This window comes from Oreochromis aureus, linkage group 11 (genome assembly GCF_013358895.1).
Source record: "Oreochromis aureus strain Israel breed Guangdong linkage group 11, ZZ_aureus, whole genome shotgun sequence".
NCBI classification, from domain to species: Eukaryota; Metazoa; Chordata; class Actinopteri; order Cichliformes; family Cichlidae; genus Oreochromis; species Oreochromis aureus.
The window spans coordinates 24,340,472-24,484,650 of NC_052952.1; the positions used below are offsets into that span (position 1 = coordinate 24,340,472).

Here is a 144,179-nt window from a genome sequence, read left to right on the forward strand (position 1 = left end):
ACAGTTACCAGCTGTCAGCTACGTAGAAAAGGATCTTGGTGTTATTTGTCTCTCAGAAACAGTTCATAACTTCCCTTCAACTCATTCATGTCAACCAAAAGGTAAACCTGTTTCTCCATCACCTGTTCAGCTCTGATGATTCAGTAAGGACATCTCCTGGTTTCATCTTCATGTTTCCCTCTCACCACATATCCAAACCGATATCATGACCAGCAGCTTTTACAGCTGTGGCTCCAGCAAACATCAGCTGATACTAGAAATTAATATTACATAAATTCTAACAACAGCTGATCAAGCTTAAACGTGCTGCTGTTGCTTAGCGCGACCTCCGCTGGTTTCTTCTTTCTGGCGCAAAGTGGGCGATAAACAAGAAAGAGAGAGGGGACTTGCGTCAGAAAAGATGATCAGCTGATCATTGATCAGTTTCATGATTGTGGTAGCAAAAGGAGAGGGAGGGTGAGAGGATGAGAGAAGAAGAGACAGCTGACAGCTTAAAGACGCAGAAAAACTCCAGCCTTGTGTCTTTTTCCATTCTAGCTGAAGTACGGGGCAAACTGTGTTCCTTAGGTCAATACGAAACGCGTAATATTTTCTCTGAATACCAGACGATTCTACTCTCTACTCTACTAACTAACCTTATGAATAAAATAAAGTTCACTATCAGTAAAATCATAGCACCCACCCAGCAGTATATAAACTCCGTCATGCTAGCTAGTACGCAGTACAAGTTATTGTAACTGACTGTAAAAAGTCAGCATAATGAAAATAAACTACACCTAAACTTGGTTTATATCTGACCCAGATAGACTGCAGGTCATAACTTCTCACCTGAAGTTCAGTTCACCTGATACTCGGACTGGCGGCCTCGGGTTTCTGCTCCTCGTGCCTCTCTCTCATCCACCTGCTGGCCTCCACCACTTGCTAATGTTACTGAATCTGCAAGCTCCGCAATAGCCACCACCAAACAACAATTGAGTTATTTTTACACATCTCCCAGCATCTGGCCAATCCACCACCTTTCAGTGTTTATACCGTTATGGAAAAAAAAGAAAAAAAAAACTGTCACGAGTTCAAAATATTGGGGATGGATACATGGAGGAAAACCAAAATAACAACACTGGTCCGGCCGGGTCAAGTCAAATGATGATTTTAATGCACACGTGTGGGAGATGGGACACTGTGCGCAGACAGCACCATATCTCTCACCGAAAACCACACAACAATAGTTTTTATGAAAATCAGGGTATTGGAACGCCCCCTCATGCGTAAAGTAGGTACAATACAATCAATGTTGACAACTTTTAACACATTAAAAGAACATCTTCTTCTTCCCGAGGCCAGATCCTTCCCAGTAATCTTCTAACTCTGCTTATCCCCTGGAACAAACAGTCTCTCCTGCAAGCATAATCAAACAGCTACAAGGCCTTGCAAACTATTATTTAAATATTTGAACTCTCCCCTACACATGAGTTTAACTACTGCTTGTGTGTGTGCGTGTGTGCCTCGACCTCAGCATTCACTCTGTCTATAAAGACAGAGGCCAACTCTTCATGTGTGCAATAACCTAACTGAAACCACACATGTAATATGTTAAATAAATGTTCTAATCAAATGCCACTACTCAAAGCTTAATAAAAGAATATAAATGAATAAAGGATAATGATGAATAACATGGTATATGTGTTTTGTAAGCATGTTCTTTCTATAGCTCAAGATCTTTAACACAATAGATTGTTCAGTCCTCGCGCCGAACAAAGTTTCCGACCCTCCACTAGTTGACCGAGCCCCCTCTTTAGCAAGCACAAAAATACAATGCATGTGTATACAAAAGAATTATCACTGCACCTGTAATAGAAAATGTTAATATGGAATCATGACAATACCTGTAATACAAGTTGTAACATAAGGCCGACAGCCTAAAGAAATTCTCTAATGAAGTAACAATTAATGATGATACATAAATGAACTAATGAGTAATTATTGCCAATACACACTACTTAAAGGTTAACAAAAGATATATCTAAATAAAGGATCATAAAATAACATGATGTGTCTTATAAGCATGTGCGGCCTTCTACGCTCTGCGTCACTTCCCTCAATAGATCAGCCAGACATCCCGCTGACTGTAGCTTTTAACACTTACTGACGTGAGCACAACTCCATAATAAGCACCAAGCGGCAATATGTATAAAGATGATCATGGTTGCACCTGTAATGAAAAGATTATATGATTATACCAACACCTGTAAATAGAAGATTAACATGAGGTTATAACAATCACTGTAATACAAACGTTAATGTAATGTCAATCCCTTCAATAAATGCTTTAATGCAATGCTTATTATATGATTCTGATGTAATGATAAAATTACAGTAAAATATCCCTTTTCAAAACCCATCCGGGTATGCCCGATGGCCAGTCCAGCTATGGCTTTCAGCCCCGACTGTGTCCGTGCCGTCGGGTGAGAAAGGCAACATCTCACTGATTCTGATCCATCGGCTGGTCCGTGCTTTGTGTTTACGTCTTTGTGCAGAATCCGTACCTGCTCTCATTTACTGTTTTAGCTGTTTGGTGGTTGTCAAAATATTGTGAGGTTTCACCTGAGATTCAGGCATTCCGGGCAAAATAAATTTATATTAAAAAATCGATTCAGGATTTTAATGAATCGATATCACGTTATCCAAGCCAGAATCGATTTTAATCGATAAATCAATTATCAAAACCCACCCCTACTCAATAATCACGTGGTTATTAAAACTGTTAACCAGCTGTTGCTTTTGGTGACTTCTCTACCGACTCAGTGTGGTGAATGAAACTCTACATAACAAATTGCAGTGTCAGTTTCATGCGCAAAGAGAGTCGTAGATTTAAAAAAAAAAATTGTATGTATTTTTTGTAATTTGATGCATCAGAAAACTTGCAGGATGCCTCTCTCATGTGGTGCAACTGTGTTAGTACAAGATGTAAAACTTGAATTGTTGCTATAAAGATGTTGATGTCCAGTCACATTAAAAAAAACCCCTCAAACTGTTTAATTAATCAGTAGAAAATAAAGCAAGTCTGAAAAATTCAAGTTATTTTCATTATAGGTTTAATTGAAAAATAGGAAAGAAAAAAGAAGTCAAGAAACAAAACTGACACTGACAGATTCACATACAACCTAATCCAGAAATGGGGAGCCAACTGAAGCAACTTGATCAAAGGCTTCCCATATTTCTCCTGTCTCCTCTGTCCTCCATCTGAAATCAGTCTTGAGAAAGGTGTCCCAAGTCCTGCATCCGGAGGAGAAAGGAGACAAGAACTATAGGATTTAATTGGAATAGCTTTAAACGGAGATTCAGAAGGAAGCACTCAACTTTCTTTTAATGTCTTTTGTTTCCACTCTTCTCTCTCTATACTCATGAAGAACAAATCAGAGAAGTAAACAGAGTTAAAGTCGCATGATGAACAATTAACGATCAATGAACAACGACACAAAGGACGAGGAAAACTAAGCATTACTAGTGAAGCCCTGAGAGAATTATAAGGATCATGGCACTTCTCTCCTACTCTCATTTAAAATACTTGTGTACAAACCTGTGTCTTCTCTGATCCATGTTATCTGAGCAGGAAAATGTATTTCTGTTTATAATATTCGGGTTACATATGATTAAACATGGACTAGAAATGTATTCAACAGATGTCTCATAAAGTGAAAAACAAACAAACAATAAAGTAAAACTTTAAAGTCAGTGTGAACAGACAGAGTTTTTCTGCCACATCAAGCAGTGAGAGCTCACCTGAGATGGACCCAAAAATGAAGAAGTATATCAGAAAATGTTTCCATTTTTTAAAGCAGTCCTTAACTCTTTGCCTTTTCCTTTGCTAAAACCGGTAAATGAATGTTCATTCAATATATGGTGTCATAAGGAAGTAATGTTGTTATTCTGAAAGGTTAAACTTCATGAACTTGTTAATCATTAACAAAGCTTTCTAGTAAAAGTTTGTGTCACATTCTGTTTAGTCACATTAAGCTTTCCTTCTGTACTGTAACAGCTAGTTACAGGAGGTGTCTCTTGGAAGAATTCAACATGATTTATTGTCAGAGAGAAATGAATGGATCTATTTTGGCAATTAGGCTCCAATGACCCATCACAGCAGTGATAGAATACAAGACAGGAACCCACCCCATCCCAGGGTCTAGATGTTGGTCGTCAAGATCAACCAATATCATACCTAAACGGGTAATAGACACGCTGGTCAACCATGTCCATTTCATGCTTTGCCTCTTCAAAGGCAATACTGGGTTGTGAAGTTGGAGATGGTTTGTTTGTGTGTGTGGAATTGGTGTCGTGGTGATTGTTACGAAATCAGTTTTGCCCCGGTTGTTTTATTCGTTGAGGGATCCAGAGACGGCACCGGAACTCAGTAGTTATTTTTACAAAATCTTTATTCATCTTTATTCATCTTCATTTAAGCATCCACTTCTAGAAGGGAAGACGAGGCCGGTGTCCCTCTGAAACAATCTTCACCCCTTCGTTAGTTCCAGGCAGCTTTATAGGAGCGACCCCATCATAAAACCCCCACAGTGTGCTGCAAACTCTGTGTCTGTGTCTGTGTACATGAGCACGTGAGTGCCTGTGTGTGCGTGTACCCATGTGTATGTGTGTGCACGTGAGCGAGTGTGCATGTGGGTGTGGGTGCGTAACAGTTAAAGCACTGTTTGTGTGTGTCTCTGTATATGTGACTTCCTGGGGGTCATAAAAGTAACCTCACCCAAGCTGCACCAAATTCCTCTACACAACATAGAAACAGAGTTAACATATTACATCTTGTTGTTTTACATTTACAGATAAACATGTGGAAAGTCTCCTGCAAACCTACTTCTAAGTTATAACAATTATGAGTTTCATTAAAGGTACAAGCATCAGCATCAACAACCCCCCAACTGTAGCTTCCTGTCTCCTTTTATGACAGCAGACCCCCAGTGACCATAAATTCCTTTCTCTCTAAACAGTTACACACTCTCGGGCCTACAGCTAAGCCAAACGGAAACACAGACAAATCCTTTCCTATTCATCTGATCTAAACAAATTTAACACATTACATTCTAATAATTATTTTCTTGTACTCACAAATCCCTCTTTTGATCTGCCCCATGACAGATCAACAATACTCTAAATCTGTTACTAAAATGTGTTCCTGCAAGCTCTCCCCATTTCCCAAAAGTGTCATCATGTCGTCTGCGTTTGATTTGCTCCACCGTGACCTGTGATGGAGTAATTTGATGTCGATCTTTCTATCTTCTGAATCGGGTGATTATCTGCTTCTCTTCTTTCTTCGACTTCCGGGGTGGACTACCCTTCAGTCGTTGCATGGATCAGGGATTTATTCTGTCCCTGTGCTGGGATCCATGTAGGGGGTCTCAACAGAGTCCCCCTTTTTTGCCAAGAGCCTTTCCGACCTCCTAGGCTCTTCTGCCACCGCACACTGGTTCCCGTGGTGCCAGGTCTCGCTGTTCCCTTTAGCTGGACTGGGTGTGAGATCCTCTCCACCACCTCAAATTCTCTGGTCCAGCTTGGGCCCAACCTCTTCTTCTTGAGCCCTTTCCAACAGACCCAATTCACCTCTGGCACTGCATGCTCCTGGTGTCTGTACCGCTTACAGAACCATAACTCCCTCGCTCCACCTGTAACTGAAAAATGAATCTCCCCAGAAAACCCTCTTTTGACACCTCTTTTGGACCTCGCCGTGCATCACCCCCACACAATTAGAGATGCACAAGAAAGTTGCACATGCTCTCAAAAATTCCCAGGGCTTCTCCCTTGGACTAACTCTACTTACAGCCTGTAACCATTTCATAAGTTAAATGTTAAGTTTGTTTAACTCCCAGCTCCACCTGGAGCCTGTATCCTGGAAGACAAATCTGTTAAATCAAACTTCACATTTGCAACCAACTATAGATCATAAGAGTAATAAAGTATTCAGCATAAAAGACAAGTATCATGTGCAGGTTTTCTCCAATCATTAAATCACTATTATTGCCATAATTTGTCCCAAATCATGAATCATCCCAATTTATTCCACAGTTTAATCGGTGACTTTCCTTAAAGCTTAAGCAATGTCACTCCACTCATTTTATCACTATGAGCTCAAAAGTGGCCAGCTAATGAGCCCATATTAAACTATTCCATGAACACTGCATCTCTTATTTGTTTTCTCATGTCACTTGTCTGTTTTGTGCTGAATCCTCTACAAACACTCGTAGAAAACACAAACATTAGCAACACATAGGGTCAATCCTGATGGTCAGGCGCAGGTCGACAGGTTCCAGAGGTGCTGTAAAAAGACCATAAAGTTAACCCTGCTGTAAAAAGACCATAAAGTTAACCCTGCTGTAAAAAGAATGACACTGGTTTCAACACAGGATGTGTTTCACACTATTTTCACATTTTCCCAAGAACACAGTGTAATAGCATAATCGATCCTGTAATAGAGAAACAAACATCAACCAATTGTTCTGTTATAAGTCACATCATCAAATCACCTGAAGAACTGTAATGCTGTAGAAAAGAGAATGCAAATGTTAGCGCTGCGCAGGTGTATACACACTTTCTCACAGTAATCTCTGTGAGCAACACAAGCCCATAAATAACACACCCCTGATAGGTTCACAAACACAGAAAGTGGCATTTAAAAGGTTAAATCGTCACACAACCTAGGATGCTGCTGTCATCTTCCTGCTCCTGTAAAAGAAACACACATAAATTCATCCACCCTTTTGTCCTGTCTAGGTGGAGGTTAACCTTGAGTAGTGGTCAAGTCTTGTCAGCTTTTGTCAGCTTTTACCAGTCAGTCAGTTTTTTCTCTTTCACTCATTCATTCATTCATCTATTCATTCTTTGCTGGTAGTGGAAACTATCGTCACATTTCCATTTCCACCCACAGCAAAATGACGTCATTTCAAAAAAGAAAAAGAAGAACTTTTAGATCGGATTAGCTCGCTGAATCCTTTTTGGGCAGGGACTCATTTTCTAATTGTCCCAAAAAGTGACTTCCTCCAGAGCCCATTGTAATTTTTGGAGAAACTCACTTGCAACAGTTCTCTCGACGTGTTGTATAGCGCTTTTAATTCCCGTCGTGCGAATCTGCTTAAAGAAAAGAAATTCACAAACAGAAATCAGTGCACTTGTTCAAAAACAAAAAATAAAATGAAAAATAAACGATAAAACTGAAAAACAAAAGTAAATAAAAATACAGAAGCCCAGTCCTAGGACTTGTCCCAGAATATTCTTTCTCTAATAGGTGAAAACACACCAAATCTAAAACTTGGTGCCATGTTAAAACCTTCCCCATACATCAGAAACAAAACAAAAACAAAACAAATCTGCTAGTTTTATTCATTTAAACTCTGGCTGCAGGATTCTGTTCACCCCTGTTATCATGTTCCCCAAAATACTAATTCAGTTGTCTATGTATCACTTCCCAACCCACTCAATAAACCAGACAGGATGATGGTAACAGTATTACCTACTTAAAATTGTGTTTGATTCTAATGAGCTTCATTGCGTGTGTGTGTGTGTTAGTCAGGTTAATACATTTTCTATTTCTGTGTGTCCTTTTATGTACCTTCCCCCTTTTTTCTGAAACAAAACTCTGTTCAATCCAAGTTTTGTTTCAGAAACATCTAAATGAAAATCTCTGTCATCGTCAGGCACAGCTAAACCCCAAATGCTTGCAGGTTACCATCGGCAACCACGCTGTGTGTTATTAACCCCTTCTACCAATACCCTCTTTTGATGTGTAACACTTTATGTATGATTGTGTGCTACCTCTAGTACACATTATGTGCATGTATGGTGTTGCCTTTCCTTTTCTCTAACAGTAAACTTGCATACCTCAGTGCTTGTCTTCCTCCCCCTTTTGTGGTGGTCTGGACACTTTGTCAATTCTCCACTTCAAGGCAGTCACTTGTCTCCCTGGATTCCTTAACCCAATTTGATTCCCCACACTAAAACAGCATTCATCTGTCCTCACCCGCTCCTTTCTCCTCTCCCACTTTGCCGTCCAATGGCAGTCAGTTCTCTTCAGCTTTGTCCCGTGTATGCTCCCACTGTCTCTTTCATTGCCATCTTGCTCCAAACATGGCAAGTGTCAAACTCCAACAATCTTCTCAAAAGTCCTTCACACACCGTGAAGTTGCAGCTTGCTGGAAACGCATTTCCATTCATCCAATCAAGATGACGGATCTTCTCTTTCTGATGCCGTTTGCCCAAAGTGCTGCTGGACCTCTCTGCTGAGGTCTCTGGTATTGTCTCTCGGACTGCTGTCCACTGTTGATGTTCATGCTTGTGCTTCTGGAACTGCATTCTGTGTCTTCAGGGAGAGATTAGCTTCCTTGGAGCTTGCTTTTTCAGGATGAGGACGGGAAGCTGCAAAACAATTCAGCCATAAATTCTGGCTGGGTGTTTCTATTTTTTGTTTCTAATGATCTTAACCTACAATTTTCTTCCGACTGCTGCCCGTGGAGAATTGATCCAGGTCCGTTCCCCACCTGTAATCGACAGACTGAGAGACTTTCATTATTCACTGTGACTGCATATGTTTTCATCACTCCTAAAGCAACACATCTCCGCTTATTTTGTTTTGAACTCTACTAACTTTAAACCCCAAAAATAAAATTCCTATTTGCAGGGGCGGATCTAGAAGGGTGGCATGGGGTGGCAAGTGCCACCCTAAAATGATCCCTTGCCACCCCAAGTGCCACCCTAGTTTTGCATATGACAGTTATGGGCAGAAATCTGTGCCATCAGAAACTGAATTTGAATAAGTTAAATTTGAATTTGAATTACTCGGATTGAATCTGAATTGTAACTTGAATGAAAGCTTTTGAAAACTGAATTTGAATTAGTCTAATTTGAAATTGAATTTATGGTTTGAAAATGAATTGATTTGCTTTGAAACTGCATTTTATCCTTTAAAAATTCAGCTCTCGAATAATTTCAGATTCACTTCTCACCATTCAGTTTCAGTTCTACAATTCAATTTCGGTTCCAAAATTCAGTTTTTGGGACTTACATCCGGTTCGGTTCAAGCGCAGATTAATAGAACTACAGACTGATAGCGTTACTGACGGAATCTACAGCGTCTTGAGCTGAATTAAGACTTCAGAAGTCATTCGTCATGTCGAATGACCAGCGGATAAACTCTCAGGTTGGTAATAAATGTATTACATGTATAAGAACAAGCGTCATGTTAACAATTGATAGCCGTACAGTAACCTTTATGCTTATTGTAGCTGTTAGCTAAAAACGCTAATTTAGCCTAGTTTGCCCTAAATTCAGCTTTGACAAACAAATATGATCGACTGTTTCTAGTAGAATTCCAAAGTTGTCATCTTGTACCCTGTCAGAGCCCTGTATGCTTGCAGAGACCCCTACAGTAAGGAAACATGCAAAACAGTGTCCAAACCTTTGTATTTGAGCTTTATTTATGTCTTACACAGCATCCCAACTCTTTAGCTAACTTAATAACTTTAGCTAAAGTGAATAGTTAGTCTAATTCATTAGTGCAGCATTACTGGATCACCTCTGTTTGAAGTGATATAATATGATTTACAACTATCACTGAAACAGCAAACTTTGTAAATAAACAAACAACACTTCTCATTCTCTAAACATTTGGCCACAGCTGTAAATTACACTATCAGTGCTTGTTCACTCTTGACAATAATTACATTTCTAAATTCTCTTTGTGCATTTACAGGTAAACAATATCTAATATTTTATCTAAATGACTGCTTTGTCTTTGAAAAGGTGAAGAGCCTGAGGCCGGTGACACTCCAGTTCTACTCTAAGTACATCCTTACGGTGGCTCACAGGACAAGGCTACATTCCTGTCCTGCCAGAAGAGAAGAGAAACTTCAGAGTCTTCATGAAGTTCAACCACACCTGTCATATGGAATATGACAGGGTCTCAAACTCCAGTCCTCGAGGGCGGTTTCATGCAACTTTTCCATGCCCTCGAGGACTGGAGTTTGAGACCCCTGCCGTATGGTGTTTATGCAGTTTTCTACCCCACAGTTACAGCATGTCTGACTGCCTGTTCAGCATATGCAAAAATATATGATGAGTTTAAGCATGTGATGACTAAGGCTTTCCATTATGGTGTTTGTCATCACATGTCACAGACATCTGGGTGATCATTTGGAATAAACGAAAAAACAAACTTGTTACTTCATCTTTTATCTTTATTATTATTATTGTTCTTATTTTACATTTTTCATTGTTAGGCATTAGGTTTATTTATAGTAGTCCTTTCCAACTTCTTTCCCTCTTCCATGTTACTGTGTCAGCATCTATTTGGGGTTGGGAGTGGAACAGAAAGTGCCATTTAAACCAGGAGAGGTTCTTATATTTCAGAAGAAGGGATTAATTAAAAAAAAAATGACCTCAATGCCATATTTTATTTAGGAACCCTAGAGAGCACTTTGCAAAATAACACATTCTTATAATTTCACCCTCAGATGAGCCAAGCTACGACTGTCAGGGAAGGTGATGTAGGTACAGAGCATGTGAGAGTGGTTAAGTTAATGTCTCTTGTCTAGATGAAGGCGTAGAGATTCAGTATCTTCAGTCTTCAGTGGACACTCCATTTCTGGCACAAAACACCTGTAAAAGATGGTCGATTTAGGAGGTCACCCGACAACTTCAGCCTGTCAAACATAGCAATGGAGCAGTATGTTTTTAAAAAAAAACAACTAATTAAGCATGCACTCAGTACCCTAAGAATTATTATGGTAGTTAAACACAGTGATAGTTGTATATCATATTATATCACTTCAAACAGAGGTGATCCAGTAATGCTGCACTAATGAATTAGACTAACTATTCACTTTAGCTAAAGTTATTAAGTTAGCTAAAGAGTTGGGATGCTGTGTAAGACATAAATAAAGCTCAAATACAAAGGTTTGGACACTGTTTTGCATGTTTCCCTACTGTAGGGGTCTCTGCAAGCATACAGGGCTCTGACAGGGTACAAGATGACAACTTTGGAATTCTACTAGAAACAGTCGATCATATTTGTTTGTCAAAGCTGAATTTAGGGCAAACTACGCTAAATTAGCGTTTTTAGCTAGCAGCTACAATAAGCATAAAGGTTACTGTACGGCTATCAATTGTTAACATGACGCTTGTTCTTATACATGTAATACATTTATTACCAACCTGAGAGTTTATCCGCTGGTCATTCGACATGACGAATGACTTCTGAAACTTAATTCAGCTCAAGACGCTATAGATTCCCATCAGTAACGCTATCAGTCTGTAGTTCTATTAATCTGCGCTTGAACCGGAACCGGATGTAAGTCCCAAAAAACTGAATTTTGGAACTGAAATTGAATTGTAGAACTGAAACTGAATGGTGAGAAGTGAATCTGAAATTATTCGAGAGCTGAATTTTTAAAGGATAAAATGCAGTTTCAAAGCAAATCAATTCATTTTCAAACCATAAATTCAATTTCAAATTAGACTAATTCAAATTCAGTTTTCAAAAGCTTTCATTCAAGTTACAATTCAGATTCAATCCGAGTAATTCAAATTCAAATTTAACTTATTCAAATTCAGTTTCTGATGGCACAGATTTCTGCCCATAGACAGTGTTGTTTATTAAAATAAGATAGCATTAACAGTTTGAGCGTAGTTACAGTCAACAGTGAATATAAATGCTAAAACTAAATATATTGCATAGTGTCCCCCCCTGCACCATTAACAAATGGTTCAGCCCATAGCAGACGGGCTTTTTTCTTGTTTTCAGTAGCAAGCGATGCTTATGATTGTGCCAGAGCACATTTTGAACAACACCATGGGAATTTCGGATTTTACACAGGTGGTTGGATGTTACACTCTGGAAATTGAAGGAAGGTGAGTGTTATTAACCCTCTGTGGTCCACGGACACGCTGCACCTCCAAATCACATGACTGGTTTAAGCTGACATAGCAACAAGCTGCAGCCACGCTGAGTCTCTATTTCAGCCCACATTGAAAGTTCGGACTTCAAAGTTTTTAAATTTTAATTACAGGCCAGTAAATCCAGAGTTATGATATATAAGCCACGCTTTTTTCTAAATACTGTCGTCACGTTTTTGTGTGTGTGTGTGTGTTTTAAGCGTTTTAAGGACAGCGCGAAAACAGTAAAAAAAGGAAAGAAAGCCACCTCTTTCCCGTTCGGTGGAAAAATGTACCATGTCGACCAATTAAAAAAAAAGTCAACACGCGGGATTTGGTTGTTTAGGAAGAGGGAAAAGTTTTGGGAGTGACGGTTACGGCAGCGAGACAGAGCGAGCGAGTGAGAGAGGGAGAGAGAGAGAGTTTTTAGATGTGGGAGATTTGTGACGTTTAGCGTGGAGTGTATACTTAGTGTGTTATGTTGTCTTGTGTAGTTGTTCTGTTGTGTAGTCGTTTTGTTTTGTGTGTCAGTGAGGGCACTAATGAATGTCACAAAGGCACATTTGCAATGTAAACACTGTCACTAAGTAGAAAACCAGCGGAGTGATACACCTGCTGTTGTCAGGCCTACAGGTTTGTCCCTGTGCTGTTCTCCTCTGTCTTTTGGTGGAAAAACTTTTTTTTTGCTGGCACACATCATTTGTGGGGCATCTTATTGCAACACCTGATTGTTCTCTCATTTTAGTTTTAGTAGTATTTTTAAATGGTTGTACAAAATGAAAAAACGGCAGGTGTATTGGCTGCATTTTTAGATAAATAGTTGTATATGTTTACAAAATGTACATTTTATATTTGCATTTCAAGTTATAAAAATTTACTCAACATGTCTGTGTTTTTTTTACAGTAAAAAAATACTACTAGGATTTTAAGTTCTTTGTGTGATTTCAGATCAGTAATACTAATGCAGTATGTCAGTGAAAAAAACTAAATTCAGTTGAGCTGAAAAGAATGATACCAAACAAGGCAAGGGGGAAAAAAATAAAATGAAACAATTTGAGGGTGAAATACAAACGTAAACTCAAAAGGAGTCAAAAATGGCCGGTTGTATTTTGGACCTCAGTGGGTTAATCCAACAAATCATGAAAAATTAGGTTTAAATTTTTGTTCATGACAGTGCAGATTTCTGACATTTTGTGTAATTTAAGCTGTAACAATGTGTTTGTTTTCTAACAATAAACAGTGTGAAACTTAAGTTAGACTTGTGTTTGTAAATGAACCGCCCCATGTTGTGTAGCTTTCTGGATTTTATACTTATTGGGCTACATATTTATTTATTATACAGGCTATACAGTACATAAAATCAAAACTCACATGTTTTATGTAACTAAAGTGTGTAGTTATGTGGGCTACAGACAATAATTAAGTTATAGACTATATTTATATGAAAAACGTGTATACTTACTGCATTTGAATCATTTTAACCATATGTAACCACCTGCATATGCGTTTGGGCAAAAAAAGGCTTTGATTTTGCCACCCCATTTGATTTCTTTGCCACCCTCATGCCACCCTAAGAAAATTTCTCTAGATCCGCCCCTGCCTATTTGTTCTTAACCGCAAACACAAAAAATCTTCTTGATGTTGTTGTTAATTATTTTCACCCACAATACTCCAAATTATGTTTTCTTTTGTGTCCAGCAGGGGAAGAAGATGACCTGTAGTGTCACTGCTTTCCCCAGTTGGAGACAATTTCCCACTCACACTTCCACACTTTTTATTTTCTTTTTCTTTTTCATCATTTTCTTTCTCTTTTTCTCTCTTTTTTTTACCCCATTGTTTTACACCCACACATTAACCTGTTAACTCACTCCTCCAACTTAATTTTCCTTTCACCCCAACAGCTCTCGTACAGTCAGCAAACAAATTCTCCATTCATCCTTGAGTACTTGGTCACCTTTAAATGTCACTGTTAATTTCATCAATTTTATCAATTCATTTATCATTAACTTAACACTAATCCACTGTTTAGTTTTCTTTATTTATTTTAGTTCACTTTCTCCTATTTGATCACTTTGATTTCTTGACTATTATTATTTCACAGGAAATCAGCTAATGTACTTTTTTCCCCTCTTTTGTCATCAAGGAATTCACACACACACTCACAGGCTGGTCACTCGCCCCCACCTTTCTTTCTCTCTCTCTCTCTCTCTCACACACACACACATTTTACTCCTCCTTTGTTCCACCTGTGAACCCGCCCCTCGAGGCTGGCTCACACACACCTCATGCTTCTCACAGTCCCATTCAAACTTTCTGCAAGACACTTCCTCTGCTGATTCAGGACAACGCCCTGATCAGCATAAAGAGCGGGTGCCGTCCGCTCTTATACACCTCAACCTAACTAGGACAATTAGGCTCACGATCTTCAGATCGCGCCACATTTGCCTCACAAATTATTCAAACTGCGCCACGGACTGGATACCGCAGTTTCTCTTCCCCATAAAAAATAAAACCAAATTAAACCCCCCAATTGACTTCACAGTTTGCAACAATTTGCGACACAGCCTCCTGCCGCGATTTCTACACACCACAAACACACACTTTTAGACTCAAATTCTTTTTGTTACTTTAATTGACTCCCGTACTTCAGACGAGACACAGATTATACCTGCGGTTTCACCCACTCTACGCAATCTACACACACTGCAGTCAGCGGGCTAAGCCAAGGAGTCGCACTGCCACTAACGAAGCAACTTGCCCCCACTCTCATGCAGGTTATCAACCGCGGCTAGGATCCAACACCTAGCTTTGGTTATTTAAGGTGCCCTCAGTGCCCAGGTCACCACCCCGGCTATCCTGTCCCACAGGTCCCAACGACGCGTCTGAAGGAGGGCGTAGTTGCCAAACTCTGAGCACACAGCCCTCAGCTGCGACTAGGCCTTTCAGCCCCGCTTTCTAACTAATAGTAACACGTTTCCTGCTTTAACGCATGGAGGACGGATCACACACCGCCACTTTTTTCCTAATAACTAAGACGGATCACACACCGCCACGGATGAAACACGATTCTATTAATTACTAACTAAGACGTATCAAACACCGTTTCTTTAACATACTGAGTGAATTTACACTGAGATACGCTCAACTTAGCGAACAGATAATTTTAGGCTTTAAACAATATGCACGGTTCGAAAATAAACAGGTTGTGCTTACCTTTTAATCATGTGAGCTAGCTCTCTGTTCGCCTCGTTTCACGATCTCAGCTCTGCCAATTCCTCTCTGGGCCTTGAGCGAATCCCGGGGTTTCGGCACCAAAACTGTTACGAAATCAGTTTTGCCCCGGTTGTTTTATTCGTTGAGGGATCCAGAGACGGCACCGGAACTCAGTAGTTATTTTTACAAAATCTTTATTCATCTTTATTCATCTTCATTTAAGCATCCACTTCTAGAAGGGAAGACGAGGCCGTGTCCCTCTGAAACAATCTTCACCCCTTCGTTAGTTCCAGGCAGCTTTATAGGAGCGACCCCATCATAAAACCCCCACAGTGTGCTGCAAACTCTGTGTCTGTGTCTGTGTCTGTGTACATGAGCACGTGAGTGCCTGTGTGTGCGTGTACCCATGTGTATGTGTGTGCACGTGAGCGAGTGTGCATGTGGGTGTGGGTGCGTAACAGTTAAAGCACTGTTTGTGTGTGTCTCTGTATACGTGACTTCCTGGGGGTCATAAAAGTAACCTCACCCAAGCTGCACCAAATTCCTCTACACAACATAGAAACAGAGTTAACATATTACATCTTGTTGTTTTACATTTACAGATAAACATGTGGAAAGTCTCCTGCAAACCTACTTCTAAGTTATAACAATTATGAGTTTCATTAAAGGTACAAGCATCAGCATCAACAACCCCCCAACTGTAGCTTCCTGTCTCCTTTTATGACAGCAGACCCCCAGTGACCATAAATTCCTTTCTCTCTAAACAGTTACACACTCTCGGGCCTACAGCTAAGCCAAACGGAAACACAGACAAATCCTTTCCTATTCATCCGATCTAAACAAATTTAACACATTACATTCTAATAATTATTTTCTTGTACTCACATGATCCAACAAAACCATCAGGCAACACACCAGCTCCTTTAATTAAGCATATACGAGACATTTTTGTTTGACTAAATGAAATTAAAACATTGCATTTGAAAATGGAAAAAAATTAGCTGTAATTTTTTTATTTAAGTGTTTAATTGGAAGTTCACCTGCAAAAAAATTATATAAATTGCTACAAGAAGCAATGATGTGACACTGACAGATGCAGGGACACAAATCCAGACAATAGAGCCAAAAGAAGATACAAGAGAAACTTAACAGGTAAAAAACCCGACCAGAGGTTTTTCTTGTTTTTCTAATTTGTATCACCGTGTCTCCTCTGTCCATCTGAAATTAATTTAGAAAAATATTTCTGAAGTACTCAGAAACTTTTGGAGGAGCAAGGAGACAGGAGGAGCTATGATGAAGGATCAAAGGAGTGTCCTTTGCAGAAATGCTTACATTCAGTGTCTAAAAGAGGAATGATACTGTTACGCCCCACTTAAAAAAAAAGTGCTGTCTGGGATGGGGTGTAACACAAAGTGAAAAAGAAATGATAAACTGCCACAAAGTAGATGCCATTAAAACATGATTTATTATACAAAACGACTAAAATAAAGCTGAACACAGGGAAGCTCTTTTCTTCAGGGTCTCAAGGCCAAAACAACAAACAAAACACCCCCTTTCTAACTAAAAACAAACCAAGAACTCTCTACCCATAAACAAAATACAATGGCTGAGCTCCCTGTCCAGCCAAAAAACAGGAGAAAACAATTGCAACAAAAATGGCAGAGAACCCCTACCTGCTTGCAATGTGATTGACAATTAACACTGTAAAGGCTCACAAAAAGAAAGAGAACCAAAGTTACACAGAGTTTTCAGAGTTTGTACGTACACACACACACACACACTCACACACACCTACAGCCTGCTGCCTAAACCACTGTAGCTCACAGCTCGGGCAAATGGGGGAAGAAAGAATGGGTGTGGCAGTTTGAGATGGCAATCTCAAACACTATGGCTATGTGTCCCAATTCAGGGTCTGCACGCTTGAAGTACGCGCACTACGCGTACTACGTACGGTGCGTACTATAAGTACGAGAAGTGCGGAAGTGAGAGGCTTGTGAAATGGGACGGTCTAGCCTTCGTCGTGCTGTTTAGGTTGCCTAGCAACCATGATACTAACCGCTAGAAACGTTTCATACAGCATTGTGTGACAGAAATGAAGGAGAAAAAATGTTTGTTTTTTTTGATTAGAAAAAATGTTTTCTAATCAAAGTGATGTCATGACATCACTTTGATTAGTTGAGTATCTGAGGCTGAAACCACGGGACTGTAAAACATGATAGTTGGGCTTCACTTCTCTACTGAACAGTCATTTCAAGATTAGTTAGTAAATAACAATTAGCTAATGTTGTTCATGAGACTAAAATCATCTCACTGTGGTAATGTAAATATAATATGGCCAATATTATATGTATTGTCAGATTATTATGATATATATATATATATATAACAGCATATATATATAAGAGACAAATATTGTTCGTTTAATATGTTGGCATTACTAAATTTGGCTCAATGCTTACATACATGTGTAAAAAGAAAATGTACGAGCTGTGATAACTGTTTCTGATAAAATGAAGAGTAGACTGATATATTAAATATTCCTTTATTGGGTGACAAAATCAGACCATGTCATAACTGCTTTAAGTCATACAGAATAGATATCAGAACCTTAAACAGGCTGACTTCTGCTAAATGGGTCAAACTGGGCAGAAAGTATACAAACACATAACATCCTTATAGAATATGATGTAACACTATAGATCAACTTACCTCAGAATATATAAAGCATATAAACAATTACAGCAATATGATGCAACAAACACAGCAGTACTACTAATCCAAAATACTCAAAGCTTCATAGAACTGAAACAAACATTTATTTTTAGCTCCATTCTGCTGCTGATACATACTTTAGGTTTCTGAACATTAAACTTGTCTCTGCCTTTCACAGTGTGTAACTTGAAGGCCCTGAGTACTTTCTCCCACACTGAAAACACTGGAATGATAACATTATTTGAACATTACCTAATAAGACTGATTCAGGACAGACAATTAGTGATTTTAAACTTTTCTAGCAGTCCTTCACAAACAGGGAACAGTCTGTCTATTCTCTCCATCTGTCAGCTGCTGCTGGCTCTTCCTCCTCCTCTTCCTCACACACTGCTGAGTTTGTCCTGGTGGAACATCAGGGGTGCAAAGCCTCACAGATGATGTGCAGCAGTGGGTCCCTCAGTCTGTCCTCACTCTGGACACTTGCAGTTGTCACACATGGAAATCAAATGTGTGATAAGCTGCAGGATTCAAACACAAGTGTAACTTATAAATACATGTTCATACTTTTATTCCACAATCAGAGAGAAAGAAACAGAGAGAGAGTGCAGGACAGACAGACAGGTGACAGTCTCAGGTGTATACACTGCTACAAAACAGCACAAGAGAAGGAGGATTTAGTGTTTGTGTTATTACGAGTGCTGAACAAGAAGAGTTCCAGATGGTCCAGTGGACACATGAGTGACTCCTGTGATTAAAGCATCTTTCTTTCAGCTTAACGAGTGAACCGTCAGCTCGTTCAAACACACGTTAAAGTCCGTTTGGCTCGACACCACCGAACAGAGGCAGCAATATAACATAGCTAACATTAACAGTGCAGTGAATCCTGCTTGTGCCGTGATATTCAGGACTGCAAACCGAGCAGCATCACTGACTTTCAGCTTGTTGTGTTTGTGGATATATGACTGACTTTAATTATCTATAAAATCATCACATTCTCTGTAAGATTAAGGTCAACTATATATATATTTATTAGTAGAGGCTTTAAAACCAAGTTACCGCTGAAAGTACAAACATCGCTAATGTCACATAACTTTGCCGACATGTGGCCAACAGTAATGTTTTAATGTTCTTCGTTATTAAACATTCGCACATAAATAATTGACATTATATTCAGTACATACTTTTGACAGTTCACTCTTCGGCCGCTCCCTTCTGCCGTCTGCCGTATTTTGGAGAAGGGTCTGGCTGCAGCCACTGGGGAGCGCCATTCTTGTGGGGCATTTTGCGGCAAAATTATCCACACCCACCGCCGCGCTATGAATTGTGGGATATATGGGACCACGAGGCGTGCACTGGACCACGCTTGATATTTGTGGAAATCGACGGCGCATTTGGAGTATGCATTTGAAGTACACTTCGAATTGGGACAGCCGTCGTCACGTGGTGGTGACGTAATCGCACTCAAAATGCGTACTTCAAGCGTGCGGTCTCTTAATTGGGACACAGCCATTGTTGTGGCTGACAAGCTGCAACACACCTCAGCTGCAGCTCATGAGGCAGACCTGGATCACTGGAGAGGGAGAAAAGGCTCTCTCACATAGGGAGAGCCACTAGAGGTCAGCGAACGTAACAGATACACATCTGTAATATATAAACCATGTTGTGAGGAAGACTTAAAACTTCTGTTTCCATCTGTTTTAGTGTTTTAGGACTATCAGTGGTATGATAAAAAATTTCTGTCCTCCATTATTTTTTTGTGTGTAAAGGTAGCTCTAAACATAAAGAAATGTGATAACACAAAACTAGTTGAATTAAAAGAAAACAATTTATGATGAAGCTGTTCCAACGATCACATTTATTTGAGCTTTAAATCGGGCTTCAGAAGCACAAATGTATCATTTAAATGATTTTTGCCCTGGCTTCTCTCTTGTGAGATTATTCTGTTATCATATGTTACCTTATATATGTAATAAAAGTAGTTGAATTATGATACTGCTGTAGATCATATTATACCCCTTAATATAGAGTGTGTGATCAGTATGTAGTTTTAGTTTGCATTATACTTCTGACTTAAAAGAGTGTGAAAATCATTAGATCTATTTGATTGACCTGTATTATTCGACACTGTTGAATGTGTTACACTGTTTCTTGACATTTCATACTGCTGAATCATGAAGAGAATGTTGTGTGCAGGAGACCTTGTGTCTAGAATAGAAGAAGAGAAGACCACATTCCATACCCCCACCTTTACAGAGAGCAGAAAGACAGGGAGCCGAGGTCATAACTTAGGCGCCGTGTGAGAGAAAGAATGTGAATGTTTAGGCTTTTACGACTAGGTGGGGGCTACTAGAGACTATAAAAGGCTGAGTAACCCGTCACCATTTTGAGACTTGCTGTGACCCTCTGCAGGCAGGTCTCCCCATCATGATGGTTCTTATGCTCTTAAGTGTTGAATTATATGGGAATAAATAATTGTTGATTGAGCATTTATACACCGAGTATTGTCCTTCCTTCAGCCCAAAGATTAAAAGAACTGGGAGAGTTTAACAACTTGGTGCCGTGACCCGGATCTTTGGTGTGCTGAGGAGGGGCAGATTTGGCCTGTGGTGAGATCGTGGGTCGAGGCGAACAGAAAGGACCGGTCCAAACAGAAAGGTAAGCACAGCCTGTTGTATTATAAATACCAAATGTGCATATTGGGCTTTCCAAATTAATCTGTTCGCTGAGTTACACGTATTTTCACATTAAATTTGTCGGTGTCTGGTTTTTGGCGCAAGATACTAACAACAAAAGTTGAGGCTGAATTCCAGTGTGTTAAATAAACTGCTTCTACCAAGAAACTAATAATATACTACGTTGAGCTAGTTGCAGTTTAATTGCTTCTACCAAGAAACTAATAATATACTACGTTGAGCTAGTTGCAGCCCACTTTACCTTCCACATTTAACTTTGTCTAAGACTGGCTTCTGTAGCAATAATACATTAGAATCTTTGGAGACGCGGCCATAAGTCCAGTACATTGAATAAGAGGTTTTGAAGTGGGTTATGATGTCGGTTGAGTCCTCGTTGATGCGGCCATGAAATTAGTGTGAAATTAAGGTTAAGCAGATGCTGGCTTACGGTGCGGTTGAGCGCCGGCAACGCGTAAATGCGAAACACGTCCGTAGGTTTTGGTTTATGATACGGCCGTGTTCCGGTGATGCGGCCATAAGTGCAGTAGTGAGGGGTTGCTGGTTTCAGCACATTGAAAAGAGGTTAGACGGTGGTTTATGGTGTCGGTTTTGAGCCTCGAGGGCTGCGGTCATAAAATTATAAGTAAAATATTTACTTCACCCCCGATTAAAGGTAAAGTAGACGCTGGTTTATGGTGTCGGTTTTGAGCCTCGGGACGAGCATCACTTCTGTTTATGATGCGATTTTGCCCGTGGTGGCGGTCATAAGCGCAGTAAAAGGGGTACATGGTGTATGGTGCGGTTGTGCTTGGAAGAGTTCTAACAGTTGAGCTTAAGAGGTTTCTGTGTAAATTTCCGCTGATGTAAAGCGCTCTCTGTGTGTCTTACTGCTGGTGAAACGTGCTGTGTGTGTCAGGCGCGCTCTGGGTGCTGCTGTGTGTGTGAGGCACGCTCTGGGTGCTGCTGTGTGTGTGAGGCGCGCTGGGTGCAGCTCTGTGTGTCAGGCGCGCTCTGGGTGTGTTTCTGTGTGTGCAGCGTGAACACAGTAACAGTGACGGTTGATGTGTGATTAGGAGGACATTAGTGCGAAGAAGATGCTTTAAGATCTAAGGTTGACGCCTAGTGTACCTGTGGAAATTAATTTTGCCCTGGGGTTGGCTCCCCACCGTCGTTGGCCGGGCGTGCGGACCAGCGTCGTCTGGAGGTCCAGGTTTATCACCTGAGAGCTGAGGGCCCTCAAACGATAACAGAGTAACACTGGAACGGCCGTGTAATCACGGGTTCACATTTATTCTGGAATAGAACAAGAAAATGCTTTGTCATCTAAGGTTGAGTTCTATAGTAGTCAAAAGAAAACCGAGGTTAGAGTCCTCATTTCTTAAAATAGAGGTTAGAGTCCTCGTTTCAGTGACGTTTCAGTGGTTAAAATTGTTGTGTGCCTGTCCCCTGATAACGTGAAATTAAGAACAAAGAGGGAATTTGGAGCCACATAGAGATAGACGGGCAGAATTGGGTGTATTACTCTGTGGTGTAATCTTAATAAAAATTAAAAAAAGGAGAGAGAGATAGTAAGAGGTGTCTAGTGGAGAATTATTGAGAAGGAGAGAGAGGAGTGTGTTGGGAGATTGACGTGCAGTTTGCGCTGTCAAGGTGGGCGTGTTGCCGGCATATCTGTTTAACAGTGATGAAAATGATATTAAATAAATCTCTTAGTGTGTTAATACAGGAAGCTACGGACCTGGACCAACTGCCCCCACAAGCACAGCGGCCGAAGCAAAATTATAGTAATGGGAACCACACCCAGCAAGAATCAGCAGCTGTGAAACAGACAGCAGCGAGGAGAGAATTAGAGGAGAAATGAAGGTTTTAAGAGCACATGAAATTGGGTTGAATTTTGGGGCCAACGGACTTGTGGAGGTTGGGAAGGCGTCCGGAGCATCACAACAAAAGGTGAAACAAAAACACACACAAGCAGAGAAATGTGAGAGAAAGGCTCCTTTTAAGGTAACGCCTAGTTTGAGAAAAAGTTCAAATTAACCTGCCTACAAATGCACACACATGCAATGAAAAAACAGCTTACACTCATGAACATGTGAAGATTTTCCAGCAAGGTTAAAGCAGCAAAAAGTTAACATACACCTGTTGTTTTTTAATGATGAAGTTTATCCATTACTAACAAATAAACCCTCTAGGTTGCAGGACAACAATTTAACTTCAAAGAAAAAGAAAATAAAGAGACTGGTATGACCAACCAGTGAGGAAACAACAAATTTAGTGGTTAAGAGTCAAATTGTGAGATGTTTTCTGATGACTGAACAACACAAGTGATTACTGACGGAAAGAAAATTCTCTTTTGTGAGTTTAAACATGATCTTAAGAATTTGAACATGTGCATGTTGTCCTGTCAACCTGGTGGGTTATGAGTTGATTATATCGTGAGAGGAAAAAAAAAAAAAAAAAAAAAAAAAGGGGGAGAGAAGGCTGACACAGGGCCTGGCCTGGTGTTTCTCCCCTCGTTGTAACACAGCCAACACAACATCATTTTCCTGTTCGTACACTTCTGTTTGTTTTTGTCTTGTTTTGTTTTTGTTTTTTTGTTTTTTGTTTTCTCTTTATGTTTAATTACAGGCTGCTTTGCCGGCCCTGAAAGCCGAGGCTGACCTGGACTCCTGCTCTCCCCTCTACGTGACCCTGACCAAACGCTGCAACAGCTGGACCCACAACAACAACCTGTAAAATGTCAACAGTGCTGCAGGAATGCGATCTCATGCAGCAGAGACGGAGAGCACTAAACCAAGGCCCGTTTCACTACACGGGGGAAAATTCTCCGACAGCTTCAGCGGACAGAGCTGTGACGAGACGCCCGCCAAGCCCGAATGAAAAGTAAGGCCGAACAAAAGAATGCTGATCTTGATAACTCTGCATTCACACTGTGCAGGACAGTGATGGACCAACACGGCAGCAAAAAGGGCGTGACCGAGACCAAGGACCAACTGAGGTCAAAAGGCACCTCAGAATGGACAAAAACACAGAAGAAGATGCAGGTTTCACCTACGGTGAGCATGGACACTGGAGAAAGGACTGCCCCAATTGGGGTCAGAACCAGGACGGACTGAACTTCGAGCAGCAGCAGCAGCAATGGTCGCAAACAGACTGAAAAGGAGGAGGGCAGGACCCCAGGGCATGCTTCAGGCCATGGTTTACCCAAGATATCAGAACAGGAAAGTGATGAACACACACACACACACACACACATTGAAATGCTGATTCACTGAGAAGTGATCCACACACATACACATACACATGCACACGCTTGTGCAACGAAGAGTGATGCGCACACACACACACACGCTGATGCAATGAAGAATGCTTTGCTAATAAATGCTTATGCTGATATGCAAAATGCTGCACACAAATATCCCAATACATAATTTTTATGAGGAGCCATTGATTACCATTGATTACTTAAAATGTGTTTTATGTCACCCAAAGGGCATTTATGTAGATTTTAGGGGTAAGGTCTAAAACAGTTTGGTTATGAAAACAATGTCTGTGCGTGATGTCTGTTTATGGCTCAAGGCCTTGACTGAATTCTTTGCTGTGCTTCACACAGCCTGATGAGGAACAGTGGCACAGAGTGAAAATGATGAATTAATAGTGTAAGTTTTAGGTCGGAGTACCGCATTTTCTGTGATTGAAATTTAATTCAAGGAGGAACAAAGGTGCTATGGTACCTGAGGTTCTTATTCCTACACAATATTGTCCCGGCAGGAAGCAAAACGTTCCTGTGAATTTCTGGTTGATTTTTTGGTTTTGCTTAGCGCTAGCTTGATTTTATCAGTGAGCTTTGGCTTGTGTTCTTTCTCATAAGCGAGAGAGGGATAGTTTTATGTTTGGACATGTCTGCAATGGGTCCTAGTATGTGTTATTTTATTAGTATTTTGTTGGTTACATTTGTTTTCGTTTTTGTTACAGTGCACTGAGATAAGAAAATCTGAGAGGTGTGATCCACCGGTGGTGATATTTTGTGAGTTCATGATTTAACAATCAGCTCTTTAAACCAGGCCTGAAAGATTGAGATTTAAAGCGCTATAAAATATTATTACTGTAAACAGTTGCAAAGTGTGCTTCTCCATGATTGTAATTGGCTTGAGAGAAATTCACTTATAGGGGACACTGATCACGTGAGAAGTCCTGAGTCTAAAAGGATTGCAGCGAGTCAATCCAGTCCAAAAAACAAGGAATTGTTTTCCTTTAAAATGATGACGTCATCTTGCTGGTGATGGATGCTCGAATAGCTCGTGCGTGAGACTCCATTATCAGCAACATCTGGTATGAATGGGTGTGAATGAATGCATGTGACTGGACTGTGATGGACTGACTAAATGTTTTGACTGACTTGATACTGAGACAATGACTGCACCAACTTTAGGATAAGTAAATGCTGACAAACAATTCACCCTGCCGGCAAGAGAAGGGTGGATGCTTCGCTTTGTTTTGTTTTGTTTTTGCAGGAGCAGGAGTATAAGAGAGACTGAAGAGGAGACGGTAGCTTCACATGAGAGTGTGGAACTGCAGATTTAACCCATTGGTTGCTAATTTTGAGTTCTGAGATATGATGTCACTAACCTTCTCTTTTAATTTTCTAGCTCCGATGAATTGACACATGGGAGTGTGTCAAAAAGGGGGGAGTGGACGTTGAGTTTGAACATCAAATAATGATTATATAAAAATTTTTATGACTTTATTTGTGTGGTTAATAATTTAGGTATGGTAAGCTTATAATGTGTTAGAATAAAAAAAATGGTTAATTTGTTTTTGTTTTTGATTTCTTGACTAAACTAAGTGGTTATAACCACTTTCATAAACACATTGCAAATGTGCTCATAATGGGTTGACACTCAGTCTTTTGAAGGTCGTAAGCTTCGTTCGGCGTGACTGTCCGGACTGATAAATTGTAGGTATTGACTTTGAGTGCAGAGGGGTAAATGCAAACACGCTTACACACACATAAACTATGGTTAGAATAAGTTCCTTGGCCAGAGAGTCCTGAACATGAGATTCTAAACCAACTTTGAATCATTAGAAGAACAATGGATAACAATATTAGATTATCAAGGCTAGGGAGAGAGGTGTTTTGGTTTTCTGTCTCTTGCAGAGAAAGGAACAGACACCAGACGGGGACACGGAGATATGAGGACCCTTCACAGCAGAGACAGATGTAGGGACTGCCGAGACAGCAACTGGGGTCAAGTGTCATGGCGTTTGGGCTCCTTGAGAAGATGGATCCCATAAACACAGCAATAACCATGAAGGGGTTGGCGAAAATCTAGGAACACCAGACCAACGAGGTTCGAGAGGCTCGTGGTAAAAAGGGGGACACGGCGGTGACCCCAAAATACACAGATCTTTGTTTGAAATCGGGGCAGAATAATCCCCTGATCTGTGCAACGACTGAAGGGTGGTCTAACCCCTGAGGTCGAAGAAAGAAGAGCTGAGAATCACCCAACTGGAAGATACTGGTAGCTGCAGCAATAAAAATAAAGGTTAAAAGCTCCTTAGACAGAGGTTCTAGTCTGAGTACATTTGAAAGGTATAAGGTGGCATCAAAATGGGAGTGGGAACCTGTAGCACCAAAATAAAGCTGTGGGAGAATTGGGGAGTGATGGGAGTGTCATCTGTAACTGCTGTTATTGTTGTAAATCTAATTTTTCTTGCATCTGAACTGCGTAAACACAGAGGTCATCCCACATATGGTCCACCCGTTAAAGGGGGACAGAGGGCCTCAGGACCAAGAAGAGCTGGACCTTGTAACGCTGGAGTGTATGTTATAAGTGATCTCTTTTTTAAGAGATCAAAAGGGGGAAATTGTGAGATTATTCTGTTATCATATGTTACCTTATATATGTAATAAAAGTAGTTGAATTATGATACTGCTGTAGATCATATTATACCCCTTAATATAGAGTGTGTGATCAGTATGTAGTTTTAGTTTGCATTATACTTCTGACTTAAAAGAGTGTGAAAATCATTAGATCTATTTGATTGACCTGTATTATTCGACACTGTTGAATGTGTTACACTGTTTCTTGACATTTCATACTGCTGAATCATGAAGAGAATGTTGTGTGCAGGAGACCTTGTGTCTAGAATAGAAGAAGAGAAGACCACATTCCATACCCCCACCTTTACAGAGAGCAGAAAGACAGGGAGCCGAGGTCATAACTTAGGCGCCGTGTGAGAGAAAGAATGTGAATGTTTAGGCTTTTACGACTAGGTGGGGGCTACTAGAGACTATAAAAGGCTGAGTAACCCGTCACCATTTTGAGACTTGCTGTGACCCTCTGCAGGCAGGTCTCCCCATCATGATGGTTCTTATGCTCTTAAGTGTTGAATTATATGGAAATAAATAATTGTTGATTGAGCATTTATACACCGAGTATTGTCCTTCCTTCAGCCCAAAGATTAAAAGAACTGGGAGAGTTTAACACTCTCCTCACTGATGAAGAATAAAGCAGAGAAGTAAAATCAATTGAAGTGACACAAGAAAATTTGTGTATTTAAAATTCATTGAGACAACAAGGAGATGTAGATAAAGGGTTACAAAAGAAGAAAAGAAACAAAAACAAAAAGGAAAACTCAAAAAACAAAACACATGCAAAACAACCAACTTGTGATTTGAACATTCAAGAATCATTGTTCAAAGACTGAAAGAAATAGGAGCATTAAGGATTAGTAGAGAAACGAATGAAAACACTGCTCTGTTTATCTCATTTAATGTATACCATCAGTACATAAACCTGCTCCTTAAGACACTGATCCATGTTATCTGATCTTATCTGAGTATTCCTGTGTAGAATATTCAGGTTTTAAGTTATTAGACATGAACTAGAAGTATCCTTTAGATATTTCATAAAAGCAGTGATATAAATATTAGCCAAACAAATGAGTTTAAGGACATATTGAAAGGAAAATGAGGAAGTAAAACTTTAAAATCAGTGTGAACAGGCACAGTTTTTTCTGCCATAGCAAGCAGTGAGAGCTCACCTGAGACGGCCTAGAGAATGAAGAAGTATATCAGAAATGTTTCCATTTCTAAAGTGGTGTCTTTCACTCTGACTTTTCCTTTACTGATGTAACAGGTGTATCAAAAAATAATTTATATTTCACCAAAGATCCATCCTGCAGTGTTATTTTGGATTGTCAGTATTGGTTATGTATATGTGTTTATTTATATATATGTTTATTTTCTGTATTTATATTTTGGGTGCTTTTATTTTGTTTGTGTGACCTTTGACTTCCCACGAAGTCACTTCCTGTAGCTGCGCGCTATTTTCCTCAGTCGCCTAGAGGCCCCGCTGAGGAGAGGTGTTCATGCAGAAGTCCAGTAAAGTGAAGTCGCTGTACTGTTTTATTTTTATTTTAAACAGTTCTGGGAGAATAAATCTGCCCCAGCTGGCAAAGAGAGAGCTGAATCCTCTGGTTATTTACACAACACAACGCAGAGAACTAACGGCAAACGGAGTTTAAGGCCAGACCGGCTACACTGATACCAGTAGTGAAAGCTAATTTCAATATATGGTGTCATAAGGAAGTAAATATGTTATTTTGCAAGGTTTAACTTCCTGGACTTGTTAATCTTCAACACAGTTTGCTACTGAATGTTTATCCCCCAATTTCCTTTTTGCCATGCACAAAGGAAATCAAAAATCAAATAAATAAATAACCTGTTTCAGTAAATGTCCTCTATATTTATATGAGTGTTCGGATTCCCTCCCAAAACAACATTTAATAGTAGTAGTCAGAACAGAATAGAATAATAGAGTGGGAAAATATCTCCTATTCCGGGGCGATCGTGGCTCAAGAGTTGGGAGTTCACCTTGTAATCGGAAGGTTGCCGTTTCGAGCCCCAGCTTGGACAGTCTCGGTCGTTGTGTCCTTGGGCAAGACACTTCACCCGTTGCCTACTGGTGGTGGTCAGAGGGCCCGGTGGCGCCAGTGTTCGGCAGCCTCGCCTCTGTCAGTGCGCCCCAGGGTGGCTGTGGCTACAATGCAGCTTGCCATCACCAGTGTGTGAATGGGTGGATGTCTGGATATGTAAAGTGCTTTGGTCCTTAGGGACTAGTAAAGCGCTATATAAATACAGGCCATTTACCATTTACCATATTCCATAAAAGTTGGCTATGGTTTAAAATATAAATAAAAACAGAATATAATGATGTACAAATCTTCATTTGCACCATTTAAAGTATGATTAAAAAGTAAGGTCATTTTGAATTCGATGGCAGAAACTCATCTTAAAAAAGTTTTGGCTGTGTAGCATCCCGTCTTTAACAACAGACTATAACCCGACTTGTCTTCCCCATGTGATGTTTTGTGTAATGTATGTATGGTCGGAAGGGTAAGATGGCGCCGCCATTGTGTGCAATTGGTCGGCAGCCTTAACATGAAATTTCCCACTCGTGGGACTAATAAAGGTATCTTATCTTATAAACATCTGGGAAGAGAAGAGACCAGATTTTGGACTTTTTGGAGGGGAATGTTGTCTCATCTTCTAGCTGCTCAAGAGACCTGGCTCTTCTTTGCTGTATTTTATACTTCATGACACTCAAAAATTTTTCAGTTGGTGATATATGAAGCTATGTTATTATGGAGTAACATGATGGAGAACATGTTTTTGTAAAACATGCGTACACCTTTCAGCATTTATGAAGCCAGTTTTAAAGTGTTTTGGCCCAGAGAAGAAGGCGGTTTTACTGGATGATGTTCAGCAATTTTCAGTCACAGTTTTTTCAAGTTAATTAACGTCTGCCCATCGTTACTTTAAATAAGTCTGCCTCTCTAAGATGATGTTTTTATACTCAATTATGTAACTGATGTTCCACAAGCATTTTCTTTTAGTACCGCTCAGATCTTCAACATTTTGATAGCCCTCTCCCAAATTTTGAGGCATCCAATGGAGCTCGGCAAACGTATGACATGAGAGTACTGAGAAGATTTAGTCAGAAGCCTCTCAGCAGTGTTGGAAATTCAACAACCTGTAGACGTCCCAGGGAGTTTTTGCTTATACCAATGAACAGTGAATTAAATACATGAATAACAATCTCCAGTTCAAAGTGTGACACAATGGGACTTAACTTGGCAATATTTCTCAAGTGATAAAAATAAGACTGAACCAGATATTCGAATAAAACATCTAAACTGAGAGTAGACTCAAAAGTTACCCCAGGGACGTTACTGAGAGACGATTTAGTGAAATGTTACAATGAGACCCAGAGCTTTCATTACCTTAGGCATAAATCTGTCAGGGGAACAAACAAGGACTTCAGTTTTTTGATCATTAAAACTGGAGGAAGTTGTCAGCCATCCAACTTTTAATGGAGTCTAAGTTCCTAAATGACTGTAACTGCTGAATCAGAGGAAAGTCAAAGGGGCAGAGTGATTCTGTAAAAGAAGTGGTGAAATGGTTTCATTGTTGATATCAGCTAACAAGGAGGCTGAAGATAATATATATAAAATATTTCATTGATGTCCATCTAAATTATGTCATGGTGAGGAGTTGAGGCTTTTGTCAAAGTTCTATATTATATTTAGCTTAAAAACACAAAGTAGAACTATAATTTAAAAAAAGAAGCTTAAAAGTTGCAGTAAAAGACTGCTAAAAATGTTTCAATCATTTCTCTGATATCATGTTGAATAACTACTCTGGTAAAATGACTCAATAATGTCATATATTAAATTTAGAACTTAGTTTAAGGTTTGTTTACAGAGTATCCAAACTCTGTGGTGCCTCCAGCCTGGTCTTTATATTGGTAATCAGTAAGACCTAAATGTATAAAAGTTCATTACATTTATTATAGTTTTTTTTTTTTTAAATGCTGTTTTCAAACTCTTTTGTACAGAATGTGTTATACATTAGTAGATATGTACAAAAACAAAAAAGAAAACTCTCCTGGAGGCCAAGGCAATGCCATCCAAAGTAAGTATCTGGCCTGGCACCATGTTTTTTATGAGTTTTTAGGGTTTTTAGAGTAAAACAACCTCAGTTTCCGGTGAATTTAAAAGCAGAAAATTAGAGGTCATCCAGACCTTTATATCTTTGGGGCTTCAGGTCACTTGCTTAGTTTGTGAGAGTTTGTGAGAAAACTTCTTTTGTTTGGTGTAGTAGTGCTGCTGCCAACACAACGTTAAAAGTGATAATACAATTAAGGGGTTTACTTTTTGTTTCATTGTAAATCTAACATGCCCAAACAAATATCATTTGACCCAAAGTTCATAAGAACTGTAGATTTCAGTTCAGCATTCAACACAATCATTCTGCAGCAACTAATAGAGAAACTCTGACACTTGGGAATGAAAACTTTAACTTGTAGGTTCCAAGAGTAACACCTTTTCCTGAATGTGGAAAAGACCAGAGATTATGGCAGATTTCAGGGGAAGTCATTCCCAGCATACCCAACTGAACATCTACTGTGCTGCTGTGGCCAAGAAGGCCTAACTCCAATAAACTGCTCCAATAAATAGCTCCATTCACGAGGCTGTCAGAAGACTGAACTCTTTACTACCTCCCCCCTACCCCCCAACACACTCTCAAACACAAAATACATTCTATTCTTTTAATGATGCTGAAAGCCTTTGGCACATTAATGTAACCATTTCCACCAACAGCACTTTGATTCTCTTGTATGTCCTGTACATGTACCGAAATATTGACAAAAGGGATAAAATGAGACTAGAGATAGGGTGAGATGGAGGCAGATACTTGACTGGAAAGACAGCAGCTAGAAGAACAGAGAAGAAGAAGAAGATCACTTGGATCCAATTTTTAACAATATCCTTGGAACATTAAGTAATCTGCTGCACCAGTCCAGAAACCTCAGGGGCAGTTAAATATTCAAGATAAAACTTGACAGTACTGCTTTTCTCTGTGTCTTCAGACAGCACAAGGCCTGCAAAACCTTTGAAGGCTTTCTGTAATCATCCAGAGTTCAGCATTAAAACATACAGGACAACATATGAGTGATAAACTGATGTAAGAGCAAGGGTTACAACTTCTGTGTATTGGTTGTATTTATTTTACATTTAATGATCAATAAGATAACCTATATCAAAATAGTATCAACTTAAAAAAATTCAAACTTAGAGAAAACCTTCATATTTATTGTATTAGGCTAATAGTTTATAAACAATCTTCATATTTCTTGTTAAATATTTTCATAATGACCCCCCCAAAATATTATAACCAACAAACTAACAAAAACAATAACTTTTGTCTTCCTGGAGCAGATAGAGACTTCACAAATGTTTCATCTGCAATACAAGAAAACATAGACATTTTTTTCTAGTAAACAAAACACTTTATAAACTGCATGCAAGTGGGCATTAGCTTTTAACACTAATGGAAAAATGACAGATTTTTATACAGAGATAAAATCTTTCACTCTTTTCTTTATTGTGTAAATGTAATGTATAAATTATTCTTTCTTAATCAAGCACGACAGTGAATTTAATACTTACCTTAACATGGAAATGTAATCAAAGTATTCAGATTTTCTTGTCATATGGGGAACTGTTCTCATACACATGTTCTCCTTGTAAAAAAAACAGATTTTGATACAGTAATTTTATTTATACTTTCTTTATTTTGTTATTAAAATGTGCAAGTTAAATGTATATTAAAATATTACTCACCTGTAATATGTGTCTGTGGATTTTTGTTGGTTCTAAATATAATAAATGAAGCATTGTCAAAATCTGCCCACAAAGTTACACAAAACTGTAACACTAAACATTTACATTTATTTAAATCCAATCTTAATGACAAATGATAAAGACTTGTTTGTTCAAACTAACAGTGTACTGAAATACTTGCACCTCTGTGGTTATTTCATGAAATGATATGATGTTAAATGAATTACATATAACACTGATAAGCTATGCTTATGTACCAAAAGTGTTTAGAAGTGGACTGAGTACACAGATTTCAAGAGTAATAAAACCATTAAGAAATTATCCACCTACCTTCTTCTATAAAAGTAGTATCCTACACCACAAGCAACAGCAATGATGGAAAAACATGCGATTACAATTCCAGCGATACAACCTGCAGCACATTCTGATGATTGGTCTGGGGAAGTTCAAATAGAGATAAAATAAAGATGACACAAAGTTGTCTCACCATCTCAAAACTCTCCAATAATTTCTCTCTTTGTTTGATTTCATAATTGAACAGGTTTCAGAGGACTTTTGGTCAGTGCTACCTTTGTCTGAAGTGCACTTGTATTTGTCAAAATGATGAATGCACTGTGTAGTTTCAGCAAATATTTCGCTGAAGATTAATGTTTTGATAAAGGGTGGTTAAGTGTTGGGAAACATTTCCAAAATTTAGTTCATGGAAAATATTAAAACTACAGGAAATGTACATCATTTAAACTATTAGTGGTACCATACTATACGCACACTGCAAAATCCAAGAGTATCAGAGCACACAGGGACCTTTCACATCAAATCCACACACTGCTGATGATGATGCTCTCTCAGTTACATTATTCCATCTTTAAGAAGTGTGCTTCACTCTTTCAGAAAAGAGAGAGTGATGCTTAAAAACCTCTATTTTTATGTAGTCACCCAAATTGGTAATGATCTGCCCGATTTTTGATTCTGCCAACAACACTCTCTGCAGTTAATTAGGAATTGCCTTTTCAGCTCAGAAATATCTCCAAACTGTGAACTTTGTGGTCTAAATCTGAGTTATAAATGGTTATTCATGCTTTTATTTCATCTCGCTTAGATTATTGTAACAGTCTTTTTCTTTGTTTGAGCAAAAGGAATCTTGACTGTCTCCAGTTAGTCCAGAATGCTGCTGCAAGGCTTTTAGCTAAGACACGAAAAAGAGAGCATGTTACACAAGTTTTATGTTCATTACACTGGCTCCCAGTACATTTTAGAATTCATTTTAAAATCTTGGTACTGACTTTTAAAGCTTTGAATTGCGATGCCCCTGCCTACATTTCTGATCTTTTAGAACCCCACGGTAGTCCCATGAACACGTTTTAAGACCAGAGGAGATAGACCTTTTAGAGCGGTGGCCCCCAGGTTGTGGAATGCTCTCCCTCCATCACTGCATAGCCTTGATTGTATTTATTCTTTTAAAAAGTAGCTTAAGACTCATTGATTGATTCTGTTCTTATATTATTGTGAAGCACTCTGTGGTTTTTATCCTGTGAAGAGTACTATATAAATAAATTGAATTGAACTGAATTAAAGAATGAGGTGTGGATTTAGAAGAGCAGGTCAAATTTAACCCCTTCATATTTCCACCTTACTGCAGTTTGTATGTTCCAGTGGTTTCGAGAGCTGTTGTTGGGGGGGGGTTGGCCTTGGCAGGGTGCCCCAAGGCAAATTGGTCCTGGGTAAGAGATTCTGACAACAATAAAAAACAAGAAGCACTCAGAGGGTGCATTGCAGCTCACTCTCTGGGAGTATGTCCTTTAAAGGGAATAGCATTATATTTTTAACAAATTACATTTTGTCTTCTTTGTTCTTTTTAAATGTACTTTAAGAAGTTTCTAGTGCAGTACAAATCAGATATGGGTGGCATAATAGATGTTTACATTGATTGCAAAAACATTATGAAGGAGTGGGTAATGGAAAATAATTTTTAAATAAATAGACATGAATAACTTGAGCTTCTTATATATTATTATACTACAATATTTCTAACTAAAGAGGTACCGCTTTCTATTTCTCTTGACAATACTTTATTTATGCATTTTGGAGTCAACTTGAAAGAAAGGCACATGTGAAGCGCAAAAGTAAGATCAAAGGTCAACTGGCAAATGTGCATGTTGGGGTTGCTTCTCTGCACATTCATTTTGAGGTTTAGGTCATGACTGCCATTTGTGACTATAGACCCAAAAAGGGTTCTGAGCAACTGGTGGTGAGTTGGATCATCTTGTGAGGTAGGATGTCAGACAGTCCTGATGTACCCAAAGGTCTAGTAGAGTGAGGGTGTGCTGTGAACATCTGGCAGAGCTCCCAGTCCACAAGATCTTGACTTCTCCCCTCTAGCAGAGCTTTGATTGCAAAGGAGGCTGGGAACATTGAGTCAATGCTGACCATGCTCCACACCTCCATTGCTGAGCTGGTTGCATTGAGCTGTGACTACAAGGTCCTTGGTGGATCCTGCATCCATTAGGAGATCCTGTGGGAGGTCTTCCAATTTGGTGGCTTCAGGATTTCATGTTTGTTTTTTGTGGAGGATCTAGCTCTTTTGTATTCATCAGCTATTGACCTCCATCTTGCACTGGAGCTATGCGTAGCTTAGTATGAATTAGAAACAGCATCTCCAATCTTAGACCATGGTATTAAGACCAAATCAGACGATGTACGGTCTGCTGAGGTGAAGAGAGAGCTGAGTGTGAATGGGAAGGTGATGACTTACCAGTCATTTAGCGTTTCTATCCTTATCTATGGTCACAACCTCTTGCTATTGACTGAAAGAATGAGGTTGTGGATACAAGTAGCAGAAATAAGCATTGAAAGAAATAAGCATTTGAATAGGATGACTCCAGGACTCACTGGAGAGATTATATCACTTGGCTGGCTTGCCCCAAAGGACTGAACACTATTGAAAATAGATGAACATGAACAGTTGGATAGAAGTCAAATTTAAGGTGTCTTTGATATTGATATGGATCTTTTTTGGAACTTCAATTTGAAAATGTTCTGGTCCATCTGAAGGACACATACTAAAGTAATACACACAATAAATGTGTTCATTGCATTAAAATAAAAAAAAAGTTGCAATGATTGATTAAATATATTGTCAGTAGTGCCAATATTGTACCTCAAAATTTATATAGCCATATGTGTGAACAATTAGTGTAAACTGAACAGCATGTTACTTACAGTTAAAAATCAGCACATATTTAGCTCCATCACTGCTGACAGGGTTGCTGATATTACAAAAATATTCTCCTTCATCTTTCCTCTTCACAGTGTTAAAGGTCAACACTCTGTTATTGTCAGAAAGGGTCATGTTGTCAGTCAGGGTCAGTTTGGAGCCATCCTTCATCCAGTTTCTGGTAAAGACTGAGCCAGAAGCTTCACAGGTTAAGCTGACAGAGGTTCCCTCAGCTGGCAGGTTTGTTGAAGAGTTAAGCAAAATTGAAGGACCTGATATTTTTTCTGTTTGCCCAAAGATAAATTGTTAAGAAAGAAAATGCACATACAATTCTTTACATACAGGTTAGAAACTAAGAGATAAAAGAGAGGTTTATCTGCTTGCTGGTGATGTAGACAAGACAGAACATACCTGTATGATCCTCTCTCAAAATATGCAAAGCTAAGTACTGCTAAATACTATCATTTTTAATATTATGAACATCCTGATGATATGGTTCTTTAGCTTATGTTGTAGCAATGATGACTCCCAAAGCTCTGAAAATTAGCTAGTGTTCCTATTAACACTAGAATTACTGAGCCTTTTTTCCCTGGTGCAAGTCCCTACTACTAGATTTACTGGCCTGCGCAGATTTGCGTAAATTCCCCCCGACCTTAACACCTCTTGGCACCCCGCTGAGATTTTCACAGGTCGTCAGCTCCATTGTTCTCCTGCTTTTGTTGTGCAAACACACCCTCCCCAACCCCTAACCATGAGAGATTCAAGTTTTCCTTCCCTGCAAGGCTGCTTTCCTTCCTTACCTGCCTGCATGCCTGTCCATAAACATATATACACAGAGTTGTACATATATTTATATATTTATATAGCCACACCTTATATAATATGCATAAAGTCTAGTTATACACACAGACACATCTATATCATATATACACACACACACACACACACACACACACACATATATATATATATATATAAAAAATGTTTGTATAGTGCACTTTCTATACCTTGCTCTGTCCACTTTTTTGCAATGACAATGCAGATTTTCCACTTGTGGGACAAATAAATGCAGATTTGCTGTGTGTGTGTGTGTGTGTGTGTGTGTGTGTGTGTGTGTGCAACATTGGCATTTGTTTACTCAGATCCAAGGCAGGCCAAACCTCTGTGTTACAACCTACATACAAAAGACAGACATTCACAATATATGGGTACACAAGTCTGTTTTATTTCAAAGTGTTTCAAACTTTACAGGGTTTGCAGACCCAGTGTCCATCATCCCTGCATTTGGCACAGGTGAATTTCTTACATGTTGCACAGGTAAATCTGCTGCGATTCCTGTTGCAGCTCTCTTGCACCTGGCACTGTGTTGTCTTTACAGTCCCTGGCACAGCAGCTGCAGCAGCCTGCCTCTGTGCTAAGATTTCCTTGTGCTGCATGAATCGGCAACGAAGTTGCTGAGCTAGAAGACGAGAAACAATCTTCTTTTGCCTGTCCACCCTGTACATGCCTTGTACAAAATGTAGGCATTCACTGCCGCCAGGTCCAGCATATTGTAGAAAACCGCTACTGGCCACCTGCGTGTTGCTGATCTTACAGAATACATCCGTGCCATTTGGTCCAACACGTCTACACACCACACTGTAAAAGCACTGAAGTGGAGAATACCTCTCGCTTTGCAGTATCTTTTGCAAGTTGAGGAAGTTCACGCCGGACTTTATTCACCGTGCCCAGTAATGTTGTTTTGCGCTGCAGCAGTCTGTGCGACAGTGACAGTGAAGTAAAGAAATTGTCCGTTGTGACATTTCTCCCATCATCCAAAAACGGCTCCATCAGTTTCATGACCACGTTCTCTGCCAGCCTCTCTCCCTTCTGACGACTGGGGTCCTTTCCCAAGTAAGGAGATGCACTGCAGACATATTTGGTGTCCAAATCCGTGGCCATCCAGAACTTGATCCCAAATTTGTCTGGCTTGGTTGCAATATACTGGGTGAATGGACAACGAACCTTGGTAGGGAACAGCTGTTCATCTATGGTCATGTGTTCCCCTGGGTGAAACTCTTAGCACAGTTCTCGTTGAAGCGTGTCCAGATGTCGGAGATCGCTGCAAATTTGTCTGTTTTCACCCGTTCTGCCCGCGTGTCCCTGTCATCAAATCGAAGGTGTTGCATAATTGAAATGAATCTATCTCGGGCATTGTCTCTTTGATTAGTGGCACCAGAAAACTTTCTGACCAGCAATCCACAATGGCACCAACAGGACACATGATTGCTCTTACAAACAGGATTGAAATGAATGCCATAAGTTCATGAACTTAAACCATAAAGTCTAGTTATACACACAGACACATCTATATCATATATATATATATATATATATATATATATACACACACACACACGTAGATAGATAGATATGTGTGTGTGTGTGTGTGTATACATACACCAATATTTTTGAATACACGTGTCCATATTTATGTTTCCAGATTGTTTGTATAGTGCACTTTCTATACTGTGCTCTGTCCACTTTTTGCAATGACAATGCAGATTTTCCACTTGTGGGACAAATAAATGCAGATTTGCTCTGTGTGTGTGTGTGTGTGTGTGTGTGTGTGTGTGTGTGTGTGTGTGTGTGTGTGTGTGTTTGTGCAACATTGGCATTTGTTTACTTAGATCCAAGGCAGGCCAAACCTCTGTGTTACAACCTACATACAAAAGACAGACATTCACAATATATGGGTACACAAGTCTGTTTTATTTCAAAGTCTTTCAAACTTTGAAACGAACCTTGGTAGGGAACAGCTGTTCCCTACCAAGCATTTCTTGCAGCTGGCAACAACGGTCGTGCATTCAATATAGTTGTGACTTCTGCAAAAAATGTGGTCAAAATCTCATGAGTAAGTTGAAGCATTTCTATCAGGCATTTCTGAAAGTTGTAACACAGAGGTTTGGCCTGCCTTGGATCTGAGCAACTCTGAGTGAGCAAATGCAAATGTGCCAGGCCTCAAGGACAATGGGTGGTTTGCACAACAAAAGCTGTAGGAGAAACAAGCTGACGACCTGTGAAAATCTCAGCAGGGGTGCTTAACACCTCGGGACTTGCACCAGAAAATAAAAAAGCCAGTAATTCTAGGGGGTATTGGGTTTAGGGAAGTTACGCAAATTTGCGCAGGATAGTAAATCTAGTGTTAATTCATTATTAATCCCCAATGTGCAATTATCCCATGGTGATTGAATATATATTTAAAACAAGTGCATAACAATTTATTCATGCTTTACTTAATTATAAATACAAAATACCCTAAAAAAAAGTCTTTCTTTTAACCTCAAACCATAAATTATCCAAATAATGTTTACTACCTGTTAGCACATCAGAAATGAATTGAAGACTCTTTTGTTAGGCTACTCGCATATAGCTCACAATATGTAATGAAATCATAACCAAAGTTGTTCTCATAACAGCCACATGTTAAACAAAGAAGAATTTGTTTAACATGTGGCTGAGAATCCAGAGAGCAAAGAATGCATGAATCTTACATTTTTTGACAATAAATCAAACTTACCCAGTACAGTGATGGTTGAAGGCTGAGATGTTTGAGATCTCAGAGTTTTGCTGTTAAAGGCCTGACAGCTGTAGTTTCCACTGTGACTCATCTGAACATTCATCAGTCTGAGCTCTGATCCAGTATCAAGCAGCTGATCTCCATTCAGAAACCAGTTAAACTGGGCAGGAGGTCTGGATCCAACTGAGCAGGTGAGGCTGATGTCTGACCCCACAGCAAAGTATCCTTGTGGTGGAGATAAGATCAAATTGATATTTTCGGGGCCATCTAAATGTAGAGGGAACAGAGAAAAATTATGTTGGGTGGATGAAAAATGTAAAAGTATATTAAATTCAGTTTTTCTTGTGAAATCGTAAAAGTATTTCTCACAACTACATTGCTTCACATCATGTCAACAGAAAAAAAGATCTCATCCATCTTTTATTCAGTTTATCGGACATATCTAATATTCTGAAATATAAAATGATATCTAAACACTCTGATGCTTGTGTGCAGATGTTTTCAGATAAATTACTGAACATTTAGTTTAGTAACTCACAGCTGATGGAGAGGTTATATACACATTATATCACAATAAAAGAAATCTACTTACTCTGTAACGTATGAAAACAAAACCATCTAAATGAAACTAACTGCACTGTGAATTAGGTGATTTAAACTATAATTTATATCACCTAATAATTTAAAAAATAAACAAATCCCAGTAACTCACAGCTGATGGAGAGGTTTACTGGATCACTGGTACCAGTACTGACAGGGTTGGACACACTACACCTGAATGGTCCCTGGTCAAAGCGGGTCACATTGATTATAGTCAGACTGGAGCCTCCATCAGTGAGCTGAACTCTGTCACTTGCTGTAACCTCAGAGCTGCCGTTCAACCAGAGGAAAGAGAGAGAGGATCCAGAGGCAGAGCAGGACAGAGAGACAGAACCACTGAACTCAACCAAGTCTGTGCTGCTGGAAGTTACCAACACACTGGAGACTTTCTCTGTGAAAGAAAAATAGTTTCATTGTTGGCATCAAAAATAGAAAATAAGCATTGAAACAATTACAAATCAATTCCAGCTAAACCATGTCATGTTATATTATATTACATACACAACCTCAAAAGACAGAATAGTAATAAAAGAAAGAAATACTGTACCAATCAAAATCTTGAAATATTTTAATTTGTATAAATTCCATTTAATCGACTATTCTGAACAGAATAAATGAGACAATTGAGTTCTCAGCTTGTTCTTTGTTTTATGGGGATCAATATTACCTTCAAATAAACCATTCAGTTTCTTACAGCCACTTTTTAAAGTCTTTAATATCACAGTCTTAAGAATAAGACAAATTATTGCAAGAATGCCTTACTGCAGTGAGGAGAGATGTAACAAACTTGTACTAATCATTACAGGTATTTTTACATGTTCAATATATTGTAAACTTGCTTAAATATTGCAAAAACAATTAAGCTGTTGAATATCTACATCTGCTCACCGTATATCACCAGAGTGGTTCGGCCACTTGGGAGTATTCCATCTTGTACAATGTTAACACTGTAAGGTCCAGTGTCATCCAGAGTGAGACTCCTGAGCTCCAAAGACGCATTAGATGGGAAGAAGGTGATCCTGCCTTCATACTCAGGTCCAATAGTTTCTTCTGAGTTAATTACGACTATTATAAGCTTAGAGAAATTAAAAGCCCAGTTCACAGATTTAAACGGTTTCTCTGTTGGAGTCAGTGTTGTAGTGAACATCACAGTTTCTCCTACAGCTGCATTCAGAGGACCATCAGGCAACACACCTTCTCCTTCAGTGAAACCTGCGGGAGACAAATAGAAAAGTGCTGTTGTTACTCAAACATATAAAACAGTTGTGAAATATATAAAGATTAGCATGAAATATGGCAGGTCTGAAGAGTTTGAGTTATTTTCATTAAAGTCTAATGTCAGCTTGTCCGAATAATACTGCACATAATTCTGATCGGATAAAGCACCTTGAGGCGACTTTTGTTGTGATTAGGCGCTATATAAATAAAATTGAATTGAATTGAATTGATCGAGTTTCAGGAACTCGCTCTCGCGTGGTTATTAAAACTGGTAACCAGCTGTTGCTTTTGGTGACTTGTTGCTACTCTAAGCCTTTGGCGAACAACCGAAGGAAAAAATGACTTTTTGTAACGAGACCATAAGTTCTGCTGAACATCTTAATTTTGAGACTTACTTGCAAATGCCACAAAGACAAGAAGCTGTAGTAACAAAGCCATTAATTAAATATCCGTGAGGTGTGCAGTTAGGAATGTTCAACTGTCAAACTGACCAAAAATCTACTGACTCAGTATGGTGAATGAAATTTTTTTTTTTTGTAATTTAATGCACCAGAAAACTTGCAGGATGCCTCCCTCATGTGGTGCAACTGTGTTAGTGCAAGATGTAAAACTTGAAATGTTAATATAAAGACGTTGATGTCCAGTCACATAAAAAAATAAATAAATAAATCTCAAACAGTTTAATTGATCAGTAGAAAATAAAGCAAGTCTGAAAAGTTCAAGTTATTTTCATTATAGGTTTAACTGAAAAATTGAAAAGAAAAAGAAGTACACACGGCAGGTTAAGTCAAGAAACAAAACTGACACTGACAGATTCACGTACAACATAATCCAGAAACAGGTAGCCAACAGGGGAGCCAACAGAAGCATTACTAGGGCGCTCAGGTATGCACCAGCTCACTCCCGGTGGCTACTTGGCGGGGCCCGATGCCTGTCGCTTGGTCAGGCCTCTTCCGGGGCAAAGGGGGCCCTCGGGCCTCCGGCCTCGGGGCCTGCAACTCGGTTCACTCTGGCACAACTGGCTGCCGGCAGAGCCGGCGGGCACGCCGGTGCAGCCCCCTCTGGCTTCTGCTCCGTGGCTACTGGGTGACCCCTCTGCCTGGGGATCTCCTCAGCCCTTCCCAGGAAGGTGGCACGGATGCCCCTCCGGTGGTACTCCTTGGGCTCTCGCACTCTGGGTCCTCTGGATGTCTGGAGCCTGGATCTCCTCCATGCCTGCTTCATGCCCTGGGGACGGGGCTATGGGCCTCCACACCCTCTAGCAGACCGTTACATGGGAAAACCTTTTGTATACAAGCGCGTTGATCCACACAGGTGTGCACACGGGTGTTCACTGTTCGTGAGACATAAACTACACCTTTCTTAGCTGCTACTTCAAACCACATTGTGCGCTGTCTGTTCTGCGTGCTGCACAACAACTTTCAATATTTAGTATTTACTGCTGTTCACACTCAGCTAGATTAACGTGATGGTGTTGTGTTTAGTATGTTGCTTTGTTTTGTTTGGTTTTTTTTGCTTGTCTTCTCTTCTTTTTTCTCTCAACAGGTGATCCAGGAGATTTTTTTTTTTTTTTTTTTTTTCCTTTCTTTGTCTTTGTAAGTGCCCTTTCTCACTGTCCCTTTTCCCTTCTGTTTTTCTTTTCCTTCCTCTCTTTCTTTCTCCCTTTCCTATCCCCCAGTCATGTCTGTCCCATCTGTAACAACTGAAAATAAAATAAATAATAACAACAAAGTTTGATCAAATGGACCAATACGGCAATGCCATGATGATCCATTTGGCAAAATAAATCCATTTGGTATCCTTGTTGGTCTTCAGACAACAATTCTGACGGCTTAAGAACCAAATGGGACAGACAAAAAAAAAAAAAGAAAAAAAGAAAAAAAAAAAGAAGCATTACTAGAGAAGCCCTGAGAGAATTATAAGGATCATGGCACTTCTCTCCTACTCTCATTTAAAATACTTGTGTACAAACCTGCGTCTTCTCTGATCCATGTTATCTGAGCAGGAAAATGTATTTCTGTTTATAATATTCGGGTTACATATGATTAAACATGGACTAGAAATGTATTCAACAGATGTCTCATAAAGTGAAAAACAAACAAACAATAAACAAAGTAAAACTTTAAAGTCAGTGTGAACAGACAGAGTTTTTTCTGCCACATCAAGAAGTGAGAGCTCACCTGAGATGGACCCAAAAATGAAGAAGTATATCAGAAGTATATCAGAAAATGTTTCCATTTCTAAAGCAGTCCTTCACTCTTTGCTAATACTGGTACATGAATGTTCATTCAATAAGGAAGTAATGTTGTTATTCTGAAAGGTTAAACTTCATGAACTTGTTAATCATTAACAAAGCTTTCTAGTAAATGTTTGTGTCAGATTCTGTTTAGTCACATTAAGCTTTCCTTCTGTACTGTAACAGCTAGTTATAGGAGGTGTCACTTGGAAGAATTCAACATGATTTATTGTCAGACAGAAATTAATTTATCTATTTTGGCAATTAGGCTCCAATGGCCCATCACAGCAGTGATAGAATCAAAGATAGGAACCCACCCCGTCCCAGAGTCTAGATGTTGGTCGTGAAGATGAACCAATATCACACCAAAACGGGTAATAGACACGCTGGTCCACCATGTCCATTTCATGCTTTGCCTCTTCAAAGGCAATACTGGGTTGGAGATGTGTGTGTGTGTGTGTGTGTGTGTGTGTGTGTGTGTGTGTGTGTGTGTGTGTGTGTGTGTGTGTGTGTGTGTTGTGTTTGTTTGTTTTGTCTCTCTGTGTATGGGCAGACTGCAAATCAATTTCCCACTGGGGAGAATAAAGTTACCATTGACCATTGACGATGGAGGCTTGGATGGGTTTTGTGACCAGTTTGAGGTGGGCAGCATGTGGGTTACATGAATGAAAATTTGAAAAGCATAAAGACAGAAAAGCACTGAGATTTAAAGCACACAGATTTAAGACTTATTGACTCACTCAAAGCAGGCAAAAAGAATGACTGGACTAAAGTAGGGATGTCAGTATCGACTTTGACAATGTAGGTAAGTGGAAGTAATGTATTAATAGTAATAATAACTTAATAAGTAACATGGCAGTAATGTTGCTGAAAATAATATCAGTGCCTTCACACAGAAAAATACAACTTTTGTGCATTTAATCCTACTAAAAAAACAAAACAAAAGTGTTTCATGCATCACTTAATCTTCCTTCTCGTGTGACAGATTAACTAGAAAAAAAAACGTAAACATGACAGAGAGAGGCAAGGTCCTAGCAATAGTTCTTTGATGAGGAGCGACAAAGAAATTTGTAAATGTGGTGGGCTCACATGAATTTTTAATGCATGTCGTTCACTGCTGATTGGTATTTGGTTGTGCCAAAAAGGGATTTCCGGTATATGCCAAAAAATTATTTTCTGCATTTAAATGGTTATAAATGACTTGTTACCCTATAATCTGTGAAACAAATGTCAAGCATATCTCTTGTGAATGATAGTAAGCCATTTTAAGCCAGAAAGAACATTTCTGTTGATGCTGCAATCAGTTTTTGTAAAAAAGAAAGAAAAAAAAAAAGCAGGTTTTGGCAAAGCAACTTTTATATATCCTTCATTTATGAATGCATGACTATGATTGTAAAAGTGACTTTTTCAAGAGAGATCAGGCCAAGAGGGCAGGAGAAATTGCACCAAAACACAACAACAATCCAAAGATACTTTAAGTGGCTAAAAAGGACTGGACTGGACTGATTATAATGTAGAACACGGAGTATGTACTATACCAGTCATAAAGATACTTGCAAACAGGTTTATTCTTTATAGTATATATAATCACTTTCACAAGTCCTGCTGACTGCAAGTTATTTATCAATATAAGCGGAGATATTAGACATTTAAAAAAACCCATAGAAACTGTTGGGATTGAAAATGTTTGATTTCTTTTAATAAAATAAGCGGTTATAATCATTTTCATACATTTACTGCAAATGTGCTCATAATGAGTTGGCATTCAGTCTTCTGAAGGTCATAAGCTTCACTCGGTGTGACTGTCCAGACTGCTATATTGTGGGAAATGACTTAGAGTACAGAGGGGTAACTGCAGACACGCTTACACACATAGATTATAATTAAAATAACTCCCTGGGTCAGAGAGTTCCGCACACGATATTCTAAACCAACTTTGAATCACTAGAAGAACAATGGATAATAACATTAGATTATCAAGGCTAGGCAGAGAGGTGTTTTGCTTTTCTGTCTCCGAGGATGCTTCGGAGCAGACACCAAGACTGCCACGTCCGTGCGGGAGGTAGATAGCTGCTATAATCTATGTTTTTGTCTCACTATATAATGTTGTACAGTCCTTTTTGTGAAACATGCTGTTGGTTTACATAGAGGTCCGCAGCGCTGTGTAAACTTGTAATTTCAACTGCCAAAAGCAAAGTAAATCCTTTTTTAAAAGAGAAATCTTTCTCATGAGATTCCTTCCAAAAATTCTGAACACAACAAAACATAGACATTTAGTTTTCTATTTCATTTTTAGGGGATAGAGGATGGTCAACCAAGATTTAGGATGGGGTGGCATTATCCTGACTAATTTTGGGGTTTTTAAGGAATTGTTTTCACTGTGTGCAGTGTGAGCAATTTGCATGTGGTTGGTTTGTAGTGTATGCTGTCTTCTGGGAACTATACTGTAGGTCACGTCCTCTCTTTGAAATCTCCATTTTAAGTGTAAGTTGTGAAATAAAGTTTCTGATCTTGCCTTCTGTGATAGTGTCTTGTTTTCGGTTCTCTGACATATCACAACTTGGATTATTACAGTATTTGTGGTCGCAAATTTTGAAGCCATCCTGATAACCTTCTTCCACCAACAATGTGGTGATCCAAATCCAATTAAAATCAAGACACTCAAAAAGATGCTCTGTAAAAGAGTAGAATTCTTGGAACAGAGTTTAATACACTGAATCATATGAACAGCAGGAAAAATACATACAGACATTTAGCAAGAAAATTACAAAGCAGAAAGCAAGCAAAGCAAAACCCCGGGGTGTACAGCCTTAAGCACAGACAACAGAGCGACACAGAGACGGACAGGAAGCAGCAGCAGGAGGAAAAGGGGGTGCTGGGGGTGTCCTCTGGTCCCCTAATATAGGGACCAGTATCCCCGCCCCCTGCTGCTGGGTAACTTTCCCACACGCCCAACACAGCTGCAGGGGTCAGGTAGCGGCCAAGGTCTTGGCCGAAGGCCAGTCAGGACTCCGGCTACCCCTTGCTCTGGCTTATCGCAGTAGGTCATGACACGGTCAAACATCACACATTAATCCTAATTATTAAATCTTATACAGCAAGTGGCACAATCTTATAACATATAATACATAGGTTACATGGTTTCTCATATATAAAAACACTTCAGTGTGGGTTCAAAGTGTGTGTGTGTGTGTGATTATTTTGTATGATATTTTATCGTGATGTGTTCAGGATCTCTATTACAATGTTACTGTTTTGGTTGTGCTGCGTTAAAGACGTTGAGTGTGTATTAGGGAAGGTTAGTTACCGGAGAGTAAATTATTCAGGAGAACTCTCCCCTTACATTAACTGCCCTGTTAATGTACCAACTTAATAAACCTCGGTGAAGCAAAAATGTCTTGTGCTTAAGACTCTACATGAAAGTTAAAATATATATGTTCAGTGCACATAGATATATAGAGTATATAGTTACATAGTTATACATATCACACAAAAATCCACCACATATTGAGCCTCTTACCCTGTGACAGGTGGGATAGGAACAAGCTCTGTGACTCTGTTGAATAGTCGTTATGATCCAGGTCATAATTTTGTGTATTGTGGGGGTGGTTTTATTAATTTTCTTCACTGTTTTTTTTTGCTTATGTAAGTTCCAGGTGGAAGCTGACCATTGGTTTGGGAGACTGAATGAGGCTGGCTAATTGGGACCCGTCCAGACCAGCTGTGTCCTGCCTATATGTACTTCCAGCTTCCAACAAGGCTTTGTGTGTTTAACTGTGTGTTGTTGTGTGACCGATTTTCTGCACTTAAAAAATAAACAAAAACAAGATTAATTATTTTGTACGTATTGTAAATATTGCAAATGATCATTTTGAAGAGAACAGACCTGTTAGCTGTATTCTTTTAAAATGTTTTCTCCTGTTTAGTCTAGGGAGGCAGTTAAAAGACCTGTATTTTGTTTGTTGTTTTGGTTATGCCTGCCCTGAAACTCTCTACCTCAAAAGGAAAATAAATGATTCTGTTTTTTTGAGATAGACATTTATTCTTCTTGGACTCAGGGCATGCTAGACACTATTTTCCCTTGCTTCACTGTTTTACTCAGAATTTTAAATACTGAAAAAAATGTATTAAGATTTTGGCTCAAAGTTTGCAATAAATGCAAACTTTGCATTTATTGCAAATGATAGTGTGAAACCTGGGCCAGGTTTCACAATGAGTTCACCCGAAACCCTGGCTGATTGTGACCCACACCCGTTTTCACACCTTGGCTCATGTGATTAGGTAGAGGATCATCAGGGGGTCCTTTTGTCCCTCTTTGGGGGGACACTCCCACGGGGTTTAAATCTGGGACTCTCCACCATTTGACCCTAGAACTGAAGAAGCTTCTCGGATGAGAGGTGAAACGTCTTCAAGCAATTTAAAGTCCAGACGTTTTTCTTTCCAAGCTCCTTAGACTACGATGACCTGGATGACTGAGAACCTTCACAGACATTTTGCAATAAATGAATTGTTTCAACATTGGTTGCATTCTGTTAATAGTGTTAGGTCATTTTTGAAGGTTATAAAACATTCTCAGTATCTTTCTGAGTATTTTTAACTAAACAAATGACTAGGGCTGTGGCATGCAGTGCAGGAATATATTGCTGCATAGTGGTTTGTTTTCTACTGATCAATTAAACTGTTTGAGATTTATTTATTTATTTTTTTATGTGACTGGACATCAACGTCTTTATATTAACATTTCAAGTTTTACATCTTGCACTAACACAGTTGCACCACATGAGGAAGGCATCCTGCAAGTTTTCTGGTGCATCAGAGTACAAAAAAAAAAAAAAAAAAAAATCTATGACTCTCTTTGCGCATGAAACTGACACTGCATCTTGTTAAGTAGAGTTTCATTCACCATACTGAGTCAGTAGATTTTTGGTCAGTTTGACAGTTGAACATTCCTAACTGCACACCTCACAGATATTTAATTAATGGCTTTGTTACTACAGCTTCTTGTCTTTGTGGCATTTGCAAGTAAGTCTCAAAATTAAGATGTTCAGCAGAACTTATGGTCTCGTTACAAAAAGTTTTATTTTCCTTGGGTTGTTCGCCAAAGGCTTAGAGTAGCAACAAGTCACCAAAAGCAACAGCTGGTTACCAGTTTTAATAACCACGCGAGAGCGAGTTCCTGAAACTCGACCAGAATTATGTGCAGTATTATCTGGAAAAGCTGACATTAGACTTTAATGAAAATAACTCAAACTCTTCAGACCTGCCATATTTCATGCTAATCTTTATATATTTCACAACTGTTTTATATATTTGACTAACAACAGCACTTTTCTATTTGTCTCCCGCAGGTTTCACTGAAGGAGAAGGTGTGTTGCCTGATGGTCCTCTGAATGCAGCTGTAGGAGAAACTGTGATGTTCACTACAGCACTGACTCCAACAGAGAAACCGTTTAAATCTGTGAACTGGAGTTTTAATTTCTCTAAGCTTATAATAGTCGTAATTAACTCAGAAGAAACTATTGGACCTGAGTATGAAGGCAGGATCACCTTCTTCCCATCTAATGCGTCTTTGGAGCTCAGGAGTCTCACTCTGAATGACACTGGACCTTACAGTGTTAACATTGTACAAGATGGAATACTCCCAAGTGGCCGAACCACTCTGGTGATATACGGTGAGCAGATGTAGATATTCAACAGCTTAATTGTTTTTGCAATATTTAAGCAAGTTTACAATATATTGAACATGTAAAAATACCTGTAATGATTAGTACAAGTTTGTTACATCTCTCCTCACTGCAGTAATGCATTCTTGCAATAATTTGTCTTATTCTTAAGACTGTGATATTAAAGACTTTAAAAAGTGGCTGTAAGAAACTGAATGGCTTATTTATTTTATAAGGTAGTATTGACCCCCATACTATAAAGAACGAGTTGAGAACTCAATTAATCTCATTTATTCTGTTCAGAATAGTCACTTAAAGGGAGTTGATATTGTCAGTTATGTGAATTCAAGTATTTGAAGGTTTTGGTTGGTACAGTACTTCTTTTAAGGTTTAATTATAAATATATTGTTTCTATTTTAGGTTTAGCTGGAATTGGATTTTTTGTAATTTGAATGCTTATTTTTTATTGTTGATGCCAAAAAATACTACTATGTTGTTGTTGTTTTTTTCACAGAGAAAGTCTCCATTGTGTTGGTAACTTCCAGCAGCACAGACTTGGTTGAGTTCAATGATTCTGTCTCTCTGTCCTGCTCTGCCTCTGGATCCTCTCTCTCTTTCCTCTGGTTGAACGGCAGCTCTGAGGTTACAGCAAGTGACAGAGTTCAGCTCACTGATGGAGGCTCCAATCTGACTATAATCAATGTGACCCGCTTTGACCAGGGACCATTCAGGTGTAGTGTGTCCAACCCTGTCAGTACTGGTACCAGTGATCCAGTAAACCTCTCCATCAGCTGTGAGTTACTGGGATTTGTTTTTTTTTTAATTATTAGGTGATTTAAATTATAGTTTAAATCACCTAATTCACAGTGCAGTTAGTTTCATTTAGATGGTTTTGTTTTCATACATTACAGAGTAAGTAGATTTCTTTTATTGTGATATAATGTGGAATGATCTGGCTAATCATGTCACAGTTTCACAATAAGCCAAACTGAATGGTATATACCAGGGTTGTCATACAAAGGCCTGTGGGCCAGAATCAGCCTGACAAAGATTCCAATCCGGCCCATTGGATGGTTTTGGAAAAGGTGAAAGGACAGAAATTTTGGACTACAGTATTAACTGTTATTCTTTTTAGGTTTTACACCTTTTTGTTCTGATAAAGAACTCCTTCAAGGGCATTCACAATACACCAAAGTAAATAAATGACAGATTTCTGTAATTTTACACATTACTTCTTACATTTTAAGCCCAGAGTGAAGCCGACAGACGTCTTTAATGTACTACACTTCATTTCTTTATCATGTGAAAAATCTTAGACATGCTGCTGAAAAAGCTCTTCTTTGTCTTATACTACAACAGCTCATTGATAAATTGTGTAAGTAAACTTCTCTACACTGGCTAAAATTTCACTGTAAAGTTTCACTGGTTTGACCCACCTAAGAGCAAAGTAGACTGCATGTGGCCCACAATATAAAATAACTTTGAAACCCCTGCTGTATACCTGTAAATGTTTCATACAGTTAACATTAACTTTTCTCTGTCCCCTCTACATTTAGATGGTCCAGAAAATATCAATTTGATCTTATCTCCACCACAAGGATACTTTGCTGTAGGGTCAGACATCAGCCTCACCTGCTCAGTTGGATCCAGACCTCCTGCCCAGTTTAACTGGTTTCTGAATGGAGATCAGCAGTCTGATACTGGATCAGAGCTCAGACTGATGAATGTTAACATGAGTAACAGTGGAAACTACAGCTGCCAGGCCTTTAACAGCAAAACTCTGAGATCTCAAACATCTCAGCCTTCAACCATCACTGTACTGGGTAGGTTTGATTTATTGTTAAAGTGTGTGATTCGTGCATATATTTTTGACTAGAGCTATGCAGAGCTATGCAGAAAAAAACTGGAGCTGATAGAAAAAAGAAACTCAGTCAGAGTGAAGGATTTACAACAAACCACCCTTTAACACAAGGAAAATGTAATGAAAAAGTTATTATGCACTTTTTTCACTGTAGAGCAAGTGCACTTTGACTGTGATGATCTTTATTTTAATTTCAATTTCTTGTGAAGTTGAAAAAAAAACTCAAGGTAGATGCTAGCAGGCAGGGCATACATGGAAAGTTATAACCAAGTGCAAGTCCAAGGGCATAGTATACAGGAACATCTGTGCCGACTATAATCTCAAAATCCTGAGGCCAAATTGGGATACCTTCCTCAGGATATTTGAGATTAACCAAGCAAAGATCCTGTGGGACCTTCAGGTAGAGATAAACAGGTGATGGCTAACCAACTGGACACACAAGTGGTGGACAAGTAGAGGAAGACAGCTGTAGTGATAGATGTGGCAATACCAAGTGATAGCAAAATCAGGATGAAGGAACATGTGAAGCTTGAGAAATACTAAGGGCTAATAGAGGATCTAGAGAAGGTGTGGAGGGGGAAGGCAACAGTTGTCTCAGTGGTAATCGGAGGACTCAGGGCAGTGACCCTTAAACTGGGCAAGCGTGTCAAGGCAATCCCAGGGAAAACATCCAAGATCTCTATCCAGAAGATCACAAACCTAGGAACAGCATCGATACTACGCAGGAGCCTCAAGCTACCAGGCCTCTGATAGAGGACCCAAGCTTGAAGAATATAAAACCACCCACAGGGGCGAGAGTGGACTTTACTGTATTCATGTTATAATCTTATCACCCCTGCCTCCAACTCCACATCTTCGTAAACCTTCTTATAGAAGTAGCATCCTTGGCACCACAAAAAGACATACATAAAAAGTTGTCTCTCTTTGTCGTCGTCCTCGTCATCTGCTCAAAAAACATCAGTTATATTTAAATAGGGTAAAAAAAAGTGTCTGGTATCGCTTAGTATTAAATTGGTATTGGAGAAAATAGCCAAATTAAAAGTGTCCGGCAAATTTAAATTTAATATTAGATGCCTTGACCTTGAAGGTGAAGTTGTATGAAAATGTCAAACAATAATAAATATTTTTAGTATTAGATAATATAACTCTAATTTAGTGTTGATCACTATCCTGCACATTATTCTACAGAGAATTACAATACCATAACTCAAGAGTTCTCCTCATCTCTGTGGTTTTCTTTGGTGTTTTTAATCTCATTTTATAGATTTTTCAGTTGTTCTTCTATTTCACCATCACTGATTTTAGTGTAGAAATTTGGTATTTAACTGATCATCTATTTTTGTTCTTGTTATCTTATTATTTTTGTTCTTAATTATTATTTTTTTGTCAAACAGAGAAAATATCAGGTTCTTCTGTCAAACCATCACCAAACCTGCCAGTTGAGGGAACCTCTGTCAGTTTAACCTGTGAGGCTTCTGGCTCAGTCTTTACTAGAAAATGGATGAAGGATGGTTCAGAACTGACCCCGACTGACAATATGACCCTTTCTGACAGTAACAGAGTTTTGACCTTTAACACTGTGAATAGGAAAGACAATGGAGAATATTTCTGCCAGATCAGCAACCCTGTCAGCACTGATGAAGCTAAATACATCATGACTGTTAATTGTAAGTAACATCCTGGTCAGTCTACACTTCTTGTTCATGCATACAGTAAAATAATTTTAAACTTTGAATGGTACTACTAATATGATATGTAGTCTAGTGATGCAGAAATTTAAAAGTAATGAACACATTTATTATTTTTACCTGTTTTTCAGATGGACCAGAAAATGTTCAAATCAAAGGTCCAAATGAGATAAATATCAAAGGCACCTTAAAACTGACCTGCTCTGCTGAATCCACACCGTCTGCCAGATTCACCTGGTTCTTAAATGGGACAGAGAAACTCACAAATTCAGCTGAGTACAATAAAGAAGAGGTTGAATTTTCTGACAGTGGCAACTACACCTGTCAGGCATGGAATAATATAACTGAGAGAACATCATCATCAGTGGTGCATGGACTGACTGTAACAGGTATCTGCATGTATTGATTCTCTTGGATTTTTTAGATAGCTTTAACTCTCATGCCACTAATAGGCTTCCTAACATTTTCTTAGAGATCTTTGATACTAACAAGATTAAGATGAATTAATAATTAATCTTTCATCTAATAAGGTTAAGATTCATTTCAAGCTCATGAGACAACAGTGTTTTTAAGTACAGAACTCCATTTAAAGATAGTTGTTTGCCAAGGCCTCACGGTGCCTATCTATCTATCTATCTATCTATCTATGGTAGATAGATAGATAGATAGATAGATAGATAGATAGATAGATAGATAGATAGATAGATAGATAGATAGATAGATAGATAGATAGATAGATAGATAGATAGATAGATAGATAGATAGATAGATAGATAGATAGATAGATAGATAGATAGATAGATAGATAGATAGATAGATAGAACTCCCTTAGGTAGCTTCCTGTGGGAAATTTCCAGTTTCCAGTAGCAGAACACCAACAGAAATTTGTACATAATTACAGAATTAGATAAATAAAGGGGAATAAGAGAATATGAAAGCTAAGTTGTCCCCACCCTCCTTTGTCCTCCTGTTTCCCCTCCCCCTCCTTTCTAGTGAGGATTTAAACAGTTTGATGGCATGTTGGACAGAGGAGTTTTTAAGTCTGTTTGTCCTAGACTTTAGGAGAAGCAACCTGTTGCTGAGCAGACTCCTCTGGTTGTTTATGACCATATATAGAGGATGCCCTGTATTGTCCATAATGTCCTGCAGTGTCTTTAATGTCCTTTAATGTTATACCAGAACATTAAAAAATTACAAAATGTTCTCCATGCAAGGAGTTCAGCAGCTCTTCTGTGTAATAAATTGACACTGAAACTTGACCAGTTACAAATTCAAAGGAAACTATTAAGTGACTGTGAGATGATGGAGTAATTCCTATTTTTTTTAAAAAAGCAACAATATTTATTGCTTTTTGTACATTCCCAGAAAAATCATCAGGATTATCTGCTGGTGCCATCGCTGGAATAGTAATTGCATGTTTAGTCCTTGTTGCTGCAGCTGTTGGTGGCGGATACTACTTTTATAAGAAAAAGTAAGTTGGAAACAGGTGGACATTTTTCTAAAAGTGCACTATTTTCTGAATGTGCATTGTCTGTGTAGTTTTAATGATTACTACAGCTTTAATTTGACGAGTCTTTATTGCTACTTCTCATGGGGACACCGGAAAACTGTATTTGAAAACATTTTAAAATTGATTATATGTTTTATCAGTATTTGTCATAAAAATGTCAGTTAAGTAAAACACTTGAAAAACTTGAAATAAAAAATAGTTTGGACTTACTGATTATTATTTGTAATATTTGCACCATTTGAACAGAGACTAAAAGTATAAAAATAGTCAAACAGCTTCTCAATTTCTAGTAATGTTGATAATATATTGATTATTGATATATTGATTATTATTAATACTTAATATATATTGACTATATTATTGTTATTTGGCAAATTTTTATATGTGTAGTATAGTCATAAGTCTTTATCTTTCTCAACAGAGGACCTCTGAAGAAATCTACAACAGGTTAGTGTGTGTGTGTGTGTGTGTGTGTGTGCGTGTGCGTGTGTGCGTGTGTGTGTGTGTGTCTGGATCAAGGTTATTTTTTAGTATTGGCAGCTAGTGGCTCAGCAGATAAAGTGGGTCATCTGCTAATCAGAAGGTTGATCATTCAGTCCCCAGCTCTTTCTGTGTGTGTTTGAGTGTTAGCATTAAAGCATTAAACGACAAAAATAATGACAATAATAATAAAATGGTATATGAATCAGTAAATGCAGCCTGTACTAAAACTGTAGTGGTATAAATACATTGGGATCAGTTTATGGTGAAACTTAATTAATTTACATGTCTTAATTTACATGCTGTGTTATTCTCAGTTTTTATTAGTTAATATTACCCCTGCTGAGTACATGTAAAGGAATTATTGCTTCTCCCTACATTTAACTCCTGTTATTATTATTTGTTGTTGTTGTGTTAAAGGAGTCCAGGGAACTGCAGCTTCCTCAAATCAGGTAAAAGTTGCTAATTCCTTTAAATTCACATGAGTATGCGTATACCTGAGTATATGTTTAAGGAAACAATGTTTTGCAGGAAAATGTTTTCATCCCTAAACACATTACTTAAATCATTTACAGAAACATGAATTAAAACCAATATTCCTCAAATCAACTATTTTCTTATGTTTATAAATTTTACTAGAAAAATTATCACAGAGTCATAATCTTGGAGTTTTGAGACACACTTATGGACTATAGCTTAGTCCATATAAAGTTTATATGGACCAATTAACAGAGTATGCCTCCTAACATACAGCTAACACTTATGTACCTTATGCTCAGCATCAGACTTTGAACCTTGTCAGACTTTGAGTTAAACCCAACTTAACAGCTGGATACAACTGTCAGGCTCATGGTTGTGTTTTTCGTAAAATTAGCCAAATATGTGTTTAATATTTAATTTATTGCAATGTAACTGAATGAAAGTTGGATCTTAAAGAATCTAAAACAAATACGATAAGACTCCCTGTATTTCACAGTTATAATCTTATTCTACTCTCTATTTCCTCTGTAGGAGTTGAACTATGCAGATGTCAGGTTTTTCCCAAAGAGAAATGATGGGAAAGTTCAGATGGGGGTACAGAATGAATCCTCAAATTATGCTCAGGTTCAAGCGAACAGCAGAGCTCCTGCAGCATCCTCCCTCCCTACATATGACGCTCACATGCACCGCGTGAGGAGGCCAGCCCCTCAGCCTGATCCTAATGCTGCAGAAACCTATGCTCAGGTTCGCGTACGCTGAGTGTACTGGATGTGATTCATATCCAAGCCGGTCAGAAGCAGTCAAACACTCCATTTATTGTGGACTAGCTTGGACTTGAGCTCCTGAGTCAAAGCACTTTAAAAGTAGTCAATAATCAACCAGCTCTGAAATTTATTGCCATGGGAACAATGTTTCCTTATTACTTTGAGTAAACGGCATATCATAGCGTTCCCGTCCTTATGTTCAGCATTTTCTTTGTACAGTGCAAAGTGCAGTGATCTGAGCAGTGATATTCTTTTTATGTGATTCAGATATTTATCTGTCACTTTTGTCATAATATATTGTCATGTGATTTCATACAAGATTCTTATTTGTGGCTAATAGTGAAGTAGTAATTTTTTAAAAGCAACACTCCTGGATGCTACTTGATGATTAGTTTGACAATTCATTACTTCATTATCTTAGTGAACTGTAAAGGTGCAGCAATTTAAAGATTTAAATGAAATCTGCTTTATCATCCCTGCAAACGAAAGGTCAGCAGTGACAATAACTAATAATGTTTCTGTTTAAAAATCATTGCAAAAGATTTTGAATGACTCCAAACTTTCAAATATTTTCTGGTGCTATTGGGCAGGTTAAGGGAAACCATCCATTGCACACTAGACAATAGTGTGGATCATATTTCAGAATAATACTACATATTTTTTTTTACTTACCCTGATAAATAATAATAAATGCTTTATATAGGCACGCTTTATCTTTATCAGGGTTTACATAAACATGAGGGAACTGTAGATGTTTTCCTGGGACAAGTGAACCTGTGTGATGAGTATAGTTATTGATATGTATGATAACAGTGAGCTACTTTATCATTTAAATCCCTTCAACATGCCTAGATGACTTCATCTTCATAATTGTCACCATGTTTTGTATTAATAGGTTTGCTAAGTATGTATAATGTGCTATGTGGGAATTGCAGGGCTTATTTTTTTATTTTATATATTTTTTTACTTGTTCCTCTTTTCCATTCGTTTCTGTCTGTGTATTTCCATTTGTGTCTGAAATGTTTCTGCCATGTTAATTCTGAAAAACCCAGAAAAAAATTTCTACACAAAATTGTCCACTAGTCACTAGGCATGTTTGCAGGCTAAGATAGCAAGGCATTTGTTTCCTCTGTCAATATCTATATCTCAATAGTGCAAACATAAACAGCCCTTAATGATACTGTAGTGTGCGATGTTTCAGTAAAGGCATTAGATGCAGTAGAATTGGACTAACACATTTTAAGGTGTCTTTTTAATAAAGCAGAATATCCCACTTGAGAGTCAAATATGATGAGAGAGTTTTACTACAGATTTAAAGTTCTTTCTTTTTTTTAATGTTGAGTGAACTGAAAACTGTTGACAGTCAATAACTGTATGACTTCAGTTTAAGGGTATTGTAAATAAAATGAAGAAATCATATAACAAAACATCTTTTACTTTGTGCTGTGGCTGCTGTGGAAATGTATAATGATTTTTTTCTTAATAGTGTGCTTCATGTATTAAACTGATTCATTTGCAAGTAGGCACTGGATCCTAGCAGGTGTTGCTAAGGATTGTGTTTGAAATCATTCAAGCAATAAATGCGTGACAGAGATGGCGCTTGTCCTTTTCTTAGTGTGCATTGGGTAACAAGGAGTTATGTCTATTTAAAGAGCAACGCTTCAATTAACAAATAAGAGTAGTTTGTCTTAACTCTGGCTTTAAACTCATTGAATCAATGCCATTCATTGTTTAACTGTGGACCAACAACACTTGTCATTCACCTTTTCTATTCAATTCAATTCAGTTCAAATCAAATGTATTAATTCTGACTGTGTGTGCAATCTGTACTTGTGTCATTTTTGGTCTTCTGTGTAAAACAATAACGTTAGTTTAGAGCACATGAAACCATGAGAGAAGACCTATCTTCAGTGTTTATCTAGTGGTTATCTCAGTCAGCCCTCCCCCCATTAGTTAGCCATTACTGAAGATCAAGCTACATTTGCATTGTCCCTGTGGGTGTTTTATGTCCATTGAAAGCTGATGTCTTTTTTTCTGCCACATGCCGAAATGAAAGTTAAATAAATGTGTAACCAGTTTGCACCCGTTCACTCAGGAGTGCAATGGTGATAACTGCATGTTATTTTTTAATGTATTTGTAATAATATACTTCTTCAAATGAATAAAATATGTTTTCAACTAATGAGTTTACAGAGCATGTTCTGCTTTAGTGACACTTTTGCTTCTGTCTTAAAATGCACACATAAGTCACATGTGTCTCTTTGTTTGTTTTTGTTTTTCCAGAGATGAAATGACACAGTAGCTGATGGATATCTATTGTTTAAAATGTCACAAGAAAGGAACTGTAACTGAAAAAATAAAGAAGTTCAGAACAGGAACATAAATATCTTCTTATTCGCAAGACCCAAAGAGGGCTGCAAATGAAGGCCCATTTATTATTGCAACTATACTGTTGAAAGTTTCTTTGGTGTTTGTGTACTTAGTTTAAAGTTATAAAACAAAAGACGAAGAAAATATTAGAAGTGTAACTGCAGGAGGAAGTAGTTGTAGCCTAATTATACAAAAATAAATTTAGTTCCAGGAATGAAACTCTTAACTGCAACTGCATTTTAACTGCAGCAATAAATTCAAAGGTCATTGTACATCAAATACGTTGCCGTGCCAACCTAATGTCATCACAGCAATAAAATGAAATAACAGTGCAGTAAAAGTACCTGTTAATGAACACACATTAAGTCTGTTACATATTACACATCTACACCTGCTTTTACTTAAATTTGAAAATAGAATTATACCACAAACTGACAGATTACTGAGTCTTTTAATGATTGCTCTTTGTTTCTTTTGAAAAGTGCTACATATTTGAACACAATATTTAATAACTTCTCTTAGTGTCTGACAGCTGGGAAGACTTCTCTACTAGTAACAGAGAACTAAAATAATAAAACACCCAAAATAATAATGACAATTAAAAAAACATAGAAATAAATGCTAAGGTTAGTATTTTAAATAGATGTGTTTGCTAGTTTGTAGTTTATCGTTTATGTAATTAGGCTTAAAATTCACAGTCATTTAGGGAAATAATGCCTCACATACAGACACACACAGTGAGGATTAGAGAAGAAAAAAGAAATACTCATTGAGCAAGATTTGCGAAAAGAGGAAATATAACGTGAGCTTCATTGCCTTATCAACACCAGTGTCGGGCTTACTGATAACTCTTTATAGCCTGCAATTCAGGTCATTTTCTGGTCATACTTTTTACGAAGACCTTATTTAGAACTAGAAGGAACCAGAAGTAATAAAAAGGACCCATGTGAGACAGTGCCACCTGGTGTTTTGAGGAATGTGAATAGCAGTTGTGCACTTTCAAAAGCGCTGTTTCAACCTGTATTTTTAATAATGTTTACAAATCCATACATTCGTGAAATAACAATGACCACAGCATCACCTCAAAACTAACTGTAACTAACTCAATGAAATATGCACATTTGTTCTATCTCATCATCAAGGACATTAGGTAGAAAAAAAAAAACTTGGGAAATGTGGGTGTGACTGTAATGTGCACTGTTTTACTATTAGATTTAGATGTGAAAAACATTATATGAGAACATTAATGACTGATAAACACATGAATCATGTGCTGCTACCAGGAGGCTCTTTATCACTGAGAAACAATTTAGCACATTCATATTAAACAAATAAGTAATAAATAAAAATTAATAACAAATAAGCTGACAGGAGGATTTAAATGCAACAGAAATAATAACACTGCATGCAAGAATTAACCTGGCCAAAAGAAATAATATAGATACTTCCCTGTTTTTATTAACTTTTATAATAACCACAGGTATTTATTTGCTTAACATTTTTCCTGTAATTTCATACTTCATATATTTTTGCATGATCAAGTAAAGTAACAAGTTTGTGCACGGTTAAAAATCATATTAGAGTTAACGGTTTAGTTTTACAATTTAAGTACAATCATTGTCATTAGGTGCTGATAATGTGTCAGTACAGCCAAAATGGTAAGGCTAACACAAGCTTTAATAAAATAGCCTATTATTTTCATTTTGTATGTTAAATGCACTTCTCAGTTTGTATCACAGAGGTTACAGTATCAGAAGTCGGGACCCCTCAAACTTTCCTATATGACGACATTCAGTGCTGCATTTGTGGTGCCTGTTGTGCTCAACTTGACTTTGTCCAAGTAAATTAGCTTTTAGTCCACAAAAGTTTGTTTAAATAAAATGGCTTCTACTGGAAAAAATTTAGTAACAGGAACAAGAACTGAAGGGACCAATGAGCATGGACAATCCAGCAGCAGCACATGAGGAAGTATCAGTGGACTCATGGAAGGTAACATTAACTGAATGACTTTGGCCACATACTTTGAGCTAATTTAATAATGAGTGAATGTGTTTTGTCAGTGAAGTCTTCTGGTGCTTCCTCCACATGAGGTGAAAATAAACAGAGTGAGTGATAATGCTACAGATGAACACTGTGCTCATGTCTCTTGTGTTTCCCACAGATGCTTTATAACACAGAGAACTGTGGCAGCAAGTGTCACATTTGCTGTGGCTGCTGCACCCCCGTATCTGCAGAATTTGCTGCAAATTCTGAGGCTTCCTCCTCCAACAACCAATGAATATTAACTTTTGTTATTATCAACATACTGTGTTTATGGAACAAAGTCTGTATTGATATAACTGGATTTGGTGACAAATTCATGGTACTGGTTAGCAGTGCAATGTTATAATAAGTAGTAATAATATTGAAGGAACAGAGGATACTCTGTTTATTTAAAAATAAATACTGGTGGATTCTAAAGTTTGAAACTTTATTTCTTTGTCTGCATCGCTGTTGTTGTCATTTCAATTCAGTTTTATTTATATTGCACCAATACACAATAACAGCTGCCTTGAGGCACTTTAAGGTAAAGATCCTACAACAATACAGAGATAACCCCAACAATCACATGACTCCTTTTAGCAAGAACTTGGTGACAGTGGGAAGGAAAAACTCTAGCAGAACCAATATGTCATAGTAGGACGTAGCAGTGGTGGACAAGCCGAGGAACTGATAGATGTAGCAATACCGAATGACAATGATAACATCAGGAAGAAGGAACACAAGAAGCTTGAGAAGTATCAAGGGCTCAGAGAAGAGCTTGAGAAGATGTGGAGGGTGAAGGTAACAGTGGTCCCAGTGGTAATCGGACCACTCGCTACAGTGATCCCCAAATTAGGCGAGTGGCTCCAGCAGATCCCAAGAACAACATCCGAGATCTCTGTCGAGAAGAGCGCAGTCCTAGGAACAGCAAAGATACTGAGCAGGACCCTCAAGCTCCCAGGCCTCTGGACCTGAGCTTGAAGACTAAAAGGCCGCCCACAGAGGCGAGAGGGGAATTTATATATTTAATAGTTCACTTGAAATAATTGAACATCATAATTTGAAATAGAGAAATGAATGTATCATGTGAGTTTAGGTGATTTGTAAAATTTCAATTCACATTTTCTTCGAGAGTGTTTGTACAAACACATTTTCACCACAGTAGGGAGACCTGTTCCAGGTTTTTGGGAAAAACTGAGGCGTACAGTAAGCTTGTAGATATTCATTTATGATAGGGAATGTCAGGTTAGGGGTCAGGCTGACCTTTGAACATTCATCTTCTGTACACCTCATGAAGTTTTAATTAATGGCTAAATGACTACTGACTTTCATCATCTGTTAAAGTTTTCATCATTTTCATCATCATTTAAAGTTATTCAGTAAAACTGCATCAAATTTTTTAAGTATGTCACATTATCCAGTTGTTGGCCAACAGACCTTCAGTCTGGAGCACAGACTGTGTGACCTCAGACTATTTTACAACCACTAACCTCTGTTTTTTAGCCTTCTTGTAGGGACAACTAGAAGCAATTTATCAGCTGACTTCAGAGTTCTATCTGTAGTATTTTTAGTTAACAGATCAGACGTATGACGGAGCTAATCCATTTAGAGATTTAAAAACAAGCAATGAAATCAATTCTACAACGCACTGGAAGCCAGTTTAAATGAGCCAAGACTGCGGAAATATGGTCATGTTTATGAGTGCCTGTCAAGAGTCGGGCTGCAGCATTTTGAACTAGCTGAAGACGAGAGAGCAGAGCCTGGCTGATACCAAAATAAAGACCATTACAATAGTCAAGCCTGGATGAAATAAATGCATGTATCACTTTCTCGAAGTCAGCAACTGACAAATTGTTCTTAGGTCAACCTTAAGAGAAAAGCGAGGGTCAGAAGGTCCAAATCTCAGTTTTTTGGTCGTTTACATTCAGAAAATGTAATGCAAACCATGATTTAGTGTCATCAAGGCAGTCTAGCAAAACCTTCAGAGAGTCTGTAGAACTATTTTTAAGAGGAAAGTAAATTTGAGAAACATCAGCATAACAGTGAAATGTTATAAATACTGTGGTGGGTGGCTTGTTGCATGTAGAATTGTTATCCCTTTAAAAATAAACCATAAAGTAACTGACTGACTAAATGTCATTATTATTATTATTATTATTATTATTATTATTATGATGAGTTATTCTTTTTTTCAATAATTTAGCTTTATTTGAAACATAAATGTTAATTATAAGCAATAAGGAATTTAAGCAAACATTTGGCTCTTTTGTGTAACTGGCAGTGTAACGTTGTATACATGTCACGGCTGCGATGGCAGACGTGTGGAGGTGAAGTAAGGACCCAAGTGCAGGCAGAGGTTGATATGAGAGTGGAGATGGCAAGGACAGGAACTAAGAAATAAACTAAAACTGGGAAAACCTAAACACATGGAAAAGAAGTCAAAACCCTTAGGGTGACACAGAGAGGAACACAGGAAGAACACGGAGGAACCACAGGGAGACTCAGGGAAACAACACAGACAGACCAGCAACTAACAGAGGCAAACACAAGGCTTAAATACACAGAGGAATAATGAGGGAATGAGGCACAGAAGGAGAGCACAGCTGGGAGTAATCAGACATGATGAGACCGAGGGGAAGCAAAACTAGACACATTCACATAAGACATGGACCTTCAAAGTAAAACAGGAAATGCATAACAGACACAGAGATCCAGACTAGACACTGAACTTAACAGACAGATTCACGAGCAGACACTGTGACATCATGGACAGACAGAGGGAACACAGAGAAGTGGGACCAGGGCAGGCACAGAACAGAAACCTAACAAATGGCAAATCTTAATGAAAGACATAACCAGAATAAACAAGAACATAGAATATTAAAAGGAAACACAAAACACTGAGTCGTCAGACTCAGGACCATGACACATGTACAGTCATTTTATTAAAAGACATTATTTGTTTGTTTGGGGTTTTTTTTGCACATTGCACTTACACACTCCTGTGTTTGTCCGTTATATGTCATTTGTAGCACCAGGGTCTCTGAGGAACGCTGTCTCATTTCAGTCTGTACTGTACCACTGTATGGTTGAAGTTTCAATAAAAGCCACTTGACTTGACCTGAATCATAGGGAGACTGTTGTTGCTTCAGTGTACGAGGGGTGTAAGAGATCATACAAATCTCTCAATATTAGAAGACAGTTAAGTTCTTTGCCACTTTCTAAGATCATCAGCAAATCAGTCGATTGTTTACTGCATTACTGTTGAGCATTTTGCCAAAGTGCTTATAAATTTTTATTTGCCTTTTTTTTTAAGAATATTAGTTATTGGTAATATTAAGCAAATGCTAGAGTTGAGCGAGCCATGATGTCAACAAGTACACAATGGTGTCTAAATTGCCTGCTGCGTCCTCCTGTCCTCAGAAATCTTTAATCTAGTTACTTTTCCAACTGTGAAACAATAATTTTCCAAAAACAAACTTGTATGGGATTCAGTGAGTCCTCTTTTTATCAAGACTATTCAAACAGCAGATTTGAAGCAAATCAGCACAGCTGTTATTCACTGTGAGAATAACGCCTCCGTTACCTTACAAGCAATACTTTATAATACAAATGTCATAACTGACAGGTGTTATGGGAAGTTTAATAGACTTGCTACTGTAGCAGAAAAAAGGTGAACTATTTAATTAAAAGTGCAATGTTTTGTTAAATGTTGCTTCCAAATTATCATTGCACAGGATTGTGTTCTCACCTTGTGATTTTTTTAATGCAAGTTTCTGTAAAATATAGATGAAAATCAATGAATAGGCTTCTTTCAGTGCTTATTGGACCGCTGTACAACGGGCCTTCAATTGACTTCAGTAGATCTGTCCAAAACTGTGTCGGTCCACTGAGCAAATGCCCGCCATGCCAGATGTCCAGCCCTGGAACAGAGTGATCCCTGCTGGACACATGACTTTCAAAATGCACTACACTGTTTTATATTGTTTACTCCAGGTGGACTGTAGTGACCAGTAAGTTTTTGGACACAATGATCCCCAAATTCAATTCAGGTCTGCAACTTTTATTTTCTGCTATATTGTTTTGCCGGCTTAAAATAAGATAGTCGGTGGTAACTGATAAGAATGTGTTGAAATTTCAGTTGAACAGTAAGAGAAGTGAACTTTAATTTCTATATTTCTTATTTTTTCTCCAATATTAGTAAACAGACCCTTTTAATTTTAAATAATCTGTCTGCTTATTGTATTTATGGTAAAGAGCATTTGCTTGTTGTAGTTTGGTTACAGGTTTGTCATTAACCCTAATTTATTCTCCATTTGTGTTGATTGTCTGGGGGTAATTTGGTGGAAATAGTGGACATTTTCATTATTATCTGTTATTTCCTTGTAGTGCTATTCCTCAGTGACATAAGATACTCACTGTACATGTTTGTTTTTCCAGAGATGTAGAGGACCCCCTCTGCAACATTCAAATGAAGATGATTTAAGTTCAAGATTCAGCTTGGTTTGTGTATTTTTGGTTTGTTTATTTCTTTTTATTTATGATGTGTTCTACAATATGTGCCAATTTATTCACTTCTGCAGTAAAATATTTTATACAATAATTAATTTCATACATGAGAGACCTTGTGAAATAAACCCCAAACAGTTGTACTTTTTTTGTACCTCCAAAGTGGGGTCTCCTGGACAAAAACATGTTTATAGGGTCATCCTGATATAGCCTATTTCTCCCTTCTTGACACTGCCTAAATCACATCTATATTCTGATACATTTGTTTGCAATCACATAGAATTATTTGTGGGAAGAGCAGAGGGAACAAAAGTACATATAGTCAACGTTAACACATTAACACTGCACGCTGTCATCAAGATTAAAGCGATTAAATAATTTAATGCAATTAACCCATCTGGAGCGCAGAATGGACAAACTTTGGACAAACTGCACAAAATGCGTTGACAGAGACATTTCAGGGATTTTGAGTCATTCTTCACTCCAGATGGGTTAATTGCGTTAAATTATTTAATCGCGTTGAGATTCCTGACTATGATTCTGGTCATGGTCAGGAGCTTCCTGACCATGCATGGAGGGTTGACCCAGCATATAAAAACACTTGGTCAAATGACCCAGATCCTTGATGGGTATGTGTCAGTTTCTTTACACAATAAATATATAAAAATAAATGTATCAAAAGTTCTGCCAGCTCAATGTCCAAATTATCTTGTATTTATAAAACAATACAGTTTTTGTTAATTCAAGGACTTTGTTTTTAACTCTGGGCCTACTATAATAAAAATACTTTCCATAAGAAATAGTGGACAAACAAGATCTTTTCTGTCTTTTAATTGTTTATATATTATGTCGCTACTTTGGTGCAGTATGAATGGCAATCCGGGGAAGTCTTTATCAATAGAAAAAGCTGCAAAACTTGCATGTCTGAAAACACAGCTAAAAGTTCAAAATCTTTGCACTCCTTCACATTCTCTCTCCAGAGCTTTCCAGTGGACCAGATTGGAGTCTTGCCAGGCTGATTTTGGCCCCCGGGCCTTAAGTTTGACACACCTAGCTTGCACAAACAGAATTTCACCACAGGAGGGAAACCTATTCTGTGTTTTCAGGGAAGAAGGAGGAGTTTGTCATGCAATCTATGGGACACTATCTTTATGTGGGAAATTTGCAATACGCCTTGTAGGTAGATCTTTAGTTTAGGGCTCATGATCATTGAACATTCACCTTCTGAACAACTCAATAAACAAATGGCTGTGTTACTGTTGATTGTCATCTGTGCGACTTTTACAGGTAAGAATCTTAAAAATAAGCTGTTCTTTCAAAACTTTGTGTCATAATCGTTGTGAAATTCACATGACTGTTTCGTTGTTGGCCAACGGGAGTCATTAATAAAAGTAAAAAGTCACAGAAATCACAGTTGGCTAACAGTTATTATGATCACCACTCATTTATTTAGTGCTGTTTGCCAAAAACAGACATTAAGTCTAGAGTACAGACTTCATGTGATTTTCCTACCACTAAGGCAGACAGTATGAGGTCATCTTCAAGTCAGAGTTATTTTGACTACCACATGTTCATACCCCCCTCCTCCAGGTTTTATAGAGGGAAATGATGTGGTCTCACCAGATGAACCAACTATGGCAGGACATACAAGTGTGAACATAAACGGTGAGCAGATGGAGTCTAATATCATCATTTTGTTTTGTATGTGACTCTTTTTGAAAACATTTTTTTTTTTACAATTTTATATTACATTACAGAAAGAGAAAATGTGTGATGTATATGTACAAGAAGGTAAATAATGAAGGTAAACACTATTACCTTTAGATCCTGCATCCTCTGTGCTTCAATGAAGATAGTGTTACTTTGCCACTTATGTGCATAAGTGCACACATCACTCACTTTCAGCCCTTTTTTTATGATGTCAGCAATCAAACCCTTTTGTTTTTCTTTCACAGAGTCAGTCTCAAATATATTGATAACCAGCAGCAAGACAGACTTGGTTGAGTTCAACAGTTCTGTCACTCTTGTCTGCTCTGCCTCTGGATCTCCCACCTCTTTTCTCTGGTTCAACGGCAGCTCTGAGGTTACAGCAAATGACAGAGTTCACTTCACTGATGGAGGCTCCAATCTGACTATAATCAATGTGACCCGGTTTGACCAAGGGCCGTTCAGATGTCTTGTGTCCAATCTTCTCAGTAATGGCACCAGTGATCCAGTGAAGCTCTCCATCAGCTGTGAGTTACTAATCAGTAACTTATCTGAAAGCATCTGGATGCAAACAACAAACAGAGTTTAGACAGTGGTTTAGATTTCAGAACATTAGATATTCCAAAACACATTTCTCAGTTTAATAGGAATACATTGAAAAATGGCTTCTCTAACAACACCAACTAGAGCCACCCCATGACTGTGGTTAAGAAACTGGATGGCTTGATGGGACATTATCACAGAGTGCCAGCTAAACTGTTTTAATTTAGAAGGTTTTGTTTGAATGTATTAAATTGTACAGAGATTTGTTTTCCTGGTAACTTGATGTGAAGTATTGTTATTTACTAATGATCTTACACCAAACTGAATATTACAAACTGTCACTTTTCATGCAATTATCATGAACTTTTCTATTTTCCCTTTTCATTTAGATGGTCCTGAAAATATAAAATTGAGAGTAAATCCATCAAAGGAATATTATAAAGTAGGGTCAGACATCTTCTTCAGTTGCAAGGCTGATTCCAAACCTCCTGCAAGGTATCACTGGCTTGTGAATGGAGCCCTGGGGTTTACAGGTGGAATAGGTTTTGGTGTGATTGATGCTCGCACGAGTCAGAGTGGAAACTACAGCTGTCAGGCCTTTAACAGCAGAACTCTGAGATATGAAACATCTCAGCCTTTATCCATCACTATAGTGGCTATAGACTCAGTGGGTAAGTTGGTATATATATATTATATTTACATTTATAAGAATGGATGTAATTTCTGACCAGTTGATGCAATTATTGGTTCAGAATTAAAGCTGAATGTGTACATTTTTCTACACATTTCAGTTGTTTGATTTAAAATTGACTGTGGCGGTGCAGAGAAGCAAAACTACAAAAACTGTGTCTTGGACGCAAAAGTCAGACTTGGTTTTTTTTTGCATATATCTGTTTTGATATGTTGTTTAATGATACACCCCACAGAACCTAACCTTTTCAGTTGTTATTCAGTAAACTTTCTTAGTACAACCTGATTTTTTTTTTTTTTTAAAAAAAGGTCATACTCTGTGTAAAACAAGAATACTTCTATATGTGTCGTTAAGTATGAGTTTCACACTATCCATCTTACACTACCTGTTTACATGGGCGTAGCACTATGCAGAATACATACATTTATTTTTTGTTTATTTTCAGATTATATACTTATATTGTCAGTGCCTGTGCTGAAAGCTGAGTCACCCTCTGACCTCTGTATGACCTCTGTAGGATCCTGGGCACACATGGGTTTACAGTTTGACAGTTTCAAGACTCCCTGAAACCACAACTTTCTTTGACTTGACTCACACTGGTGAATCTCGTAGCCATCTGAACAGATAACGGTCCAATTTGACTCTAATGGTTTAAAATTTAGAATCAGCTGTACAACAGTATAACATATAGAGTCACCAAATTACAGGGTAAAAGTCAGGTATTTAGGGTATTCTTACTTTACCTTTAAAATGCATCTAATATGACCTGAACAGTATGTAAAGGTTAAAGGGGTTGATTTATCTGACTGTGGTAACTAGACCTGTCCGGCATGATTAGGAAAATGCCACGATCAGTGGTGCATGGATGAGATACCTACATATGTTTGTGGGTTTTACTGTTATATCACTCATATTTTTTCCATAGCGATGATACTAACAAAACAATGAAGGTTTATTTTAAGCTCACAAGACATGTGTTTTTAAGTACATAACTTTGCTTAAAGATATAAATATGTTTGCCAAAGACGCATAGTACCTCCACAGTTTTACTAAAACACTGATATGTGCTGGGGAAAAATTATGTCTCTCTGAAAGCCACTGAAATCTGACAAATTACAAAATCAAACAAATGAGGTAATTATTACATTATTATGAAATGATGGGGCAATTTCTTTTTCAAAAATATGATGATGAAAATATTTGTTTTTTTCATTTGTATCTTCCTAGAATCATCAGAATGTCTCATCAGTGGAATAGTAATCACATGTTGTGTCATCGTTGCTGCAGCTGTTGGTGGCGGCTACTACATCTATAAGAGAAAGTATGTTGGAAACAGCTTGGAAACATTTTTAAATTGTGAATGTGTGATATCTGTGTAGTTCTAGTCATGACTCAAGCTTGTGATTTGTTGTTATTTCTCAGGGTAGCTAAATCTTTTGTTGCATTTTGTTGTTTTTGTGCGACTGTAATAAAATAATTATGTCTATAACAGTAATTGACATAAGAATGTGAGTAAAGCTGTGTTAAAATACAGTTGGAAATCCTATTTTTAAAACTTTTATAACAGTAAAACTTAAACTCACAAAAACATTTTAGGCATATAGAATGATTGTGGTTGTATTATTTATTTTGTAAAAACATTGAGGCTCCATACGTGTTATTATGTGACAAAAGGTCAGAGAATGCTTGTGTTGTAATGTATAGTAATGACCTTTTAACTCTCTCAGCAGAAGACATCTGAACCAGTCCACACACACAGAAACTACCACTGCAACAGGTAAGATTCAAATAAATAAAATGTAATCATATAAATACCAGTACGGTTTTTGGATAAGTTTATTGTGGAGCTGCTTTAATTTAAATGCAAAGGAAAACACAAAATCAGATAATGTGTGATGCAGGTAGCTTCCCATTTGTTCTGTGATGTTTCCACATAATTCCTCTCCAATTTTCACTGTGAGTATGTCTGACAGCCAAGATTTACTTTTCTGGCCTGTTTGTTGTGTTTGGCTGCTGAGAGAGAACGTGTAGCAAGTTGATGGCTTTGCTTTTTTGTGTGTTTCTGTGCGTGTTAGTATTGTTTCCCTAAATTATTTGTTTATTTTTAAAGCAGCTGAAGGTCAGGATAATCCAGCTTCCTCCAGTCAGGTAAAAGGTTTTACTTCTTTGATGTTCACCTATGTTTGCAAAATGTTTGGAGAAATCATGGTCTTTATAGTTTTGTGTGAGTGGCTACAGGGTATTTGACCAGGACTGCATGGGCCGATTAACGATTATGCTAACTCCATATCAGTTCGATATTTTATCCAATACAATGAAAGTAAATGGAAGATATCCCCATAAGTTGGTTCTGTTCGTCTGGACGTTGCGTTTTCAGTGGGAGAAACATTTCGTCACCCACTGAAAATGCCACGTCCAGATGAACAGAATCAACTTTTGGGGATTTACTTACCTGCATGATTGAGGATGCATCAAGACATAAATGGAAGTTACATCTTATAAAATCTAACACAAAGACAATAAAATCCTGTGTACTTTACATCTGTAATGTTTCTGTCTTCTCTTTTTCATTTGTAGGAGCTGAACTTTACAAATGTGAGGTTTATCCCAAACAAAAATACACATAGTGACTCTGCACATTATGCATCCTCCCCTCCTTCCTATGATGACGTCATGCAGGAAGTGAATAGATTCAAATAGTACTGGACACCAAAAGCAGTGAAACCTGAACTTCTCTTGTAGTTCCTTCATTGTGAGCTTGTCTGGACATGGCTTTCCGACTTTCCTTTAACATGTAATTAACAACCAACCAGCTCTGAAGTTTACTGTCACTGGAAAACTGTTTCTATTTATTACTTTGATATTTCTTTAAAAAACTGTATATCGTGTTTTACAGTCCATGTAAAATGCAGTTACCTAAGCAGTAATATTCTTTATATTTGATTCAAATGTTAATCTAGCTAATGTTTCTCACAGGTTTGACATAATGTAATATCATGTGATTTCATATGAGATTCTAGTGTTTATTTGTTAAAAATAGCACTCCTGGATACTACTTAATGATCAGTTTGATGAATGATTAATGTGCCATTACCTTAGTGAACTGTAAAGGTGCTGCACTGTTTGAAAGTTTTGAATTAAATGAAATGTTACAACAAAGAAAATGTTAATGGCGAGTTTTTAAACTTTCAAAAATTCTCAGTTATTGGGTTGTCAAGTTTAGAGCGAACATGCATTGCTCACTAGAGAATACCCTGCACTGCATTTCAAGGTGTTACATCTCCATTTACTATAAATCTCTATCTGTATTCAGATTTTTTGCTGCTTAAAACTGCTTAAAAATACCATTTGCCATTTTGGGGTGGGGGGAATATTATGAGTTTGTTTTAAAAAAATATAGGCACACGAAAACCTTTGATTTTTTTTTCAGGGCAGAAATAATTTCCACACACAAAGTAATTAGTAAAGTTATAGTTTTATTATCCCTTCAAAATGCTTATTGAAATTAATTATAAATATATTTTTAGGCCATTATTATCTAAAGGTATATCTGGATTAACTTTTCTACAGTAAAGAACAGACATTGCACTTACAAAATAACAACACGCTCCCTCTGTCAGCATATTTCAGTAGTGTAACTAGAAGGTATCAGTATGCAGACTGTGTCTGTGTAATACAACCGAATACAAGTTGTCAAGCCTGGAATTCTGTAACATATTAATTTATTAAATTGCAACACATTTTGTGTCAATAAAGGTATTAATTACATCTAATCCATTTATTGAATACTGTATATACATTAGTATCAAAGAATGGTCTTTGAATATCCTGATTAAGAGGGTCGTTCATTAAAATTATTTATAATTCACTAATGACTTATAAAATGTATTTTTCTGAATGTTGAACAAATTGAAGTGTTGACAACCAACAACCCAGAAAACCTTGGAGGCTCTGAAGGGAAGTGGATAAACTTTTGCCCTCTGTGTAAAGTAATAACTTTAGTTTATAGCACATGAAGCTCTGGGAAATGACTTTCCTATCTCATGCACTTGAGTGCTCGTCTACATGCTGAGATGAATGTGTCATAAGTGTGTCACCAGTTTACAGTGTTCCTCTAAGGAGAGCATTCATTTTTCTAATAAACTTTTTTGTTTTGATGCCTTTGACTTTTTTGTTTCTTCTGCTTTAGTGACCTTTCTGACTTCTTCACACCTGATAAAGCACATGGGCCCTTTTTTTAAATACAGACTTCTTTCATTTATTTGTCTTTGATTTTTCCAAGAATTAGATGTTGCAAAGAGGAAAGGTAAATGCACTGGGGAATAAGGAAGAGGAATAAATATAAGAAATATCAATATATTTCTGTTACTCCATGTTTCTCAGAAATGCAGCGATCATAAAGCATATCTGTGGTAACAGCCAGAGAGGAGGAAATGAAAGAAAACATGTTACTCTCCCTCTTGCAAAAAGAACGTAGAAGAATGTAGTTCAGGTATATTCCTACATTTTTATGCTTTTTTATTTTTGTTTTTCTGATGTTAGTGTATTTGATATACACTCAACATAAGGTTGTAGCCAAACAATGCAAGATTTAGAGGAATGACACAGCATGAAACTGCAGCAATAAATTCAAAGTTCAGCCAATAAATTATATTCCGGTTATCCGACCTGTTATCACAACAACACATTAAGATAACACTGTACCAAAAGTACCTGTTAATGTGCTGTGACAAAGCCTGCTAAATTTGCTAACCACATTGTCAAACATATACTGTCAAGGCAAATGTAACAGTTCACCAAGCAAACAGACTCAGAGATATTCTTTTGGAAAATTTTCTAAAAAGGGTGACTCAGCTTTTCTTGTGCTCTTCTGAATAGAGACCTCTGATGTTGTGCCTGGAATCTGCTGGAGCTAGTCCCTCAAGTTTAATGGTCACAGCTCACAGTATTACTTTTACCTCTGGTACCACTGTGGACACACATCTTACATCCTGATACAATGTGCTTGATATTTTCCAGGACATCTTTGCACAGTCAACGTATTCAGTTCTGTCAGCTGTGCTAGACTCCTGCCTCTATGGATCCGGTGCTTAGAGCCTATTCTTGTGCTGCTGTGATTAGTGCCTTTGTGTTGCACTTTAGGCCAACATTTTTTAAGCCACTGGTTGGATTTGCTGATGTTAGCTACATCCTGTGTTATCATTGGTACATCATATCCAGGGGCTTGATTATCCATGATTGTTTCTCCTCATGTTCTTCATCACCATTTGCCTTCAGCCACCTAAAGTACTTTTGGAGAAAAATTCTCAGGGAACCAGATGAACTTCTCTAAGAACTTCTCCACCATCCTGGATTATGGCTCTGACACCCAATAATCCTTTTTCTCCCTCTGTCCATTGATCATAGAGCCTCAAGGTGCTGGACTTCAGCTGGACACCCCAGTGCACTGTGAGGAGTTTTTTTGTCTTGACATCAGTGACATATATCCTCTTCTGTGCCCAGCTTATTATTCCAACTAGATATCTGACCTTTAGAATGTATGCATTGAAGGCTTGGATCTTATCCCTACCATTCCTCTGGCTTCTCAACCACTGACTTACATTTTGGAGGTATTTGGTTGTGGTACTTTTCCAGACTTGTGCGGTCAGGCCTTCATTGAATATTAATACTGTAGCTTCTTCATGCCTGAAAGTCAGTGTTAGATATCTGCCTTTGTGATGTTCTGATGGTAAAACTTGGTTGTTTGTTTTTTTTTGTTTGGTTTTTTTTTTTACATTTTTCTTAGATTCAACTAAAGAAATGGGAACAAATTATGGGTTTGTGACTAAGTGTCTAAAAGTAGAATTTCTGGTTGGTTCTTTGCTAAGTGTAGACAGCACTGGTTCATCCTTTGAGTTAGGTGCCTCATAATGCTGAATGGTATTTAATTCAGTGGATTAAAAAGTAAACACTCCTTTAAAGCAGAGGTTCCCAAAGTGTGGGGCCCGCCAGAGCCATTGCAGGGGGGGCGCGGTATGAAAAGAAAAAAAAAAAGAGCGCTTGGACACTGTGGACAGGTTTTTGACGGGGCTCCCACACAAACGCAAAGCAGGAGATGAAGCATCGCCAAATATGTTTCCAAACCAACTTCCTTCCAAACCAAAGACAGGAAAATATGGTGAAGCATATCTTCCCTTTGGCTTCACCTGCATAAGTGCCGAGGTAGGTCTCCCCTGCAAAAATAGTTTCCCTGCGTCGGGAGCAGCGCTGGGCTCTCCAAATCACGGACAAACAGGATCCCACATTCTTGATTTTTAGTTCACAAACACTTCTTGTAATGACTAACTACTCCTGACATTTTGGACATGTTAGCTCTTTATGCAGTAAAGTTACAGTGGGATACAAATAATATCAGGCTGATCCGAACATTTTTCTTGTAAAAAAGGGGGGCCTGGCAAAAGAAGTTTGGGAACCACTGCCTTTAAAGAATGGCCAGGTACAATAATCCGGTTGTTCAGTCTGACGTCACTGGCCGTGTCTGGGCCTAAACGCCGCTGCAGGTCCATATATCAAACGATCACTGTGGCATTACTGAGAGTTGAAAAACTGTCTAAAGTCTTTCATCTTTAATAAAATGATCAGTGTTCTGCTCTACCAGGTGTAACAATTGAGTTTAACATCCAGGCATCCATGAAAATGGAATTTATGACATTTAACGGCATTAGAAGTTAGCAGGAAGTTAGCTCGCCAGCTTCTATCTAAATACAATATAGCATGTCCTGACTGCGGGGTTTTGGAAAAAAATTCAAACGTACAGCTCTGCTATAACTTCCAACATAAATGAAGACAGAAAACTAAACAGCAGTGACGTTTGTAGGGTTACTGAAGTTTGGCTAGCTGGTATATAATGATGTGCTACGTGACCGCTAGCGACACAGCTATGTTAGCATAACATAAACAAGCTAACTTTTTTTCCACTCGATAAAAGTTAACGTGAGTGTTCTCGGTGGTCAGGAACAAATGTAATCGCATGGCAGGATGCTGTAAAAGGACTAAACTTTAGCCAGGAGAACAAGTAAGATAATCCATCCACAATACGAGGTTAGTCATTCATATACTGCTGCATGGGCTGTGCTGTAGTTACATCGTAAGGTTTTAAAAACTGAGCTTAAATAAATGATTAGCGGTAATAAAAGCCGAGGGAGGTCAACAGTGATCACTGACTGTTTTAGGAGCTTTTTGAGATTAAATAGAAGAAAATACAAAACATTAAACATGTTAACAACACAAAAGCCATATTAAACGCAGACTACTTTAGGCCCGGAAGTAGGATTCGTCACGTCATCACTGAACAACCGGATTGTAGTGAAACGCTCTAAAAGACTTTCAGAAAGCCTGGAGAACTGTTGCTCAAGACCACTTTTTAAAAAAAGGACAAAACAGTTTGACTTCTTTGGAAGCAAAATCTAAAGACGTGAGGGATGATTTAAGATGTTTGCACAGTACTGTCTACATGACATAGATTACAATGTTTTTTCCATTGTACTTATACCAGTAACAGACTGACAGCAACTTTTACTGCTTGTCTTTGCCCTTGTTTCAAAAGCCCCACCTATCTGGGCAATGATAATTACTGAATTATCTTAGTGTGTGACAGCAGGGAAGACTCATCTACTAGTGTCAGAAAACCTCTGACATAATAAAAAGCTTATCTTCGTGCTGCCATCAGAAGTTGAATTAGGTATATTTCATAATTCATACTCTATCTTCCATGTAATCAGGTTCAAAGTGTCAGTCATGGGAGAAATGTTTTAGGGGCTTGGGTTGTCCAAGGGCTGGAAAGGATAAGATAAATATAATATTAGCTGAGAACAGAAATATATAGTTGGATGTTGCATTATTACTGTATCACTACTGATCTGCAGGCTTGTTGAGAGTAACCAAAAGGTCCAGGTATTTCTTGGTGAATATTTTTAATGCAGAGGTTATTTAGAGCAAGAAGGAACCAGAATTAAAAGACTCCTGTGAGACAGCGCCATCTAGTGCTTTGAGGAGTGCACTATAAAAATCTTCAATTTCATGCAGCTCTTGACTAATCCACGTATTAATGGAAAAGAAATAAAAACCAAACAAAAAAATAATAATACATTCAAAAAACAACAACAACAAAATCTAACCTATTCTTTGAACTCTATTTGACCTCTTCCTCGCTTGTTTCAGGAAACTTCCACCTTCTGCTGTTTTCATCATCAAGTGAATTCCAGTATGAAACAATATCAGTGGTAAAATCAAAGTGTGACTGTAATCTGCACGGTTTATCAGATTTAGTAAATGATTTAAAACTTCCTCCCAGTAACTCACAGCTGTTATAAAAACAAAGAAGGTAAAGCAACCCTACAGCAGAGTCAGACATGGCGAGTGTTACTGTGACATCCTGTTGGAAGAGTCTTCTGCTGGTGGCACTTATGGGTGAGAACATTTCATTTGTCTTCACTGTTATTACTCTATTATTATTCTTTTAAATGCTGACTATGAACATGAATACAACAGCTAATAAGAGGCTCAAGAATACAGGTCTCTGTGCTTTGATTCATGTTTTATTTTAGCAGATGTTTATCACATTTGTCCCTACATAACTTCTTCTAAGTGTAAAGTTTTTGCCTCGTGATTTAAGAATACATGGAATTAATTAACTGAACAAGGATTGAAAAGTAGCTTTTTCTTCATATTATGTGATCCTGTTTTTGAGGTTGTTGTCCCCAAACTGTGGAACCGCCTTCCTCAGTCACTCAGGTCGGCTGACTACGTTAATTCATTTAAGCGACTGCTGAAAGACAGTTGCTTCTTTAACTTTTGTTTTCTTAAATGTAAATTATCATTATTATTTATATGTTAACAAATCTGTGGAAGCAGCAGAACTTTTTTTTTTCAAGTGTGCTCTGAGAAAAGATGTTTGAATACTGTCAATCCCTTCTACCACGTACATGTAGGTTAAGAACTACACTTGACAGCTTTGAGTACCTGCTGATACTAATATAAGTCTTACATCATCTTTTTCTCACACTCAAGTTTGGACACACATTTGAACTCCTGTTATTGGATACTTATGCAGAGAGGGATCCATTATGGAGTAATGGATTATACATGATTAAATTCTTAGATTGAGTCAATGAGTGATTCTAACCAGTATTGTACCAGTACTGACACAGAGTGGCTTTTACTGGTATGTGTTGCAGCCATCCTGACTACTCTCTCTCTCAGGTGTACCAGGTTTGGGGACCAAGGTGCAGATTTCTTGGACTGGCAGGGTGACAGCTGGTTCCCCCACTACTTTCACATGCTCATCTAATTGTTTTCCAAACTGCATCTACACCTGGTCCTTTAAGGCCAGCACAGTCAATGGGAGCACATTAACTTGGACACCAGATGGACTGGATGATACAGTGAAACTGCACTGCACTGTCTTCAATCCACAAACAGGAGTCTACACAAGTACTGACACCATTGTAGAAATTACAAGTGAGTACAAGTCAAGTTAAATGTCACATTAAATAGTGGAAAGTAACAAAAGGTACCTTTTATTCTGTACTTCTAAAATGTACTGGGTATGGGTAAAGGAGTTTTGAAGAACAGAAATTTAGTTAATGAAATGAAACTGAAATTCTTAAACCATGTGCATGTCTGCTCAGTAGCTTCACAGCCCTTTTTAAATCATTAGCTGAGAGGCAACAGGCATGCTTCCTCCATCCTGTTGGGATTCGCCTCTCACATGCTGTCTGTCTCCTACATTACACCAGAGAAAGACCAAGCAGCCAGAGTCAGAGGAATCATCACAGCATTAGTAATTAAATTTATTTGAAGTAAATTTACCCTCAGATTTCCATAATATGCTGTTTAGATTTTGACCATTTATAGTCACATTTAAAGCAATTTTTTTACCTTGACGACAGGAACGAGGTGTGTATGAGTTACACATAATTAGGACACACTACACGGACAAAACTACTTTGCTACCTACACATTACACCTACCCTGTCATGAGGCCCTGGGCATGCAGTTTTTCAGCTGATGCTAATGCCAAAGGAGGTTTAAAACTCTACAGTTATTGAGTCAGGAGGGAATATCTAAGAGGAAGGAAATTTCACATACTGATTTTTAGCAATGGTGGCATCTTATTACGCTATCTCATTCAAATTCAGTGATGTTTATAGAACAACACATTCTTTCACAAATATTTGTAAAGGCAGACTGCATGGCTAGGTGCTTGACTTTACACACCTGGGTCAAATGGACTGAAAACCTGAACTCAAAGACTTAACACTACTGTCCATATTTCTATTCTCACTTTATCAGTTAAAAACGTTTTTTTCTTTTTTACAGATCAAATGTCTGTACAGGTCAGTCCGCTGAACACTGTCCCATCTCTCAACCAGTCATTAAATCTCATCTGCCATGATGCCAGATTTGGTGATCCACAAGGTCTATCAGACCTGGTCTGGTATAAAGATGGACAAGAGGTGACCCTGCGTGAAAATATGTGGCTTCAGCAAAACAACCTCACACTTCACTTTGACTCACTGCTGCCTTCTGATGCTGGTTTCTACCAGTGTCAAACTTATCTGCCTACATCACAGACAAGAGTTGTCAGCCTGGGCTATCTGCTCAGCTGTAAGTACAAGGATACAGAGAGACTGAACCAAAACAAGAAAGGCTGTATTTTATCATAACTGCAACAAGCCTTCTTATCTTTTGCAGATGATCAGTGGAACGTCAGCATTAGTGGACCTGACACTGTGTTTCCTGGTCAGTTAAGTGAGTTCACCTGCCTGACCAGCTGCACCTTAAATGTGGAATGTACCGTCACGTGGGAGTTCAGGGGAGGTTTCCCTGTTGGAACCTACTTTTCCATCAATAAAAATGTGGTCAAGTGGACTCCTTCACTACCTGGGACTTTTCAAAACTTCACCTGCGTTGCAAAGAATAACACCGCTGGACGTTCTGCTGAGGCCACCAAGATGGTAGAAGTTAAAGGTACACACACCTCTTTAGAGCTTGCTTGTTGCTACTCTTACTGCTAAATCAGTTTCAGTTATTTTCTTTTTCTCCAAACAGATATCCCAATCTCTGGATCAGAGGCGATGCAGCTCAGTGGACTCTTTGCAGGAATTCTCAGTCTGGGACTGTGGGTCCTCTAGGGTTGGGCTCTAAGAACAGTTTACTTATTTTCACTTTAAGGAGACTCTTCACCCCAGTATCAACTTTATGCCCAAATAAATAGATAACTACACCATGGATTATCATAGCCCAATTACAACATAATAATGAAATGAAGCCGATATCTGCAAAAGTATCTCAGACCTACAGCCAGAGGAAAATTACGTAAGTTTGATTTTGGGGTGAACTGTCCCTGTAATTATAGCTGGGCATATTTTCTCTGCTGTTTATTTCTGCAGCAGCTTATTATTTTTTTATTTTGTATTATTATTCCTGCAAAACACTGCAAAAGAAAAGTATGCAATGTCAAATGTTAGGAAAGGAGGAGCAGTCATTTTTCATTATATATTATTGTAAAACATATGAACACATAAATGAAAAATAACGTGTGTTTTATGTCGCAGTTGGACTTGATTCATATTTGACAATTAAATTTGATACATTATTGACTTAGTGCTAATTTATAGTGTATGTTTTAAATATGACCACAAGGTGTCACTAAAAACACAGAAGTCCTGGCTTTCAAGGACAGTGGAACATATCCAGTTAATTATTTCTATGAATGATATTGCAATAATTATTCTGATTGTTGGGATTTCAATGACAAACTTGAAGATTAATTTATAATTCTGTCAATGCATTTGTAACTCAGTTAAAAGAGATTTTTGAGACGTCAGCTTGATAAAGAAATTGTGTCACCTCCACGCTGTGCCCCTGTGGTCAGTGATTCACCAATCTGTCTCCTGTTCTTTTCAAACTGAAAAATTAATACAGAGAAGATAACCACACAGAGCAAACTGGGGAACACTGAGGTTTTTCATGTGTTTTGTGTCTACCTGTGTTGTTTTCCTTTCCTCTTTTGTGATATTTCAGTTGGTTTATTAGATGTAAAACAGGCGGCGGAAAATGAAACTAAAACTTTTGCTTTCATTTTGTTGTAAAAGAAACCGAGTTGTGCATCCTGACCTCATCCTAGTTTCAGCCAACTGCTTGTTTAAACTGTGCAGTCTCCATATCTGATCTGTTTATTGTAAACTAGAAAATGTTTGGTGTCTTGTGATATGTCTATGACGTGTTCGCTCTTTAAAATTAAAGAAATATTTTTTGTCCAAATTCCATTCCCTGGGATTGTGTTTTATAAGACTTATATGTCTCACATAAATAACTTATGACATTGGTGCCTTTCACAGTTTTCTTCAACACGTCGTTTCTCGAGTAGTAAATTATTATATTTAGAAGTATTTTTGTAATTATGTCATTAGAAAAATGGAAAGAGGCCAGTTTTATGTGTAAATCAGATTTTGAGTCACATAGGTCTTTTGAGAAATAATACAAGACAATGTAAACATTAATATTCCAAATGCTTTTTCATATTGGAAGACACTCCATTATTTTTAATAATATCATACTGTGAACAATCTATCTCACGTTTAACATCTAGTTGGTTTCCACTACACACAGGGCCTCCAGGATAAAAAAAAGAAAAAAAAATCTGGCAAATCAAAAATGTGGCACTGCTGTGACAAATCCTCTGTTAAGAGATTTTTACATTTACTTACTTTGATAACCTTTATTTTGCTTAAGTATAATTTCTTGTGTGAACATGATGTGCCTGCAACCTACAGATTAAGGAACAGAAGCATGCGTGAGGAAGTTACAAAGTCACACACGCTCAGGCAGAGACAGTTCCAACCTGAAGCTGATATGACAAAAGATACTAGTTCCTCTTGTCTTTTGGATAACGGCCACTCATGCGATAACCATATCTAGAGATGTTTTTCTATTACATATGCTCCACCTAGGATGCTGTGTAATCTATTCTCTGCTATAAAATAAAGAACGGACTGAGGCTCTGCGCGACTTGCCTGTGTCTTGCCACGCAGTAAGCCTCGCCCATGTACATGCCATAATTTGAGTTTGTGTTTCTTGCTTCTCTAAGGTTTTTTCCTTTGACATCCTCATAAACAACAGAGCAGCTTCAAGTATCTTCTTCCATTTTAGTTTTGTGCATATTTTACTGTTTGTGTGCTGAAAGGAGGTGCTGTGCTCCCGCTAATATCAGAGGCTAACAAATGAATGTAGGTAGTACAGCTACTTTAATTAACTTCAGTTTAGTTACATTTATATATTACAACGCTGGTACAACGTTACAATGATAAAGGCCAAGCACTAAAACTTTTACAGTGTGTTTATTAATATGATTATGCTGCAGTGCTCAAAGGGTCCATTACATGTTTGCAATCACCTGGATCGTCGTCCTCATTAAAATCACTGTGGATTAAAGATACAACTGGGCTATTTACCTTCCTCTAAGTTTCCTGCAAGTCTGGAAGCATGACTGTAAACAAATATTGAATCTGACCAGGTGTGTCACCATATGGTTCATGATCTATGACCTGCTCACACTGAAGTTTTGTTATCTTGAGATCATGTCAGGCCTCTATCAGACATGTCTGTTTCTTGTCCTTCCAGCTCCCTGCAAAGAAAGAAGGATGACGCCACCTGTTTATGGGAAAAGTAATTTGTCATAATATGGGTGCTGTAAAAAAATCATCATATGAGGGCATCATCCAGAAGCATTTCTTCTTCTTTATTATTACTTTTTATTTCTAATTTTTACTTTATTATTGTTGTTTTTGTTGTTCTCATGTACGAGATCTGAAGTGTACTTTGTTTTTCAAAAGTATCATATGACTCATTTCTTTTTAAAAGTGCGACAGAACTTTGCAAATGATTAATTCAAATCATATTACAGCAGATATTTGAATAGACCACGTGGTCACATGATAATAGTGGTATAAAAATATTGATGTACATGTCTGATGGGTAGTTTTATAATTTATTCAAACCAAATGGCGAAACATGATCCCTAGTCCCTACCTTAGATTTTAATTCCTTTACATTTAATTAACTAGCCAGCTATTCGCTACTGTTCAGATTTTTAGAAATCTACTAATTAAAATGTATTTAATGAATAATTCATGTCAAAAATGTGTAGGTTAACCCACAAGGTATTACATACACTGGTTGATTTTAGACTCACATTGTCACCCTTAGCATTAAAATTATGTATACAAAAAACATAACCAACTCCATGATGCAGCTATAATACAATATTGGTTTGTAAAGACAGAACTAAAAAAAAAACACACAAAGTTCATCTAATGTCTTTTTTTTTTTCCCTTTGCAGGACTGTGACTAGTGATCAGTAATAGAGAACTAAAGAGTTAAGTTTTTTTTCCACAGTGCCACTCACACTCACCTTTAAGAACTACAAATGACCTGGACATCAATCACATCTTCTGTTTGGCAAATGTATACGACACAGGTTTGCTCAGGTCCTGAACTTCGTCCAACCACAGCTCAAACAATGCACCTGCTGTTTACTCAGTGCTATTGAGCACAGAGTAAACAGATAAAACAACTGGCTGTCTGAATTGATAAAATAACAGTACAATACGGTATTGTAGTCTAACACATAACAGTGTACATCTTTTTCTGTGTCTCCTAATTGTTAACTTATTGACTGTAATGGGTCACTGCATCACAAGTTGCAGCATTTAATCCATAAAGCAGTACAAAATGCATGCTGTGTTTTTTTGATCAACCATGAAAGGCTTCTGACAAGGTATGGCTGGAAATCTTGACGTAAGCACAAAGAAATGAAAAGACCAGCAAAGTAGTGAGTCAGGTGTGCACACTGAAACCAGGAAAGAAGAGAAACTCATAGTCTAAGCGTAACTTGATATTTAAGCATAGGTGTATATAGGAGTAGACAGTAATGAGAAGGAACAGCTTCAATGTTGCAAAGAAAGAAAGAAAAAGAAAACAACTACCATGATCTATTGTCCATTCATGCCCACAATTTCTCATTTTGCTGATCGGCCATTATCAGACCTTTACATGGAATGGAAAATTAAAAATTTCAACACCTTTCTAAAAATATTGACAAGCAGGAACCCCAGATGACCAAGAATGACTTTGGTTGTTGCCATATGCCAGTGTATAGGGAACTGGACAACTACAACAGTGGAGAAGTCACTGGAAGAAAATGGAGAAGAAAAGTGAAGGAATTTTACTAGTTGTCGTCCTGGCTTTAAGATAAGATAAGCCCTATTATACTGATGAATCTGTAATCATGACTCAATCATGTTGAATAAAATTAAAAATTCCTCTGGCTCTATCTTCTGTTTGGAGGCAAGATGGCGCCTGTGTTTGGCTTTGCTGCTTGTGCCACTAGTTAAGCTCACTGGTATAATTTTATACTGGCCGCTATTGTCACTTTCCTGTCCTGTGTTTTGATTTTTTCTCTGCCACCAATACTTATGATCGAGGCACGCTGTTGTATATCAAAGATTCAATGGAGAGCTACTTTGACAGCTGGGACAGTTACAGGAAATTTTTCCCTCCACCCTTTGTGTGTTCCTCACCTGAGTGCATGTTACCGTACATATCAGTGGGATTTAACACGGAGAAAAGAAGAAGTAGGGGAACCAGGGCCGGTGTCCAGGTGCGACTGAGAAGGTACTGAAGATTAGCTTCTTGGATGTGGGAAGAATCCCAGTGCCTACGACCAATTCATCTACTGTCACCTGGTGCCGACGCTACACTTCAGTTCCCAGCTCGGAATCTATGGTCTGATGGCCCCATGTTCACTTGGCGTCCCTCATTCGACCGCCGTTTTGATGGCAGAGGTGATGTACCACTATGGATATTAGCTTCAGCTAGTTCTGAAGTCCCCGCCCGGCGTAACAGATGTAGAGGTGCGCACAGGTGTTTAATTCGAGTGCCACTGCAGTCAGCTGTTGAGTGCACCAACCAAACGTCTTCAATCAGGTTTGTCCTGCTCAACACCCGCTCAATCACAAACAAATCGTTTATTTTAAACGATCTTTTTATAAAGGATTCTCTCAACTTCATGTGTTTAACTGAGACGTGGCAACAAAACATGGATTATATACATCTGAAGGAAATTTGTTCGACTGGCTGCTCCGTCATCGGAACTCCACGTCTTTCGGGACGTGGTGGAGGTCTCACTGTTGTGCACCAGGACAGATTTACATGCAGACTGATGAACTCGGATTCTTTTACCTCATTTGAACTTCAGATGATCAAGGTTGGCTCTTTGCACACCTTTTATTGTATTTTAATCTACCGACCTCCTGGCCCTGCCGGAGTCTTTTTAACTGAATTTAACGACCTCCTGTCATCCATTATTAAATTAGAGAAGGTGGTAATGTTGGGAGATTTTAACCTTCATATTGAGGATGCATCCTGTAATATGGCTGCTGACTTCATGACTATCACAGAGTCTTTTAACTTTGGGCAGCATGTTTCTGGCCCTACACATGTAAAGGGTCACACATTGGATCTTGTTTTCTCCTTGGGTTTAAATATAAATGACATTCGTGTGGAAGATGTCCATGTGAGTGACCATAGCTGCATATATTTTAACTTGTCATTTTATTTGGATCCCCCGGCTCCCAAAATAATGATTGAAAGGCGAATCATAAACCAGAACGCCGCCAAAAGGTTCTCTGCCATGTTTGACGCTGAAATGACTTACAATGATTTGGACTCTCTTGTCTCATCCTTTAATAATCAGTGTAATTCTATTTTAGACATAGTGGCACCTCTGAAAAAAAGTACTGTGCTATGTTTGAAATCTCATCCTTGGTTAAATGAAAACATTCGTAATTTCAGGAGATGCTGTCGCAAGCTAGAACGTTTGTGGAAGGCTTCCAAGCTTGAGGTTTATAGGTTACACCTTAAAGAATCTATCCTCTTACTAAATGACATGTGGAAAAATGCCAGAACAGAGTATTTTTCACACCTCATAGCTTCAAAAAAGAAAGACCCTAAATTCTTGTTTAAAACAATTAAGAGCATTGTTTCTCCTGATGCTCCTTGTGCACCAGTTCACTCAACGTCTGAATGCAATGAGTTTATGAACTATTTCACAAATAAGGTCACTGCCATCAGGTCTAATATCTCTCCATCATCTTCTCAGTATCAAACTTTCAACTTGCTCTCCTCTGATACTTGGTCCTCTTTTACTCCTGTTACATTACAAGACATCAGAGTCCTGCTTTGTCATATAAAACAGACTTCAACCCCCCTTGATGTCCTTCCATCTTCACTTTTCACTAGTGTGTTTGATTCGATTGGCCCCTGTATTGTGGAAATGATAAATACTTCTCTTTATACTGGCTCAGTTCCCAGCTTCTTTAAACAAGCTATTGTTGAGCCAATATTAAAGAAACCTCAGCTGGATCCATCTCTTCCTAACAGTTATAGGCCAATATCCAAATTGCCTTTTATATTGAAAATTTTAGAAAAAGTAGTAGCACAACAACTTAACTATTTCCTGGATAAAAATGCTGTTATGGACATTTTCCAGTCTGGTTTTCGTAAATTGCATTCCACTGAAACGGCCTTACTTAGAGTATCTAGTGATATCTTGATGGCAGCAGACTCTGGAGAGTACACAGTGCTGGTCCTGTTGGATCTCAGCTCTGCTTTTGACACTGTAGATCACAGTATCATGATAAACAGACTCAAGAACTTGTTTGGGATTACTGGTGTTGTTTTAAAATGGTTTATATAATATTTGTCTGAGAGATCTTTTACTGTTTGCATGAATCATGTCACATCAGAATCAACAGTTTTGCCGTGTGGGGTACCTCAGGGATCTGTCCTGGGTCCAATTCTCTTTTTACTTTATATATTCCCCCTAGGCCAAATTATTAAGCGCTATAAATATATCTCCTATCATCTCTATGCTGACGACATCCAACTATACTGTTCCTTTAAAATGTCTGAGTTTTATAAATTGTCTAATTTAAGTAATTGCCTGACAGAAATCAACCAATGGTTAAATGATAATTTTCTCCAACTAAACTCTGATAAAACAGAAACTCTAATTATTGCTCCAGACCACATGGTCCCAGAAATCAGGCAGCATATCAGCTTCTTAGACCCTTATGTAAAATCGAGCCTTAGAAACCTCGGTGTCATATTTGACAGCTCGATGTCGCTCGAGCAGCATTCTAAGCAGCTGGTCCGAAACTGTTTTTATCATTTACGGAATATTTCTAAACTCAGACTAATGGCATCAAAGCTAGAACTTGAGATGATTATTCATGCTTTTATTTCCTCTCGTTTAGACTACTGTAATGGCCTTTTTACTTGTTTTAACAAATCAGCCTTAAATCGTCTTCAGACTGTGCAGAATGCTGCAGCACGTCTCTTAACAGGCACCAAGAGAAGATCGCATATCACTCCAGTCTTGGCCTCCCTTCACTTGTTGCCTGTAAATTTTAGGTTTCATTTTAAAATTTTAGTTCTAACCTTTAGGGCCCTACATGGTCAACCTCCTCAATATTTATCTGACCTGCTGAAACCACATTCATCTTCTTGGGCTTTAAGGTCACTAGATCAGAGACTGCTGGTCGTACCGCGCACTCGTTTTAAAACTCGTGGTGATCGGGCCTTTCAGACTGTGGCACCACGGTTGTGGAATTCTCTTCCACTGTCTCTTCGCTGCACGGACTCCATTGATTCTTTTAAAAAACAGCTGAAGACATTTTTATTTAGAAAAGCATTTGATTAATTTCCTCTTATGCTGTTTTTATAGTTTTATTGTTTTATTTGCTGTTTTATTTACTGTTATATTGTTTTATATTTCCATTTCCTGTGTTGTAAAGCACTTTGTGATTTTTATCTGTGAAAAGCGCTATATAAATAAATTTTACTTACTTACTTACTTACTATCTGCAATGCTGAATAGTGAAAGGAAGTAGGAGAGTCCCTCGTACTCACTTGGCTTGTGAACAAGGTTGGTGTTTTTTGTCACAGTGGGAGGGCGTCTGTCAACAGCCTCACTAGAGCGTTCACCCTCTGATCCACCACAGTGGATGGCTTAGGTGTCTAAATGGTGAAGAGTAGTGACCTACAACTTAGGGTCAACACTAGCGTCAGGGCTCTACATGAGAACAAATAAATAAGTGCTGATGTTGGGAGAGATTGGGTGCAATGTTGGGAGAAACATTCTAGACTTTCAAATGGTATTAATTATGGTTTGAACTTTGTAGCTTCTCCTTAAACATTAAAAACTGAAACACAAGCATTTTAAGTGAATGTGAAACTATATTATGAGCATAAGTAATAATGGACTGGATTTATATAGCGCTTTTCAAGGCACCCAAAGCGCTTTAATGCCATTATTCATTCACGCTCACACTCATGCATGCATTTCTTTTATGCAATCACATTTCTGTTTTGAGGTGACAGACTGGGAGACACTCTGAGGCTACGTCCACACTAATGCGTCTTCGTTTGAAAACGCATCGTTTTCTCTCCATTTTGGCCTCCCGTCCACACTGAGACGGCTTTTTTGCTGAAGGTAAACGCAGTGTTTTGAAAACACTCGTGAAAACGCATACATTTGAAAACAGTGCTTTCGCGTCACAGTGTGGACAGCAAAAACGGAGACTTTCGAAAACGATGACGCATGTTAGTTATATGATGCAGTCATGTGACCAATTAAACCACGATAGCGGAGGGCATTATACAGCGGTTGTTTTATTTGCTCTCAATTTTGACAGCCCTATTAAAGACTAATATCAGTCTGTACATGCTCCAGATAGCTTTTCTTCAAATTCTTTAACTCTCACTCGCTTTTGCAACTTTGTACTTTTGTGTTACTCGCAGCAACAACTCCACCTCATTGTTAGTCCATTTAAAAAACTCGGTGCTTTTCCTCAACATTTTGCCGCAACCTTTCAAAGAGCCAGAAAGTAAATAAGCGGCAGACAGAAATGAGGCAGGTCGAATCTTCTTGCGTTTCACGCATGCGCAGTACTGGAACGTAAGCATTTTCAGCCTTTTTTAATGTGGACGCACAACTCTGTGAAAACGACTGAAAACGCTAGTGCAGACGCGGAGCTTTTCAGATGAAAACACCGTTTTCAAATCTATCTGGGCTAGTGTGGATGTAGCCTGAGCCTCAGGTGCACTCAGGAAACCCTGTTTACTTGTGCACCTGACTCCATTGTCACAGCTGGGACCGTCCATTGTTAACCAAATAACAAGACTAGGCTAACTAAGGACATCAAAGCCCTCCTCAGTGACAAGAAGAGGGCCTTCAGAGCGGGCAATAGAGAGGAGGTGAGAATGATTCAGGCATTATTGAAGGGTTAGATCAGATAGGCTAAGGTCAATTACAGGAGAAAGCTAGAGTGGAAATTGCAGCAGAACAGCATGAGAGACGTGTGGAGTGGCGAGAAGACAGTCATTGGATTCAGGCCATCCAGCAGTAAGTGAGCAGTGAGGACAGAGTTGAGTTGAATTGAGTTGAATGTGTTTTTCAACAGGTTCGACACAGCGGTGAATGCTCACCCCTCTACTGACTTAACTGTAATCAGTCAGCAAACCACAGCCACAACACTCTCTCTTCCTCCCTGTAAAAGTCCTGAGACCTCACACACCTGTCACTTTCACTCACAACCAGGTTCAGAGACAAATGAAATGAATCCACTGAGGTAAGTTTGCCGGACCGGAAGGGAGGTCAAAGACTTGACCAGGCCACATCAGGATGTCCTTCAGGTCACTTACCATCCCTGCCTTGGAGCTGCGGATGCCATCAGCTACCTGCTCAATCATTTCTACCCTCATCTAGATCAGCCGGCGAGCACCGTGAAGGTCATGTTTTCTGACTTTTCCAGTGCACTCAATACCATCAGGCCAGCCCTACTGGATGATAAGCTGACAGCGATGCAGGTGGATGAGTCTTTTGTGTCCTGTTGAGTACCTAACAGGAAGACCACAATATGTGTGTCTTCGACATTGCGTGTCTGACAAGGGGATCAGCAACACAGCGTTCACCAAAAGGTATTGTCCCCTCCCCTTTCTTCTTCACCCTCTACACCGCATACCTCAGTCACTGCAAAGACACCTGTCATGATTTGCAGAGGTAGATCATGTGCCTTCTTTCAGTGACGACCCAAATGCTGACCACAGGAGACAAAAACTGGATTTAAAAATTGGGTTTGCCATTTATTTAGGCAGATTTACAAAAACAGGGAAAGACAAGAATAACAGGAGCACGGGATGAGCAGAGACAGAACTTTGAGGGAACACAGATGCCCTGATAAAAGTCAGGGGAAAACTGACACAATATATACAGACAGGAAATGATCAGGAAAGTGGAAACACATGGGCAAACAGCTGGGAAAAATTTAAGGGTGATGAGACAGAGGGAAACAAAACAGAACACACTGAACAAAGGACACAAGACTGCCAAAATAAAAGAAGAAACACAGAAACACGGACCTAAGACACGCGGGCTTGACAAAGCAACAGGAATGAATGAACAGAGGCAAAAGATGAAACTGACTGGAGAGACAAGATGAAACACGAGGAGAGCATTGTGGGAATAGGTGGGGGGAGGAAGAGGGGGACATGGTGGACTAGGGAGAGAGAAAGGGAGACGGAGACCTGGAGACAAGACGCACGTATGGGCAAGAGACAAACGCATACACACAGGGAGGAAAGTGTAAAGAAGAAGACACAACAGGCTCACATGGGGGCGACACATGGGTGAGAGAAACACAAGCGGGAAAGACCAGGGAATAAACCTTAATGAAGGAAAACCCACAAACTGAAGAACACAATACAAGAACTAGACTTGTAATGAAATTATTATAATACAAAATATCAGAAACTACTGATGACTGTGCGGTGGTTGGATGCATCAGTGAGAGTGATGATACAGAGTATCTGGGTGTGGTTGACTCCATTGTCACGTGGTGTAAGCAGGATCATCTGCACTTCAACGTGACAAAGACCTAAGAATTGGACTTTAGGAGGACCAGGAAACCTGTGACCTGTGATCTCCCTGTACAACTCCTCCATTTAATGAACAGTACAGAGTGCAACAGTTACACCCTTTTGCACATCGTCTACAGTGAAAAAAAAAAAGTAAAAAGTCAGTCATATATATTTCACCTCTGAAATACTTTGGATATTTATAATTGAGCTATTTTTTGTATATCAGAGCTATTTCTTATACTTTGTAAACTTTGTAATATATTTTACTATTTAATTTAGTTCATTCCATTACTGTTATTGTCTTCTAACAACTGTAACCACATAATATCGTCAGGTATTATTAAAGTAATCTGATTCTGATTCTGTCTTTTCTGCCTCAATGAAGTGTTGGGGGAAAGTAGGAGACCTCTTTCTAAGTTTTTTTTATTAATATTTTATTAGCATCAGCATTATTTGATAAAAAAAAATAATAATTTATTCTGAAATATTTAATCAAGTCACCTCACTCTGACACTTGATACCTTCACCCTGGCTTTCATGCATTATATTTATTACTGAGTTTTTATTTTGGGTATTTAAAATAAACTTTGATCTTTGTTTAAATAAACTGTGACCAGTGTTATGTAAAATACCACTTAAGATGAAATGCATGTGGGAGTTCCACAAGGAATGAAGTCATTTCTGTGGAAGAGCAGCTTCTGACAAGGTTACATACAAGAAAAGAAAGGTTACCTAATCTTGAAGACTGTAAACCACACATCAAATTAAATAATGTAACACAGAATAAGGTTAAATCCTGTGAGCAAATAAAGGCACCATAAAGATGAATAGACTATTCAAAAAGCCAAAGCAAACTTAAGAGAAACTCTGAACACAGTCTATAAATTCTTACATTTCTGTAACTACAGTTACCAAAAACATTTAAACACATTGAGCGTAAGCTGGATAGAAAAATGCTAAAACATTCTGATGATTTGTTTCCACTAAACATTTTACTGGAACAGGTTCCTGTTGTAATAAAAAATGATCCCTAAACAATACTGGAAAAGGTTTTAAGGAATTCAGGAAGCCCCTATCTTGTGGTTTTTGGACTAACACCAGCAAAGTGAGAAACAGCCTGTTCCTTACTGTAAGTCTACGTGTGTTTGCCATGTGTTGCTTTCATTACCCTTTGGTCACGTTGCACCGTCCTCTAGTTTCTAGTCTGTGCCTGCCCCGATGTTCTTCCAAACTCACATTTGTTTTTTCTGTTTTGTTACAACTGTTTTGTTGTATAATCTTTGATACAGGAATATAATTTCAGTGGTTGATATGCAGTGTTGGGTAGTAACGGAATACATGTACCGGCGTTACGTATTTAAAATACAAAATATGACTAACTGTATGCCATTACAGTTACCGTTTTAAAAGGTGGTATTTAGAATACAGTTACTCTGTTGAAATAAATGGATTACACGCAGTCTTTTCCTGTTTCATATATGTTAGGCTGTCCTTTCTCTATTTTTGGTAATTCCACGCTGGTGGAAACCCAAACAAAACATACTTTAAGAGGCTCTAATGCCTGGGTCTCAATCACGCGGCCCATGTCATCTCTACTTGCTGTAGACATTTAATAAAAATGATTTTATATGAAGGCAATAGGCAGAGTGTTACAGGCATAGCCCTAAAGACTGTAGCCTCATGGGCAGTGTAGCCCGTGCTGCAGGGAAAATGGACTGCCATACCCGGGAGGGAGAAAAAAGAGAGTCGAAAAGTATGAGTTATCACCGACCAGAAACAACAGGAGATGGAAGCATGTAAATATAATAATAACCACTGCAGCCAAAAAGAGTGCCTGACGAGCCCAGTTGTAAGTAAGCTATTAAGACTCGACTGTACACTGTGTTCGTGTTTTCCTCCAAAACAATAAGTTCCGTTGGAGCAGCCTTTCAACACCTCTCTGTCTCTCGCTAGCAAAGTTGACCCTGACAACAAAGTAAAGCTAGTTTTCGGCTACGAGCCCGACACGGAATCCGACGTATTAGCCAGAGGTCCCTTTACTTAGTATGGCGAGTACCCTTCAGTAATAGTAATAGTATCCCAGCAATAGTACATTAATGTAGTTGTAAAAAGCATGAAAACAGCAATCTGAAAACATTACTCTCATCGAGTAATGTAACGGAATACGTTACAAAATACATTTTGGGGCATGTATTCTGTAATCTGTAGTGAAATACATTTTAAAAGTAACCTTCCCAACACTGTGGATATGTTAGCATTGTCCTTTCAAAGCAAGAAGGTTAATGGTTCCAATGAGCCATTCTTTGAGTTTACATGTTGTTTGCATGTGGTTATTTGCAGGTACTCCGGCTTCCTACATCAGTCAGCAATGCCTATTTGCTTAATTGGAGATTTTAAATTGGTTGTCAGTGTGAGTGGGTGTGGTTGTCTGCCTTGTTGTGTTAGCTCTGTAATGGTCTACTGATCTGTCCAGGGTGTAACCCGCCTCTTGGTGAGCTGGGATAGGCTCCAGCCAGAAAATGGATAAATATATAAAGCAGAGAAATTAAGTCATCAGCTTGACACATTGTTTGTGATTTTTGTTATATTTACAATTCTCAGACAAGGCAATTTGAGAAACAATGTTGGGTATTTACATCACAATATTTTGAGATTTATGGCATAAGAGATCATATATTCTTTTTTTAAGTTAATTGTTTGAAGTAGGTCATTAAAGCATAAAGAAGTACTAAAATAACAAAAACTAATATGTCTTACATCCAATTTACTTTTACCTAAAATGCTTTCTTTGTTTCTATTGTTCACTGTCCTTAGAGGTAAATGATTGTATTAGTTTAGAAAATCTTAATGGTGTTAGCTTGGGAAGAAAACCGATGGGACTTCTGTAAGTATCTCTCAAATCACTGCAACCGCCACCATGATTCTAGCCTACGTCACAGCATCATGTGCGCTTTTTACATCAAACGCAAAAACTGCAGTCTTTCGATTGTACTCAGAACTCGGAAATTCTGCCTTCTGAATAGGAAGATGTAGGTAACACCAGACTGCAGATGAGCTGCATATAGGGCTGGACTGGGACAAAAAATCGGCCCGGGCATTTTGACTAGAGACCAGCCCACCATTATAGGAAAAATCATAAAGCCTTTGAATGAAAACAAACACTGTTGTGACAGTGATGTACACTGTCTTGATGGTATATATCAGGGGTCAGCAACCTTTAACATCGAAGGAACCGTATGGACCCGGTTTCCATGCAAAAGAAATCACATACTTTTTGACATCTAAAATGAAGATAACACTGTATATATAGTTTTTTACCTTTATGCTTTGTGTGAACAACTAAGGTGTGTTGCTTATGAAATCCATGAAGTGCTACAGAGAAAATTACTTTTTATTTATGTAATTAACACATTTTGAACTCTTTAAGAAATATAACAAAAGGAAAGACACCCAGCTGAACTAAAATGATCCATGTAGCAAACAAAAACTGTTATATCGCCTTTGGGCTTTTGGAGCCTTGACCTGACTTTTAAAAAATAATTGGAAAAAAGCACTATGCTGCTAAAAAATGAAAAATAGATATTTGCAAAATTCTGCCTAAATATGTATTTTACCTGGTTAATGTGTGTGGCGGGGCGTGGTCTGCAGCGCCACTGCAGGGGAGGCGGACGCACCTGAGCGGCACCCGCAATCACGCGTCGCCGCCTTTACGTCTGTGCTATCTATGCTCTTGTGTTGGTATGTGTCAGGCTGTGAGCTGAAAAGCTACAGCCGGCTGTATGTGTCAGCAACCGTGTGTGAAAAGTGGTCAATAAAGAGATGCTGAAAAGCATGTTCATGCAAACATCGTCGGGTCTGCCGTGATATGTTTACAATGAGACTTCTGGTCCCGAACCTTTGCACACAGCGTCTGCAAATCGGGGCTTCCATCTTTACGCAGGACTGTAAGATGTCATCTGTGAGGCATGAGCGGTGTTTGTTTTTAACATAGTTCACAGTGGAGAACAGCTGCTGACATAATGTGGATCCGAAGATCCATAATTGGCCTACCTGGGGTTGAAAGTCTCGATAAATGCATGGCGTTTCGGCGGGCATACCGGCTTCCGCGAGTGTGACGCTTATTTTGAGCGATGAAAAAATAATAGAATATAATTTTATTTTTTTATTTCAATATCACAATAATCTTCCAATTTAGAACTACAAGTTCAAAAGGAACTAACATAAATAAAATACACTTCAGCTAAATACTTCTAATTTATTTTCCCAAACCACCCGGAGCCGCACTATAAGGACTAAAGAGCCGCATGCGTCTCCGGAGCTGCAGGTTGCCGACCCCTGGTATATATGTATCAATCTATCAATCGTTTGTTGTAAGATTCAGATAGGGCTGCGCAATTAATCGAATTTTACTCTAGATTACGATCTGGGCTTTCAACGATCTTTAAAAATGACTGAGCCAATTATTAGCACCTCCCTCGTGCTTTACTCTCGCGCTGCTCCGTGTGGCGAATCAAGCGCACCTCTCTGCGTTTCGAACACGCATCACAACAATTAAGAGGACCCGAGGGAAGCTCGGAAAGCTCGGAAAGCTAAGCAGAAGTTATTTGTAGAGGAGAGGATAATGGCTGCTGAAGAAAGAATGCTGTTGGTTGAAAAGAGAGGTAAAACAACTTAAGTGGTGTGGAAACATTATGGGTTCGTGGAGTCAGACGTGGATCAAATATTGTGCAGTATTTTGAAGTTCACTAAACATAGATGTTTACATTTTTCATTTATTTTTTATATTGCAAACATTTCCACTGTAATCAGTATTTGCACACTATTTTATATTATTTTTTGACAATCTTTAAAGCCATTATTCAATACATTGTTATTGTTAAATAAATATCGTCAAATAATCGAGATCTCAATTTCAGTGAAAATAATCGTGATTATCATTTTTGCCATAATCGAGCAGCCCTAGATTCAGATAATTATTTTTTAAAAGCTAGATATTTTAAATGAGAATAAGAAAGAAAAGTATTTCATTGTGCCCTCCTTTCCCTGTTAATGCCCTACCTGGCCCCCTGGCAAAAGCTTTGCTAGATCCGCCCCTGCACAGTTACCAGCTGGCTACTTAGAAAAGGATCCTGGTGTTATTTGTCTCTCAGAAACAGTTCATAACTTCCCTTCAACTCATTCATGTCACCCAAAAGGTAAACCTGTTTCTCCATCACCTGTTCAGCTCTGATGATTCAGTAAGGACATCTCCTGGTTTCATTTTCATGTTTCCCTCTCACCAGATAACCAAACTAATATCATGACCAGCAGCTTTTACAGCTGTGGCTCCAGCAAACATCACCTGATACTAGAAATTAAGATTAAATAAATTCTAACAACAGGTGATCAAGCTTAAACGTGCTGCTGTTGTTTAACTCGACATCCACTGGTTTCTTCTTTCTGGCGGGAAGTGGGCGATAAACAAACAAGAGAGAAAAGCCGATCAGCTGATCATTGATCAGTTTCATGATTGAAGTAGAAACGGGAGAGGGAGGGGAGAGAATGAGAGAAGAAGAGGCAGCTGTGCAGCAAAGACACAGAATAAATCCAGCTTTGTGTCTTTTTCCATTCTAGCTGAAGTACGGGACAAACTGTGTTCCTTTTCACCTCAATATGAAACGCGTAATATTTTCTCTGAATACAAAGACGATTCCGCTTTTTAGGGGATGGTTGGCAACTCTAATAATTAACCTTATGAATAAAATAAAGTTCAACATCAGTAACATCATAGCACCCACCCAGCTGTATAGATACCCCGTCATGCTAGCTAGTACCCAGTACAAAAAAGTCAGCATAACGAAAATAAACTACACCTAAACCTGGTTTATATCTGACCCAGATAGACTGCATGTCATAACTTCTTACTTGAAGTTCAGTTCGCCTGACACTTGGACCGGCAGCCGCTTCGGGTCTCTCCTCTTGCCTCCCCTTTCCTCATCCGCCTGCTGGCCTCCACCACTTGCTAATGTTACTGAATCTGTGGAAGCTCCGTGATAGCCACCGCAAGAAGTGATAAATAACGACCCTATCTAAATCCCAGTAACGATTAACGCGTTCCTGATTTTGGCATAATAACTAGTTACCGTGCTCGTTACCACAGTAATAACATAGTTACTGTAATGCGTTACTTAATAACGTGTTAGTCACAACACTGGTTGTATCTAGGGATGCACCGATCCCGATACTGGTATCGGGTATCGGGGCCGATACTGTAAAATGTGTGCGTACTCGTACTCGTAAAAGTCAACCGATACCATGAACCGATACTAATGTAGCCCGGATGGGAATTTGGGAGTAGATACTCATAATTCCCATGGACTTGAACGCCACATAAGGTGTTCACAGTTCACAGAAGAGAACGGCATGGAGAGATGCACGAGGTTAGCTGAACCAAAGTGAGAGACTCGGCTAGTTTTACTGAGGTTAACTAGCACAAAAGAGTGTGTGACTAGAAAGCTGACCGTGTGAGAGCTTCGCAACAGAGTGTGGGTGAAGTGACTTTTTGTTTCAACGGTCGCACCACCGTGGAAAACTGTGTTTCCAGCCATGACCGCCGAGGCTAAAGGCTAGCCCGGACTGCTTGGTTGCGCCACGGAGGCAGGACTGTCGGAGAGCTGGACAGTGACTGGCTAACGCGCTGTAGCAGAGACAGCATCGGGTCCGCAGGGAGTGGATTTAGTGTGGGACTGGTGAACGGCGACCTACCGAGCAACGGAACTGTAAGTCAGACTTTTGTGCTCTTACTGGGGAGAAGAGGATTTTCTCCATCGTCCGGCGTGAGCAGCAAACAGGCCTGCAACAAGTGTGAATGTGAGTGTGTGTGGGGCCCATGTGTGAATATTGTATGTTTAGTGGATTTATATAACGTGTTTTGGAGTGTATATTAGTGAGTCACTTACCAAAAGGTGTTAACATAAGTTGGGTTGTTTAATATAATTTGAAAGGGAATTATTTCATTTATACAGTGTATTTCATTTGGTTAAGGAATTGGAATATCATTTGAGTTTAAAAAAGGGATGTGTTGTACAGTATTTGTCTCTGCCCTTACGTTCAGTAAACGTTTCGTTTGGGTTAAAGAGTTGTCTGGGGTCGTTTCTTTACTACCGGTTAAGTTTAACTTGTGTGTGGCAGAAGTATCGGTTTTTGTACTCGGTATCGGCAAGTACTCAGATCCAAGTATCGGTATCGGATCGGTTTGAAAAAATTGGTATCGTTGCATCCCTAGTTGTATCACATTTAATTGTTAAGATTAAGATAATAAAGTGATATAAGAATCATTAGCATTAACATGCAATACAATAATACATTTTCATTGTATGCTTACCACAAAGCCGTATTGTCACGATGTACATTGGTAATACTGATTGTCAAATGTGATTAACAGTGTGACCCAAACTAGAGAATGAATGCAACAGCTCACGATCATCAAGTGCTCTGTCTTGTTTGGCTCCTTATTCTCTTTCTTTTGGATGAACAGCAGCTTTGTGGTTACTTCCAGTCGAAGAGCTCAATTCACTGATGGAAACTCTCACTATAATCACTGTGACCCTTTGTATCAAATCCTGCCAATAATGCTACTAGTAACCCAGTAAACTTCACCATTAGCTGTTAGTTGTACGATGTCAGTTCCACTATGATTTATGATTGCAATTTTATATAGTAATAACAATATAATCAATGAGTTACGCTAGACAGCTCTAATTTTTCTGTATGTCTCTCTTTGGGGTATCACCATTATTTTTCTCAGATGGACTACTAGATAATATGGTGCTCAAAGTGAATGGACAGAACATGACTTCCTTTTCAGCTGGATCCGATCTAACTGTGGTCTGTTCTGCATGCTCCAATACTCCATCTCAAAGAAGAGCTTAGGAACAGGAGCTGTTACATGTCAGCAAAGACCAAAGTGGTCCATATTCCTGCATGACATTCAACAATCACACCAACATAAGAAACAACATCACCGCACATGTCCTCATAGCAAGCGAGTGTGTTATTATTCCAACAGCAATTTCAGTACTTCTTGGTTTGTTCCAAACTTCATCCTATCTTTGCTTTTGTCTCTACACAGATTGTGTTCACTACCCAGCATTGTGGAGCCTGAATAGCATTTGCCATAGAATACCAGAATTGGCAGGTCCAGCAATAGTGTCCTGTGCTTGTCATAGATGAGAGCAGTGTTACCCTGACCACATGACAGACACGAAAGGGTCTGGAGATGCTGTGGAGAATGTTATGCTGCCTGTAGCATTGGACAGTATGACTTGGTCATTTAGTGTTCGTTTAGTGATAGTCTAGGTTGGCATATCCATGGAGCGACACACAGACCACTACAGGCTAGGCAAGAGTAACCCTGATTGCCCTTTACGTATCAGGATGAAATCTCAGCAAAATGGATTGGCTGTACAAATTGATTTTTGGAGGTGTCTTTGAATTCATCCCTTTATAGGTTAATAATTTTCATTTCAATCAGACAATGTGGCATCCATCAGTTACAGTACCCATCCATATCTGTATAGATGTTTTCAATTCACCTCTCATTAGTACAGGGGGATTTGTGCTCCCCAGGAGCTGCATTCAGTCTCCGTTGAGGCCTTCCCAAGACTGCAGTCACTGTTTATTCGCATGCCATCTACCATTATCTACTAGAAATACTGTCAAACTAAATGAGGATGTGATCTCAACTGGTGACTGTAACCTTGTTTCTTAAGGGTTTAATTTTTTTTGCCAAGTACATTTGGGTATGAATCAGTTAACAGCAGAAACTCCGATAGCAAGATTATTAACATTAGCAATAATTTTGATACCCACTATGTAACATTTACTTCTCAATCATCCTTTACATTGAAGACTATGACTTTTATGAAAAACTTGGAAAATGTGAAAACGCGGAAACTTAAAGGACTCATGCTTCTCTTAAACATTATGTATCCTTTCATTTTTATGTCCTAAATCTCCAAATGTTAGAAAAGCACAAAAAAAGTCAATCAATTATTTTAAAAAATGTTTATTTAGGAGATAACTACTAAATATATAAATATATATTTGTATGTATATTTTACTGTGGTCACATATTTTAGTTTTTTTGTTTTTTATACTATGTGCACTTCTATTAAAAACAACAGTAAATTCTGCATGTTTATCATCAGCAAGAAAACCATGTTATGTGAACAAGAAATAGTTCACAACTCCCATCACATGACTCAAATGCAAAAGTAAGATCACATGAAGTGCATGTATTTCCCCACCTTCATTCAAATATCACAGCACAAAAGTGTTTGCATTGCCTTTACATGTACTGTGATCAGGTCTTTGTTTGCAGTTTCCATGGCTTATCACCATACTCTGGGGTTATTGTCTGTTAAAATCCATTTAATGCTGACAGTCTCAACACCAAATGTTATTCAAATGGTCCATTGTCTATTAATTCTTTAAGTTTTGATATTCTGGGTGCAAGTCATTGAGGATGGATCATTTCACCTAAATCTACATACCCTAAACCCCAAAATATGCTTTTCCTTGCTCCAGTTTTTCTGTCTTTTTTCAATCTTTATTGTAGGAAAAAGTGTCATGATTCGTCTTTCTTATAAGAATACTAGAGACCATGATTTCATAGATTTGGTTTTGGTTTGAATTCTTGGTACAGAGTCATGTGGTAAAATTATAAAAGATCTCCACGTGATTCTGTGGTTGGAAAAAGTTGCAGAACAACAGCATACAGTAAAAGGACACTCACAGGTGTGCACCTGTAAAACATCAATATACCAGGGCAAAACAAGGTGTGGCCATGACTGTGAGGTGGCATGATGATGTTGATCTAGGGGAAGGCATTTGCATCATGAACACAGGGAACTGCAGTGTTATACAGCATATATTGACTGATGTGAAGGCAGGAAGCAGAGAATATCCCCAGATTTTATTCATCACAGCCAGATTCAAACTTAGTGAGAGGATACCAAGGAGCTTAATGGAGTCTCCAGTGGTGTTCATCCTGTTCTTGGCCACACTAACTTTTACAGGTAAAAATGAATGAATAGTAGGTAGAGTTCATATTATTGAAATGACTTCAGGGATAGAGAATTTGACAATTTATGGATCCTAGTATTAGAAATGTTGCAACATGTTTTAAATATGCTACTTCAACATTTATCAGTATTTTAATTACTTTTTTAGTACTTCTGTCCTAGTGTGTGGATGACAACTAAGTGGTGACTGATTATTTTACTTGCTCTCTGTTTCTAGATCTGGCACACAGCCAGACACTATATGCGTCTAAGAACCCCGTCGCAGTGGGAAGCAGTGTTACACTCAGCAGCAATGTCACATCAGGCGGATGGCTATTCAACGGCCACCTAATTGTGATAACACTAAACAAAACATATGACATATCCAGCACCTGGAAAGACAGAGTAACATTTAACACAAATACTTCATCACTAACCATAAACCCAGTAACGCTGAAAGACTCTGGAAGCTACGTACTGGAGAACCTAGTGGATGGATCTTTTTCTCAATTAACACTTTTAGTTGAAGGTAAGATCTTTCTCATTTCTCTTGTTTAATCACTGGCACAGAATTCAAGGAGATTTTATTTCCTACATTATACTCCTAACAGGATTTCTGTATAATTTTCATTATTATTATTATTATTATAATAATCATCATAATAATAATAATCATAATAATTAATTATGTTGTAATCTATGAAAAGAAGCATCGTTAGTGTCACTTAGTTTCATTATGTTCAAGAGAGAAACAACTCACAACACTTCACAACTGCCTGTCCGTAACTGGTAAATTTACTCCTAAATAATTTAGTTGGATAAAGATCACTGTGGGATACAAGGGAAATATGTGTATTTATTTATTTTGCCTTTTGAGACCACTCACAAGAAAATGTGTTGCATGTCTTATTGTAGCATATTTGAGATATTCTGGTCTTGACTAAACATCCATCCTCACAGTCTATTTCAAAGCCAATGACATGATGCCTGCTGAAAAAAAAACATTTATTTACACTACTCTCTGCTTTACATTTGGGTTACTATTATGCTCAGTCCCACAAGCCCAACAGGAACTTCAGAAAATGCTTTAGTGCCACCAATTATACTATATAAGCAGAGAGCAGTTACTCTGTGCTAGAAGTCTGTTAAACTCGCCTTGTTTAACTTGTTGCAAACCAGGGATTAGTCACTTGGTTGGACGTTGCCTACATTCAGCCTTGATTATTACCTTGGGTCTTTCTAGACAGCTTGGTGTTAGCATGATAGATTCTGAGAAGTTTGGAAATGCAGGCGACTTGATGACCTCTTCCCTGCTGTGGATACTCATTTGTAGTCTGAAGGAATACAGGGACACAATCAGATTGTAGATATATTTATCTGAAAAAAGGAACAACGTTACACTATAAATAAATTAAAATAACACTGATATTGCTAAAGCAATAACACAAAAAATATTGATCTTGATTTTCTACAATTGCAGCTCACATTAAAAATTACATTGCCTACACTATATATTTATGAAGAATAAAAAGTAAACCCTCATTCAGTTCCAAGGTTTTACATATCATGACCAAATAATAATAATAATAATAATAATAATAATAATAATAAAATATTATTAAGCAAATACAACCTCCAAACATAGTCATTGTTTAACAAAAATTAGCCTTTTTTGAAAATTTGTATTAAATTCAAATTCTTTTTGTGTTCTTGAAGTCTTAATATTTTATGGGCAAGTAGTCGATTCAAGATGTCACGCTCCTTTGTGATGAACTGTTTGTGTTGTGTGTCTACAGAGCCCATACAGTCAGTGATGATCAAAAACAAGACAATTCCAATCAACACTAAAAACTTAACTCTCACCTGTGAGGTTGTTGGGCCCTATGACACGATCTACTGGATGAAAGACAACACGAAGCTCAACACGAACACCTCCTCTAATGGCCCGTCCATGTCCTACCAGATTAAAAACAACATGCTGCTCTTCACCCCAGTGACACTGAACAGTGAAGGGGCATATCAGTGTGTTGCTACCAATAAGGCTGGTTATCGCGTGAGCCTCCAGTACAATCTGTTGGTGAACTGTGAGTGTTTGTTGAGAACTTGTTCTGAGAATCTGTCATTTTATTTTGTTGTACTTAATAGTTTCTCTCATTCATCATTTGGTAAATTACAATTCACATTTAGCACCTTGAACATTTGCTCATTGCAGTAATTGTTATGGATATTTTACATTTTGTTATTTGTTTTGTTTTGTTTTTTCTCACATAGTGCATGAATAAAGGTGAATTTGTAATTATGAGGATTTTGTGAGACTAAATCTCTTTGTCTTTTTCCAGATGGCCCACTAAATGTGACTATTTCCTCTGCAAGTGTGTCCATGGCAATGACCCTGATATGCACGGCTGATTCTCGGCCAGTATGTGTCTTCTACTGGTTCTTCAACAATCTGTCAACACCTCTACAGAAGGGACCTATGATTGTATTCCCTAAAACCACACCAAATATGGGGACGTACATATGCCAGGCACAGAACGCCTTGACTAATGAAACAATGTACAAATATTTTACTGTCACAGGTGAATAAACCACACATCTCTTCTCTACTCATTTTTCTGTAACAGGTTCTTTAATGTTGCTGAACAAGACTTGTTTTACTAAAGCCTATGACCTCCAAAGGAAATGCATAAAACATTTTAAGACTTTAATGCCAAAAGGCTTCTTTTTTTGTGCAGAAAATGTAAAATGCTAACACGATCACACCTATATAAATGTTCATTAAGTTAAATCACACCCAGTGCTATAAGTCTGGAAATGTCCTGTAAGTATTTTTCTTTCTTTTCCAGTCCTAACCTCAAACATGTCTCTTTGCTTGTCATATTTTCCACCCCCAGCTCACGCCCCTGCCATCCACTTCCCATACCAAGGCAGCCTGATGATGATGGTTCTGTTTGCCTTTTCTGCGCCTGTGTTGTTCAACTGAGTTCTCCACACTGTTAAGTCTTCTGAGAATGAAAGTCTTCTTTTTCTCTTACATAGCGTACTCCATAATCCTAATGTTAGATATACACATTATTTAATTAGTGCAATGCTTGCTTTTTATGTTCAATATTATATCTGTAAACAGTAAAAAGTAGTTTTGCTAGTTTTAATGCTGTCATTGTAATCACTCCTCTGGAGCTAGTTCAGAGAATACTCTTGGATAGTTTCATAAAGGGAAAGCATGTGAATGTGCTCTTTCTCGCAAATTTAAAATCACTCTGCCCATTAAACCATATTAATAATATATTTAATATTATATAATATGTGCTTCTATTATTTTATTAAACTTTGATTCACCTTATTTATTATAAATGAATTAAAAAAAGACAACATAATGTATTTTGTTGAAATTTTATTAAGTGGAACATTTGAAAATAATGATGATCCCATTCAGAAAGCTATAGTGAAATCAGATTCCAGTCTTACAGTTTCTTTTACACTGCATTTGTAAAAATTATAACGTGTATGCATATAATTGGCAATGAGTCTTACAAAAGCATGAGCATGGTTCAGAATTAAAGCTGAATGTTTAAATTTTTCTACACATTTCAGTTGTTTGATTTAAAATTGACTGTGGCGATGCAGAGAAGCAAAACTACAAAAACTGTGTCTTGGATGCAAAAGTCAGACATTTATTTATTTATTTATTTTTTTGCATATATCTGTTTTGATATGTTTTTAATGATACACCCCATGGAGCCTAACCTTTTCAGTTGTTATTCAGTAAACTTTTATAGTACAACCTGAATTTAAAAAAAAAAAAGGTTATACTTTGTGTAAAACGAGAATATTTCTGTATGTGTTGTTAACTATGAGTTTCACACTATTCATCTTACACTACCTGTTTACATGGGCGTAGCACATTTTAGCACGATCACACTAACCAAAAAATGTTCCCATCAAAATCCAGATACCTTAATTATCAAGAACAGCTTAAAATTGATCAGCTGTGCGGAGTCCACACCGTCTGCCAGAAATACCTGGTTAATTACAGGGGCAGAAATACTCAGCGATGAAAAAGCTGAATAAACCTTACATACTGTTCATGCCTTAACTGTATGGTCAAGTTAATTTTTGATCTATGCCCACAATACCCTCATAAGTGTCTATACAGAATTAGGAACTACAGATGTATGCAGAATACATACATTTATTTTTTGTTTATTTTCAGATTATATACTTATATTGTCAGTGCCTGTGCTGAAAGCTGAGTCACCCTCTGACCTCTGTATGACCTCTGTAGGATCCTGGGCACACATGGGTTTACAGTTTGACAGTTTCAAGACTCCCTGAAACTACAACTTTCTTTGACTTGACTCACACTGGTGAATCTCGTAGCCATCTGAACAGATAACGGTCCAATTTGACTCTAATGGTTTAAAATTGTGGGGATAGGTTAATTGGATAATCCAAATTGCCACTAGGTGTAAATGTGCGAGTGAATGTGAGTGCGAATGGTTGTCTGTCCCTGTGTGTTAGCCCTGCGACAGACTGGCGACCTGTCCAGGGCGTACCCCGCCTCTCGCCCTATGACAGCTGGGATAGGCTCCAGCGCCCCCCGCGACCCTGAAAAGGATAAGCGGAAGCGAATGGATGGATGGATGGATGGTTTAAAATTTAGAATCAGCTGTACAACAGTATAACATATAGAGTCACCGAATTACAGAGTAAAAAATGTCATTTAGGGTATTCTTACTTTACCTTTAAACGCATCTAATATGACCCAAACAGTATGTAAAGGTTAAAGGGGTTGATTTATCTGACTGTGGTAACTCGACCTGTCAGGCATGATTAGGAAAATGCCACGATCAGTGGTGCATGGATGAGATACCTACATATGTTTGTGGGTTTTACTGTTATATCACTCATATTTTTTCCATAGCGATGATACCAACAAAACAATGAAGGTTTATTTTAAGCTCACAAGACATGTGCTTTTAAGTACATAACTTTGCTTAAAGATATAAATATGTTTGCCAAAGACGCATAGTACCTCCACAGTTTTACTAAAACACTGATATGTGCTGGAAAAATTATGTCTTTCTGAAAGCCACAGAAATCTGACAAATTACTATAATCAAACAAATGAGATAATTATTACATTATTATGAAATGATGGGGCAATTTCTTTTTCAAAAATATGATGATGAAAATATTTTTTTTTTTCATTTGTATCTTCCTGGAATCATCAGGATGTTTCATCAGCGGAATAGTAATCGCATGTTGTGTCATCGTTGCTGCAGCTGTTGGTGTAGTTCTAGTCATGACTCCAGCTTGTGATTTGTTGTTATTTCTCAGGGTAGCTAAATCTTTTGTTGCATTTTGTTGTTTTTATGCGACGGTAATAAAATAATTATGTCTATAACAGTAATTGACATAAGAATGTGAGTAAAGCTGTGTTAAAATACAGTTGGAAATCCTATTTTTAAAACTTTTATAACAGTAAAACTTAAACTCACAAAAACATTTTAGGCATATAGAATGATTGTGGTTGTATTATTTATTTTGTAAAAACATTGAGGCTCCATAGGTGTTATTATGTTACAAAGGTTCAGAGAATGCTTGTGTTGTAATGTATAGTAATGACCTTTTAACTCTCTCAGCAGAAGACATCTGAATCAGTCCACACACACAGAAACTACCACTGCAACAGGTAAGATTCAAATAAATAAAATGTAATCATATAAATACCAGTACAGTTTTTGGATAAGTTTATGGTGGAGCTGCTTTAATTTAAATGCAAAGGAAAACACAAAATCAGATAGTGTGTAATGCAGGTAGCGTCCCATTTGTTCTGTGATGTTTCCACATAATTCCTCTCCAATTTTCACTGTGAGTATGTCTGACAGCCAAGATTTACTTTTCTGGCCTGTTTGTTGTGTTTGGCTGCTGAGAGAGAACGTGTAGTAAGTTGACGGCTTTGCTTTTTTGTGTTTCTGTGCGTGTTAGTATTGTTTCCCTAAATTATTTGTTTATTTTTAAAGCAGCTGAAGGTCAGGATAATCCAGCTTCCTCCAGTCAGGTAAAAGTTTTTACTTCTTTGATGTTCACCTATGTTTGCAAAATGTTTGGAGAAATCATGGTCTTTATAGTTTTGTGTGAGTGGCTACAGGGTATTTGACCAGGACTGCATGGGCCGATTAACGATTATGCTAACTCCATATCAGTTCAATATTTTATCCAATACGATGAAACGAAATAGAAGTTATCCCCATAAGTTAGTTCTGTTCATCTGGACGTAGCGTTTTCAGTGGGAGAAACATTTTGTCACCCACTGAAAACGCTACGTCCAGATGAACAGAATCAACTTTGGGGGTTTTACTTACCTGGATGATTGAGGATGCATCAAGACATAAATGGAAGTTACATCTTATAAAATCTAACACAAAGACAATAAAATCCTGTGTACTTTACATCTGTAATGTTTCTGTCTTCTGTTTTTCATTTGTAGGAGCTGAACTTTACAAATGTGAGGTTTATCCCAAACAAAAATACACATAGTGACTCTGCACATTATGCGTCCTCCCCTCCTTCCTATGATGAAGTCATGCAGGAAGTGAATAGATTCAAATAGTACTGGACACCAAAAGCAGTGAAACCTGAACTTCTCTTGTAGTTCCTTCATTGTGAGCTTGTCTGGACATGGCTTTCCGACTTTCCTTTAACATGTAATTAACAACCAACCAGCTCTGAAGTTTACTGTCACTGGAAAACTGTTTCTATTTATTACTTTGATATTTCTTTAAAAACTGTATATCGTGTTTTACAGCCCATGTAAAATGCAGTTACCTAAGCAGTAATATTCTTTATATTTGATTCAAATGTTAATCTAGCTAATGTTTGTCACAGGTTTGACATAATGTAATATCATGTGATTTCATATGAGATTCTAGTGTTTATTTGTTAAAAGTAACACTCCTGGATACTACTTAATGATCAGTTTGATGAATGAATAATGTGTCATTACCTTAGTGAACTGTAAAGGCGCTGCACTGTTTGAAAGTTTTGAATTAAATGAAATGTTACAACAAAGAAAATGTTAATGGTGAGTTTTTAAACTTTCAAAAATTCTCACTTATTGGGTTGTCAAGTTTAGAGCAAACATGCATTGCTCACTAGATAATACTCTGCACTGCATTTCAAGGTGTTACATCTCCATTTACTATAAATCTCTATCTGTATTCAGATTTTTTGCTGCTTAAAACTGCTTAAAAATACCATTTGCCATTTTGGGGTGGGGGGAATATTATGAGTTTGTTTTAAAAAAAAAATATAGGCACACGAAAACCTTTGATTTTTTCTTTCCTGGGAGAAATAATTTCCACACACAAATTAATTAGTAAAGTTATAGTTTTATTATCCCTTCAAAATGCTTATTGAAATTAATTATAAATATATTTTTAGGCCATTCTGGATTAACTTTTCTACAGTAAAGAACCGACATTGCACTTACAAAATAACAACACACTCCCTCTGTCAGCATATTTCAGTAGTGTAACTAGAAGGTATCAGTATGCAGACTGTGTCTGTGTAATACCACCAAATACAAGTTGTCAAGCCTGGAATTCTGTAACAATATTAATTCATAAAATTGTAACACATTTTGTGTTAATAAAGGTATTAATTACATCTAATCCATTTATTGAATACTGTATATACATTAGTATCAAAGAATGGTCTTTGAACATCCTGATTGAGAGGGTCGTTCATTATAATTATTTATAATTCACTAATAACTTATAAAATGTATTTTTCTGAATATTGAGCAAATTGAAGTGTTGACAACCAACAACCCAGAAAACCCCCAAAGGCTCTGAAGGGAAGTGGATAAACTTTTGCCCTCTGTGTAAAGTAATAACTTTAGTTTATAGCACATGAAGCTCTGGGAAACGACTTTCCTATCTCATGCACTTAAGTGCTCGTCTACATGCTGAGATGAATGTGTCATAAGTGTGTCACCAGTTTACAGTGTTCCTCTAAGGAGAGCAAAGAATGCAACCTCAGATACTGTGTTTGTAATAATATGCATCATTTTTCTAATAAACCTTTTTTTTTTTTTTGATGCCTTTGACTTTTTTGTTTCTTCTGCTTTAGTGACATTTCTGACTTCTTCACACCTGATAAAGCACATGGGCCCTTTTTTAAAATACAGACTTACACATTTATTTGTCTTTGATTTTTCCAAGAATTAGATGTTGCAAAGAGGAAACGTAAATGCACTGGGGAATAAGGAAGAGGAATAAATATAAGAAATATCAATATATTTCTGTTACTCCATGTTTCTCAGAAATGCAGCGATCATAAAACATATCTGTGGTAACACCCAGAGAGGAGGAAATGAAAGAAAACATGTTACTCTCCCTCTTGCAAAAAGAACGTAGACGAATAGTTCAGGTATATTCCTATATTTTTATGCTTTTTTGTTTCTGTTTTTCTGATGTTAGTGTATTTGATATACACTCAACATAAGGTTGTAGCCAAACAATGCAAGATTTAGAGGAATGACACAGCATGAAACTGCAGCAATAAATTCAAAGTTCAGCCAATAAATTATATTCCGGGTATCCGACCTGTTATCACAACACAATAAGATAACACTGTACCAAAAGTACCAGTAATCTGTTGTGACAAAGCCTGCTAAATTTGCTAACCACATTGTCAAACATATACTGTCAAGGCAAATGTAACAGTTCACCAAGCAAACAGACTCAGAGATATTCTTTTGGAAAATTTTCTAAAAAGGGTGACTCAGCTTTTCTTGTGCTCTTCTGAATAGAGACCTCTGTTGTGCCTGGAATCTGCTGGAGCTAGTCCCTCAAGTTTAATAGTTACAGCTCACAGTATTCCTTTTACCTCTGGTACCACTGTGGACCCACATCCTACTACAATGTGCTGGATAGTCTCCAGGACATCTTTGCACAGTCAACCTATTTGGTTCTGTCAGCTGTGCTAGACTCCTGCCTCTATGGATCCGGTGCTTAGGGCCCATTCTTGTGCTGCTGTGATTAGTGCCTCTGTGCTGTCCTTTAGGCCAACCTTTTTTAAGCCACTGGTTGGATTTCCTGATGTCAGCTACATCCTATGTTGTCAGTGGTACATCATATCCAGGGACTTGATCATTCATGATTGTTTCTCCTCATGTTCCTCATCACCATTTGCCTTCAGCCACCTAAAGTACTTTTGGAGAAAAATTCTCAGGGAACCAGATGAACTTCTCCAAGAACTTCTCCATCATCCTGATCATAGAGCCTCAAGGTGCTGGACTTCAGCTGGACACCCCAGTGCACTGTGAGGAGTTTTTTCGTCTTGACATCAGTGACATCCTCTTCCGTGCCCAGCTCTGACCATTGTGATGTATGTATTGAAGGCTTGGATCTTATCCCTACCATTCCCCTGACTTCTCAACCACTGCCTTACATTTTGGGAGTATTTTGTTGTGGTCGTGGTGCTTTTCCAGACTAGTGCTGTCAGGCCTTCATTGAATAATATTTCTGTAGCTTCTTCATGCCTGAGAGTCAGTGTTAGATATCTGCCTTTGTGATGTTCTGATTGTAAAACTTGGGGGTTTTTTTTGTTTTGTTTTTTTACATTTTTCCTAGATTCAACTAAAGAAATGGGAACAAATTATGGGTTTGTGACTAAGTGTCTAAAAGTAGAATTCTGATTGGTTCTTTGCTAAGTGTAGACAGCACTGGTTCATCCTTTGAGTTAGGTGCCTCATAATGCTGAATAGTTTTTAATTCAGTGGATTAAAAAGTAAACACTCCTTTAAAGAATGGACAGGTACAAGAATTGTAGTGAAAAGCTCTAATACACTTTCAGAAAGCCTGGAGAACTGTTGCTCAAGACCACTTTTTAAAAAAGGACAAGACAGTTTGGAAATAAAATATAAAGAAGTGATGGATGCTTGTCCAAAAGCCCCACCTATCTGAGCAATGATAATTACTGAATTATCTTAGTGTGTGACAGCAGGGAAGACTCATCTACTAGTGTCAGAAAACCTCTGACATAATAAAAAGCTTATCATTGTGCTGCCATCAGAAGTTGAATTAGATATATTTCATAATTCATACTCTATCTTCCATGTAATCAGGTTCAAAGTGTCATGGGAGAAATGTTTTAGATCCAGGAGGGCTAGAAATGATAAGATAACTATAATATTAGCTGAGAACAGAAATATATAGTTGGATGTTGCATTATTACTGTGTCACTACCCATCTGCAGGCTTGCTGAGAGTAACCAAAAGGTCCAGGTATTTCTTGGTGAATATTTTTAATGCAGAGGTTATTTAGAGCAAGAAGGAACCAGAATTAAAAGACTCCTGTGAGACAGCGCCATCTAGTGCTTTGAGGAGTGCACTATAAAAATCTTCAATTTCATGCGGCTCTTGACTAATCCATGCATTCATACAAATAAAAACCAAACAAAAAAAATAATACAATCAAAAAACAAAAACAACAAAATCTAACCTATCCTTTGAACTCTATTTGACCTCTTCCTCACTTGTTTCAGGAAACTTCCACCTTCTGCTGATTTCATCATCAAGTGAATTCCAGTATTAAACAACATCAGTTGTGAAATCCAGGTGTGACTGTAATCTGCACTGTTTTAACCGATTTAGTAAATGATTTAAAACTTCCTCCCAGTAACTCACAGCTGTTATAAAAACAAAGAAGGTAAAGCAACCCTACAGCAGAGTCAAACATGGCGAGTGTTACTGTGACATCCTGCTGGAAGAGTCTTCTGCTGGTGGCACTTATGGGTGAGAACATTTCATTTGTGTTCACTGTTATTACTCTATTATTATTCTTTTAAATGCTGACTATGAACATGAATACAACAGCTAATAAGAGGCTCAAGAATACAGGTCTCTGTGCTTTGATTCACGTTTTATTTTAGCAGATGTTTATCACATTTATCCCTACATAACTTCTTCTGAGTGTAAAGATTTTACCTCGTGATTTAAGAATACATGGAAGGAATTAACTGAGTAAGGACTGAAAAGTAGCTTTTTCTTCATATTATGTGATCCTGTTTTTGAGGTTGTTGTGCCCAAACTGTGCAACAGCCTTCCTCAGTCACTCAGGTTGGCTAGCTACATTAAATAATTTAAGTGACTGCTGAAAGACAGTTGCTTCTATAACTTTTGTTTTCTTAAATGTAAATTATCATTATTATTTGTATATTAGCAAAGTTTATATTTGGCCATACATCTGTGGAAGCAGCAGAACTTTTTTTTCAAATGTGCTCTTAGAAAAGATGTTTGAATGCTGTCTTTCCTTCTACCACGTACATGTAGGTTAAGAACTACACTTTAGAACTTTGAGTACCTGCTGATACTAATATAAGTCTTACACTATCTTTTTCTCACATTTAAGTTTGGACACACATTTGAACTCCTGTTATCTGACACTTATGCAGAGAGGGATCCATTATGGAGTAATGGATTATATATTATTTAATTCTCAGATTGAGTTATTTTGTGCTTTTAACCAGTATTGTACCAGTATTGACACAGAGTGGCTTTTACTGGTATGTGTTATAACCATCCTCACTGCTCTGTCCCTCAGGTGTACCAGGTTTGGGGACCAAGGTGCAGATTTCTTGGACTGGCAGGGTGACAGCTGGTTCCCCCACTACTTTCACATGCTCATCTAATTGTTTTCCAAACTGCATCTACACCTGGTCCTTTAAGGCCAGCACAGTCAATGGGAGCACGTTAACTTGGACACCAGATGGACTGGATGATACAGTAAAACTGCAATGCACTGTCTTCAATCCACAAACAGGAGTCTACACAAGTACTGACACCATTGTAGAAATTACAAGTGAGTACATCAAGTTAAATGTCACATTAAATAGTGGAAAGTAACAAAGGTACCTTTTATTCTGTACTTCTAAAATGTACTGGGTATGGGTAAAGGAGTTTTGAAGAACAGAAATTTAGTTAATGAAATGAAACTGAAATTCTTAAACCATGTGCATGTCTGCTCAGTAGCTTCACAGCCCTTTTTAAATCATTAGCTGAGAGGCGACAGGCATGCTTCCTCCATCCTGTTGGGATTTACCTCTCACATGTTGTCTGTCTCCTACATTACGATGCAGGAACTCCAGCAACACTTGAGGGAAGATGAACAACCTTAATAACTGACCAACGCGTTTCCGCTTATGGCCTTCATCAGGGTCATAGTAAAACATTGTAGAAAATTGCTTAAATACAAGACAGGAAACAGAAAAAAATTCAAATTAACCAATCAAAACTTCATAGACAGATCAGCTGACATATAATAGGTAGGTATTGGTTAATTGGTTAAGTCACGCCCAAGTAAATACTGGACTAGATCATTAATGATGAGGACGGGGGGGAGGAGACATAATCCCCACCTGTCTGAAAATAACACATGCATGAAATACATAAGAAGGATACTATAAATATACAAAAAAAACCAAAAAAACAACAAAAAAAACCCAAATTAAAAAACAAGATTACATCATCACATGGGAACACATATGTTAAAAGGTCCTTATTTATGTCTCTAAAATGTAAAATCTCTAAAGTTTAGACTTAAAATGTAGACTTAAGATGAGATGTCTAGAATGCTACTCCTTCTTTGGCTGAAAAAATAAATAAAATTAAATAAAATTAATTAAATAAACATTACTCCTGTGAGAATAATTTAACTGATAAAATTAGGATAAAAACATAAAAAGGTTCAGTTCACAAAAACTCATTGATAGAGAAATCCTCATTCATACCTCTGGGGTGCAGACTCTTAAACCGGAATATCCAAAATGCTTCTTTTTTTCCGGATAAAATTAATATTACCACCCCTTTGGTTTAGTTTAATGGCTTCAATACCTAGAAAGAATAATGGTGAACTTGGATGTTTATCATTGAAGTGTCTTGCAACAGGGCTGGTTAGATCTGTTGTAATCTTGTTTTTAATTTTTTTTTGTTGTTGTTGTTGTTTTTTGGGGGTTTTTTTTGTATATTTATTGAATCCTTCTTATGTATTTCATGCATGTGTTATTTTCAGACAGGTGGGGATTATGTCTCTCCCCCCCGTCCTCATCATTAATGATCTAGTCCAGTATTTACTTGGGCGTGACTTAACCAATTAACCAATACCTACCTATTATATGTCAGCTGATCTATCTATGAAGTTTTGATTGGTTAATTTGAATTTTTTTCTGTTTCCTGTCTTGTATTTAAGCAATTTTCTACAATGTTTTACTATGACCCTGATGAAGGCCATAAGCTGAAATGCGTTGGTCAATTATTAAAGTTGTTCATCTTCCCTCAAGTGTTGCTGGGGTTCCTGCATTGTGAATTCTTTCATCCTCTCCATGCACCTTGGAAGTAGGTGAAGTTGTGCCAGAAATATTTGCTGCGATTTGTCTCCTACATTACACCAGAGAAACAGAAGACCAAGCAGCCAGAGTCAGAGGAATCATCACAGCATTAGTAATTACATTTAATTGAAATAAATTTACCCTCAGATTTCAATAATATGCTGTTTACATTTTGACTATTTATAATCACATTTAAAGCAATTTCTTTGCCTTGACGACAGGAACGAGGTGTGTATGAGTTACACATAATTAGGACACATTACACGGACAAAACTACTTTGCTACCTACACATTACACCTACCCTGTCATGAGGCTCCAGGCATGCAGTTTTTCAGCTGATGCTAATGCCAAAGGAGGTTTAAAACTCTGCAGTTATTGAGTCAGGAGGGAATATCTAAGAGGAAGGAAATTTCACATACTGATTTGTAGCAATGGTGGCATCTTATTACACTATCTCATTCAAATTCAGTGATGTTTATAGAACAACACATTATTTCACAAATATTTGTAAAGGCAGACTGCATGGCTAGGTGCTTGACTTTACACACCTGGGTCAAATGGACTGAAAACCTGAATTCAAAGATTAAGAGGTGTGACTTAACACTACTGTCCATATTTCTATTCTCACTTTATCAGTTAAAAACGTTTTTTTTTTCTTTTTTACAGATCAAATGTCTGTACAGGTCAGTCCGCTGAACACTGTACCATCTCTCAACCAGTCACTAAATCTCATCTGCCATGATGCCAGATTTGGTGATCCACAAGGTCTATCAGACCTGGTCTGGTATAAAGATGGACAAAAGGTGATCCTGCGTGAAAATATGTGGCTTCAGCAAAACAACCTCACACTTCACTTTGACTCACTGCTGCCTTCTGATGCTGGTTTCTACCAGTGTCAAACTTATCTGCCTACATCACAGACAAGAGTTGTCAGCCTGGGCTATCTGCTCAGCTGTAAGTACAAGGATACAGAGAGACTGAACCAAAACAAGAAAGGCTGTATTTTATCATAACTGCAACAAGCTTTCGTATCTTTTGCAGATGATCAGTGGAACGTCAGCATTAGTGGACCTGACACTGTGTTTCCTGGTCAGTTAAGTGAGTTCACCTGCCTGACCAGCTGCACCTTAAATGTGGAATGCACCGTCAAGTGGGAGTTCAGAGGAGGTTTCCCTGTTGGAACCTACTTTTCCATCAATAAAAATGTGGTCAAGTGGACTCCTTCACTACCTGGGACTTTTCAGAACTTCACCTGCGTTGCAGAGAATAAAGCTGCTGGACGTTCTGCTGAGGCCACCAAGATGGTAGAAGTTAAAGGTACACAAACCTCTTTGGAGCTTGCTTGTTCCTACTCTTACTGCTAAATCAGTTTCAGTTATTTTCTTTTTCTCCAAACAGATATCCCAGTCTCTGGATCAGAGGCGATGCAGCTCAGTGGACTATTTGCAGGAATCCTCAGTCTGGGACTGTGGGTCCTCTAGAGTTGGGCTCTAAGAACAGTTTACTTATTTTCACTTTAAGGAGACTCTTCACCCCAGTATCAACTTTATTCCCAAATAAATAGATAACTACACCATGGATTATCACAGCCCAATTACAACATAATAATGAAATGCAGCAGATATCTGCAAAAGTAACTCAGACCTACAGCCAGAGGAAAATTACGTAAGTTTGATTTTGGGGTGAACTGTCCCTTTAAGTATAGGTGGGCATATTTTCTCTGCTGTTTATTTCTGCAGCAGCTTTTTATTTATTTATTTTATTATTATTCCTGCAAAACACTGCAAAAGAAAAGTATGCAATGTCAAATGTTAGAAAAAGAGGAGCAGTCATTTTTCATTATATATTATTGTAAAACATATGAACACATGAATCAAAAATAAAGTGTGTGTTTTATGTCGCAATCGGACTTGATTCATATTTGACAATTAAATTTAATACATTATTGACTTAGTGCTAATTTATAGCGTACGTTTTAAATGTGACCACAAGGTGTCACTAAAACACAGAAGTCCTGGCTTTCAAGCAGGGGCGATTCTAGGATCAGAGCTTTGGGGGTGCTGAGCACCCAGAGAGCTGCCCATGCAGGCAAGGTAAACTTTACTCGTCACGATGAGACTTCTTCCCTGTCTCTGTGAGTCCCTGCATCTTTAAATATCTCCCGTTGTCCCGAGTTCCCTCTGACTGTCTCTTTGGTGCATTTAAACCCCTGTTCCTCCCTGTCCTCATCGTCTGTTGTCTTCATCTCCATTATCAGTCATCATAATTTTACCCTGTCTGTGCAAGTCTGCAAATTTCTTTATTAAGTCATAAGATTCTTAAATTCATCAAGTCTTTCTGTGCCTGGGTCCTCGTGACAAAACATGACATCACTGTTTTGTACATTTTAACACAATTTAATCCCCACATTTGTGAAAGAAAAGCAAAACACTTTTTTGAAAAGTCTGTAACAAAACCATCAAATCTGATAAAGGTTATTTAAATGCTGCTAAAGAAGAATGGATTGGAATTTAAAAAAAAAAAATACATATCCTAACCTTAATTACTGCGGGAGAATAATGAATGATGCTCATAGTCAGTAAAAAGTAAACTGAGTGCATTTTTTGGACAGAGATTCACTTTTAAAGTGTATGTATAATACAATACAGATACATAAAAAATACACTCCAAAAATAAAAGAGTCCTTGAACTGTACAAAATATTATTAAAAAATTAAAAAAAATGGAGACACCTTGGCCTATGGTACAATGTATACAATGTATGAAAAGATCTTTACTGCAGATACTACTATGGCTGCAGATTTTTTCTTTTCTTTTATCCTATGTCGCCTCACCTTGAGGTTGGTAAATCTGTCTATCACAATTTCATGGTCAAGTCTCTCAAGCATCTCTTTCTCAGCTGACATCACAGCCAGGTGCTGGAGTCTGCTTTGACCCATGGTCCTTCTCAGCCAGGTATGGAGCTGACTCAAGACACTAAAAGACCTTTCACAGCTACAGCTGCTAACTGGGTTCATTAGGACAACCTGAATAACAGTTTTCAGTGTGGGGAAGATCTGATTATCCAGAAGATGTTAAGATATCTGGAATGGCACCAGCCTCACTCTTCAGCTTCAAAAAGTTTTTGGCAACCGTGACTTCTTCTGACTGAATTTCAATATGGTAATACAGTGCCAGGGCTGACAACCCAGTTTGTTTTGCAGAGTCTGTATAGCAGCTTTAATATAGGGAGAACACAACTTCCAGATTGTATGAGTAAAATCAGGTTTTTTCTCTTCGTCAGTTTAATAGTTTCTGTTTTGCCTGTTAGTATTCCCTGTCTGTTTTCTTACCTGGTTCTTCCTGACCTTGTACTTTCTCCTCAGGTTCTCCTCTTTCCTCTCTCCCTCTTTGGACTGACAATCATACACAAATAGACTGTATTCAATTAGATTAAAAAAAAATACTATTAAGATCACTAATATAAAAATGTCCTCTCTCAGTGTACTTTCAACCAAAAGGCAAATAACCAAACCGCATGTACATCTAATAAAGGATATAAATATTGAAACACTGACCCAACATTATCCTTTATTGAGGGATAATTTGACCTTACACTTTTACCTAAATGTGGCTTCTTTTTTTTGAAAAAACTTCCTCATATCCATTATGAACCTGGCTGTCTCTCTGTACACAAACATACACACACACACACACAACAGTGGAGTTATAAGGTTAATGGGCATCCAGCCAGTTAGCTAGTTAGTACCTTGTACATAGGACAAAATAACCAGTTTCTCTCATTACATTTCAAACAGGACAGTGGTAACAACAGCAGGCTACGGACAATGTTAAGTTTTAGATTTTAAATAGGCTGTATACATTTAAATGGGAGCAACAGGACGGTCAAATGTCGCTGATGTTACTACAGAATAGGACGGATTGTAGGGTAGCAAACATAGTCGGGAAACACGTTTTCAACACAGCAGGTTACCTGGGTGTAATGTTTTTCAGCTAAAACGAAACATGGCCTGACTCCTACCTAACTATATAAAGAGTAACTGAAGGTTAAATGCAGCTAATATGTCCTGTTTTAAGGGAGGTGCTTCCACCTCCGCTCTGCTGCGTCTCAGCCACCATCGCTCTGGCAGCAACGGCGCTAGAGCCAGAGTGGGGGAGAGCCGAGCCGAGCTGGAACAAACCACTTTGGGAGGGGGGGAGGGGTTAACTATACTTTTGTTGTTAAAATGTTCCATCTCAATTACGTACTGTATGCTTTTTATATTTTTAGTAGTGTGTCCCACAAACAGCAAATATTGTCAAAAAAAGTAAGAAATCTTTGGGGGTGCTTTGATTCATTTTGGGGGTGCTGAAGCACCCCCCAAAAATGGGCTAAAATCGCCCCTGCTTTCAAGGACAGTGGAACGTATCCAGTAAATTATTTCTATGAATGATATTGCAATAATTATTCTGATTGTTGGGATTTCAATGACAAACGTAAAGATTAATTTATAAGTCTGTAAATGCATTTGTAACTCCCTCAGTTAAAAGATTTTTTAAGACGTCAGCTTGATAAAGAAATTGTGTCACCTCCACGCTGTGCCCCTGTGGTCAGTGATTCACCAATCTGTCTCCTGTTCTTTTCAAACTGAAAAATTAATACAGAGAAGATAACCACACAGAGCAAACTGGGAAACACTGAGGTTTTCCATGTGTTTTGTGTCTACCTGTGTTGCTTTCCTCTTTTGTGATATCTCATTTTGTCATGAACTCGCTGTGTGGAGGCAGATGAGGACCCAACCGCAAAACTCACGGAGACAGGAACTAAACTCAAAATCACTGCTTTATTGCAGGCCTTACAACGAAACAGAACTAAACTGGGAATGCTAACAGAAGACCGAGGGAAACACAGAGAGACACACAGGTTCGGGGAGGAGACATTGACGAAGCGACACTGAACTGAGAGAGACATGCACATAAATACACAGAGGGTTAACAAGGGAAGTGGGGACACACGGGGAACACAGCTGACACAGATAATCGTAACAAGACATGGCAGGAGAAACGCGACACTGACGGGAGACTGTCAAAGTAAAACAGGAAGTACAGAGGTGCAGACAGGAGGAGAGAGAGACAGGAGAGCACGGGGAAAGCACAGGCATAGCGGGCTGGGGAGACATGGAATGAAACACAAGGAGGGGAAACGAGGGCTCACAGATACACAGAGGAGCACACAGAGGGTAACCAAAATAAGGGACATCTTAACAGGGCAACCTAGAAACCAAGGTGTAAATAAAGAACAAAACCCAAAACACGAAAACTAAGAATGCTGGGCCAACATGGCCCAGGATCATGACACATTTGGTTTATTAGATGTAAAACAGGCGGGGAAAATGAAACTAAAACTTTTGCTTTCATTTTGTTGTAAAAGAAACCGAGTTGTGCATCCTGACCTCATTCTAGTTTCAGCCAACTGCTTGTTTAAACTGTGCAGTCTCCATATCTGATCTGTTTATTGTAAACTAGAAAATGTTTGGTGTCTTGTGATATGTCTATGACGTGTTCTCTCTTTAAAATTAAAGAAATATTTTTTGTCCAAATTCCATTCCCTGGGATTGTGTTTTATAAGACTTATATGTCTCACATAAATAACTTATGACATTGGTGCCTTTCACAGTTTTCTTCAACACGTCGTTTCTCGAGTAGTAAATTATTATATTTAGAAGTGTTTTTGTAATTATGTCATTAGAAAAATGGAAAGAGGCCAGTTTTATGTGTAAATCCCATTTTGAGTCACATAGGTCTTTTGAGAAATACAATAGACACACATACAAGACAATGTAAAAATGTACAAATTAATATTCCAAATTCTTTTTCATATTGGAAGACATCCCATTATTTTTAATAATATCATACTGTGAACAATCTCTCTCATGTTTAACATCTAGTTCTGCTATAAATATAGACCTAGAAGATTCAATATATTTTTCCTGCTTTTGCATAATATATTTTGATCTGTTGTTATACCCTAGACAGGCCACCACTCAATCATAGGTTCAGTAGTTGCCTGAATAAGAGACAAACAACCATTCACTCTCAGATTCACACCTACAGCCAAATTAGAATCAGCAGTTAACCCCACGCATGTCTTTGCAGACACTAAGAGATCAAAAGTCTACACAGAAAGGCCCCAAACTGAAATTTGAATCCAGGACTGTGCTGTGGGGTAATGGAGCTAACTACCACTGCACCGCCCTGTTAATATAACATAATATAATATAACATATTGTGATGTTTATATATATATATACATACATATATATATATGCATATTTAGTTATTTAGGGGCTCCATTGTGTAGTGGTTTCCACTACACACAGGGCCTCCAGGATAAAAAAAGAAAAAGACAAATCTGTTAAATCAAAAATGTGGCACTGCTGTGACAAATCCTCACGAACAACAGAGCAGCTTCAAGTATTTTCTTTCATTTTAGTTTTGTGCATATTTTACTGTTTGTGAGCTGAAAGGAGGTGCTGTGCTCTCGCTAATATCAGAGGCTAACAAATGCATTTAGGTAGTACAGCTACTTTAATTAACTTCAGTTTAGGTACATTTATATATTACAACGCTGGTACAACGTTACAATGATAAAGTCCAAGCACTAAAACTTTTACAGTGTGTTTATTAATATGATTATGCTGCAGTGCTCAAAGGGTCCATTACATGTTTGCAATCACCTGGATCGTCGTCCTCATTAAAGTCACTGTGGATTAAAGATACAACTGGGCTCTTTACCTTCTTCTAAGTTTCCTGCAAGTCTGGAAGGTTGACTGTAAACAAATATTGAATGTGAACAGGTGTGCCACCATATGATTGATGATCCATGACCTGCTCACACTGAAGTTTTGTTATCTTGAGATCATGTCAGGCCTCTATCAGACATGTCTGTTTCTTGTCCTTCTGGCTCCCTGCCAAGAAAGAAGGATGACGCCACCTGTTTATGGGAAAAGTGATTTCTCATAATATGGGTGCTTTAAAAAAATCATCATATGAGGGCATCATCCAGAAGCATTTCTTCTTCTTCATTAATATTTTTTATTTCTAATTTTTACTTTATTATTGTTGTTTTTGTTGTTCTCATGTACGAGATCTGAAGTCTACTTTGTTTTTCAAAAGTATCATATGACTCATTTGTTTTTAAAAGTGCGACAGAACTTTGCAAATGATTAATTCAAATCATATTACAGCAGATATTTGAATAGACCACGTGGTCACATGATAATAGTGGTATAAAAAATATTTATGTACATGTCTGACGGGTAGTTTTATAATTTATTCAAACCAAATGGTGAAACCTTGGTGTTCATCTGAACAACAAACTGGACTGGACTCATAACTCAGACGCCCTCTACAGGAATGGACAGAGCAGGCTGTACCTGCTGCAGAGACTCAGGTCGTTTGGAGTGGAGGGCCCACTCCTGAAGACCTTCTATGACTCGGTGGTGGCCTCAGCCATCTTTTACGGTGTGGTCTGCTGGGGTGGCAGCATCTCTGCTGGGGACAGGAAGAGACTGAACAGGCTGATCAAAAGGGCCAGCTCTGTTCTAGGATGCCCTCTGGACCCAGTGGAGGTGGTGAGTGACAGGAGAATGGTGGCTAAGCTGTCATCCCTGTTGGACAGCATCTCCCACCCCATGCAGGAGACTCTGACAGCCCTGAGCAGCTCCTTCAGTGGCAGGCTGCGGCACCCACGGTGTGGGACGGAGAGATTTCGCAGGTCTTTCCTCCCCACTGCTGTCAGACTCCACAACAAATACTTTAACTGATCAAACACACACATCCACACATGTGCAATAACACTAAGTGCAATACTCCTTTCTGGCATCGTTGTATTTTTTACTCAGTTGTATATAGCATTTGTATTCTATTTTTATCCTACTGTATATTTTATTCTACTGTATATAGTATTTTATTTTATTCTATTCTGTACAGTTGTGTACGGTATTTATTCTTATTGTATTCTAATTTTTGCTTCAGAACTTTTGCACTGTCCACTTCCTGCTGTGACAAAACAAATTTCCCACGTGTGGGACTAATAAAGGTTATCTTATCTTATCTTATCTTATCTTATCTTATCTTATCTTATCTTATCTTATTTTATCTTATCTTATCTTATGATCCCTAGTCCCTACCTTAGATTTTAATTCCTTTACATTTAATTAACTAGCCAGCTATTGGCTACTGTTCAGATTTTTAGAAATCTACTAATTAAAATGTATTTAATGAATAATTCCTGTCAAAAATGTGTAGGTTAACCCACAAGGTATTACATACACTGGTTGATTTTAGACTCACATTGTCACCCTTAGCATTAAAATTATGTATACAAAAAACATAACCAACTCCATGATGCAGCTATAATACAATATTGGTTTGTAAAGCCAGAATTAAAACAAAAAAAACCCAAAAGACACAGTTCAGTGGCACAGTTCATCTAATGTCTTTCTTTCCCCTTTGTAGGACTGTGACTAGTGATCAGTAATAGAGAACTAAAGAGTTAAGTTTTTTTTCCACAGTGCCACTCACACTCACCTTTAAGAATTACAAATGACCTGGACATCAATCACATCTTCTGTTTGGCAAATGTATACGACACAGGTTTGCTCAGGTCCTGAACTTCGCCCAACCACAACTCAAATAACGCACCTGCTGTTTATTCAGTGCTATTGAGCATGGGACTGGTTTGCCTATATTTCCCATTCAGTGAATTTCCAAGTATTTCTTAGTTTGTTAAACAGATAAAATAACTGCCTGTCTGAATTGATAAAATAACAGTATAATAGCCTACGGTATTGTAGTCTAACACAAACAGTGTACATCTTTTTCTGTCTCCTAATTGTTAACTTATTGACTGTAATGGGTCTCTGCATCACAATTTGCAGCATTTAATCCACAAAGCAGTACAAAATGCATGCAGAGGGTTTTTGATCAACAATGAAAGGCTTCTGACAAGGTATGGCTGGAAATCTTGATGTAAGCACAAAGAAATGAAAAGACCAGCAAAGTAGTGAGTCAGGTGTGCACACTGAAAACAGGAAAGAAGAGAAACTCATAGTCTAAGCGTAACTTGATATTTAAGCATAGGTGTATATAGGAGTAGACGGTAATGAGAAGAAACAGCTTCAATCTTGTAAAGAAAAGAAAGAAAAAGAAAACAACTACCATGATCTATTGTCCATTCATGCCCACAAGTTCTCATTTTGCTGATTGGCCATTATCAGACCTTTACATGGAATGGAAAATTAAAAATTGCATCACCTTTCTAAAAATATTGACAAGCAGGAACCCCAGATGACCAAGAATGACCTTGGTTGTTGCCATATGCCAGTGTATAGGGAACTGGACAACTAATACAGTGGAGAAGTCACTGGAAGAAAATGGAGAAGAAAAGTGAAGGAATTTTACCAATTGGCTTACTGGCTTTAAGATAAGATAAGCCCTATTATACTGATGAATCTGTAATCATGACTCAATCATGTTGAATAAAATTAAAAATTCCAGTAATGGGTTCTTTTGTTTTGTTTTTTTAAATAAATCGGGTTTTCAGGAGTTTTCTGCTTTGGAGAGACAACCTTCCATTAGCCGTGTTTTAATTGAGAACACAGTGACACTTTCTCTGGCTCTGTCTGCAATGCTGAATAGTGAAAGGAAGTAGGAAAGTCCCTTGTACTCACTTGGCTTGCGAACAAGGTTGCTGGGGGCACGTCTGTCAACAGCCTCACTAGAGCGTTCTCCCTCTGATCCACCACAGTGGTTTTAGATTTTCAAATGGTATTAATTATGGTTTGAAAGTTGTAGCTTCAACCTAAACATTACAAAATGAAACTGTAACATTTTAAGTGAATGTGAAATTATATTATGAGCATAAGTATCACATTTCTTTTATTTAATCACATTTCTGTTTTGAGGTGACAGACTGGGAGACACTGAGGCTACGTCCACACTAATGTGTTTTCGTTTGAAAACGCATCGTTTCCTCCCCGTTTTGGCCTCCCGTCCACACTGAGACAGCGTTTTCGCTGAAGGAAAACTCGCATACATTTGAAAACAGTGCTTTTGCGTTGAAGTGTGGACAGCAAAAACTAAGACTTTCGAAAACAATGACGCATGTTAGTTATATGATGCAGTCATGTGACCAATTAAACTAAGATGGCGGAGGGCATTATAAAGCAGTTGTTTTGTTTGCACTCAATTTTGACAGCCCTATTAAAGATTAATATCAGTCTGTACATGCTCCAGAGAGCTTTTCTTCAAATTCTTTAATTCTCACTCGCTTTTGCAACTTTGTACTTTTGTGTTACTCGTAGCAACAACTCCACATCATTGTTAGTCCATTTAAAAAACTCGGTGTTTTTCCTCAACATTTTGCCGCAATGTTTCAAAGAGCCGGAAAGTAAATAAGCAGCAGACAGAAATGAGGCAGGTTGAATCCTCTTGCATTTCACGCATGCGCAGTACTGGTGCGTAAGTGTTTTCGGCCATTTCAATGTGGTTGCGCATCTGAAAACGACTGAAAACGCTAGTGTGGACACGGAGCTTTTCAGACGAAAACGCCGTTTTCAAATCTATCCGGGCTAGTGTGGACGTAGCCTGAGCTTCAGGTGCACTCAGTAAACCCACCGATGTCCTGACTCCATTGTCACAGCTGGGACCGTCCATTGTTAACCAAATAACAAGACTAGGGTAACTGAGGACATCAAAGCCCTCCTCAACAAGAAGAGGGCCTTCAGAGCGGGCAATAGAGAGGAGGTGAGAATGATTTAGGCACTGTGGACGGGTTGGATCAGATAGGCTAAGGTTAATTACAGGAGAAAGCTAGATGGATATTCCATCAGAAGAGCATGAGAGAGGTGTGGAGTGGCGAGAAGACAGTCATTGGATTCAGGCCATCCAGCAGTAAGTGAGCAGTGAGGACAGAGTTGAGTTGAATTGAGGTGAATGTGTTTTTCAACAGATTCGACACAGCGGTGAATGCTCACCCCCCTACTGACTTAACTGTAATCAGTCAGCAAACCACAGCCACAACACTCTCTCTTCCTCCCTGTAAAAGTCCTGAGACCTCACACACCTGTCACTTTCACTCACAACCAGGTTCAGAGACAAATGAGATGATTCCACTGAGGTAAGTGTGCTGGGCCGGAAGGGAGGTCAAAGACTTGACCAGGCCACATCAGGATGTCCTTCAGGTCACTTACCATCCCTGCCTTGGAGCTGCGGATGCCATCAGCTACCTGCTCAATCATTTCTACCCTCATCTAGATCAGCCGGCGAGCACCGTGAAGGTCATGTTTTCCGACTTTTCCAGTGCACTCAATACCATCAGGCCAACCCTACTGGATGATAAGCTGACAGCGATGCAGGTGGATGAGTCTTTTGTGTCCTGTTGAGTACCTAACAGGAAGACCACAATATGTGTGTCTTCGACATTGCGTGTCTGACAAGGGGATCAGCAACACAGCGTTCACCAAAAGGTATTGTCCCCTCCCCTTTCTTCTTCACCCTCTACACCACATACCTCAGTCACTGCTAAGACACCTGTCATGATTTGCAGAGGTAGATCATGTGCCTTCTTTCAGTGACGACCCAAATGCTGACCACAGGAGACAAAAACTGGATTTAAAAAATGGGTGTGCCATTTATTTAGGCAGATTTACAAAAACAGGGAAAGACAAGAATAACAGGAGCATGGGATGAGCAGAGACAGAACTTTGAAGGAACACAGATGCCCCAACAAAAGTCAGGGGAAAACTGACACAATATATACAGACAGGAAATGATCAGGAAAGTGGAAACACATGGGCAAAGCTGGGAAAAATTTAAGGGTGATGAGACAGAGGGAAACAAAACAGAACACACTGAAAAAGGGACACAAGACTGTCAAAATAAAAGAAGAAACACAGAAACACGGACCAAAGACACGCGGGCTTGACAAAGCAACAGGAATGAATGAACAGAGGCAAAAGATGAAACTGACTGGAGAGACGAGATGAAACACGAGGAGAGCATTGTGGGAATAGGCGGGGGGAGGAAGAGGGGGACATGGTGGACTAGGGAGAGAGAAAGGGAGACGGAGACCTGGAAACAAGACACAAGTATGGGCAAGAGACAAACACATACACACAGGGAGGTAAGTGTAAACACAGAAGGCACAACAGGCTCACATGGGGGCGACACATGGGTGAGAGAAACACAAGCGGGAAAGACCAGGGAATTAACCTTAATGAAGGAAAACCCACAAACTGAAGAACACAATACAAGAACTAGACTTGTAATGAAATTATTATAATACAAAATATCAGAAACTACAATAAGCTCAATAAACTGACAGAGACCTGCAATCATCAGAAGTTTTCTGATGACTGTGCGGTGGTTGGATGCATCAGTGAGAGTGATGATACAGAGTATCTGGGTGTGGTTGACTCCATTGTCACGTGGTGTAAGCAGGATCATTTGCACTTCAATGTGACAAAGACCAAAGAATTGGACTTTAGGAGGACCAGGAAACCTGTGACCTGTGATCTCGCTGTACAACTCCTCCATTTAATGAACAGTACAGAGTGCAACAGTTACACCCTTTTGCACATCGTCTACAGTGAAAAAAAAAAGAAGTAAAAAGTCAGTCATATATATTTCACCTCTGAAATACTTTGGATATTTATAATTGAGCTATTTGTGTATATCAGAGCTATTTCTTATACTTTGTAAACTTTGTAATATATACTTTGGATATTTATAATTGAGCTATTTGTGTATATCAGAGCTATTTCTTATACTTTGTAAACTTTGTAATATATTTTACTATTTAATTTAGTTCATTCCATTACTGTTATTGTCTTCTAACAACTGTAACCACATAATGTCGTCAGGTATTATTAAAGTAATCTGATTCGGAGTCTGTCTTTTCTGCCTCAATGAAGTGTTGGGGAAAAGTAGGAGACCTCTTTCTAAGGTTTTTTTTATTAATTTTTTTTAGCATTAGCATTATTTGATTAAAAAAAAAAAATTATTCTGAAATATTTAATCAAGTCACCTCACTCTGACACTTGATACCTTCACCCTGGCTTTCATACATTATATTTATTACTGAGTTTTTATTTTGGGTATTTAAAATAAACTTTGATCTTTGTTTAAATGAACTGTGACCAGTGTTATGTAAATACCACAAGATGAAATGCATGTGGGAGTTGCACAAGAAATGAAGTCATTTCTGTGGAAGAGCAGCTTCTGACAAGGTTACATACAAGAAAAGAAAGGTTACCTAACCTTGAAGACTGTAAATGTTACACAGAACAAGGTTAAATCCTGTGAGCAAATAAAGGCACCATAAAGATGAATAGACTATTCAAAAAGCCAAAGTAAACTTAAGAGAAACTCTGAACACAGTCTATAAATTCTTACATTTCTCTAACTACAGCGACCAAAAACATTTAAACACATTGAGCGTAAGCTGGATAGAAAAATGCTAAAACATTCTGATGATTTGTTTCCACTAAGCATTTTACTGGAACAGGGTTCCTGTTGTAATAAAAAATGATCCCTAAACAATACTGGAAAAGGTTAAAGGCATTCAGGAAGCCCCTATCTTGTGGTCTTTGGACTAACAACCAGCAAAGTGAGAAACAGCCTGTTCCTTACTGTAAGTCTACGTGTGTTTGCCATGTGTTGTTTTCATTACCCTTTGGTCACTTTGCACCGTCCTCTAGTTTCTAGTCTGTGCCTGCCCCGATGTTCTTCCAAACTCACATTTGTTTTTTCTGTTTTGTTACAACTGTTTTGTTGTATAATCTTTGATACAGGAATATAATTTCAGTGGTTGATATGCAGTGTTGGGTAGTAACGGAATACATGTACCGGCGTTACGTATTTAAAATACTAAATATGAATAACTGTATGCCATTACAGTTACCGTTTTAAAAGGTGGTATTCAGAATACAGTTACTCTGTTGAAATAAATGGATTACACGCAGTCTTTTCCTGTTTCATATATGTTAGGCTGTCCCCTCTCTATTTCTGGTAATTCCACAACGGTGGAAACCCAAACAAAACATACTTTAAGAGGCTCTAATGCCTGGGTCTCAATCACGCCGCCCATGTCACCTCTACTTGCCGTGACGTCACACTGCTTGATGTCAAGAAATATTTTTTTAATTAGTTTTCAAAAACTGATTTAATATGACGGCAACAGGCAGAGTGTTACAGGCATAACCCTAAAGAATGTAGCCTCATGGGCAGTGTAGTCCGCGCAGCAGGGAGAATGGACTGCCATACCTGTTATGTGTCTGTGAGCGCGAGGAGGGAGAAAAAGGAGAGTCGAAAAGTACAAGTTGTCACTGACCAGAAACAACAGGAGATGGAAGCATGTAAATATAATAATAACCACAGCAGCCAAAAAGAGTGCCTGACGAACCCAGTTGTAAGTAAGCTATTAAGACTCGACTGTACGCTGTGTTCCTGTTTTTCTCCGAATCAATAAGTTCCCTTGGAGCAGCCTTTCAACGCCTCTCTCCGTCTCTCGCTATCAAAGTTGACCCAGACAACAAAGTAAAGCTAGTTTTCGGCTACGAGCCCGACACGGAACCCAATATACTAGCCAGAGGTCCCTTTACTTAGTATGGCGAGTAACCTTCAGTAATAGTAATAGTATCCCAGCAATAGTACATTAATGTAGTTGTAAAAAGCATAAAAACAGCAATCAGAAAACATTACTCTCATTGAGTAATGTAACGGAATACGTTACAAAATACATTTTGGGGCATGTATTCTGTAATCTGTAGTGAAATACATTTTAAAAGTAACCTTCCCAACACTGTTTATATGTTAGCTTTGTCCTTTCAAAGCAAGAAGGTTAATGGTTCCAATGAGCCATTCTTTGAGTTTACATGTTGTTTGCATGTGGTTATTTGCAGATACTGCAGCTTCCTACCTCAGTCAGCAATGCCTATTTGCTTAATTGGAGATTTTAAATTGGTTGTCAGTGTGAGTGGGTGTGGTTGTCTGCCTTGTTGTGTTAGCTCTGTAATGGTCTACTGATCTGTCCAGAGTGTGACCCGCCTCTTGGTGAGCTGGGATAGGCTCCAGCCAGAAAATGGATAAATATATAAAGCAGAGAAATTAAGTCATCAGCTTGACACATTGTTTGTGATTTTTGTTATATTTACAATTCTCAGACAAGGCAATTTCAGAAACAATGTTGGGTATTTACATCACAATATTTTGAGATTTATGGCATAAGAGATCATATATTCTTTTTTTAAATTAATTGTTTAAAGTAGGTCATTAATGGATAAAAAAAGTACTAAAATAGTAAAATAATAAAACTAATATGTCTTACATCCAATTTACTTTTACCTAAAATGCTTTCTTTGTTTCTATTGTTCACTGTCCTTAGAGGTAAATGATTGTATTAGTTTAGTAAACCTTAAAGGTGTTAGCTTGGGAAGAAAACCGACAGGACTTCTGTAAGTATCTCTCAAATCATGTCTGATTCGAGAAACTACTTCAATTCTAAGACCAAATGGTGGAGAGTCCCAAATTTCAAGTCTTAGTAGCCCTGATCATGTGCCTCATCATATGACCCAAGGTGTGAAAAAGTGTGTGGGCCATTATCAGCGGAGGTTTTGGGTGAAACTATTTTAAGAACCTACTTCTGCCGATCATGCGGCTTATTGAGATCAGCTAACACAAGATGTGAGTGGGCATCGTTGCATCTGGGCAGTGATCTCAAAACTCGAGTTAGTGTTGTAAGCCACCCCCTCTGTTCAAAGATGCCCGTTCACGGTGGACATTGATGGCTTCTTTCATTCCTCTTTCAAACCTGGCTTCTCTGTCCAAAATGTGAACATTGACATCCTCGAAAGAGTGACCTTTATCCTTTAGATGCGGATGAGCTGATGAGATGCAGCTGAGTCTGTCCTGTTGAGGGGGCTCTTTTATGTTGTGCCTTCTAAACAGAAGAAGTTTCTCAGATGAGAGGTGAAACATCTTCAAGAAACTTAACTCCTGTGTTGTCCTCGGGTCAAAAATGACCCCTAGGACTGTGGCAAACAAGTGTATGGGAATCCTGAGGAGATTACAAGGGTTCCAGTCGCTTTTCTTTCCAAACTCCTTAGTTTGTCGTGGATGACTGAGAACCTACACAGACAATGATGGTGTTAGTTTGGAACACAATGATGGCCTAAGGCACAGTAATAAGTAATGCAGTTTTTTTCAGTTCCTTTTAATGATATTACATTTACCAAAATGTAACCAGAAAGGAACATTTTAATTTTTTAAGAATAATGTTTGTAAGTAATGATGTGTTGCATCACATTTAATTCTTAAGATTAAGATAATAAAGTGATCTAAGAATCATTAGCATTAACATGCAATACAATTAATACATTTTCATTGTATGCTTACCACAAAGCCGTATGTTCACGATGTACATTGGTAATACTGATTGTCAAATGTGATTAACAGTGTGACCCAAACTAGTGAATGAATGCAACAGCTCACGATCATCAAGTGCTCTGTCTCGTTTGGCTCCTTATTCTCTTTCTTTTGGATGAACAGCAGCTTTGTGGTTACTTCCAGTCGAAGAGCTCAATTCACTGATGGAAACTCTCACTATAATCACTGTGACTCTTTGTATCAAATCCTGCCAATTATGCTACTAGTAACCCAGTAAACTTCACCACTAGCTGTTAGTTGTGCGATGTCAGTTCCACTATCAGTGAGTTTCACTAGACAGCTCTAATTTTCTGTATGTCTCTCTTTGGGGTATCACCATTATTTTTCTCAGATGGACTAGATAATACGGTGCTGAAAGTGAATGGACAGAATATGACTTCCTTTTCAGCTGGATCCAATCTAACTGTGGTCTGTTCTGCATGCTCCAATACTCCATCTCAAAGAAGAGCTTAGGAACAGGAGCTGTTACATGTCAGCAAAGACCAAAGTGGTCCATATTCCTGCATGACATTCAACAATCACACCAACATAAGAAACAACATCACCACACATGTCCTCATAGCAAGCGAGTGTGTTATTATTCCAACAGCAACTTCAGTACTTCTTGGTTTGTTCCAAACTTCATCCTATCTTTGCTTTTGTCTCTACACAGATTGTGCTCACTACCCAGCATTGTGGAGCCTGAAGAGCATTTGCCATAGAATACCAGAATTGGCAGGTCCAGCAATAGTGTCCTGTGCTTGTCATAGATGAGAGCAGTGTTACCCTGACCACATGACAGACTCGAAAGGGTCTGGAGATGCTGTGGAGATGCTGCCTGTAGCATTGGACAGTATGACTTGGTCATTTGGTGTTCGTTTAGTGATAGTCTAGGTTGGCATATCCATGGAGCGACACACCACTACAGGCTATACAACAGCCCGACTGCCTTTTACGTATCAGGATGAAATCTCAGCAAAATGGATTGGCCGTACAAATTGACTTTTGGAGGTGTCTTTGAATTCATCCCTTTATAGGTTAATAATTTTCATTTCAATCAAACTATGTGGCATCCATCAGTTACAGTACCCATCCATATCTGTATAGATGTTTTCAATTCACCTCTCATTAGTACAGGGGGATTTGTGCTCCCCAGGAGCTGCATTCAGTCTCCGTTGAGGCCTTCCCAAGACTGCAGTCACAGTTCATTCGCATGCCATCTACCATTATCTACTAGAAATACTGTCAAACTAAATGAGGATGTGATCTCAACTGGTGACTGTAACCTTGTTTCTTAAGGGTTTAATTTTTTTTGCCAAGTACATTTGGGTATGAATCAGTTAACAGCAGAAATTCCGATAGCAAGATTATTAACATTAGCAATAATTTTGATACCCACTATGTAACATTTACTTCTCAATCATCCTTTACATTGGAGACTATGACTTTTATGAAAAACTTGGAAACTTAAATGGTAAATGGACTGGTTCTTATATAGCGCTTTTCTACTCTTCTGAGCACTCAAAGCACTTTACATAACTTGCGCATTCACCCCCATTCGCACAAGCACATTTGTATCATTATGTATCCTTCCATTTTTATGTCCTAAAACTCCAAATGTTAGAAAAGCAACAAAAAAGTCAATCAATTATTTTTAAAAAATGTGTATTTAGGAGAGAACTACTAAATATAAAAAATATATACTTCTAAGTGTATTTTACTGTTGTCACACATTTTTGTCTTTTTGCTATACTATGTTCACTTCTAAGAAAAACAACAGTAAATTCTGCATGTTTATCATCAGCAAGAAAACCATGTTATGTGAACAAGAAATAGTTCACAACTCCCATCACATGACTCAAATGCAAAAATAAGATCACACGAAGTGCATGTATTTCCCCACCTTCATTCAAATATCACAGCACAAAAGTGTTTGCATTGCCTTTACATGTACTGTGGTCTTTGTTTGCAGTTTCCATGGCTTATCACCATACTGTGGGGTTATTGTCTGTTAAAATCCATTTAATGCTGACAGTCTCAACACCAAATGTTATTCAAATGGTCCATTGTCTATTAATTCTTTAAGTTTTGATATTCTGGGTGCAAGTCATTGAGGATGGATCATTTCACCTAAATCTACATACCCTAAACCCCAAAATATGCTTTTCCTTTCTCCAGTTTTTCTGTGTTTTCAATCTTTATTGTAGGAAAAAGTGTCATGATTCGTCTTTCTTATAAGAATACTAGAGACCATGATTTCAAAGATTTGGTTTTGGTTTGGATTCTTGGTAAAATTATAAAAGAGCTCCACGTGATTCTGTTGTTGGAAAAAGTTACAGAACAACAGCATACAGTAAAAGGACACTCACAGGTGTGCACCTGTAAAACATCAATATACCAGGGCAAAACAAGGTGTGGCCATGACTGTGAGGTGGCATGATGATGTTGATCTAGGGGAAGGCATTTGCATCATGAACACAGGGAACTGCAGTGTTATACAGCATATATTGACTGATGTGAAGGCAGGAAGCAGAGAATATCACCGGATTATTCATCACAGCCAGATTCAAAGTTAGTGAGAGGATACCAAGGAGCTTAATGGAGTCTCCAGTGGTGTTCATCCTGTTCTTGGCCACACTGACTTTTACAGGTAAAAATGAATGAATATAAAGTAAAGTTCATATTATTGAAATGACTTCAGGGATAGAGAATTTGACAATTTATGGATCCTAGTATTAGAAATGTTGCAACATGTTTTAAATATGCTACTTCAATATTTATCAGTATTTTAATAACTTTTTAGTACTTCTGTCCTAGTGTGTGGATGACAACTAATTGGTGACTGATTATTTTACTTGCTCTCTGTTTCTAGATCTGGCACACAGCCAGACTATATATGCGTCTAAGAACCCCGTCGCAGTGGGAAGCAGTGTTACACTCAGCAGCAATGTCACATCAGGCGGATGGCTATTCAACGGCCGCCTGATTGTGATAACACTAAACGAAACATATGACATATCCAGCACCTGGGAAGACAGAGTAACACTTAACACAAATACTTCATCACTGACCATAAACCCAGTAACACTGAAAGACTCTGGAAGCTACGTACTGGAGAACCTAGTGGATGGATCTTTTTCTCAATTAACACTTTTAGTTGAAGGTAAGATCTTTCTCATTTCTTTGTTTAATCACTGGCACAGAATTCAAGGAGATTTTATTTCCTACATTATACTGATTTCTGCATTATTATTATCATTATTAGTATTATTAGTATTATTTATTAATTAATTGTGTTATAATCTATGAAAAGAAGCATCGTTAGTGTCACTTAGTTGCATTATGTTCAAGAGAGAAACAACTCACATGACTTCACAACTGACTGTCCGTAACTGTTAAATTTACTCCTAAATAATTTAGTTGGATAAAGATCGCTGTGGGGTAGAGGGGAAATGTGTGTATTTATTTTTTTTTCCTTTTAAGATCACTAACAAGAAAATGTGTTGCATGTCTTATTGTAGCATATTTGAGATATTCTGATCTTGACTAAAGATCCATCCTCACAGTCTATTTCAAAGCCAATGACATGGTGAAAAGCAAACAAACAAACATTTGTTTACACTACTTCTGCTTTACATTTGGGTTACTATTATGCTCAGTCCCACAAGCCCAACAGGAACTTCAGAGAAATGCTTTAGTGCCACCAATTATACTATATAAGCAGAGAGCAGTTACTCTGTGCTAGAAGTCTGTTAAACTCGCCTTGTTTAACTTGTTGCAAACCAGGGATTAGTCACGTGGTTGGACTTTGCCTACATTCAGCATTGAGTATTACCCTGGGTCTTTCTAGACAGCTTGGTGTTAGCATGATAGATTCTGAGAAGTTTGGAAATGCAGGCGACTTGATGACCTTTTCCCTGCTGTGGATACTCATTTGTAGTCTGAAGGAATACAGGGACACAATCACATTGTAGATATATTTATCTGAAAAAAAGAACAACGTTACACTATAAATAAATTAAAATAACACTGATATTGCTAAAGCAATAACAAAAAAATATTGATCTTGGTTTTCTACAATTGCAGCTCACATTAAAAATTACATTGCCTGCACTATATATTTGTGGAAAAGAAAGTAAACCCTCATCCAGTTCCAAATTATTACATATTACAACCAAACAATAATAATAACAATAAAATATTATTATTATTATTATTATTATTATTATTATTATTATTATTATTATTATTATTATCATAAATAATAAAAAATAAAATATAATTAGGTAAATACAACCCAAATATAACACACCAAGTCATTGGTTAACAAAAATTAAGCCAAAATGTAGATGCAAATAAACGTACCAAATAATACTGTATGCCATCCATCTTAACAGAATGTGTAGAGGGTATTTAGGAAACAACAGATGATGAGCTTGCTGAGCATCAAAGTTGAGATTTTTGTGTAATGGTTAATCATCTAGTAGCTGAGACAGTTATATATGGACCAAAGAACTGGACTGACCAATCAACCGACCAGCATTGTTACCCAAAGAGCCCAGCTGTTTATAAAACATTTTTCCTTGAAACCAGCTTAACATATGGGTCACATTTTCACATATATTTGGTGGAGGACACATTGCTTGCAGAAAACATGACAAAAGGTTTGTAATTTTCTTTTCCGCAGAGCCTGTTTCAAATGTGACCGTTCAGACAAACAAAATCAACCTGGTGGAGTTCAATGACACAGCAGTACTCATGTGCAGTGTGTCCAAAGGCACATCCTCGTCTTATCAGTGGTTCAATGGGAGCTCAATGATCACGGCCAATGAACATCTTCAACTCAGCAGTGGAAACTCCATTCTCACTATCAGGAACGTGACCCGCTATGATCAAGGACCGTACAAGTGTAATGTGTCTAACAATGTCAGCAATGACATCAGCGCCCCTGTGAATCTGAACATCAACTGTGAGTTCTAACTAAAAGACACCAATACATGCATACAATCTATAAAACAATCTGCTATCCCAACTATAACCTCTAAAACAATTTATGCCCTGTTCTGTCACCAGATGGTCCAAGTAACGCAAAGATGACAGTCATGCCCGTAAGCAGCATATACAAAGGCGGATCTAATATCACACTGTCATGCTCAGCTGACTCCAGTCCTCCAGCAATGATCACTTGGATGATTGATGGAGTGTACCAAACAAACACATCAAGTATTGAACTACAGGACGCTACTGAGAGCGATTCGGGAAATTACACATGTCTAATTCAGAATACAGTCACGCTGAGATTCAGCAGCAAAACGACAGCAATCCAGATTGTGGGTAAGTTTGGTTTGGTACACTCAAAAAAGGAAATTGGGTGGTTTTTACATTTACAGAAGTCTAACTTGCAATATGTACAAAATAATTTCATGTTTATATGACAATTAAATCCTGTAGGATCTGTATGAAATTCAACAACTTAATTTGTTGTGGTTGAGATGACATGGCACAATCTAGTAAGAGTGGTTAGTTTTCTGGACTCACGAAATTCACAAGATCACACGATATTTCAAACCACAGGAAAATCACTGCATCAAGCCTTGTAATCATAGCTTTACTGCTTTTTTGAGGTCTGTATTGACAGCTTGGTGGCGCAGTGGTTAGCACTGTTGCCTCACAGCAAGAAGATCCACTACGACCTGACTAGCTTGTCGTGGGTTCTCTCTAGGTATTCTCGTTTAATAAGTCGTGCACTTATTAGGGCTAGGTTTATTGGTGATTCTAAATTACGCATAAGTGTGAATGTGAGTGAAAATGGTTATTTGTCTCTATGTGATAGACTGGCGACCTGTCCAGGGTGTACCCTGCTTCTTTCCCTATCACATCTGAGATAGGCCCAGCCTCCCTGAAACCTGATAAAAATAAAAGAATGGATGGAGTGGAAGTTGTTGTAAATACATTAAAATTGTATGTTCACCAGACTCTAGACTTTGTTGAACATTATGTAATATGAAGACCATGTGTAGTATTTAAGTGACCAAGTAGCATTGGGGTTAAAGGTATTGAATAGTGTTGGAATAAACTGAGAAAATTTTGAAGGATTAAAATATTTCAAGAGCTCAACTTACTTCATCTGAACATGTTGCAATCACATTTTGTCAACACAAAATGCCCACAGGTTTATTGAATATGAATAAAATGTGTTGATTTAACCCAGTTGTTTAAGTTCCTGCCAATGCAAAACATTTGTGTGCAACCATTGTAAACTATTGATTTAAGTAAATCCAACATGTTCTTTTTTTCAGTGTAGTATTGCAGATGTGATTTTTCTTTGCTCCTTTGATTTTCAAGGCACAGACATCATTTTTTAAATTTAAATTTTGATTTTTTTGTATTTTTTACTTTCCTGCTTAGACCTGCAGAGCTGGTAGACCATTAACACGAAAAATAAAGAGTTGTGGTTTATGCCTTTGCCTTGTTACTGTGCAGACGAATGTTTTAGTTGGACATGCCATATTTGTTCAGCTCAAATACATGATTGAATTTAAATTACTTACTAAACTCCAACAGATCCTGTGACAGCAGTAGCGGTGAATCTTTCCCATCCAGCATCACTTGGTGAGATGTTCTCTTTGAGCTGTGAAGTGAAGGGAGCTGTTGACATGATTTTTTGGTGGAGAAATGGAGAAATCCTTATTTCTGCTGGCAATAACAACACAGCGTTTAGCCCGGACAACAAGACACTCACTATAACTTCAGCCCAACATTCAGATGGTGGAAATTATCAATGTCAGGCTTTCAATGCTGTAAGCAACCTGACCAGTGACAAGTTCACAGTCACAATTTACTGTAAGTAAACAATGATGTGCTTTCCTTACATGCTTTTTATCAACTGTGAGTATGATATTTTGTGATTTTATGCAACTGAGTGACATGTTTGAATAAACAATTTTTACATTTGTCTCCTTTTCTGTTACAGATGGACCAGAAACACCTTTTGTTTATGGCCCAGCTTTTGCTGAAACAGGACGTCAAGCTGTCTTCAATTGTTCTGCCGAGTCAGAGCCTCCCAGTACATTCTTGTGGTGGTTCAATGGATCCATCGTGGCCAATACATCAGACTATACAACCGATGTGTTGTCATTAAACATGAGCGGAGAGTACACCTGCATGGCCATTAATAATGTGACAGGAAAGAACAGCACAAACTCCACGACACTCACCGTGATTGGTATGAAACTTTTTCATATTAGATGAAACTATTTTAACAAACACTTTGGCTGCTATTGTGTTAAAAGAATAAAGTGCTATCTTACCTTCTCAACTCGTATTTTTTGTATCTACAGAGGCCATACAGTCAGTGATGATCAAAAACAGCACCTTTCCGATAAACAATCAAAACATCACTCTCATCTGTGAGGTCATTGGACACTATGACACAATCTCCTGGATGAAAGACAACAAGACGCTCAACATGAACTCGTTTAATGTCTCATATATGTTCTATAACATTGAAAACAACATGTTGCACTTCACCCCAGTGACCAAGAACAGTGAAGGGACATATCAGTGTGTTGCGACTAATAAGATTGGCCAGTATATGAGCCAGTACAGTCTACTGGTGAGCGGTGAGTATGACCGAAAGCAATGAAAGGATTTTTTTTGGAAAACTAGTTTTATCAAGTTTTTTTTAAACTAATTTTAAAAGCTAAACGCTGGATACAAATTGTTTTAATACCTGTATCCCTGAGAAAATGTACGCTGTAAAGAAAATCCAAATGAACAGTTATGATATTTATTTAGTGGTATTTAGATATTTGGGGGATTTTAATACTAAACAAAACAGCCTAGATATTTTTGGGTTGATGCAAAAAATAATTATTTAATTTATCCTCCTTAGAAAGTAGAAAATTTATCAAGTGTTTTTGTGGTTTGCTTTGTTTGCAGATCCAATCTATGATGTGAAAATAAATGCACCAGCCATATCTGTCAAAGAAAATTCCGCCTATAATTTAACATGCAATGTCACTGGAGCTGCTGATTACATTTACTGGAAGAAGAATGGGCAGAGACTGCATGCAGACAACAGAATTGATTTCTCAGGGGATAACAAGACAGTCTGGTTTCTTCCACTAAATCGAAATGACAGTGGAGACTACTACTGTTTAGCTTTTAATGCTACTGGAAACGTGTCCAGCCCTCCTTACAGGCTTGTTGTCATCTGTGAGTTTAATAGTTTAAAAATTTATGCAACTGAGTGATACAATTTTAACTTTTTTTTACGATTCATAATATTCATTGCAAGTCAATTTTCTGCAAGTTTGGAAATACCAAAAGTTTAGATATAATTATTTACAAATTTTAAAAAAACCCATATGTATACTGTATGAAACATTACAGAAGGCAGTACATAAAAGACGATGCACAGATGTTAATTTATACTTTCGTATTATTTTGTGCATGTGTGTTGTGCGTATGAGTAATTTTTTTTAATGTCTTTTGGCTGTTGAAAAAAATAGAAATTGTTCCATAGCATGCCAATATGTTATTCATCAACAATATATTTATAACCAGAGGGCATCAATAGGCTGTTGTACGGCTGTGCTGCCTTTGCTGGTGAGGTTAACATACCAGGTGGTCAAGCAGCTCTGAAAAAGGCTTTTTATGGTGCCTTGATATCAGTCCCTGAGTATTGTAAGCCTCATGCTAAAGGCCTTTAAATCTGGGCACTGCTGGATCTTTTTAACAACAGCTCTGATATGAGTTACCTATGTCATGTCTTTGTGACTAAACAACCTTTATGTGGTTTGATTTGTTTAAAGATCCAATAGAAAATGTGGAAGTAAAAGCACCAATGACGCCAGCCATAGAAGGTAATTCATATAACTTAGCATGCAATGTAACTGGACCTGCTGAATACATTTACTGGATGAAGAATGGGGAGAAACTGCATGATGACAACAGAACTGTTTTCTACATGGAAAATAAGACGCTCCACCTCAATATGGTGCAGCGCTATGATAATGGAAACTACTGCTGTGTGGCTATTAATGCTTTTGGAAACAACTCCAGCCTTCCTTACAACCTCATCGTCAACTGTGAGTATATTATCTAAAGAAGTTATGCACTGAGTGATTATTTTTAATTGAAAATTAAATGGCACGTCATTTTTAGTTAGATAAATCCATTATGTTTAAAGATGCTAAAATATCCCACTGTGGATTCTATCGGTTTCTTGCTGTCAGGTTAACTTTCTCCTTTGCCTTTGCAGATGGACCAGATACACCCATCATTTATGGGCCAGCTTTTGCGGAAACAGGAAGTCAGGCTAACTTCAGCTGTTCTGCCATGTCAGTGCCGCCCAGCCAATTCTTCTGGTGGTTCAACGGATCAATTGTGTCCAACACGTCAGTGTACACAACTAGCCTCTTGTCTTTCAACATGAGCAGAGAATACACCTGTATGGCCATTAATAATGTGACAGGAAAAAACAGCACAAACTCCACTACGCTCACAGTCATTGGTATGACACTTTAAGATTTTAAGAAAAATTTGTTGAAAATTTGTATTAAATTCAAATTCTTTTTGTGTTCTTGAAGTCTTAATATTTTATGGGCAAGTACTCCATTCAAGATGTCACGCTCCTTTGTGATGAACTGTTTGTGTTGTGTGTCTACAGAGCCCATACAGTCAGTGATGATCAAAAACAAGACAATTCCAATCAACACTAAAAACTTTACTCTCACCTGTGAGGTTGTTGGGCCCTATGACACGATCTACTGGATGAAAGACAACAAGACGCTCAACATGAACACCTCCTCTAATGGCCCATCCATGTCCTACCAAATTGAAAACAACACACTGCTCTTCACCCCAGTGACACTGAACAGTGAAGGGGCATATCAGTGTGTTGCTACCAATAAGGCTGGTTATCGCGTGAGCCTCCAGTACAATCTGTTGGTGAACTGTGAGTGTTTGTTGAGAACTTGTTCTGAGAATCTGTCATTTTGTTTTGTTGTACTTAATAGTTTCTCTCATTCATCATTTGGTAAATTACAATTTACATTTAGCACCTTGAACATTTGCTCATTGCAGTAATTGTTATGGATATTTTACATTTTGTTATTTGTTTTGTTTTGTTTCTGCTCACATAGTGCATGAATAAAGGTGAATTTGTAACTATGAGGATTTTGTGAGACTAAATCTCTTTGTCTTTTTCCAGATGGCCCACTAAGTTTGACTATTTCCTCTGCAAGTGTGTCCATGGCAATGACCCTGATATGCACGGCTGATTCTCGGCCAGTATGTGACTTCTACTGGTTCTTCAACAATCTGTCAACACCTCTACAGAAGGGACCTATGATTGTATTCCCTAAAACCACACCAAATATGGGGACGTACATATGCCAGGCACAGAACCCCTTGACTAATGAAACAATGTACAAATATTTTACTGTCACAGGTGAATAAACCACACATCTCTTCTCTACTCATTTTTCTGTAACAGGTTCTTTAATGTTGCTGAACAAGATTTGTTTTACTAAAGCCTATGACCTCCAAAGGAAATGCATAAAACATTTTAAGACTTTAATGCCAAAAGGCTTCTTTTTTTGTGCAGAAAATGTAAAATGCTAACACAATCACACCTATATAAATGTTCATTAAGTTAAATCACACCCAGTGCTATAAGTCTGCAAATGTCCTATAAGTGTTTTTCTTTCTTTTCCAGTCCTAATCTCAAACATGTCTCTTTGCTTGTCATATTTTCCACCCCCAGCTCACGCCCCTGCCATCCACGTCCCATACCAAGGCAGCCTGATGATGATGGTTCTGTTTGCCTTTTCTGCACCTGTGTTGTTCAACTGAGTTCTCCACACTGTTAAGTCTTCTGAGAATGAAAGGCTTCTTTTTCTCTTACATAGCGTAGTCCATAAGCCTAATGTTAGACATACACATTATTTAATTAGTGCAATGCCTGCTTTTTATGTTCAATATTATATCTGTAAACAGTAAAAAGTAGTTTTGCTAGTTTTAATGCTGTCATTGTAATCACTGCTCTGGAGCTAGTTCAGAGAATACACTTGGAGAGTTTCATAAAGGGAAAGCATGTGAATGTGCTCTTTCTCGCAAATTTAAAATCACTCTGCCCATTAAACTATATTAATGATATATTTAATGTTATATAATATGTACTTCAATTATTTTATTATACCTTGATTCACCTTATTTATTATAAATGAATTAAAAAAAGACAACATAATGTATTTTGTTGAGATTTTATTAAGCGAAATTTTTGAAAATAATGATGATCCCATTCAGAAAGCTATAGTGAAATCAGATTCCTGATTTGACTGTGGCGATGCAGAGAAGCAAAACTACAAAAACTGTGTCTTGGATGCAAAAGTCAGACATTTATTTGTTTTTGCATATCTGTTTTGATATGTTGTTTAATGATACACCCCATGGAGCCTAACCTTTTCAGTTGTTATTCAGTAAACTTTTATAGTACAACCTGAATTTAAAAAAAAGGCTATACTCCGTGTAAAACGAGAATATTTCTGTATGTGTTGTTAACTATGAGTTTCACACTATTCATCTTACACTACCTGTTTACATGGGCGTAGCACATTTTAGCACGATCACACTAACCAAAAAATGTTCCCATAATCCAGATACCTCAAATATCAAGAACAGCTTAAAATTGATCAGCTATTTGTTAAAAGTAAAACTCCTTGATACTACTTAATGATCAGTTTGATGAATGATTAATGTGCCATTACCTTAGTGAACTGTAAAGGCGCTGCACTGTTTGAAAGTTTTGAATTAAATGAAATGTTAAAACCAAAGAAAATGTTAATGGTGAGTTTTTAAACTTTCAAAAATTCTCAGTTATTGGGTTGTCAAGTTTAGAGCGAACATGCATTGCTCATTAGATAATACTCTGCACTGCATTTCAAGATGTTGCATCAGATTTTTTGCTGCTTAAAAATACCATTTGCCATTTTGGGGTGGGGGAATATTATGAGTTTGTTTGAAAATATATATATATATATAATAATAAATATATATATATATATATATATATATATATATATATATATATATATATATATATATATATATATATATATATATATATATATATACACACACATCTCCCTCTTGCAAACAGAACTTAGAAGGATGTAGTTCAAGTATATTCCTACATTTTATACATATGCTTTTATGTTTTATATATATATATACATGATGTTTGTGTATTATGATATACACCCAACATAAGGTTGTAGCCAAACAATGCAAGATTTAGAGGAACGACACAGCATGAAACTGCAGCAATAAAGGCCTACCAGCCTGGCATTGGAGCGGATGATGCCGTCATTCACCTCCTACATCGTTCCCTCGCTCACCTGGAGACCGCTGGGAGCACTGTGAGAATCATGTTCTTTGATTTCTCCAGTGCCTTCAACACTATTCTTCCCTCGGTTCTGAAGGACAAGCTGGAGAACTCTGGAGTGGACCATCACCTCACTACCTGGATTTTGGACTACCTCACCGACCGACCACAGTATGTGAGGACTCAGGGCTGTGTGTCGGACAGGGTCGCTTTGCAATGCACGGGGGCCCCACAGGAACGGTTCTGACTCCGTTCCTCTTCACCATCTACACTGCAGACTTCTACCACAACTCCACCCAGTGCTTCCTGCAGAAGTTCTCTGATGACTCTGCAATAGTCGGCCTCATCACTGATGGGGACGACAAGGAGTACAGAGGACTGACTCAGGACTTTGTGGACTGGTGCCAGCTGAACTCCCTCCAGATCAATGCCAGTAAAACCAAGGAGCTGGTGGTAGACTTCCGCAGGCACAAGCATCCTCCACTGCAACCACTGAACATCCAAGGTATGGACATTGAGGCTGTGGACAGCTACAGGTACCTTGGTGTTCAACTGAACACCAAACTGGACTGGACTCATATTTCAGACGCCCTCTACAGGAAAGGGCAGAGCAGGCTGTACCTGCTGCAGAGACTCAGGTCTTCAGGAGTGGAGGGCCCACTCCTGAAGACTTTCTATGACTCTGTGGTGGCCTCAGCCATCTTTTATGGTGTGGTCTGCTGAGGTGGCAGCATCTCTGCTGGGGACAGGAAGAGACTGAACAGGCTGATCCGAAGGGCCAGCTCTGTTCTAGGATGCCCTCTGGACCCAGTGGAGGTGGTGAGTGACAGGAGAATGGTGGCTAAGCTGTCATCCCTGTTGGACAACATCTCCCACCCCATGCATGAGACTGTGACAGCACTGAGCAGCTCCTTCAGTGGGAGACTGTGGCACCCACGGTGCGGACGGAGAGATTTCATGCAGGTCTTTCCTCCCCACTGCTGTCAGACTGCACAACAAAGACTTTAACTGATCAAACACACACATGTGCAATAATCTTCCTTGCATCGTTGTATTTTTTACTCAGTTGTATATAGCATTTGTATTCTATTTTTATCTTATTGTTTATTTTATTCTATTTTATTCTACTGTATATAGTATTTTATTTTATTCTATTCTGTACAGTTGTGTACTGTATTTATTCTTATTTTATTTTATTCTAATTTTTGCTTCATAACTTTTGCACTGTCCACTTCCTGCTGTGACAAAACAAATTTCCCACATGTGGGACTAATAAAGGTTATCTTATCTTATCTTATCTTATCTTATCTTACAGATATCCCAATCTCTGGATCAGAGGCGATGCAGCTCAGTGGACTTTTTGCAGGAATCCTCAGTCTGGGACTGTGGGTCCTCTAGGGTTGGGCTCTAAGAACAGTTTACTTATTTTCACTTTAAGGAGACTGTTCACCCCAGTATCAACTTTATGCCCAAATAAATAGATAACTACACCATGGATTACCAATTACAACAAAATAATGAAATGCAGCAGATATCTGCAAAAGTAACTCAGACCTACAGCCAGAGGAAAATTACGTAAGTTTGATTTTGGGGTGAACTGTCCCTTTAAGTATAGGTGGGCATATTTTCTCTGCTGTTTATTTCTGCAGCAGCTTTATATTTATTTATTTTATTATTATTCCTGCAAAACACTGGAAAAGAAAAGTATGCAATGTCAAATGTTAGAAAAGGAGGAGCAGTCATTTTTCGTTATATATTATTGTAAAACATATGAACACATGAATGAAAAATAAAGTGTGTGTTTTGTCGCAATCGGACTTGATTCATATTTGACAATGAAATTTGATACTTTATTGACTTAGTGCTAATTTATAGCGTACGTTTTAAATATGACCACAAGGTGTCACTAAAAACACAGAAGTCCTGGCTTTCAAGGACAGTGGAAGGTATCCAGTAAATTATTTCTATGAATTATATTGCAGTCATTATTCTGATTGTTGGGATTTCAATGACAAACTTAAAGATTAATTTATAATTCTGTAAATGCATTTGTCACCCACGGCTTGTTATTTGGGTAACAATGAACAGTCTGAGTTGGAACAATGGAGTCGGTGCAGAAAGTTATGTAGTCTGTGATACACTCAGTAAGCCCATTGATGTCCTCAGCGTGAGGCTCACAGAGTGTCTCCCAGTTGGTCACCTCGAAACAGTCCTGTAGCTCCGCTAAGGCCTCCTCTGACCACCTCCTAATGCTCCTCGTGGTCACAGGTTCCCTCCTCACAATTGGCACATAGCGTGGGGTGAGGTGAATCAGGTTGTGATCTGATCTACCAAGTGGGGGGAGGGAGGAGGAGCTGTATGCATCCTTTACATTAGCATACAGTAGGTCTAGAATTTTCTCTCCCCTGGTGGGACAGTCCACATATTGTTTGAATGTTGGAAGTGTATTGTCCAGTGATACATGGTTGAAGTCACCCGAGACCACAATAAAGGCACTCGGGTGCTGAGTCTGTAACCGGGCTATGGCAGAGT

At 38.2% G+C, this 144,179-nt stretch overlaps 7 protein-coding genes and 1 long non-coding RNA gene across 17 annotated transcripts; 7 read left to right on the forward strand and 1 right to left on the reverse strand.

Moving 5' to 3' along the window:
• Window positions 1-31,726: 31,726 nt before the first annotated feature.
• On the reverse strand, window positions 31,727-43,087 carry LOC120442656 (carcinoembryonic antigen-related cell adhesion molecule 5-like). 4 transcript variants are annotated; one of them, XM_039619538.1, is made up of 9 exons: window positions 42,985-43,087; window positions 40,475-40,798; window positions 39,699-39,977; window positions 38,987-39,253; window positions 35,433-35,615; window positions 32,544-32,649; window positions 32,214-32,245; window positions 32,040-32,113; window positions 31,727-31,832 (listed from the first exon to the last, which is right to left on the reverse strand). In XM_039619538.1, the coding sequence occupies exons 1-8, from the start codon at window positions 43,040-43,042 to the stop codon at window positions 32,067-32,069; spliced, it is 1,296 nt and encodes a 431-aa protein (XP_039475472.1). In that variant the 5' UTR covers window positions 43,043-43,087; the 3' UTR covers window positions 31,727-31,832; window positions 32,040-32,066. The 4 variants fall into 4 exon arrangements, with proteins under 4 accessions (XP_039475472.1, XP_039475471.1, XP_039475470.1 ...); XM_039619537.1 differs by having other exon boundaries at window positions 35,433-35,660; XM_039619536.1 differs by having other exon boundaries at window positions 35,433-35,711.
• Window positions 43,088-47,949: 4,862 nt separating this feature from the next.
• On the forward strand, window positions 47,950-57,724 carry LOC120442671 (carcinoembryonic antigen-related cell adhesion molecule 5-like). Its single transcript, XM_039619603.1, has 10 exons — window positions 47,950-48,062; window positions 48,389-48,712; window positions 49,218-49,496; window positions 50,260-50,526; window positions 51,959-52,231; window positions 52,384-52,641; window positions 53,618-53,723; window positions 54,184-54,209; window positions 54,663-54,694; window positions 55,254-57,724. Exons 1-10 carry the CDS (start codon window positions 48,020-48,022, stop codon window positions 55,479-55,481), a joined length of 1,836 nt encoding a protein of 611 aa, XP_039475537.1. The 5' UTR covers window positions 47,950-48,019; the 3' UTR covers window positions 55,482-57,724.
• A 7,855-nt stretch (window positions 57,725-65,579) lies between these two features.
• On the forward strand, window positions 65,580-70,517 carry LOC116309516 (carcinoembryonic antigen-related cell adhesion molecule 1-like). 3 transcript variants are annotated; one of them, XM_039619605.1, is made up of 8 exons: window positions 65,580-65,674; window positions 65,978-66,052; window positions 66,343-66,621; window positions 67,027-67,308; window positions 68,556-68,649; window positions 69,056-69,105; window positions 69,439-69,476; window positions 69,906-70,517. In XM_039619605.1, exons 1-8 carry the CDS (start codon window positions 65,590-65,592, stop codon window positions 70,026-70,028), a joined length of 1,026 nt encoding a protein of 341 aa, XP_039475539.1. In that variant the 5' UTR covers window positions 65,580-65,589; the 3' UTR covers window positions 70,029-70,517. The 3 variants fall into 3 exon arrangements, with proteins under 3 accessions (XP_039475539.1, XP_039475540.1, XP_039475541.1); XM_039619606.1 differs by having other exon boundaries at window positions 69,442-69,476; XM_039619607.1 differs by having other exon boundaries at window positions 69,059-69,105.
• Window positions 70,518-73,507: 2,990 nt separating this feature from the next.
• On the forward strand, window positions 73,508-78,623 carry LOC120442673 (carcinoembryonic antigen-related cell adhesion molecule 20-like). 4 transcript variants are annotated; one of them, XM_039619614.1, is made up of 6 exons: window positions 73,508-73,529; window positions 75,661-75,776; window positions 76,569-76,826; window positions 77,688-77,975; window positions 78,063-78,338; window positions 78,420-78,623. In XM_039619614.1, exons 2-6 carry the CDS (start codon window positions 75,719-75,721, stop codon window positions 78,500-78,502), a joined length of 963 nt encoding a protein of 320 aa, XP_039475548.1. In that variant the 5' UTR covers window positions 73,508-73,529; window positions 75,661-75,718; the 3' UTR covers window positions 78,503-78,623. The 4 variants fall into 4 exon arrangements, with proteins under 4 accessions (XP_039475548.1, XP_039475549.1, XP_039475547.1 ...); XM_039619615.1 differs by lacking the exon at window positions 73,508-73,529 and adding an exon at window positions 74,392-74,408; XM_039619613.1 differs by lacking the exon at window positions 73,508-73,529 and adding an exon at window positions 74,761-74,781.
• A 20,610-nt stretch (window positions 78,624-99,233) lies between these two features.
• On the forward strand, window positions 99,234-102,685 carry LOC116314642 (HEPACAM family member 2-like). Its single transcript, XM_031732731.2, has 5 exons — window positions 99,234-99,409; window positions 99,633-99,923; window positions 101,191-101,478; window positions 101,734-101,973; window positions 102,289-102,685. The coding sequence occupies exons 1-5, from the start codon at window positions 99,358-99,360 to the stop codon at window positions 102,375-102,377; spliced, it is 960 nt and encodes a 319-aa protein (XP_031588591.2). The 5' UTR covers window positions 99,234-99,357; the 3' UTR covers window positions 102,378-102,685.
• A 1,771-nt stretch (window positions 102,686-104,456) lies between these two features.
• Window positions 104,457-106,479, forward strand: LOC116314837. 2 transcript variants are annotated; one of them, XR_004199052.2, is made up of 3 exons: window positions 104,457-105,089; window positions 105,421-105,458; window positions 105,888-106,479. It is a non-coding gene; the product is annotated as an uncharacterized LOC116314837 (long non-coding RNA). The 2 variants fall into 2 exon arrangements; XR_004199053.2 differs by having other exon boundaries at window positions 105,067-105,089; window positions 105,424-105,458.
• Window positions 106,480-110,080: 3,601 nt separating this feature from the next.
• LOC116314836 (carcinoembryonic antigen-related cell adhesion molecule 20-like) lies at window positions 110,081-114,694 on the forward strand. Its single transcript, XM_039619611.1, has 5 exons — window positions 110,081-110,198; window positions 111,007-111,264; window positions 113,457-113,744; window positions 113,832-114,107; window positions 114,189-114,694. The coding sequence occupies exons 1-5, from the start codon at window positions 110,141-110,143 to the stop codon at window positions 114,269-114,271; spliced, it is 963 nt and encodes a 320-aa protein (XP_039475545.1). The 5' UTR covers window positions 110,081-110,140; the 3' UTR covers window positions 114,272-114,694.
• A 17,047-nt stretch (window positions 114,695-131,741) lies between these two features.
• On the forward strand, window positions 131,742-141,088 carry LOC116309526 (carcinoembryonic antigen-related cell adhesion molecule 5-like). Its single transcript, XM_031726146.2, has 13 exons — window positions 131,742-131,906; window positions 132,129-132,419; window positions 133,944-134,225; window positions 134,330-134,590; window positions 135,821-136,099; window positions 136,230-136,481; window positions 136,597-136,878; window positions 137,198-137,473; window positions 138,073-138,348; window positions 138,522-138,773; window positions 138,930-139,217; window positions 139,473-139,712; window positions 140,028-141,088. Exons 1-13 carry the CDS (start codon window positions 131,855-131,857, stop codon window positions 140,114-140,116), a joined length of 3,120 nt encoding a protein of 1,039 aa, XP_031582006.2. The 5' UTR covers window positions 131,742-131,854; the 3' UTR covers window positions 140,117-141,088.
• The last annotated feature ends 3,091 nt before the right edge of the window (window positions 141,089-144,179 follow it).

Coding starts and splice junctions, on each gene's coding strand:
- LOC120442656 (XM_039619536.1), bottom strand. CDS start 43,042: ATGGAAACATTTTCTGATATACTTCTGATATACTTCTTCATTTTTGGG. Junction 32,246..32,543: donor TACTACTTTTATAGAAGAAG/GTAGGTGGATAA, acceptor TATTATATTTAG/AACCAACAAAAATCCACAGA. Junction 32,114..32,213: donor TCCACAGACACATATTACAG/GTGAGTAATATT, acceptor TTTTTTTACAAG/GAGAACATGTGTATGAGAAC.
- LOC120442671 (XM_039619603.1), top strand. CDS start 48,020: ATGGCTTTGTTACTACAGCTTCTTGTCTTTGTGGCATTTGCAA. Junction 48,063..48,388: donor TGTCTTTGTGGCATTTGCAA/GTAAGTCTCAAA, acceptor TGTCTCCCGCAG/GTTTCACTGAAGGAGAAGGT. Junction 48,713..49,217: donor AACCACTCTGGTGATATACG/GTGAGCAGATGT, acceptor TTTTTTTCACAG/AGAAAGTCTCCATTGTGTTG.
- LOC116309516 (XM_039619605.1), top strand. CDS start 65,590: ATGATCATTGAACATTCACCTTCTGAACAACTCAATAAACAAATGGCT. Junction 65,675..65,977: donor CATCTGTGCGACTTTTACAG/GTAAGAATCTTA, acceptor CCCCTCCTCCAG/GTTTTATAGAGGGAAATGAT. Junction 66,053..66,342: donor TACAAGTGTGAACATAAACG/GTGAGCAGATGG, acceptor TTTCTTTCACAG/AGTCAGTCTCAAATATATTG.
- LOC120442673 (XM_039619614.1), top strand. CDS start 75,719: ATGGCGAGTGTTACTGTGACATCCTGTTGGAAGAGTCTTCTGCTGGTG. Junction 76,827..77,687: donor CACCATTGTAGAAATTACAA/GTGAGTACAAGT, acceptor TCTTTTTTACAG/ATCAAATGTCTGTACAGGTC. Junction 77,976..78,062: donor CCTGGGCTATCTGCTCAGCT/GTAAGTACAAGG, acceptor TATCTTTTGCAG/ATGATCAGTGGAACGTCAGC.
- LOC116314642 (XM_031732731.2), top strand. CDS start 99,358: ATGGAGTCTCCAGTGGTGTTCATCCTGTTCTTGGCCACACTAACTTTT. Junction 99,410..99,632: donor GGCCACACTAACTTTTACAG/GTAAAAATGAAT, acceptor CTCTGTTTCTAG/ATCTGGCACACAGCCAGACA. Junction 101,479..101,733: donor GTACAATCTGTTGGTGAACT/GTGAGTGTTTGT, acceptor GTCTTTTTCCAG/ATGGCCCACTAAATGTGACT.
- LOC116314836 (XM_039619611.1), top strand. CDS start 110,141: ATGGCGAGTGTTACTGTGACATCCTGCTGGAAGAGTCTTCTGCTGGTG. Junction 113,745..113,831: donor CCTGGGCTATCTGCTCAGCT/GTAAGTACAAGG, acceptor TATCTTTTGCAG/ATGATCAGTGGAACGTCAGC. Junction 114,108..114,188: donor CAAGATGGTAGAAGTTAAAG/GTACACAAACCT, acceptor TTCTCCAAACAG/ATATCCCAGTCTCTGGATCA.
- LOC116309526 (XM_031726146.2), top strand. CDS start 131,855: ATGGAGTCTCCAGTGGTGTTCATCCTGTTCTTGGCCACACTGACTTTT. Junction 136,100..136,229: donor GTTCACAGTCACAATTTACT/GTAAGTAAACAA, acceptor TTTCTGTTACAG/ATGGACCAGAAACACCTTTT. Junction 138,349..138,521: donor TTACAACCTCATCGTCAACT/GTGAGTATATTA, acceptor TTGCCTTTGCAG/ATGGACCAGATACACCCATC.